We start from the raw sequence: 139124 nt of genomic DNA on the forward strand, positions 1-139124 counted from the left end.
AAGTGTGGCTCATAATTTACGATTAGTACCGCCGTTTAATGAGGCTGAGGTGGAGATTTTTTTTCTCCTATTTGAGCGAGTCGCAGTGGCGTATAAATGGAGTGATGTTGAACGCGCTATGTTACTTCAATGCGTTTTAACAGGTAAAGCCCAACAAGCCTATTCTACGCTATCTGATGCTGACAGCCAGAATTATGAAGCCATTAAGGCGGCAGTGTTAAAAATTAATGAGCGTGTGCCAGAGAGTTATCGGCAAAAGTTCCGTACGTTACAGCGAAAGGTGAATGAAACGAATGTTGCATTCGTAAGAGAGTTGACCGTGCAGTTTGATCGGTGGTGTACAGCGGCAGATAGTACAACAGTGGATAAGCTGAGAGAGTTGATTTTATTTGAACAATACAGAAATACACTTCCCGAGATGATAGCCACTTATGTGGCGGAGCGTCAGGTTAAAACCGCGTCAGAAGCTGCACTGCTGGTTGATGACTGGGAACTTATTCATAAGCCCCGTGTTAATGAATTCAATCAACATCAGGTTCATACACGGGGAAATTTTTCCATTGTCCCTGTGGGTACAGCCAGGCCCGCCCACAGAAATGACTGGGCCCCTGAAAAGGTCCAGTGAATGGGCCCTCCCCAAATCTGCTAAGCTACTCATATCATGCTGGTCTCTCTCTCTCTCACACACACACACACACTAACATACATTTAACAGAGAGACTTGACTCTCAAACGATCTGCACTGTAAACCCGAATAAGTTGGCAAAACTCAAAACATTTAAAGGGGTTGTTGAATATGATTTCACTTTTCTAACTTTAGTTATGATTAGTGTGTAATGTTGCTGTTTGAGCATAAACAACATCTGTAAAGTTACAAATGAAGCATGAACACATGTTACAGTGCACCCCACAAACACAATCAAGCCTTCGAAAAAATGTGTTTTACCACCCCTTTAAGGCAATCGATTGCCTCAATGAAATTCAAAGTTTAAGTAAGCAGAACTGGCAAATTTTATTTTGTACTTAAACATTTCAAGGTACTTAAGATTTAGGAGTACACTAATTCATACATTTACTTAAAACTTCGTCGAGTGTGAATTGAAAGCGCTTCAGACGATTCAGTGCGCGAGGAACTGAACAGATCATTCAAACTGATTCGCGAACCGATTTAGACAGATCTGCCAACTTGTTTGATGAAGTCTTTGAACAGAATCGACTCAAAAGAGTGATTCATTTGTGAATTGAGAGTCGCTCATGCCCAGAAAAAAAATACAGCTCGCTTGGAATAAACTCATTAAAATTTTCCCCAAAAAATCCTCAAGTAAATGTAGGCCTACTTTGTTACTACCCACCTCTGGTTAAATGCAGAACATCTTCGCAATTGGTGGTGGCTCTCTCGCTAATAGCCTCCTGGCTATCGTTAGCCTGACTGGGAGCACTGACAGGTTTCTGAGCTGACTGAAAAAAGTTGGTCAGTCGAATTTTGTTTGGGTCTAAAGCCCTTGCCAGCTCCCTCTTCTTCTTCTCCTTTCTCTTCTGGCACCCTGATTTAAGTTAATTATTTTGTTCTTGTCACTTTTCTGCTGACCGCAAACTGGCGCGAAGCACTGGCGGATTTGACGTTACGTTACGTTTTAAAAAAAAAAAATAGCCTGCTCAGACCATTTTCAGGAGAGGGGTGTTTCATTATGACACTGGCTACATTTTACTCAAGCAGCATTAAATAAAATGCATTTTCAACAATTAATGGTGCTTTTTTGGTTCAACATAAAATATGGTAACCTGATATTTAGGATGAACATAATTATTGCTGGACTGCATGGGCCCCCCCCTAGCGGCTGGGCCCCAGAAAACGTTCCCCTTTATCCCCCCTTATGGACGGCCCTGGGTACAGCCAGGCGTTTTTTAAGAAAAAAACTTCAAGTGACGTTGATAGCTGTAACTACTGTCTGGGTAAAGGACATTGGAAGTCAAATTGTCCAGTGCTTAAGTCAAAATTTGTTAGACACGCCCATTCCGCGAAGCCTGCTGTCCTGGCTACATCAGTTTCTGTAAATCAGGCTGGTACTTTGGAAGGAATACCAGTGGTAGCACCCAAGTATGTAGTGAATCACCAGCAGTTATTTGAACCATTTATTTCTAATGGTTTTGTGTCGCTTCCAGGTGGTGTTGAGAAAGTAGCAGTAAAGATTCTCCGGGACACGGGGTCATCCGAGTCGTTTATTTTGGAGTCGGTGTTGCACACTGGTAGCTCGCTTTTGATTCGTGGCATTGGGCTTAATACATTATCCGTACCCCTGCATAAAGTTGATTTAACTTGTGAACTAGTGCATGGAGTAGTTGATCTAGGTATACGCCCTATTCTACCTGTTGATGGCGTTTCACTGATTCTCGGAAATAACTTAGCCGGCGGACGCGTTTGGGTTAATCAATCGCCCTCTCTGGTTGTGACTGAGGCACCGTCCTGTACTGGTGGTCCGGATGACAGTGCGCGACAGTATCCAGAAGTGTTCGTCGCGTGTGCAGTGACTCGTTCTTGTGCTCAACCAAGGGTTGAAGGTAAAATCAGTGACGCCGAAGCCTGTTTCGTTTTGAGTGATTATCCCATTGTGGTTTCTCGGGAAGAGTTGTCTACAGAACAGCAGAATGATGAGACATTAAAACCACAATTTGAACAGGTTGTTGACGGCACCGAAATTCGTGATAGAGCGCAAGGTTATTTTATTGAACAGAATGTTCTACTGAGAAAGTGGTCCCCGCATGCTGTTGATGGTATGGGAGATTCTGTCATTCAAGTCGTGATACCAGTAAAGTTTCGTTCGTTAGTGTTGAAAATGGCTCACGATCAGCTCGCCGGTCATGCTGGGGTACAGAAAACGTATGACAGAATTCTGCGTTACTTTTACTGGCCTCGTATTAAAAAGGACGTTGCCAGTTTTATTAAGACCTGTCATACGTGTCAACTTACCGGCAAACCGAACCAGTCGTTAAAACCGGCTCCTCTGCGTCCCATTCCGGCTGTATGTCAACCGTTTGAACACCTTATTATTGATTGCGTCGGTCCTCTTCCTCGTTCGAAAGCTGGAAGTGAGTACCTGTTGACCGTGATGTGTCAAGTTACGCGTTATCCAGCTGCGTACCCGTTGCGCTCGATAAATACAAAATCGATTGTGAAGGCGCTCACTCAGTTCGTGTCTATTTTTGGGTTACCGAAAATTATCCAATCGGACCAAGGAAGTAATTTTACTTCGAAATTGTTTGCGGAGGTGTTGTTCGAGCTGGGTATTAAACACAATTTGTCAACAGCGTATCACGCCCAGAGTCAAGGGGCACTCGAACGTTTTCATTCCACGTTAAAATCACTATTGAGAGCCTACTGTTTGGAAATGCAGCGGGACTGGGAAGAGGGTCTTCCATGGTTGATGTTAGCAGCCAGGGAGGTCACCCAGCAGAGCATTGGGTTTAGCCCTAACGAGCTGGTTTTTGCACATAAAGTACGTGGATTATTAGCTGTTTTACGTGATCAATGGATTGACTCAGAACCACCGATACATTTTTCGGAGTACGTGCTGGGTTTTCGTCGTCGGCTTTCCTTAGCTGGGGAGTTAGCTGGGAAAAGTCTAAATAGAACTCAAGGGAAAATGAAAAAGTTGTTTGACCGTTACACTGAACATCGGGAATTTAGTGTAGGAGATCAGGTCATCGCGCTTCTGCCTGTAATAGATTCCCCTTTCCAAGCCAAATATACTGGGCCGTATGAGATAATATGTGGGGCCGTGGATAATTACACGATTCTTACGCCAGACCGAAGGAAAAGATCCCAAGTCTGTCACGTAAATCTCCTTAAGACTTATTATCAGCGAAACCGACCAGTCTCAGTGCCAGTGGCGCCTGTGGTGCTAGTGGACAGCTCCCCTCAGTCAGGTGCTCCACAGGACATGATGAGTATGTCTGAGGATGAATTAGAGTCTCCTGATGACGGCGTGTTACTGGGTCGTTTAAAGAATTCTGAAACGTTGAAAAATATGTCGTCTAATCTTAAACATTTAGACAAGACGCAAAGTCGAGAATTGATTAGTTTGCTTTCTGAGTTCCCGGAGCTGTTTTCGGATGTTCCAACCCAAAAGACACAGTTAGAGCATGATATAGAGGTGGGCGAGGCTGCTCCTGTCCGTCAGCGTTTTTACAGGGTTCCACTGAATAAACGAGAGGTTTTAGAAAAGGAAGTCCAGTATTTGCTGGATAACGGATTAGCCGAGCCTTCATTTTCCAGCTGGTCTTCGCCGTGTTTGCTGGTAAAAAAGTCTGATGGTACGTTCCGTTTTTGCACAGATTACAGGAAACTGAATTCTGTTACAAGACCAGACTCCTTTCCTCTGCCGAGAATGGAGGACTGTGTCGATCAGGTCGGTGCCGTGAAATTTGTGACAAAATTAGATTTACTTAAAGGCTATTGGCAGATTCCGCTGACAGAGCGCGCGCGCGCGAAGTTTCCTCGTTTATAACACCTAACGGATTATTTTCTTACCGGGTTATGAGCTTCGGTCTCCGAAACGCACCGGCGACGTTTCAAAGAATGATGAATAGAGTAATTGCGGGATTGAAAGGCGTGACTGTTTATTTGGATGATACGATCGTGGTAAGTGATACATGGTCAGAACATCTTAAGCTTTTACGGTTACTTTTAGTCCGTCTTTCTCAAGCCCATCTTACACTGAATCTTGCTAAGTGCGAATTTGCAGGAGCGACAGTTACGTATCTCGGTAAGGTAGTGGGGCAAGGACAGGTGCGTCCAGTGAGGGAGAAGGTGAGAGCAATAGATGAATATCCTGTTCCGAACACTAAAAAGGAGTTAATGAGCTTTCTAGGTCTGGTGGGGTTCTACCGCTGTTTTTGTAGGAATTTTTCTACGGTTGTTGCTCCTTTAACGGACCTATTGAAGGGCAAAGCTTTGTTTGTTTGTTCTGAGTCTTGTCAGAATGCCAGTAAAATTGTTGTTAACTACGACACCTGTCCTAATGGCACCTCAGCTGGAGAAAGCTTTTAAAATTCAGGTAGATGCCAGTAAAGAGGGAGCAGGGGCGGTGTTGATTCAAGAGGATGATGCGGGTATTGAGCGGCCGGTTTGTTTTTTCTCGCGGAAGTTCAATAGTCATCAAAGGAACTACTCCACAATTGAAAAGGAGGCCCTTGCGTTAATTTTAGCACTCCAACATTTTGAAGTGTATGTAGGTGGGAACAGCTCAGCGGTAATAGTTTATAGTGATCATAATCCGCTTACATTTTTACATTCTCTTAAAAATCCAAATCAACGGCTGATGCGTTGGTGCCTCTTTCTTCAGCCCTTTCATTTAGATGTTAGGCATTTGAAGGGCTCAGAAAATATAGTGGCCGATGCATTGTCTAGGGCACCCTTGGAGAACATTTCTTAGGTTGTGCCTTGGATGAAGAGTTAACAGGTTTGTTTTTTCTATTTATTATTTTATTCACGGGGGGTAAGGAATGTTGTTGTTGTTATTGTGTATGTATAGGCCTATACTTAAATTATATTTGTTAGTGCGGTTATGAATGCTTATTGTTGGCGGAAACATATTAGTTTCCTTTTCTTAAGGGGGAGAGTGTTACGGCTGTATACTTTGTATTGTGGTTTTTGCCGTGTCTGGGTGTGTTTTGCTCCTCCTACAGGTGCGCTGCGGAGCTGAGGGAGTAATCAGGTGGATTGGGTGCACCGGTGCACAGGTGTGCCTGTCAATAAAAGCGTCCTGTTTGGCGTCCTCATGGCGCGTTCCATTCTGTCACATCGATCCCCGGCCAGGACCGAGATGTTGATCGGCGTTGCGGCGTATTGCGAGAGCTTGAGAGACAGTCTTTGTCATGAAGAGTGTATAAAATAAAGAGAGTATTGTAACCGCCGTAAACGTTTCTTCCTCCTCCATTGTTACTCCCCAGTAAGGGCGTAACAGATACCGATACTTTTTCTTGCATTTTTATCGATACCGATACATTAATTTCTTATTGGCAATTTTTGTCAGTAAAAATATTATTAAATTTAAGACAAATCACAAGACAAATACAGACCATTTAAACAAAATTTATTTTGGTCAATACATAATAAAATAATTTAAATAACATAAATATGAAAGAAATAAATTAAATATGAATAATACCCATTTCCACTTTTCTTTTTTCTCAAAAAGAAAAAAAGACCAATCTTGGTAGAAAAAGCTAAAAGGAAAAAAAATAAAAAATAATAATACATCATAACAATTTTATGTTTCGAGCCTCTTTTGTAGAAGTAAACATGTAACACTTCACTGAAGCAAAAACAAGACGTCATAAAGATCATAATAAACTAGGATTTACTTATCATATAAACCTGCATAACAAAGACAGTTGTTCCCTGAGAAAATGAACTTGGAAAAATGAACTAGAAAACTGTCACGCCTTTAGTGCACTCGAGATATGTCATCACACTTTACTGAAGCTTCAGATTGGTGTTCAGAAAAAGTAGCATATTCACATTTTTTGCTTTAAGACGATTACGCCTCTGGCTGATTATTTCTCCGGCCTTAGAGAAGCGTCTCTCTGCTGGAACAGACGTTGCAACAGTTCCGAGGTATTTTTTCGCAACTTTGTTCAGCAGTGGAAATGTGGTTTCATTTTTTTTCCACCAAATCAAAGGGTTTTCACTCCTTGGGATCACCTTTTCCTCCATGTATCTTCTCATAGATAAAAATAACACCACACCACGCTTCGTTTTTTGTCTGCCATATCATACTCTTCTTTCCCTCCGCCTCCGCCTCCTGCTTTCTTGCTGGACTGTGTGTTTGTGTAATCGTCGGCTGTGTCGCTCATTCGCTCGTCTCCTGTCACGTGACATGGGCCAGCTCAATACGCCGCCAGGTACAGCCAGGGGTGTCCCGGCACATAGTAATTTAAGGAAGTAATCTAAAACAGCTGAAAGTGATACATACACCCCCAATTATAATTTTTTAGTTTATATCGATATTTTTTTAAGGAAATCGATGCCAAATGAGTAGCGTGAGTAAATCGATCTATCGATACCACAGGATCGATACGCCCATCTCTAATATCCAGCTGCAGACCCGCAGCACCACCAGTTTCAGAACAAAAAATTATATGGATGGTTCGATACATTTGTGCGTGTTGTAAATGGGCCTTGCAGTGATGTTTTAAATACATCTTGTGGCTCCATTCCAACAGCCATCTGCTCAGGGGTCCAGTGGAAGAGCCTCTTTTCATTCGAATGAATGAAGACGACAAGGAAAAGGCCCGCAACAATCTCCTGGAACAGTCAGAAGCTTCCAGAGAGCCCTTTCTATTTCATTTTGTGTTCAGGGATGACATGGAGTTATTTTTGCAAGAATGTAAGGACAAAATGGGCCTGAGAGTGAATTCTTCATTTGATACATTTTAAGTTTAATTTATACAGGATTGTCATGATAAAATGGGCCTAGGGGTGAATTGGTCATTTGCTGTATATATTTTTATTGTTTCTATTAAAATGATGCTGAATTTTCTCTCTTTAGTTTTTTGACATGTTTTATTTTACATAAAGAAAAATGCATGCAGCACATGTTCTTGTGAAATAAAGTATATTTTATATAAAATGCCCATAAGTTTCAAGCATTATTTTTCACCATCATGATCAGGAATTAACTCTCATAATACAATGAAACGGATAACTATATACAATTATATTACACAAGATCAATGTTTTAAAATGCTTATTGTACTGTACCTTAATGTATCATTATAACATACGTATAAAGTATGATGTTTCGTTTGTAATAAAAGCAAACTACGCTCCAAAACGTTAGGTGGCGCTACTCGGTTTAGAACGTAAGCTCCGCCCCTCACTTCAGGTTCTGGCACTGGGGTTCTGAAACTGGTGGTGCTGCGGGTCTGCAGCTGGATACTATTGCCCTCCTCTGACTCTGATTGGCCGTGAACCTGAAACAAACCAATCAATCCAACGATGGCAGCGAGTATTACCCAATCAGGGGCAGAATAGGACGAGTCTTCACAGAATGCCGATAGGGATGATTTGCATGAGATGCTGCATTGAAGACAACTCCGAAAATACGGGACAAACGGGATGCGCCATTTTATTCTCAAATACGGGACGATTCCGTATTTTAAGGGACGGGTGGCAACCCTAATCCTACATTCAGTGTTAACCCTTTCCTCACCATGAAGGTTCACATATATTGCGTCAGTAGCAAGTCGTTGTTTACGTTTATTTCAGAAAGACCAAACTTAATACCACAGGTTCGCTGTCCTTTTTTGCACAGCGCCATTGTAGTATGTCTGCAGACATGTCTGTCCTCTGGGAAGTTATAAGAACATTCTGAATGTGAAGATGTATTTTTTTCATGTACGTGAATTGAATGAATGAGTGGACATCTCCTATGTTTTAGAAACATATTAGATTATGAGCGTTATGACCCTGGCAACTCTGCTTGATCCACGTTTTAAAACCGTTGGCATCTGCAGCCAGTCAAATGCACAGACTGCTGTGAGACGCCTCACAACCGAATGTGCTGCAATCATAAGAGCTGAGGCAGTCCAAGACACCTCATCCACATCCACTCAAATCCCTCATCACAACCAGAGCCAGCTGGAGCCACAAGCAGCCATGCAACCCACTAAGGTGTGTGTGTGCGAGCGTGTATTTATCACTTTGTGGGGACCAAATGTCCCCATAAGGATAGTAAAACCCGACATTTTTGACCATGTGGGGACATTTTGTCGGTCCCCATGAGTTTATAAATCATCCTAAATTATGTTTTTTGAAAATGTAAAAATGCAGAAAGTTTTCTGTGAGGGTTAGGTTTAGGGGTTGGGTTAGGTTTAGGGGATAGAATATAGAGTTTGTTCAGTATAAAAACCATTATGTCTATGGAAAGTCCCCATAAAACATGGAAACACCCTAGTAGCCTAGTCCCTGTATCTAAGGAATGTAGAGGGGGAAGATCTGCTTCTGTTGGAGACCTAGGGGAAAAGAGGTATAAAAAGAGCTCAGCCCTTCCTGAATCGTCTCACTCATGTCACAGTGTAATTCCTGTGTAATGACTGGGTCCTTCTTGCAAGAATACATTTTTTGAAAAGACTGTTTGATTCAGAGTGTCTCTTGCGCAGTGATAATGGTTGGTTAATAATTTTTGCCACAACAGTATGTTTGTTAATAATACTGAACAGCTCTAATGATGTCATGCTGTAAATTGATGTACACAAGTGTTACGACCCCCGAATTAGTCTAGGGTTTCGGGAGTCCAACATTTAGATGCGACAATAAAGAGGTATATATATAAGCCATGGTTTGTACAAAAAAACCCAAGAATCCAACTCACTGTGCAAAAAGCCAACACCTTTATTCAGTATAATAAGGTCAATGGCAAAAGTGAAGTGAAGTGAACCAATCTATGACAAGCATAGATTAATAGATAAATATATATATAAGATACAGAATTTCTGTAAGGATAAGTTGGACACCCCAAAGAGAAAAAGATAGACGTGAACGGCGCCAAAGAAAAGTAACAAAACCAAACGAAGTCTAGCTGTTAAATAACCTCTAATCCTCACTAAGAAAAATAAAGAAGAAAACAAATAATCTTCAGCGTCCAAGACGCCCTACCTAATCTCCACTAATTATCAGAAAACAAAAATACAGGGAGTGGCACTCGCTCCTAACCTAGTGTATGTAGACAAAACGAAAACCCCTGCGTGTTGCAGTGTATGTCACGTGACATGCTTACCTGTCTATCTCTCTCTCCGCGACTAGTAACATTCAGCGGTCCGCTGTATAACAAGTTACATAAAAACCCAGAGAATTGAACACAGGAAGAATTCACTCATACATTAATTCAACATCACACAGATCGAACGGGAACCACAGTCTTAACAGGGTATACAAAAACGCAAACAGAAAGCTGCGTGGTCTGAGTCTCAGCGAACTGAGCTGCCATTGAAACATCAGCGTGCCCTCTTATTACCCCGGTCCTGTTCCCATTGGCGACAGCGAGAAGGGATGACGTCAGCACTAACGATGATTGACAGGTCACTTGGCCAATCGCGGGTACCTGCAAAGCGAAAGTAACCGAGAGAGCGGGGAGAGAAACACAAAGGAACACACACACAATACAGGAACGTAACAACAAGTAAATATATATACCAGCTAGAGTGATTTATTTAGTAGTGATGGGAAATTAAGCTTTCTGAAGCAATGGGTTTGTTCATTACAGATGTTCTGAAAATGGGTTCATTGCTCAAAGCGTCAGTTCAAGGTTTGATGTTGTGTGCAGGGGTCAATGGTAGGAAAGTTGCAGAAGCGGTTTCTGTAATATAGTCTGTGAATCCTCAACTAGTTTTGTGGTGTAGGTCTACGTACTTTATAATGTTAACTTCAAATAATACTAATAGTAATTTAAAGATGTGGTAGCATTGGGTCTGGACGGTATGGATAACGCTGGGAGTTGGAAGGGGTGTGTCGCGATTCTGCAGGTTCGTGGATCTGAGTGTTGCGATTTCGGTTTCATATGGCATATTGTTACAGCCCCAACAGTTCTACTTCTGATAGTTATTTTGGTGAAAGTAACAAAGCGTAATACAGGAGTAATGTACGCATTACAATTCTGAGACAGTAATATTGTAGGTAATGAATTACTTTTAAATAGCAGTAACAAGTAATAAATTATGTATAACAGTTTGGAAGTAACCAGTGTTGTGCAAGTTACTTCCAAACTAATACATTATATATTACTTGTTACTGTTATTTAAAAGTAATTCATTACCTTACTGTCTCAGAATTGTAATCGCTACATTAGCCTACTCCTGTATTACGCTTGTGTTACTTTACTGCTAAGATCATGAGTCAGCATCGCCAACTTCATCTTGACTTTATTAATAAACAATTAAAATATCTCCTTGCTATATTTTACATATTTGAGTAATCTGTAAGACTTTTGAGTGAATAAATACTAATTCACTAAGGACATTTGAAGCAATAGCCTACTTACGGCTGAGGAGGGTACGTGATGCCATCCTGTGGAAGGCCCTCTTCTTGTTCACACCCTTCCAATTAATTGTTCGAGAAAGGGGGCAGGAAAACAGGTATGACAGAATGTTCCATGTCACCCTCTTCAAATCCACACCCCCGACAGCAGACAGGGTATTCACCTAGGGCATGAAGATAGTGGTTGGATCACCGTTGCACAAGTTTTTAAACAGGTAAGCCACTTTTTTGACACTTTTTTTTTTTACAATTAAGACATGTGGGCAATTGGATGATGCTTTTATCCATAACATTCAAGTTTCATCATCATAAAGAGCTTAGTCTACTGTAGCAATAAATATTACATTAGATTAATTAAATTTAGTGTAAGATGAAACAAGTGTCTTGAGTACATTGAGAGCATATTGGGGGAATATGCTTACAAGGGCATGTTTCTGCCTATTGTTGGCAGGGTCCACCAGCCAGGCCTCAAAGCGGTCCAGCTCTGCATCTGATTCCAGGGGGAATTGAAATTCCCCGGACCACTCAAAGGCTGCTGGTTGGAGGCCGTTATTGACCTTGGCCATGAGCAGGTTCACGGTGGTGGCGAGTTGGGCAACCTGCTGGTTTAGGTTTTCCAAAAGCAATAGGCCATGTAGCTGAGCCGCTGAAACATTGTGAAAGTTGAAAAAAAAGTGTTAATCTGGAGAAAAGACTCAGGTTATTTAAACATTAAGGAAATAATACACACAATGATGGTCAATAAAATAAACCCACAGCTGCACACTATACTGTATAAATATACAGTACAGGCCAAAAGTTTGGACACACCTTCAATGCGTTTCCTTTATTTTCATGACTATTTACATTGTAGATTCTCATTGGCTACTTTGAAGAAACTAGAATATAAGACATGTTTTCAGTTATTTCACTCTTTTTGTGTAAATAATTCCACATGTGTTCATTAATAGCTTTGATGCCTTCAGTGAGAATCTAAATAGTCATGAAAATAAAGAAAACGCATTGAATGAGATGTGTCCAAACTTTTGGCCTGTACTGTGTATGTATGTATATATATATATATGTAGCCCTGTTGAAATTATATCTATATTATTTTACTTTTTTCAAAATGTATCTTTATATTGGGTTGTTTATATATTTGATTTTTGTTGTATATATGTACTTCTCACGTGTGTTGAAAACAATATTTTATATTGTTAGAAGTGTATAAAGTTTGTATAGGCTCTGATTGGGTATTTTACATGTCCGTTTGGTTTGGAGATGGATGTGATAGGCAGAGGGGGCGGGAGGAGAGAGAGAGAGGAGAGGTTACGAAGAAGAGCGGAGAGAAGAAAAAAAGAGAACGAGAACGATATTGAGTGTGACGCAGTTATGATTTGAGTAGTCAGTTGCTTTTATTAATAGTAGTGAGTATGTAATTTCGTACAGAAGTTAAAGTGTTGATCTCCTACTTTAGTTCATCGCGAGTGTGTGTCGTGTATTCTCGCGAGTCGCGTATGTGACGCACTTGTTATTGACTAGTGATTTGAGTTAACTGGAGACTGAGCTCCTCCGGCCACGTTGGATTTCAATACCAGGTAGCGCTTCAGGTACCCTGGATTGCCTGGAAGTTCCCCTGGCCTCGTTGGATTCCCTGATCGGGACCGCACGGCGAGTGATCATCTCTTTGCCCGGTGCAGCACGGTATTTTCTCCTTCCTGACTCTCTCTGCATTGCTCCTATTCCCGTGGGACTGTGATCATGACAATCGTGAGTAGTATTTTCCATTATTGTTGGCTCTAGTAAGAGTGAAGTGGCGATTTGTATTTTTTCCACCTCAACGCACACAAGCGCCAGCTTCAGGCCTGCATCTAATTTTATTTGTTTACTTTATTGGGACTATTTTTGACATTTATATATTTTTTCAAGAGCCTGGGCCCAGTGAAGGTTAATTACTGACTGAAACTAAATGTAAAAATATGTGAAAGTGTTGAATATACTCCATCAAGTTAATTGTGAGTAATGTAAAGTTGGTTACTGTGATTCATAACTTGCTTTGGAGTTTCATTTCATAACTTTAGTTGATTATCAAGTAAAAGAGAAACAAGGGAGTATTTGAAATTGAGTCTTTATTCATTTTTTTCTTTATTACATTTACATTCTGTGATTTTACTGATTTCCATTCAGTTTCCCTTCCATAAACTATTAATACATCCGTAACGAACCTAGGGCACTCTAGATATTGGTACGTATAGAGTGCTACATATAAATTGGAGGCACCGCTGGGATCATTTCCCCCCATTTTTCTACCATATAGTGTGTAATTTGAGAGACACATCTTACTCAGTATGGATATTCCCAAAACTGTAACCATGGGTGAGCTCAATGAATGGTGTGAGGGTTTAGGAGTTAACCCCTCCCATGCTTTTGTGTTAAGTGGAGTGCCCACTGATTTAGATGTATCAGACATCGAAGAATTGGCACAAACTGTAAAAGTTTTTGGGAGAGTTCGAGTAAGGGATGAAAAATACTACTCTCAAACGCAAAGTAAAGTTGTGCTGTGTGAGTGCAGGCAGCCAGTAAGCCCATATCATACCCCACCTGAGATCCAACCTCCTAGTGGAGAAATTCCCTGGAAGATAATTCTACTTACCCCACGAGAGTCAGATCAGTTTTCTGATAAATTTCGCAAGTTATTACAAGAGGAAGGCAAGACTATGGATGATGTCATGGCTCTTTTCTCCAACGATCCCCTGCAAGGAAGTTCACCTGATAGTATCATCCGAGCAGTTGGAGATCTCCTTGAGAAAACCATGAGACCCAGCAGTGATACTAATGCTTTCAGACGCTTGAGGACATTTTCTGGGACCATTCCCACCCCTCCCGGCGAAGAAAGCCTAGAACATTGGCTGGCTCAGGCACATTTAATGGTTGAAGAGTGTAGCTGTTCCAACCGAGAAAAACGCACAAGGATAGTAGAAAGCTTAAAGGGTCCTGCTTTAGATATAATTCAAGCAGTGAGGCTAAACGATCCAGATGCAACCCCTACTGGTTATTTGAAGGCATTGGAGAATGCTTTTGGTACTCCTGAGTCAGGGGAGGACTTATATTTTGCCTTCAGATCTATGCACCAGCAGTCTGGTGAAAAACTGTCTGATTTCTTGCAAAGGTTGGAGAGATCTCTTAGAAGAGTTTTGCACAGAGGGGGTATATCTCCCCAACGCGCAGACCAAGTTAGGCTAGAACAGCTTATTAGAGGTTGCACACAATCTGACATGATATTGGTGCATCTACGACTAAGGGAGAGAAAAGAGAAGCCTCCTACCTTTTGCAGTTGTTGAATGAAATCAGAGAGGAAGAAGAATATGAAGCCTCGCGTCGAAAACTGAATCCTACGGTAAGACAGGTGCAGGCTAGTAAAGAGATGAAGTCAGGTTCTTCTGAAATTCAAGAGCTGAAAGCCGAACTCAAAGTGTTAAATTCTAAGTTGAAGAAAAGAGATACTGAGCCTGAAACAAAACTGAAAAATTCTCAAAAGCCAGTTGAGATTGAAATGGAGAATGAGGTTCAGATTCTGCAGAAACAAGTGAAAAAACTCCAGGAACAGCTTTGTGTAATGACAGTGTCACCAGGTATGTCTGTGTCTAGAGAATTCCCAAGAAGGGATGGCAGAAGCAAGCCTAATAGTAACCGGAAACCTCCATTATCTCCTGAAACTTCAGATTATTTCTGTTACAGATGTGGTGAAGACGGCCATATTGCCACTCATTGCAATTCTCCTGAGAACACGGCAAAAGTAATTCAAAAGCTGATCCGTGCTCTTCGGAGAGGCAGGGGTGGAAAAGAACCAGCGTCTGCAGTGGTAGAGAACTTTTCTGTTCGTCAGGGAAAAGTAGATTCTATCAAGCCAAGTCACTTACCTGAGGGGTTAGTGGGCCCATCTCCTCTTGCTAGTGTCACACTTGAAGGTCAGCAATGCAAAGCCCTACTGGACAGTGGTTCCCGTGTCACCATAGTGTTTGAAAGTTGGTACCAGCAGCACCTGTCACATGTTCCTCTTATGCCTCTGACAGACCTTGCAATATGGGGTCTCAGTGATTCCACTTACCCTTACAGTGGGTATATATCTGTTGAATTGGCATTTCCTGAAGTAAGATCACTCTCTAAAGAGAAGATTTCGATCTTGGCACTTGTATGTCCAAGAGTCCAGACCCGGTTTCAGTCATTCTTGGCACAAATACTTCCAAGCTTAACACTCTGTTGGCTCACTGCAAAGAGTTGGTCAATAGCAGCACCGTCAATTCGCTGAGAATACTTCCTTATGAGTTGAATGTTACCAAACCATCTTTGACATCCAGCAGCAGAGTATCTACTGATGTTGTGGGACTAGTGAAATGGGAGGGTCCTGGACCATTAACTATTCCTCCTCGCAGTACTAGTTATGCTATGTGCAAGGTCATGCCCCACCAACCTTTAGCCAATCACATTCTTCTGGTGGAGATGCCGGAGGATGGTCAACTTCCTGCTGGGGTCCTAATACCCTCTCTTGTGATGATTCCTTCTGTTGTGAATGAAGATCATTTCCTTGTACCCCTTCAAAACGAATCTCAGAAGGGAACCGTGATTCCTATCGGGACTCTAGTGGCTCAAGTATGTGTGGTAGACACTGTCACAGTGCCACAGAAATCAGTTTCCACACAAAAGACCCTAGACCCTAGCTTGTTTGACTTTGGCGACTCTCCAATTCCAGAAGTTTGGAAAAACCGCCTTGTTAACATTCTGTCACAGAAAACTGGAGTTTTTTCAGTAGATGAATGGGACGTAGGACTAGCAAGTGGGGTGAAACACCAAATACGACTCTGTGATTCAAAGCCATTCCGAGAGAGATCCAGGCGTATAGCCCGGCTGACATTGAGGATGTTCGCGTCATATACAGGAACTGTTGGCAGCCGGAATAATCAAAGAATCACGCAGTCCTTACGCTTCCCCATAGTCATTGCAAGAAAAAGAATGGCCGAATACGCATGTGCATTGACTATCGCGACATTGAACTCACGCATCGCGCCTGACCAGTACACCATGCCACGTATTGATGATGTGCTTGATAGTTTGACGGGCAGCAAATGGTTTTCTGTTCTGGATCTGCGGAGCTGGTATTACCAGATTGCAATGGCGGAAGAGGATAAGGAGAAAACAGCTGCCTTTGTCCATTGGGGTTCTACCAGTTTGAGAGGATGCCTCAGGGAATAACTGGAGCTCCTGCAACATTCCAACGATTGATGGAAGCAGCAGTTGGAGACATGAATCTGTTACAGGTACTGGTTTATCTGGATGATTTGATAGTGTTCGGGAAAACCCTTGAGGAGCATGAGGAACGCCTGTTGAAGGTACTGAAAAGGCTAGAGGAGTGTGGCCTAAAAATTTCGATCGATAAGTGCCAATTTTGCCAGCCTCAGGTGAAGTACCTGGGCCATATCGTTTCTGCAGCTGGTGTCTCAACAGACCCTGAAAAAGTGAAAGCCGTTCTTAACTGGAAGAAACCTGTAGATTTGAAGTCGCTACGATCCTTCCTTGGGTTTTGTGGGTATTATCGGCGTTTTATTGCCAATTACTCATCCATTGTCAGGCCCTTGACGGAGTTAACAAAGGGTTACCCACCGACTCAGAAAAGGAAGAAATCTGGTAGTGCGGAGAAGCAGCAGTACTTCAAGGAGTCAGAACCCTTCGCTGATAGATGGGACAAAGTCTGTGATGATTCCTTTGAGAAAATCCTACATTGCCTCACCAATACCCCTGTGTTGGCTTTCGCTGACCCAAGCAAACCTTACATCCTTCATGTGGATGCAAGCATGGATGGGTTGGGGGCAGTGCTTAATCAGGAATACTCTGAAGGTCTCCGTCCCATTGCTTTTGCCAGTCGAAAGCTGAGTACGTCGGAACGTAATTATCATATACATCAGCTAGAATTCCTCGCTGTGAAATGGGCCGTCGTGGATAAGTTCCACGATTACCTTTATGGAGCTAAGTTTACAGTGAGGACAGATAACAATCCTCTCACATATGTGCTGACAACCGCCAAACTTAACGCCACAGGCCATAGGTGGTTGGCTGCGTTAACTACGTATGACTTTGATGTAGAGTACAAACCAGGAAGAAGCAATGTGGATGCTGACCTTTTGTCAAGGAATGCTCAGGATTCTCAGGATGAATGGGAGAAGATATCCCTTTCTGGAGTGAAAACTCTTTGTCAGCAGGTTTGTGTTAGTATGAACGACACCTCCAGATTTATAGACCAGCTTGGGGCATCTCCTAAAGCCATCCCAGATGTTTTTGCTTTTCCAACACAAGTTGGTGTTAGTTCACTTGACCAGTTAAGTAGAGGTGACTTGACAAAAGCACAAAGATGTGATCCAGCCATTGGGGTTGTGATGAAACATATAGAGGCTAGGAAGTCCATGTCTGATCTGAAAACACAAGATCCTGTCCTCCTGATATTTCAGCGGGAGAGTCCTAAGATCCAGATGAAAAAAGGACTTCTATACAGAATCATCCAAAGATCGGGAAAAGAGGTGTGTCAGTTGATTCTACCAGAGCAGTACAGACCTATGGTTTTAAAAGCTATGCATGATGACCTAGGACATTTTGGAGTTGAGAGAACCATGGTGCTCATAAAGGACCGGTTTTATTGGCCCAGGATGGCATTTGAGATTACACAGTACATCAAGAATTGTGGTAGATGTGTCGCTCGTAAGACTGTGCCACAGAGAGCTGCGCCCTTACAGCAGATCACAAGCACCGGCCCGCTTGATTTAGTGTGTATAGACTTTTTGTCTATAGAGCCGGATTCTAAGGGAATCTCAAACGTGCTAATAGTGACAGATCACTTCACCAGATATGCACAGGCCTTCATAACTAAAGATCAAAAGGCTTTAACAGTGGCCAAGGTCCTGTTTGAAAAGTTCTTTGTGCATTACGGATTTCCTAATCGTATCCATTCTGACCAAGGACGAGATTTTGAGAGTCAGGTCATTAAAGAGTTGTTGGGAATGTTGGGTATCCATAAGTCAAGAACTTCGCCTTACCATCCTCAGGGAGACGCCCAACCAGAAAGATTTAACCGCACGTTACTGTCCATGCTTGGGACCCTCGACCCAGACAAAAAGTCAAGGTGGAGTCAGTATGTATGCCAGCTGGTCCATGCATATAACTGCACCAAAAATGATGCCACTGGTTTTTCGCCATACTATTTGATGTTTGGTCGAGAGGCTAAACTGCCCATTGACTTGTGTTTTGAAATATATCCTGATGGTGAAGAGGGTGTGAAATATCATCAGTACGTGGGTCAAATGAAACGTGAGTTGAGAAGTGCTTATCAGCTGGCCATGGAGGAAGCCTCTAAGAATCATAAAAGAAACAAAAACATTATGATTCTAGAGTCCGAAATCAGACTCTCGAAGGAGGTGATCGGGTGTTGGTGCGTAATCTAGGGCTCACTGGAAAACACAAGTTGCAAGATAGGTGGAATCCATTGCCTTACCTGGTGATAGAAAAGCTTCCTCACCTACCTGTTTACAGAGTAAAGCCTGAACGGGGATTAGGCGTGGTGAAAACATTACACCGTAATCACTTACTGCCAATTGGTTATCTGGTGAGGATGCCTGTGAATGTTCCCAAAGCACCACAAAGCCGGATGCCGATGACTCGAGCACGAGGGGTTGAAAGATTAAGAGAATCTAACAATCCAAGTTCAGCACAAAGTGGTGACCATGAAGAACAAGATGAGTGGAATTGTGAGTCTGAAGAGGAAGATCTTTATCCTGTACCACAGTTTACCTTTCAAAGGACTGGGTTAGGGGATAGTACAGTTGAGTCTAACAATACCTTACCTGCTCCAAGTGATACCCCGGTTGTTCCTGTTGAAGGATATCCAGTTTCAGATGTATCTGAGGAAGAGAATGAACAAGAGGAGTTAATTCAAGGTGGAGGAACAGAGGATCCTCTATCGCCTGTCCTGGAACCTGTGGTGGACACAGAACTAGATGCGGGAGACGTCCTTGTTTCTAGTGTCTCGGATAAGGAGGTGGAGTCTATCTCTGAGCCAAAAGAACGTAGAAAAGTGAAGCCTGTCATCCGCCTTAGTTACGATGAACCTGGAAAACCAACAGACATACCAATTACAATAGTACATAGAGGCATGATGATTCAGATCTCTTATCAATAAGAACTTAGTCTCACAGTTTATACATTGATACCTTGATATCTTCATTTCTTACCTGTCAGGGGTAGACAATTGAGTTCCCTTTTAAGTCTCATGGGGACATGAAGACCTTTTAGTAGGGGAGAGTGTAGCCCTGTTGAAATTATATCTATATTATTTTACTTTTTTCAAAATGTATCTTTATATTGGGTTGTTTATATATTTGATTTTTGTTGTATATATGTACTTCTCACGTGTGTTGAAAACAATATTTTATATTGTTAGAAGTGTATAAAGTTTGTATAGGCTCTGATTGGGTATTTTACATGTCCGTTTGGTTTGGAGATGGATGTGATAGGCAGAGGGGGCGGGAGGAGAGAGAGAGAGGAGAGGTTACGAAGAAGAGCGGAGAGAAGAAAAAAAGAGAACGAGAACGATATTGAGTGTGACGCAGTTATGATTTGAGTAGTCAGTTGCTTTTATTAATAGTAGTGAGTATGTAATTTCGTACAGAAGTTAAAGTGTTGATCTCCTACTTTAGTTCATCGCGAGTGTGTGTCGTGGTATTCTCGAAGTCGCTGTATGTGACGCACTTGTTATTGACTAGTGATTTGAGTTAACTGGAGACTGAGCTCCTCCGCCACGTTGGATTTCAATACCAGGTAGCGCTTCAGGTACCCTGGATTGCCTGGAAGTTCCCCTGGCCTCGTTGGATTCCCTGATCGGACCGCGACGGCGAGTGATCATCTCTTTGCCCGGTGCAGCACGGTATTTTCTCCTTCCTGACTCTCTCTGCATTGCTCCTATTCCCGTGGGACTGTGATCATGACAATCGTGAGTAGTATTTTCCATTATTGTTGGCTCTAGTAAGAGTGAAGCGCGATTTGTATTTTTTCCTACCTAACGCACACAAGCGTCGCTTCAGGCCTGCATCTAATTTTATTTGTTTACTTTATTGGGACTATTTTTGACATTTATATATTTTTTCAAGAGCCTGGGCCCAGTGAAGGTTAATTACTGACTGAAACTAAATGTAAAAATATGTGAAAGTGTTGAATATACTCCATCAAGTTAATTACGTAGTAATGTAAAGTTGGTTACTGTGATTCATAACTTGCTTTGGAGTTTCATTTCATAACTTTAGTTGATTATCAAGTAAAAGAGAAACAAGGGAGTATTTGAAATTGAGTCTTTATTCATTTTTTTCTTTATTACATTTACATTCTGTGATTTTACTGATTTCCATTCAGTTTCCCTTCCATAAACTATTAATACATCCGTAACGAACCTAGGGCACTCTAGATATTGGTACGTATAGAGTGCTACATATATATATATATATATGTTGTAAACATTGTTAACACTCTTACGTGTGCAAGGAATTGGCCCTGTTTCATGGCCAACTCTGAAGGTTGGCTTGAAGAGGAGGTGACCTCCAGGCTCTCCACCACCGCTGGCTAATTGAGGAAAGGTATGTAAATGTTAAAATCAGAAAACAAGAAAAAAAATAAGTTTAAACAGGATATTTATTGTACACATTGTAAATTTGTATGAAAAAGTCACCATGTGAATAGGGGAAGCCCATATTAATGTCAAACACTGGACTCAAGTGTTGAGGTGGTGCTGGTGTTGACTGGTGCGCTGAGCTATTGATTACTAGATGACCATTGAGGGAAAATGATAACAAGAGAGGCAGATTGTCAGACAAGGACAGAAATGAACAGGACAGAACATCACCTTTGTACTTTCATTTGTATTGTAATTTTGCTACAGAGCATGATTCCTACCATTGAAGGGGTCTGACTCCCTCCTCACATTCCAGCTTATGTCTGTAAAGGTTTCCTGTCCTGTGTTGTCCAGAGACTCCTGACCCATGTCCACTGCGATGTCCGCTTTTTGATAAAGGGAAAACCGTGAATCAACATATTGCAGTGGTACAAATCACTGCACTGTACATTGTTGCAGTTGGCAATCAAATCAAAACTTACAGAGGGGGGCTGGAGGGAGACTAGGAAGTGTAGCGCTAATAGCGAGAGGTTGAGGCCGAGGCCGAGACTCTGGTCTTCTTTTTGGAGTCTGCTCCGTTTCAGAGTCAGTACTGCCGTTTTCAAATCCTAGGTAACTAGTGAAGACAGAGGTCAAATTGTAATGACAAGGCAATAGCATCATTCAATGGGCAGGCATTAACAAAGGCTTTTTTTTGTACCCTAAACCCATCCCCAGCCATAGCTTTTGCAGTAATACAACAATTATCTATAATGTACATACTGTGTCGCTTTTCTTCTCCTTTTTGCCATTGAGCTCTCATCCTCTGACTGGAGGACTGCCGTTCCATTTCTGTTGTAGTCCTTCAGCTTCTGCCTTGCCTTACTGAAGTCATCTACTATTATAAAAAAAAATAATAATAAAAGAAAGACAGATATGGAGATAATTAAGGATAAATGAAGTAAGGCATAACTGTTGTCCTAACATGGAAAGACGTAGAATTACCCTGTTTGGTTGTTTATTTACCTTTTTCAAAGAGTGTTCTTATTTTGAAGATTTTCCAGCCAGGGCCTGGCATTTCATGCCTCTTTATGGCCTTTTGGGTTTTTTCCTCAGAAATGAATGTTGGCCAAAAACATTCATCACCTTTAACCCATGACCTCGGCACAACTTCTGTAATGTCCTCGTCGAGGAAAATTACTCCACAGAATGTCTTTTAGAAATCATTGTGTAAAAAATAAGATGATTAAAAAAATACATAACTGAACTGAACTGAACTATGATTTTCAAAAATAAAGTCTAGTCCTTCATATGAAACAACGGTATAACCACCATTGCCTCATTGAAAGGGACAGCCATGCATTTTTGTGTGAAAGATGACAGTTTGGAGAATTTTATCTCATGGCCTAGGTCAGCTGGTATCACAATGTTTAAAATGTCCGAATTCAAAGGATAGGTAAAAAATGTTTCAACCATCCCGTACTGTCTGTAGGCAATTATGATATCACCGTGACAGTCAATTATATTAATTATTTGACACACATTTTTGCCCATCAGAAATGTGTTGTTTCTACATGTTGTGGTCATGGTGAACCTCTCTGATATCAGTTCGTCATACTGGTTACAGATCAAGTTTGGTACTGGTATAGGGTCTCGGGCATGTTCTTTGCACAATTTGATGGGCTGGTCACTTGTAACACCACCATTTAATCCCTCGGACAGGCGTCTGATTATTTGGGCCAGGGGATTTGAGGGTTTGCGTACAAAACCCTTGAGTTTTTGCAAATAATTTTCGTATGGAAAGGATGATATAACATCCAGATTGCCAAAATGTTTTGCATCCTGTGCAAGATGGGTCAACCCATGCACATTGTACACTAGCTGATCATTTCCATACAGATGGGCAAAATGTTCCACAAAAGCATGAAGGAGGCTGTTGGCATATTCGTTGTACTTTCTGGCAAAGAAAGGGGAGACCAGCATTGCCATGGCTGTCGACAGCAGCAGGAAGTTTGCATATAGATCAGGTCTTAACACCTCGCACAACACCACCGGCCCTGTGTATAAGAGAAACTGACGGAACTCCGCCGCCTTCCACCTATCCACTTCGTTCAGTGCTCTTGGCCTTCTAGCAAATTTCGAAGGAATGTGGGGTCTTAAGCTTAGAAGATTTCTGGATATTCTGTCCACATCTCTCCCTGGTACACGGACAGTCAGAGGACCTTTCATCCACAGAAAGATAAGGCGCCTTACCACCCCCAAGCACACCAGGTGCATGTGGTCCAGTGGGACTTGGGACACCAAACCAAAATGTACATTTGTGAAGGCATGAGGACCATGGTGGTGTTCCTCATCCTCCTGCCTGGAAAATGCCTCATCAGACCGTGTTTGGCTATTCATGAGGGGGTATGTCATGCGGTGGTTGAGGTACACCCCACTCTGAATACACTTGTCACAACCATACTAACCGTTAAAAGCCTTTGTGACTTTCACAAAGGATTTTGCCAGTGCGTCACAGATCATCGAATTAACTTTTAAAGTGAGCCTTTTCCCCTCGAATGTAAACCCCTCCTGTAATTGTGAGAGTTCATTTGCCAAATCTGTGAGATACATTTTTGATGACTCAGGTTTCTTTATACCTGAGTACATCCCAATGACTACAGGTTCTTTCATGGGTACTCCAACCAATCTACCTAAAATGGGCCACAACTGAAGACCTGAACTTTTAAAAAGTGGCAGGCCATCCACTGACATTTGAAGATATAAACAACATCCATCGACAAGCTTGTCTTTCCACTGGGAAAGGGTATGTTTTAATGCCTCAATAATGCCAATGTAGTGGTAAAGGCCACCGCAGAGCTCCCTAAAAGAATAATCTCTTCTTGTGTTAAGAAGAGTTCGTGCATCTTTTGGCAAGTCACAGTGGTGGACCGTTAATATTGCCAAGAGAGCCGAAAGTGCAATATGGGAATTACCATATGTTAATGCCCAGTTGGAAAGGCGATTTCTGAGTTTTTCTGGTTCCTCCCAGTCAGATATTTCTTCTACATCACTATCATCTTGATAATAAGATCTATCCTCTGGGTCAGACACAACAGCTGCCATTGGATCTAATCCAAGATTTTCTTCCATGATTTCATTTTCAGGTTCTACAACATCATCTGTTGGAGACCCAATATCTCTGGGAGGAAGTGTGGCTGCAGGGGTTTCCTAGCCGATATCAATTAACCTTCTATTAAGGTCCACACTGGCTCTTCTCCTCAACGCTGAACTGGAAACAGGTGTCTTGCGTCTATTCATTTTTTACATTTAGGTAACTATCTCAACTGTAAATTGAATAATAATAATAAAATAAAAAAAAGTATGGAGTTTGGAATGGAATGAAAATCTGAGTATTATACCTTCATCTCAACAGTTTGCATCATGTTTTCAGCATCTGGAAAAAGAAATGGAAAGTATGTTGTAAGTTGTTGTCTTACTTAATTTAATATGTGACTGGAAAAGTTGTCTGGTTTATCAAAAATAAAGATTTGGTAACAAGTATCTATTGGTCTATATCTATCTATCTATCTATCTATCTATCTATCTATCTATCGATCGATCGATGGATGACTCAGGAGACTCACTTTTGTTTACAAGAAAATGAAAGTAAAATACCAATAAAAAAATTGTAAGGTTGAAATTGTAATTGGGGTAGGCATGAGAACAATAGTGGTTATGGTCTTTGTTCAGTGTAAGGTTGGAGGCATATACATTCAGATGTATTTCTAAATTATGTAGGCTAATGTCCCTGCCACTTCCTATCAGTTCTATCATATATTTTCTCTTCCTTTTCTTTAATTAATGTATATTTGATTTCAGTAATGATACTTTGGCAATGAATTAAAAAAAAAAAATCCTAATCACAATTACTTAATTTATTTTTAGTCCAGGCAAAGTAGCATTTTACGACAGACTAATTGTAACTTAATTTTTTCAGCATAGATAATTTCTATGAGGTGCGCAGAACAACATACTAAAAGTCCTAAGAAATCCTAGTTGAGGAAATATGTTCCGAAATGTGTGCCAATAAGGCCAGGCAACAATAACAGAAAATTTTGAAAAATAACCCCTGAAATTCATACATTTTATATCATATTATAATGCAATTTATTAGGCCTATATATTTATAGAATAGCAAAGTAGGCTTAATCAATTTACAAGACTTAACCACATAGATATATAAAGGCTATCATGATAATTTTGCCAAAAATGAACCACGTATTTGTTTAGTTTATAATACGTTTTATTTTTAACTTAAACAAATACAACATATAACATTCAAAACTCATCGGCTTAGACTGCATTTGAAGAAAAATAAACACAACAGTTTTCTGTAGCCTTGTGCGAACTTATTCAATAGAATTAGACTTCTAGAATGTTATTTCCAGTGCAAAAAATTATATTTTTAATTTTAGTAGTTTTTCTTATCATAGCCTACAAATGTCTTCGGAAATCACATTTTACTCGATTTACTGAAGCCTGTAAAACGCATTTGCACATTGAGCGTCTGGCTCGCTCATAGGCTGCGCTGCAGCAACTGCACATCCAATGGCGCGGGCGCCTCTGACGTGCGACCAATGAGCCAACTCTACGTCATTATACGTCAGAGCCCGCCAAGTCCCCGAATTTGCCATTATAGCAGCGGGTCTTCGTTCATTCATCATAGTCTGTCTGACATATATATTAGAAGCTATGCGTCTGTCATGGATTTGTAGGCTACTGAATTGATTCTCAAAAATACGGAACAAAGTGCGTTCCGTATCAGTTCAATACGGAACAAGACTTTTATGTGTCAAATACGGGACGATTCCGTATTATACGGAACGGTTGGCAACCCTAAATAGTTGTTAACAGCCAAGCAACTGCAATGTTCAGCAAGCCAAAAAGTGGTGCTCAAAAATGAAAAAGATAAGAAAGCTGCAGGTTGTGGCATCAATGATTGACACTGTTAGATGATGGATAGCTCGCAGCATAACGTTACAATTCAAGCGAGTGTTTAAATGGTCGGTCAAGGTGTAAAATTAAGCTCACAATGGTGTCATTTTCATGAATGTGTGCCTGCAATTATCAGCGCTTTAACGGCATAGCAGCTAAAGCTAAGATAAGCCCGTGACCAGATGTCCAAGACCAAAACCGGGGATATAATCCCAAAATTTTGGATAAAACGGGGACATTTTTAGTTTGACTGTCAATCTGATTAAAATACATACAAGTTTTATCTTCAAAAAACAGGGACAGGTAACATTAGTTTTTCTGTATTTTCCCGGAGGCAACCAAAAACGGGGACTGTCCCCTGAAACCGGGGACGTCTGGACATCCTAAGCGAAGACTAACTACCTTTTAAAATTCAGTACATTAGCGCAAATATATGCCATTAAAAAGTTGATTCGGTTATCCTAATTGGGTCTATTCTGTGCTACACTCATAGGCTATTTGTATAGCGCAGTAGCGCTATAGCAGATGCGGCTTTAACATAACACTTTGTGGTGCGCAAATAACAGCCTGTAACTGCTATCTACAAAGCAAACAGCATTTCACTTGCACGTTTAAGCAATAGACAGTAAATTAGAATAAACACATACAAATAGATTTACATAATAAACACATAGAATAAACACATAAAAACTTACCTGTGGTAGCCTAGCTGGTCAGTTAAATCTGCGTTGAGCTTGGTTTGATGATATATCTTTTTTTTTTTTTTGGCGCTTCTGGCTGAAGTCCGTAGTACGGATGTGGAGCGTATCTGCAATACGACAGTCAAGCGAGACCCAACGTTCACTTGGCGCTGTCGTGAAATGGACCTAAAACGGAGCTCAAACGGCTGTGCTGTAACGGACCTTATAGCATCACAAAATGTTGCTGTATAGTTTTTAAACACTAATAATATTGCTCAGCTTAATGACAATGCATTCTCATGCTCTAGATAGAAAAATATGCAGACAACCATGTTGTTTTGAAAATTTTTATTCCACGGAGTTCTTCACACAGTTTGAGAAAAGTATTTCGGATGTGGTCCACATCAGGTAGTCTCTGTCAAAACAGTGTTGGCTCAAATCCGTTTTGCAGATATGGCCCAGAGCAGTTTTTAGCCCTTTTTTAAATGCAATCGGCTCAGATATGCATCACAGATTCGGGCCACACCAGTGTAGCCTATGTGAAAACAGTATCGGCTCAGATTCATATTGCAGATCTGGACCAAATCAGTGTCAGACACAGCTAATGTCTTTCGGTTACCTATGGGAAAAGTGATCTGGGCCAGATCTGTAAAATGGTATAAATACTGAACTGATGGCAGTTAGAATGTTTAAGCTGAAACTTATATCTGGCACGGATCTGGTTCACAATCAGAAAACGTCTCTAAGATAGAAACGGAGGCAAGGGGCTTAAAACGGATCCGGGCCAAATGTAATAGGCTCTATGCACGGCGGTGCATGACGTATTTCCGGTGAAATTTAAGGATGCTTGATTACTTCCGCCGATCGTAGAGCGCTGCTATGCCGAGAACTGATGTGGGATTCTATACTCTTTGACTATACACTAAAGGAAGGGTAGCCGAGTTAGTCAAATACATTCTGCATCTGCAGCCACCATGTCCGGTAAAACAAAATTTCATATCACTATTCTTCAGAGTTTTAAAATAAACTCCCATTTTGTGTTATAGACTAACTAGAAAGCCTGCACACTCTGCTACCCTGTATCTGCAACTGCAGTAAAGTTAGTTTCATACATTCAGATGTTTGCCCTCAATAACTTTCTTATGGTGTATGCAAAATGATTAATGAGGAAATTAAGTATGACTATCACCTACAACTCTTTCCTCTTGTAGTCGTTTTTTTTTTTTTTTTTTTTTTTAACATACAAAAAATATTTTTTTTGTAGCTCATTGTCAATGATATTAACTCGTTTGCATCCACTGTTGGAAAGCTACTGACAAAAAGTCTGTATGTGCGAATAGGAAACAAACTTTGCAGCAGTGCATCTCCATTACCACTGTTTCAGCTAGAATTTGCAATAACGCAGTGCTATTCATCTGTCGTTGATAGAACTGCATTACATTTTTTATTATTCATTTTGTACAATAAACATCCATACTAGCTAAGATAACATCTGTGGTTATCCAAAATGAACAGTGGTAACGTTAGAAAAGTAAAAACTTAGAACATGTTCAAAAGAACTTTGAACGTCACTTTCAAAATACCAGTCCTACTCTTAGTTGTTGTGGAGTCTCTGCTTTCCTCATAGAGCGGTAACACTGAGCTTTCACTGAGATCTCATTTGTGGCCCTGATTTTACCTGACACTTTTACAAACACATTACATGCCAAACATTTATATTAGCGTGATTAGTCTGCTGCTGGCCGGAATGTAAAAATAATAGCACAATGTTAGCCATAACGTACTAGTTCAGGCTATCTGAACTTACCTTCATAGAGATAAGACGAAACATAAAACTTGAAACCTTTCTCAAGCTTGCTCTGTGGTGTTGTACTGCACATTCGTACAATTCTTCGCACATCTTGAATACTAAATTTTGGCAACTCAAGCAAACAACGAGGAAATTTTGAAGACTCTGCCATAATCCCGTTTACCTCCGCTTTAAATCTCCCCAACCGGAAACGCAAGAGCATCCTTGCGTCAAACGCGGAAGTTATGCGTGCATATAGTGCATATATCTGGGGAGTGTTGAAATTAAAGGACAATTAAATAATGAAAGTTTGGAAAAGATGAGGCCAAATGGAAGAACGGCAGTGAGGGAATCGTAGCAGAAGTGGGACACAGATAGCAAACAGAAATCAATTAAGCTGAAGACTTTGATACAGAACATAAGATATAGGCTTGTTTATTGTTTGTTTTTTGAGTAAACTGAAGTATAAAGCCCTGATGTCCCAACGTTTGAAAATTGATCTTTTTGAAAACGCCGTTTTCGCGTTGTAGTAGTGTGGACTGTGAAAACGGATGCTTTCGAAAACGATGACGCGTTTCTAGTCATGTGACACATTCAGTCCAAAACAAGATGGCGAACGACGTTGTATCTTGGCTACTCTCCAGTTTAAATGCGTTGTTCAAGATTAACGTCAGTTTGTAAATACTTCATCTTACATTTCTTCAAATGAGACGGGATGTTTATTCGCAGTTGTTCAGCGGCGGAACGCACGCGAGGACAGTTTCAAAGAGGCGGGAAGTAAATAAACGCCTGAACTTGTGTTTCCGGTTTCAAGTAAAACTCCGCCATTAAACTCCGAGAAAGAGAAAGTGAAACTAGTAAAACAGGATCCATTTTGTGACGCAGGAAATTACACGACGAGAGAAACAGAGAGAAAGTTTGACAGTTTTTGTTCCACTGAATCATCTGAAACAATCAATAAATTAATTGTGAAGTATTTTGTAGGTGATATTCTAGTCAGTAAAGAGGAACATCAACAGTTCTTGACAGGTGAGTACTGAACTGCTGTTAAACAAACCAAAACTCACAAGACAACAATAATAAACCTTTCAAACTATCAGCTACAGTAAGACATCTAACAGATATCTAAGTATTAATCACAGCAGAACAAACAGATACTGAGACTTTTGCTCTTTTATCTGAATTGTCAGTATGTGTTCAGTTTCTTTGGCACTGAAATGTTATTTCTTCTATTGACTTGAAACGCTGCTTTGTTTTCTTCTGTTGAGTCTTCTGATGTTTTCTCTTTATGCTGGTGTTTAACATGTCATAAAAGCTGACAGTCTGCAATTGAACCTCATTGATTCATTTCTAATGGAATATTCTAGAGGACAAAAAAAACAAATATGTGTCAGTATTGAACAAATAAACACGTCACAAATATAGATGATGTCCCGTTTGTTGACAGGTGTTCAGTGGACTGTTCAGATGATGTCATGGACTCCACAAAGGATCTCAGTGGACAGACAGACACAGGGAAGGTCAAGAGGTCAGAGGATTTCAATGCTTTAATAAAATACACTGATAGATATTTCTGATATGCTGCACAACACTACAGTATAAAAACACTGAGGAGAAATGAGAACAGACTGGATTATCTCAAGTATAAACATGTGAAAACAGCTTTAGGGTAAAGTGAGATCTACAGCAAGATGACAGTGAGACTGGTTTCATTCAGTCACAGACAGAACTGGAGAAATGTACATTATTTAGGATTGGGGTCAAAGGTCATTTGTGTGTATGTTTCTCCTGTAAATGTGAATTTGATGATTTAATTCTTGTGAAAACAGTTTTTCAGAAAGCAGCACATTGCATTGTATAGTGTACATCAATTCTGTGCATTTATTGGCCTGTAAATTTGAACCTCTTCAGTCGTAGCTGAAAGTTATTCTGCCCTCGTAAAAGAGTCGCCCTTCATCCACTAGACAGACAGATAAACTCTTCCACAAGTGAGTTGAACTGAAGCATGGATTTATTAGCACACCACCACTTAGGGTTGCCACCTGTCCTGTAAAACACGGGATCGTCCCATATTTAAAGTTAAAATGATGCATCTGGTATTGAATCAATACGTGATGCGATTTGTTCCGTATTTAAGATGGTCAGATGGCGTCATTCCAGATCTGCAATTTAAGATTGATTTAAGTTGGAAAATGTCCCTTCGGTGGGTAATAATGTGGAGGGTGCGATAAGTAAAGTCCACAAATGGTGGTAAAACTAGTGGTCGACTGATATGGGATTTTTAATGGCCGATGCCGATATTGAGAAATCAATCTGGCCGATTGGCCGATATGAGGCCGATACAATACATGTGAATACAGTAAATGAGAGACAAAGAATATTGATGAAACTAAATGAACATTTATTGTACATATTTTTAATTGCAAAAACTATATTGCACAAATATTATTTACTAATTAAGTAATTAAAATGTAAACAAATGAGGTAAGGTAACACTTCAATAAATAAAGTTTTAGTGCAGCTTGTCTGCTTAAACATTTACAGAAATAAAATGTTTATTAATCAAACGTAAACAAAATGTAAACAAATGCAATGAGGTACTGTAACACTTCAATAAAGTTTTTTTGTGCAATTGAAAGCAGCCTTGTGTTTTTTACAAAGTGCACTTATTTGGTTTACACACACTCAACTAGTGTTGTCAAAAGTACCGACTTCGGTACCAAGTCGGTACTGAAATTGTAAAAATGTGACGCTTTGAGCGCTGTTGAGCGGAATCGTAAACGCCTCTGATTGGCCATTGTGTTCACGCGCTCATCGGATATGTCTGTGATTGGCTACAATGATCAGCGCTTCAAAAACTTGTTGTAAATATACATCAATGACGCTCTTCACCGAGCGCTTGCACAGATACACACGGGAGCGTTTGAAAGCAGGACCGGTCCGCTGATAGACGGCTGCTTGTGCTTTCAAAAGCTCCCACTCCCGTTTTTAAAAAAAACTTTCAAACACTTCCGTGCGTTGATCATTGTAGCCAATCACAGACATATCCGATGAGCGTGTGAACACAATGGCCAATCAGAGGTGTTTACGATTCCGCTCAACAGCGCTCAAAGCGTCACATTTTTACAATTTCAGTACCGACTTGGTACCGAAGTCGGTACTTTTGACAACACTACACTCAACTATTTTTACAAACAGAAAATGTTAAGACTAAAGTGCTCACAGCATCACCACCAGTCCCTTTAGTTAGTAGTTACAGTTTAACAGTGGCAAGTTGTAATGCAGGAAACAAAGTTTCTCTGCATTTATTGAACTTTAGTTTACAAAGACGTGAAACTCACCGAGTGGTCTGGGGTGTTCACTGATATGCTCACACAAAAATCGCTGCAAAAATGCTTTCCAACAGGTTTTAACATAGTTTTTGTACCAAGTCAAGTCAATGGAGTCGGACAAAAACTACTATAAAACCTGTTGGAAAGCATCTTTTGCAGCGATTTTTGTGTGAGCATATCAGTGAACACCCCAGACCACTCGGTGAGTTTCACGTCTTTGTAAACTAAAGTACTAACACAGAAACCGAAAATTCTCGGAACAGCAGCATTTGTCCAAATTTCAATCTTAACCGTTCTATTTCATCAGAAACGATCTTAAAACAGGGCTTTAAGTGTAAAATACCGAACTAACCCTTTAAATAATAATGATTTATGTCTGTTTAGTTTTGGTTGTTTGTTTCTTTGAAACTTTGCAAGCCGTCACATGCATTTGCGTGCTCGATTAGCATCAAATCCGATGACATATGAAAAGGTATACTACACACAATATTACGCCAATCATGGATAATTAAATACAGCAGACAGAGATAGTGAATAACTTAATTCAGATTAAGGAATATTTTTTTTCTCAAACGTATTATTACTTACCAGACAGTGTTCTCTTCTCATCCACCTCACGCGATCACTGATCCGTAGTGCACGCGACCCACCTTTTCAGTCCGTGTGAAAACAGCGTCTAGTTTAAACGTAATCGAGAACAGCGCGCGCGCATCTGAGGAACAGCCAGTCACAGGATTTTTGACTGTTTGTGAGGTTAAATGTTTTCTGTTTTGTTTAAATTTATTTGTCACATCTGTGACCCCCACTGGAGCTACCGCTGGGCTGCGGATCTGACATATCACAGTACTGTTTGAATAGACTTCGCTGCACACCGGAGTGTTTTTGTGTGTAACACAATGTAGCGTCAAGTTAGAAAGCGAATGCTGATTGGTCATTTACTGTGTCTGTCAGATGTCTGCTTCACTTCTGAGTGGCTTGTCTTACGGTGCTGGGCGGAGCAGAGCGAGCATATTCAGTTCATTCATGCTCGCTCTGCTCCCGCCAGTGGAAAAAAGCGCTAATGCACTGTCACAGACTGTTTTGAAATATATCGGCCAAACGGAAATATTTGTCGGCCGATGCCGATATCTAAAAAATTCCCAATATCGGCCAATATAGCGGCCTCGGCGATATATCGGTCGACCACTAGGTAAAACTGTGGAGTTTTTTATATTTATATGTTCAATAAGATCAAACAATGTATGAATACAATCATAAAGACAAGAACAGGTGAAGGAAAACAATAAAAAAACAATAAAAAAATAAATAAAGTATAAACCATCCAAAATGTATAGATAAATAAGATCAAGAAGACAATTAACTGAAAAATGTAAATTAATATATTTTTAACATATTAATGATGTATTTTCATGGCTCAAGAAAGTTCTCATTTTAGCATATAAGAAACAATATTATATTTTTATTAATAACGCATATTATTATGTTATAACCCCCACCCCCTTATTAAGTGTCCTTTATTTTAAAATTTCAAAAGTGGCACCCCTAAATAGAGTAAAACTGAAATAAAGGGGTAAAAAAAGGCACAAATATGTTCATTAAGTCTGTACATTAAAGAAATGTAACAGTTTGCTTAAATAACTGCCGTGTATAATATCCTGAAAACACAATAATGATGCAGATGCATGTACCATTACACTGCAGGTGATCTTTCTAAACATCAAACTTAACCTTAAATAACATCATCAATATCAAACATAAGATGAAGATAAACATCTCATAAACACTTTGATACTTACAGACAAACTTCTATAAATGATTGAAAAGATGATTGACAGATTTAAGACAGCTGTCATCAGCAGATATCAGCATCAACTGAGTAAAACCAGATGCACCACCTAGTGACACAGAAATAAACTACAGAGAACAGAACAAAAGTCTTTCCAGCTTTAGTGACATTCAGATCAGATCTGCTGTGTAATGTCATGTGCTCAAATATATCTTCATCAAATAAGCAGAAGTGAAATTGCTGAATGTTGAACTAGGACTGTGTATTAAACATGAGCAAACACTGGAAAAGAACATGTTACCCCCTTGAAGAAGAGAGAAATATTGGGAAGAGTAAAACTGAGAAACCGATGAGAGGAAAAGAGTGTTTGTGAGAGTTTGTAGTTTTTAAAACAGTGTTTAATTGCTGTTGTGTTTTAGTGTCATTCATGGAGAATCTCCTGAATCCAGCTGTGTGTCCATGAAGAGTGACCAGTCAATGGATCGTCCACCTAGATTCAGTTCAGGAGCCCCTTGTGCTGATGTGAGGTGAGGACTCTCATGTTGACTGACAGTATGAACGTGTACACCACAGTCTGAGGGACCATTAGAAAGAATCCAGTGTAAAAAATATAAATCTAAAAGGAAATATGCAATTATAATAATAATGAGTCCTCCTTCAGCTGATTGCTTTACTGTAACAGTTTCATTGGCATCTCTTCACAAGAGCTCATCTTTATACTGTACAGTAATATCATGTGAACATGACAGAGATGATCAGACATGACAAGAGATTGTTCCTCAGGTTTATCACAGGACATACAGTCTGCTGGAGATCACAATGTTACTAAAAAAGGACATGTTGACTATATGTTACAGTATGTTTCCACCTGTGCTACAGTAATCTGTGTCTGATGAAGAATATGTTGTAGGGATATGTGTTGACACTTTTTCACTTTTGTTTGACAGTATTTCAGTGACACTTAAAAACTGAAGAAATTGTCTCATACTACATTGAATACGACACAATAAAGAGGCTGTTTTTGTTTTTAAAGGAATTCTGGTCTCTGTAAAAAATATAAGATACTTAAAAACTTCCAATGATCTTGTAATCAGTTGCAATTGCATGGGGCCCCGGACGTCGAGAGGGCCCCCACACCGGTAGGAAAGCTCATCAAAAAGCGCTTGAAGTGACATGATGTTCTAGGTACACACGTGAACACGCCGTTGTCAGCGCTCTCAGAGCGGTTCATGTTAGAAGCTGCTGGGTTCAGGTCAGCAGGACTTTGGGTTTGTAATTTATGAAAAAATATTCAGAACTTCTTTCAATTATAATAAAAATAATGAGTGCTGAGTTTCAGCACTTGATAAATGTTTTCCCCTTCTGCTCTAGTGTGTGATGGCCGCAGTGTTTGTGTGTTTACTGTTACTGTTAAGAATGTTGCCATGATGCCAACATAAAATACGGCCTTTTGCAACATGGTGAACAAAACACTGCAGCGTCAGAATATAAGATCCAGGAGAAAGTAAATAAGACAGAAATATAATACTAATATATTAATCATCAAAGTAATAATAATAATACTGTATCATGTTATAATGACAAACTGGACAACAATAAATACTGTAATTGATGGTTATAATATTAATAAATACCAACTAAATTCCAAAATGTTACTGGTGAAGTAGATTCTTGCACACCCTGTTCACAAAAAACAACAACAACTGGAAAACATCATTCATTATAATTAACTAGATTTTTATTTCATTAAACATTTTGAATGTTCTTGGCTACAACGTCTTATAGGATGAATTGAAAATTATGATTTATGAATACATTTTACTTAATTTAAGCAACTATTTTCAAAATGGGGCCCCGGGTTGGTCGGTTGCTCAGGGCCTCAGAAATCGTAATCCCGCCCCTGCTTGTAATGTCCCGTTATGTCGTATTTTGAAGCTCATTGTGTTCTGAATGATCAAATAAAACACACGTCCTCACTGCAGCTTCAGGATTTCTCAGTTCACTTAAAAATGAAAATTGTGTCATAATTCACTCACCCTCATGCAGAAGACACAAAAGCAGATGTTTTAATGAATATGGTGAGTGGTCTTGTTAATACAATGGCAGTGGAGAGTGACTCACTTTAAAACTTAAAATAAAAGTATAAATGTGTAATTTTTCACTGTAAATCTTGACGTCTGTTGTGCATTCATGAGTGCTGTGAGAGATGTTTGTTCACAGCGGCTTGAGTGTTTTTGTGAGAACTTATGTTGATGTTAGTGACATTGCAAGTTCTCATGTGACATATAATATATAATATATAAGACACATCATTAAATGTGTTTTATTGAACTGCATGTTGAAATTATGTTTTCAGATTACTAATAAAAACACATGAACTAAACTCTCTTTAATTGCTGTTTTAGTGTCATTCATGGAGAATCTCCTGAACCCAGCTGTGTGTCCATGAAGAGTGACTGGTCAATGGATCCTCCATATAACTTCAGTTCAGGAGAGTCTTTGATCAACTACAGAAACAAACAGGATGCATCAGAGTCAACTGCTGGGAAAGTGCCATTGGACTCCATTTTTGAGGTGAGTGTGAGTGTGTGTGTGTGTGTGAGAGAGAGAGAGAGAGAGAGAGAGAGAGACACTTATACCTTATAGGCTGTTTTTTTAAATACACACTGTCATGTCTCTCTCATACACACCATTTTGCAGCTTCACCCTCAACTTAGTAACACACACACACACACACACACACTGATGAATTCAAGACAACTAAAGCACAAATAAATGAGTGGTGATTCTTGTCCACTTATCCTTCAGTTCCTCTCTGTTACTGAATGAAGTTTGTTGTTTGAATGTTCACTGATTTCAGGAACTTGAGCACAAAATCATCTATCTGATGAAGAAAGAGCTGAAGAGTTTCAAGAGACTACTGATCTCAGATTCTCCAGCATGCTCTGAGAGAGAGGAGGAGGATGATGAAGGTCAGAGCAGAGTCAGAGAGGGGTTTCTGAAGATCACACTGCACGTCCTGAAGAAGATGAAGCAGACAGACCTCGCTAACACACTTCATACCAGTAAGAGCTCGCACTCACATCACTATTACATCACGTCACCTTCAGAGGAAACACACAGTGTCTGGATTCACTCAATATTAGTGAAAGAAAATAAACTTAATGTCTAATGACCATTAAACATCAACATCAATTATAATTCCCATTTCTTTTCCTCTTTACATCAGAACTGATTTCTGTGCATCAACAAAAACTCAAAACAAAACTAAAAGAGAAATTCCAGAGAATTACTGAAGGAATGTCAAATCAAAGCAGCTCAACACTTGTGAATGAGATCTACACAGATCTGTACATCACAGAGGGAGGGAGTGCAGAGATCAATAATGAACATGAGGTGAGACAGATTGAGACAGCATCCAGGAGAGCAGAGACACAGGAAACACCAATCAAATGCAATGACATCTTTAAAGCCTTACCTGGACAAGACAAAGCCATCAGAACTGTGCTGACTAAAGGAATTGCTGGAATTGGGAAAACTGTCTCTGTGCAGAAGTTCATTGTGGACTGGACTGAAGGAAAAGCAAATCAGGATGTTCACTTCATATATCCACTTCCTTTCAGAGAGCTCAATCTGATGAAGCACAAAAATATCAGTTTGATGGATCTTCTTCATCAGTTTTTCACAGATACAAAAGAACTGAGATCAACATTCCTTGATGACTACAAAGTCATTTTCATTTTTGATGGTCTGGATGAGTGTCGACTTCCTCTAGATTTCCAGAACAATGATATTTTGTGGGATGTGACAGAATCGTCCTCAGTGGATGTGCTGCTGACCAACCTCATCAAGGGGAATCTGCTTCCTTCTGCTCTGCTCTGGATCACCTCTCGACCAGCAGCAGCCAATCAGATTCCTCCTGAGTGTGTTGACCAGCTCACAGATGTACGAGGCTTCAATGACCCTCAGAAGGACGAGTATTTCAGGAAGAGAATAAAAGATGAGTGTCTGGCCAACAGAATCATCACACACATGAAATCATCAAGAAGCCTGTACATCATGTGTCACATACCAGTCTTCTGTTGGATTTCAGCCACTGTTCTCCAGAGACTGTTGAGTGAAGCAGAGAGTGCAGAGATCCCCAAGACTCTCACTCAAATGTTCACACACTTCCTGATCTTTCAGAGCAAATTGAAGAGCCACGTATGATGGGAAATGTGAGGTGGATCTTCAGCTGGCTAGAAAGAGGATTCTGTCTCTGGGAAAACTGGCTTTTCAACAGCTGGAAAAAGGGAACCTGATCTTCTATGAGGTGGACCTGAGAGAGTGTGGCATTGATGTCAGAGAAGCATCTGTGTACTCAGGAGTTTGTACCCAAATCTTCAGAGAGGAGTTTGGACTGCATCTGGGGAAGGTGTTCAGCTTTACGCATCTGAGCATTCAGGAGTTTCTCGCTGCTTTTATTAAAGTTTCTGCAAAACAAGTCAAGAATGAGTGATTTCCTGCAGAGTGAAGTGGACAAGGCCTTACAGAGTGAGAACGGACACCTGGACCTTTTCATTCGATTCCTTCTGGGTCTCTCACTGAAGTCCAATCAGACAATCTTACGAAATCTACTGACACAGACAGGAAGCAGCTCTGACAGCAAACAGGAAATAGTTGAGTACATTAAGATGAAGATCAGGGAGAATCCCTCTCCAGAGAAATCCATCAATCTGTTCCACTGTCTGAATGAACTCGATGATCATTCTCTAGTGCAGGAAGTACAAACATACGTGAACAGAAGAGATATCAATCGTCTCTCTGGAGTCCTTCTCTCTCCTGGTCAGTGGTCAGCTCTGGTGTTTGTGTTACTGAACTCAGAAGAGGAGCTGGATCAGTTTAATCTGAGGAAATATGATTCATCACACGAATGTCTTCTGAGGCTGCTGTCGGTGATCAAAGCATCCAGAAAAGCTGAGTGAGTAATTTAGTGTTTTAAACTCACTTTATTGTAATTAAATAGCAGAGGTTATATTTTAATGTATTATGTTAGACTAAAAACAACCCCTTATACTATTTTGATGTTTGTTTGGTTTCATGTGTTATTTTTTATAGTTTCACCTTCATTTTAAACAGACATTGTAGCTAAATATATTTAAAATGTTTAATGCAAAGTTAATAATCTAGTTTAAAATTACAAAAGCATGTTTTCTGCAGTTTTCCACTAAATAAATACAAAACGATACTTTATTTACTTTATACTGATACTTTATCATTTTTATTTATGCTTCCACGTACAATAATACACATAAGCCTCATAAATAAATCATAATTTACCTGCATATATTTCTACTAAAACATTTCTTGAATAAACATGGTGCAAAAACCCAGTTAAATATGATAAAATACTGAATTATTATTGGGGGTCTCAGTCAAGTTTATTATTATAATATAATACTGAATAATTATTACTATTATTTTAAGGGTTTGATTGTTTTATACTTTAGTAATTTATTTGTCATATTGTAGCTTCCTTTATTCCTGCAATGTTTATTTTACACAGTTTTTCTGTGTCTGTTTTGATAATCCTTTAATGGATTTTAATAAAAACTATATTAAATGATGTTATACTATAATATATAAAATTGCATTAAGATGTGAATAATATAGTGATCAACATTTATTTAGATTGGTAATGAATTATTAGTTTAGACGGCTTTATGTCAAGTGTTTATCTTTGTTGACTGATTTACTGAGGTGACATTATTGTTAAATTAGAAGATTGTACATGCCTCTCCGGGAACCAGCACCTTATCGTGGTGGAGAGGTTTGTGTGCCCTTATGTTCCTGAGGGCTGTGTTGTCTGGAGCCATGTGCTCCTGGTAGGGTCCCCCAAGGCAAAGTGGTCTCAGGTGAGGGGCCAGACTAAGAATGGTTCACAATGACTCTATGAAAAAAACGGAAAGAGGAGGAGTTACCCTGCCCGGAGGAAGCCCGGGGCCCCCGTCTGGAGCCAGGCCCAGATGGAGGGCTCGTCGGCGAGCGCCTGTTGGCCGGGCTTTTCACGGAGCCCGGCCGGGCACAGCCCGATGAAGCGACGTGAAACCCCCCTCTACATCCCTTGGGCCCACCACCCATTGGAGAAACCGCAGGAGTCGGGTGCGCTGCCATATGGGCGGCAGTGAAGGCCGTGGGCCTCGACGGACCAGACCCGGGAAGCAAAGGCTTGCTCTGGGGACGTGGAATGTCACCTCACTGGGGGGGAAGGAGCCGGAACTGGTGAAGGAGGTGGAGCGTTACCAGTTGGATCTGGTGGGGCTTACATCGACGCACAGTTTTGGCTCTGGATCCATACCCCTGAATAGGGGATGGACTCTATTCTTCTCTGGAGTTTCCCAGGGTGTGAGGCGACGGGCGGATACTCACGAGTCCCCGGCTGAGCGCCACTACGTTGGAGTTTACCCCGTGGACGAGAGGGTCGCCTCCCTACGCCTACGGGTTGTGGGGGAAAACTCTGACTGTTGTCTGTGCATATGCACCGAACAGCAGTTCAGAGTATTCGGCCTTCTTGGAGACCCTGAATGGAGTCCTGAATAGGGCCCCAGTAGGGGACTCCATAGTGATGCTGGGTGACTTCAACGCACACGTGGGAAATGACAGGGACACCTGGAAAGGCGTGATTGGGAGGAACGGCCTCCCTGATCTGAACTCAAGTGGATGTTTGCTATTAGACTTCTGTGCTAGTCATGGATTATCTATAACAAACACCATGTTCGAACATAAGGATGCTCATAAGTGTACGTGGTACCAGAGCACCCTAGGCCGAAGGTCGATGATCGATTTTGTAATCGTGTCGTCGGATCTGAGGCCATATGTTTTGGACACTCGGGTGAAGAGAGGGGCAGAGCTGTCAACTGATCACCATCTGGTGTGAGTTGGGTCAGGGGGTGGGGAAATACTCTGGACAGTCCTGGGAAGCCCAAGCGAGTAGTGTGGGTGAACTGGGAACATTTGGAGGAGGTCCCTGTTCGCGAGATCTTCAACTCACACCTCCGGCGGAGCTTTTCACGCATCCCTGTGGAGGTTGGGGACATTGAACAGGAGTGGGCAATGTTCAAAGCTTCCATTGCCGAAGCCGCGGTGGAGAGCTGCGGCCTCAAGGTTTTAGGTGCCGCAAGGGGTGGTAACCCTCGAACACCGTGGTGGACACTGGTGGTCAGGGAAGCCGTCCGACTGAAGAAAGAGGCCTTCTGGGATTTGTTGTCCCGGAGGTCTCCGGAGGCAGTTGCAAGGTACCGACAGGCCAGAAGGGCTGTGGCCTCGGCCGTGAGGGAGGCAAAGCAGTGGGTGTGGGAAAAGTTCGGAGAAGCCATGGAGAAGGACTTTCGGTCCGCACCAAAGTGCTTCTGGAAAACCGTCCGCCACCTTAGGAGGGGGAAACGGGGAACCATCCAAGCTGTATACAGCAAAGATGGGACGCTGTTGACCTCAACCGAGGAGGTTATTGGGCGGTGGAAGGAACACTTTGAAGAACTCCTAAATCCCAACACGCCCTCTATGATAGAGGCAGAGCCGGAGGCTAATGGGGGATCAGATTCTATTTCCCTGGGGGAGGTCACTGAGGTAGTCAAACAACTCCGCAGTGGCAAAGCCCCAGGGATTGATGAGATCCGACCAGAAATGCTGAAAGCTTTGGATGTGGAGGGGGTGTCATGGATGGACACGCCTCTTCAACATTGCGTGGAAATCTGGGACAGTGTCAATGGGGTGGTGGTTCCCCTCTTCAAAAAGGGGGATCAGAGAGTTTGTGCCAACTACAGGGGTATCACAACTCTCAGCCTCCCCGGTAAAGTTTACCCCAAGGTGCTGGAGAGGAGGGTTCGGCCGATTGTCGAACCTCGGATTGAAGAGGAACAATGCGGTTTTCGTCCTGGCCGTGGAACGACGGAACAGATCTTTACTCTCGCAGGAATTCTGGAGGGGGCCTGGGAGTATGCCCATCCGGTCTACATGTGTTTTGTGGATCTGGAGAAGGCGTATGACCGGGTTCCCCGGGAGAGACTGTGGGAGGTGCTGCTGGAGTACGGGGTGGGGGGTCCTTCTTAGGGTGATCCAATCCTGTACGTCCAAAGCGAGAGCTTTGTCCGGGTCCTCGCACGAAGTCGAAGTTCATTCCATGTGGGGTTGGTCTCCGCCAAGGCTGCGCTTTGTCACCAATCCTGTTTGTGATATTCATGGACAGGATATCGAGGCGTAGTTGGGGTGGGGAAGGTGTGCGGTTCGGTGGGCTGGGGATCTCATCGCTGCTTTTTGCAGATGATGTTGTCTTCATGTCATCATCGGTCCGTGACCTTCAGCTCTCACTGGATCGCTTGGCAGTCGAAGTGTGAAGCAGCTGGGATGAGGATTAGCACCTCTAAATCTGAGGCCATGGTTCTCAGCAGGAAACCGATGGAGTGCGTACTCAGGTAGGGAATGAGGTTTTGCCCCAAGTGAAGGAGTTCAAGTACCTCGGGGTCTTGTTCACGAGTGAGGGGACAATGGAGCGGGAGGTTGGCCGGAGAATCGGGGCAGCGGGGGCGGTATTGCATTTGCTCTATCGCACCGTTGTCACGAAAAGAGAGCTGAGCCGAAAGGCAAAGCTCTCGATCTACCGGTCAATTTTTGTTCCTACCCTCACCTATGGTCATGAAGGTTGGGTCATGACCGAAAGAACTAGGTCGCGAGTACAAGCGGCCGAAATGGGCTTCCTCAGAAGGGTGGCGGGCTTCTCCCTTAGAGATAGGGTGAGGAGCTCAGTCATCTGTGTGGATCTCGGAGTAGAGCCGCTACTCCTTTGCGTCGAAAGGAGTCAGTTGAGGTGGTTTGGGCATCTGGTAAGGATGCCCCCTGGCCGCCTCCCTAGGGAGGTGTTTCAGGCACGTCCAGCTGGGAGGAGGCCTCGGGGAAGACCCAGGACTAGGTGGAGAGATTACATCTCCACACTGGCCTGGGAACAGCTCGGGGTCCCCCAGTCAGAGCTGGTTAATGTGGTTCGGGATAGGGAAGTTTGGGGCCCCCTGCTGGAGCAGCTGCCCCCGCGACCCGACTTCGGATAAGCGGTTGAAGATGGATGGATAGAAGATTGTACATGGAGGAAAAGAGAATTTGGTGGTAAATATTGTGTTATCATCTGTAGGTAATGTTTTAATCTAAGTGTAATCAATAGATGTTTGACTTCATGCAGCACTGTGTGATCAGATACGGTTCGCAGATCGGAGTTTGACTTGAAGCAGTGCATGTTGGTTAGAAATGTTGTTTGACTTAAGATGGCATCAGTGCCATGTCACCGTGATGTATGCCATTAAAGTACCTTGTGTGCAATTCAAGAACTAATAATTAATATGTGTCCGTAAACGATCTCTCTCTCCCGCACGGCCCTCTGCAGTCAGCCTTTAAACCTCACGGAAGCATAATTAGCCTAATACGGGACCGGGTGTGTAGAATCACGACCCGGCCCCGCGCTCCGCCCTGCCACAAACATCTCCAGTTCCAATAAACTTGCTATCTTGCTAATTCATGGTTTTATAACAGCACATTATTTATCTCATATTATAATATGTTTATCATAGTAATATCATGTTTATTCATAAAAACAATTCAAAATTACAAAAATTATGGACTCCTTTATTGGTATCAAAATAATTAGACTTTTATTGGACTTTCTCTTACACACAGCAGGCGCTGAATTAAGAAGAACTCAAATCAGTAATGTTTTCGGTTTTTATATGTAAATTTAAATCCTGAGTTCTGATTTCCACTTCATCTATAATAAACAAAGCAATCATTGCGAGATCTTCTGTGACTAATGTGGGTTCAGCACATGTCGTGAAACAGAATGTGTCCGGCTTGATGGCTCCGTTTTTAACTGCTCCCGCGACTACAACTGGTAAATCTCTCAGGCAAGCTGCAGTTGGAGTTGCACACACCTAATGAATGTTATTGGGTACATCTCAATCAGCTCTCTAGTTCACTAAGCAGGGCACTGGTCAGGGAGTCAGCCATTTTACAGCTGTCCCAGTCGCAAAATCATTTCTGTGCACTGAAACATTCTCTCTCTAAAAATTCTCTAAATGCACCATAAAAACCAGAGAGCATCGTTGATCACTGTGTTCACTTACCAGAAATGTTGTCATGTCTTCTGAAATCTCTCATGTCATTATAGGATGAGCGCAAGTATAAATACATGATGTCAAAGCCTTATTTTCTCTTTAAAAGATTGGTAGAGTAAATTGACTTCTCAGCTTAATGCCAAGTGTTTTACACGGTGGTCTGATTAACGGGGCCACATTGTGAAAGAGAATAACCTACATTTGCTGCCATTTAAAACAGCTAAACAATGTACTTTTTTTTGTTTGATGCGTATGATGCGTAAGACGTATGATGATGTCACAGTGACATAATTGTTTTTGTTTACATTGTTTAAATGGTAAATTAGCTAATTAGTGTCTGGATTAGGCTTTAAGAGGCCCTATTATACTTATTGGGACATTACCTTTCCATTAGTGTGTAATATAGCTGTTTGTGCATGTAAAAGGTCTGCAAAGTTACAAAACACAAATTCCACACCAAAGGGAGTTACTTTCTCCCACAGAAAACACTGAACTGCGTGAAAGACATGGTTTGCAGTCCAGCCATTACTTCTGTGAAATAGCTACGTCACTATGTGGCACATTTGCCTAATTCCCGCCTCAGGAGCGCGCTGCTCAGGCCTACCATCCATTGTATCCCCTTGCATACTTCACTCTGTCACATGGACTTGGATGTATGTCACTGCTTAGGTTGTGTGAGTGTCCAATACCTTTCGGAAGACATGCAATGGGTTTAACTGGAACAACCTAAACTCTTGATTACTTGGAGCATGTTGAAGAGATTGATTTCAGAGGCTTATGTATAAATCATGTATGTTTAATTTTATTTCATTAGAATTAATAGTTAGACAGGATTAATCGGGATTTGCACAAATTTAAATGTTAACATAAACTGTTTATCACACAGTTATTGCCTGTGTTCATTGTTAAGTATTATGCTGTTAAAATATAACTTTAATAAACTGCTTAATTGACCTAACTTCACTTCCATCATACATTAGAGTTGTTTTGGGGAAGTTCAAATATGTTTTCGGGACAAAAATTCTTAGACATCAGGATATTTTGCAGGAATTTGGACCCAAGTGCAGGGATGCTAAACAAAGAGCTTTTATGAAAAAACTAATTTCAAACCAAAAACTCTCACAGTAAAATTAATAGAACCAATTTGAAACTAAGAATATAAACAAGACACCAACTGGAGAAACAGACTAGGAATGACTGACTAACCAAACTCACAAAATGATCTAACAGACACAAGAGGGTAGAAGGCACAGTATGTAGAGGGAGAGCACATGAGGAACATGTGATGACAATCAACACAGCAAGGATCAGATGAGGAGGTGTGGCAAGGTGGAATGAGGAAGCAGAGTAAGGAGAGCACATGGCTGACACAAACTCAAACAAAGACACGTGCTCAAAACAAATGCACACATGGACCAAAATAGACAGAACTCCAGATCAAAACAAGTTGGGCAGTCCAGACTGGGTCTTGACAGTAGAAGAGCTTCAAAAAATTTGCAAACGACTATGAGCAAAACAACATAGTGGCCATATATTTTTTCTTTGTACCCATCAGCTGTGCTGAGAACCCTTCACTAAAACTTATAGATTAACACTCTGTTATCTTGACATTTCTCTCAGTTTGATGGGCTGCAATCTGACGGAGAAAAGTTGTTCAGCAATGGCCTCAGTTCTCAGCTCAAACCCCTCAAGTCTGAGAGAGTTGGAACTGAGTAATAATGACCTGCAGGATTCAGGAGTGAAGCTGCTCTCAGATGCACTGAAGAGTCCTCACTGTACACTGGAAATACTAAGGTTTGTGTTTGCAGATTCATTAGTACATTGGAATATACAATATGAATATATTGTGGTTCATAGCTGTGACAATGAAACAATAAATGGCTCAGTAACTGTCACAACCCTTCATATCAAACTGTAGAGCATTCACTCTGTTATTACCATTTGTTTTATAAAACTGTTTTTTATCATTGTTTCTTTATTTGTTTTAGATTTGCAGCTTGTAGATTCACTGGTCAGTGCTGTGAAAGTTTGTCTTCATTTCTACAATCATCAAAATCCCTGAGAGTGCTGGACCTGAGTAACAATGACCTGCAGGATTCAGGAGTGAAGCTGCTCTGTGATGCACTGAGGAGTCCTCAATGTACACTGGAAATACTGAGGTTTGTGTTTGCAGATTTATTAGTACATTGGAATATACGATATGAATATAGAGTGGTTCATAGCTGTGACAATGAAACAATAAATGGCTCAGTGACTGTCACAACCCTTCATATCAAACTGTAGAGCATTCACGCTGTTATTACCATTTGCTTTATAAAACTGTTTTTTATCATTGTTTCTTTATTTGTTTTAGATTTGCAGCTTGTAGATTCACTGGTCAGGGCTGTGAAAGTTTGTCTTCATTTCTACAATCATCAAAATCCCTGAGAGAGCTGGACCTGAGTAACAATGACCTGCAGGATTCAGGAGTGAAGCTGCTCTCTGATGCACTGAAGAATCCTCTCTGTATACTGGAAATACTGAGGTTTGTGTTTGCAGTTTCATTAGTACATTGGAATGTTCAATATTAATATATTGTGGTACATACAGTGAGGAAAATAAGTATTTGAACACCCTGCTATTTTGCAAGTTCTCCCACTTGGAAATCATGGAGGGGTCTGAAATTGTCATCGTAGGTGCATGTCCACTGTGAGAGACATAATCTAAAAAAAAAAATCCAGAAATCACAATATATGATTTTTTAACTATTTATTTGTATGATACAGCTGCAAATAAATATTTGAACACCTGTATTACAGCTAGAATTCTGACCCTCAAAGACCTGTTAGTCTGCCTTTAAAATGTCCACCTCCACTCCATTTATTATCCTAAATTAGATGCACCTGTTTGAGGTCGATAGCTGCATAAAGACACCTGTCCACCCCATACAATCAGTAAGAATCCAACTACTAACATGGCCAAGACCAAAGAGCTGGCCAAAGACACTAGAGACAAAATTGTAGACCTCCACAAGGCTGGAAAGGGCTACGGGGAAATTGCCAAGCAGCTTGGTGAAAAAAGGTCCACTGTTGGAGCAATCATTAGAAAATGAAAGGAGCTAAACATGACTGTCAATCTCCCTCGGACTGGGGCTCCATGCAAGATCTCACCTCGTGGGGTCTCAATGATCCTAAGAAAGGTGAGAAATCAGCCCAGAACTACACGGGAGGAGCTGGTCTATGACCTGAAAAGAGCTGGGACCACCGTTTCCAAGGTTACTGTTGGTAATACACTAAGACGTCACGGTTTGAAATCATGCATGGCACGGAAGGTTCCCCTGCTTAAACCAGCACATGTCAAGGCCCGTCTTAAGTTTGCCAATGACCATTTGGATGATCCAGAGGAGTCATGAGAGAAAGTCATGTGGTCAGATGAGACCAAAATATAACTTTTTGGTCATAATTCCACTAACCGTGTTTGGAGGAAGAAGAATGATGAGTACCATCCCAAGAACACCATCCCTACTGTGAAGCATGGGGGTGGTAGCATCATGCTTTGGGGGTGTTTTTCTGCACATGGGACAGGGCGACTGCACTGTATTAAGGAGAGGATGAAAGGGGCCATGTATTGCGAGATTTTGGGGAACAACCTCCTTCCCTCAGTTAGAGCATTGAAGATGGGTCGAGGCTGGGTCTTCCAACATGACAATGACCCAAAGCACACAGCCAGGATAACCAAGGAGTGGCTCTGTAAGAAGCATATCAAGGTTCTGGCGTGGCCTAGCCAGTCTCCAGACCTAAACCCAATAGAGAATCTTTGGAGGGAGCTCAAACTCCGTGTTTCTCAGCGACAGCCCCGAAACCTGACTGATCTAGAGAAGATCTGTGTGGAGGAGTGGGCCAAAATCCCTCCTGCAGTGTGTGCAAACCTGGTGAAAAACTACAGGAAACGTTTGACCTCTGTAATTGCAAACAAAGGCTACTGTACCAAATATTAACATTGATTTTCTCAGGTGTTCAAATACTTATTTGCAGCTGTATCATACAAATAAATAGTTAAAAAATCATACATTGTGATTTCTGGATTTTTTTTTTTTTAGATTATGTCTCTCACAGTGGACATGCACCTACGATGACAATTTCAGACCCCTCCATGATTTCTAAGTGGGAGAACTTGCAAAATAGCAGGGTGTTCAAATACTTATTTTCCTCACTGTAGCTGTGGTTACTGTGTACCAGTGGTTGACCGATATGGGGTTTTTAATGGCCGATATCAATATCCAGAGAGCAGGGTGGCCAATAGACCGATACAAGACCAAGTAACAACAAAACAAACCGTGACTAGTCGTTTACATGTCTCATACACTTCACGTGCAGGCAGGTGATTTTCGTTGCCAAACGGGGAAACGCCGATAATTAAATATGTCAGAATATCATCCAATTTATTGGCCTTGGCGATGTATCGGTCGCCAACTTCTGTGTACTTCTGTGTGGATGTGCTCCCTCTGCTGAGTCTGTTTCCTCAAGTTATTCTGATTGTGACATCACAGTTCAAAATTATCGCAACATTAAATTATGTCCAGCTCTTTACAACAACAACTTACATTTATATAGCGCTTTTCTCAAACTCAAAGCGCTTTACATAGTATAAGGGGAATCTTCTCAACCACCACCAGTGTGCAGCATCCACCTGGATAATACGACGGCAGCCATAGTGCGCCAGAACGCCCACCACACACCACACACCACACACCACACACCACACACCAGCTATTGGTGGAGAGGTGATGGTAGAGTGATGTAGCCAATTCAGGGATGAGATTATTAGGAGGCCATGATAGATAGGGGCCAATGGGGGAATTTGGCTAGGACACCGGGGTTAAACCCCTACTCTTTGCGAGAAAGTGCCCTAGGGATTTTTAATGACCACAGAGAGTCAGGACCTCAGTTTAACGTCCCATCCGAAAGACGGTGCTTTTTTTTTTTTTTACAGTATAGTGTCCCCGTCACTATACTGGGGCATTAGGACCCACACAGACCACACCCCCTGCTGGCCTCCCTAATACCACTTCCAGCAGCAACCTTGGTTTTTCCCCTGGAGGTCTCCCATCCAGGTACTGGCCAGGCTCAACCCTGCTTAGCTTTAGTGGGCAACCAGGCAATAGCTGCAGGGTGATATGGCAGCGACAGTTTAGAAAACTCAGAAACACTTTAGAATAAGGTTGCTTCGTTAATGAATAACTACACAGGAACAGATGATTAACACAATATTAACAATCTATTAACTATCAAGAAGCTCTGATTAATGAATTAGTAAGTAATATCAAACATATGAAAGTGGTAGTTCACTATTAACTAATGAATAACTACTATTTTCTGAAAGCTTCCCAGAGATCTACTGAAAAAGTTTCATAATTCATGCAAAACGAATCAAAAACTAATGCAGGACAAATGACTAGCACCACATTAACATTTGAACTGCTACTGTAAACGAATACACAACGTTGTTTACATTATCAATATGTAATAGCTTAGCAGACTCCTAGAACTATTTATCAACTGAATAATTTTAAAGAAATTGATTTTTAAATGCAGTTGTCGGGACCTTACTTGTCCTGTGGCCAATTTTCTGGCATTCCTCTGGACTGGCATTGAATCACTAGAGTCATTGTAACTACTGGAACATATTGAGTCATCAGCCATCCAAATACCATATACAGTTATTTCATTATTTAACCTACCTCTCATAAAATATGTTTTTATGTATGTCTCCTAGCTCATATATACATATGTGTGTGTGTGTGTGTGTGTGTGTGTGTGTGTGTGTGTGTGTGTGTGTGAATATATTGTGAATGAATAGAAGATTCTACACTTTAGGATTGGCTTTTCATTAGTAACTACTCTAATAATCATTGTAACTAACTAGTGATGACTCATGTGTTACTGCATACTTCTATGGGAATTACTATCTAAAACTTCACCAAAAACCTCAAAAGCTTAAAATGACTTCAGTGTTTGGTTGCACATGATATTTATTCATCATGACTGGAAAAATTGCTGATTTTAACAAGACACATGGAACAAGCAACAGATAAAGTGGCAGTGTGTATAGCCACTTGGCCATATATATGATGGCTGACTTTAAACAGTAGTCATGGAATACGAAACAGTTGAAGTGACTGTGTGTAGCCACTGGGCTAGAACATGCATGGAATGGTATTTATCATACAAAGAAACACACATACACATGTATAAACAGCTTATTTTTGTCTCTCACAAAAGTTTATAAGCAAGCCAACTTTCTTTTTGTTTTCAATGGTGCTTTACACTGGCTCCTGTCTACATAATTATCTGCACCGCTCTGCAAAATCAGACAGTTTCTGTCCTTTTTGGAAGGTGCCTCGCAAATTTTTGTAGGCCTCTGTAACCATAGACTCCGTCAGACCAATTGCAACAGTCTCTCCATCCACATCATTGTCTATAATATAAAAGAGATAATGAAATGTACAATTGAATTACCCATCAATTAGAGCACCAGTGTTTTTGAGGCTGAAACACTGCACCACTGCCTGTGAGGTAAAGTACACACACAAAAATAGTAACCTGTGGGGAACACTTTACAGAGCTAACAAATAAAATAAAGATTAAAATAATAAAACATGAAACATACATGAACACAGAAGTAACAAACAGCTGAATTTAATAATTGCAGTGGCATAATTCTAAACAGAAGTCCAAATGGCCATCAGTGATTTAACAGGAAACAGCTTTGGCATCACTGTTATTTTTGTTAGTGGATAATGTGAATAAAAACCTAAATATAATTTAAAAAATAAGTATTTGCATTTATTTTGGATGATGAAGAGGACTTTTAAAATCGAAAAGTAATTTTTATACCAATTTTTATTATTTTTTATATCATCAAGTGTGTTTGTAACAATGCAATAAATATTCGTACCATTTTATGTTCATTTTACTTTAATTAATAATCACTTGATTTTGCGTTTGATGGCCGTGTATAATCTGAGTCGGAGCGTTGCATTGTGGAAGTCTCGTGCGGACTAACAAAATGTCGCAATCCCAACAGCAGGACATCTTTGGACTCAAAATGTAAAAACTGAGATAACCACTAATTACAAATGGCTAGCCCTGCAAATATATAGTGTTTGCCACAGATTTTATTTAAAAAAAACATGGTATGAGAGGCTAAGGTATGAAAGTTTATAGTCTATGGATAAAGGACATTGTCACACTGAGAAGAATCCTCGAGAAAAGCCTAAATTTTTTTTTAAAGCATCTCAACATGTGACAATTAACATCCTCACCCTCATATTTATTCTTCTCCTCTTCAGAGACTTCTATTCCAAACTGCAATAGCTCCTTTATTAATTGAGCAGTAGACATTTTCCCCAATTTTCTTAAAGCAACAACAACCGTAACGTCTGCATAAGCAATAAATATGTTTTAAATGTTTTGTTGCCGTTCATCGTGGTCTTCATTTCGAATTTAATTCAAATATGTCTGTTTTTGATGCAATGGTCAAAAATGTTTTAATTTGATAAAAAGTTTTTAAATCAAAAAATGAATACTAGAATATGAATAATTATTTAATGTTTAATATGGTGTTTTGATGTTATCATGAGCTGACATATATTAAATTAATAATAAAAAACTGACAAGTTATTCTAGTTGGAGCTCAACTGTAAAAAAAAAAAACAAAATAAAAAGTTAGTTACCATGATTATTACAGTAGTTACTAATGAAAAGCCAATCCTAAAGTGTAGAATCTTCTAATCATTCACAAGATATTCACACACACACACACACACACACACACGCACACATATATGTATATATGGAGACATACATTAAAACCTATTTATTAGATTTTTTTTTTTAAAGAGTATTTTCTTTTAATCAGAGGGAACATCATTTTAACCAAACAGCCAATGTAGCCAAGTAGATTCATAATGTTTAATACAAGACATAAATTGTGTTACAAGTAATGAAAGCATGTTTTCCACACAGTTTTTCAGTAAACAAAGAAGGATGAATGATGTTTATTCATATTACAAAACATTTCTGTGAATGAACACAGTGAACAAAAACAACAACTTCACACACTTGTGTTTTGGAACACAGTCAGGTTGAATATTATTGTAATATATGAGTGAATTATTATTAGACTTAGTGGAAAATAATTGTTGTATATAAAAGTGAGATATCTCTGAGAAATCTATTTCACCTGGAGCCTTTATTTTGGTGGGAAGACATTTGAGTTGATGGAGTACCAGAGGACAGTTTCAGATAGAGTCTCACAATTCACCTCTAGATTGTGAAGAGCACTTTACAAACATCTCAACGTCTGTCTCACATGAGGTTATCACTCAGAATCTGACAGTCTGATATCAACTCAAATGTTCCTCAGTTCCTCGACACAAACTCCATCTTAGGAACAGGGAAAATACAAAATATAATAAAAATACAAACCCAAAAGAAGAACACAAAACACAGCAATATCATAAACTAATGCACAGTGAGGAACAAACGACTGAATAAAAAGGTGTTTGAAGAAATGATGTTTCATTGTGGCTGGATTTCTGCAGGTGTCAAATGAAAAGTGATGCAATGAGAGTATTGCATTTATACATTGTTCCTCTATAGACCTTATTCACAGCAGTGCCATCTTTGATTTTTATGGTGCATTACAGTGAGGCTGTGAGAGATAGACGTTCAGTCTCTTCAATGGGTTATTCAGTCATTTAAAGTGTTTTAGCTACTTTTTAAAGGTTTGTATGATTGTTTCCCTTTTCTGCACATTATGGATAAAATATATTTATAAACAAAGTCTTTCAAAGAGAGAAAACTAAGCTTTCACTAAATTCACACTTGCATTCATATTCTAATTTCTTGAAGATGTGACACGATGTGAACACAGAGAAATGTGATGCTCACTGGTTTTTATGGTGCATTCTGGAATGTTTGGGGAGTGACTGTTTTAGTGCACTGGAACAATTTTGTGATTGGGACAATCCTAAAAATGGACGACTCCCTGACCAGTGTGCTGACTAATGATCTAAAGCTGATTGAGATGCACCATATGAGTTCAGTCTCAGTGTACTTCACAGGTACCAGCAGCCTGATGCTGATAATATTTATTTTCTATTTAACCTTTTTTCTCCTTCACATTGAAGTGAACAGGGTACTCTCCTCAACAACCACTAGTGAGCAGCATCCATATGGATGATGCAACAGCAGATATTGTGCACTGGTATGCTCACCCCACTCCAGCTATTGGTGGAGAGGAGAGAGTTATCGAGCCAATTAGTGGCTGAGGATTATTAGGAGGCCATGATTGAGAAGGGCCAAATGGGAGGGGGGGGTTATACCCCTACTCTTTACAACAAGTGCTCTAGGATTTTTTTAATATCTCATCCAAAGGACAGTGTCTTTTTACAGTATAATGTCCCCTTCACTATACTGGGGCATTAAGACCCACACAGACACACAGGGTGAGCACCCCCTTCTGGCCTCCCTAATATCTCTTCCAGTCACAAACTTAGTCTTCCCAAGGAGGTCTCCCATCCAGGTACTGACCAGGCTCAACCTTGCTTAGCTTCAGTGGCAACCAGTCTTGAGTTACAGGTTAATATGGCTGCTGTTAAATGCTGATGTGCGTTTGTAGATTATTTGATTGGTTATATGCATGTTTTTAGATTATCTGACTGTTATGTTTGTGTGTTTGTAGATTATCTGGCTGTATGGTGACAGAGAAAGGCTGTTGTTCTGTGGCATCAGCTCTGAGATCAAATCTCTCACACCTGAAAGAGCTGGATCTGAGCTACAATCACCCAGGAGAATCAGGAGTCAAGCTGCTCTCTGAAAGACTCAACGATCCAAACTGCACACTGGACAAACTTAAGTATGTTGAGCTGTAAAACCCTGTTTATACCAATATTAACCCCTTAAACCCAGGCCCTAATTGGTCTTGAATTTATTGAATGGTCAGTGAATTCACTGAAACAGCACCTGTATTTATTCCTTTTAAAAAATGTAAATCCTTAACAAATACTCACAGATGACATATATTTTTAATGTTTCATTAGAATGAGGTCTTTTTTGTAATCATATTTTATATAGAATATTATTTTTACTCATTTTAGGAAAACAATTCAAAAGAACAATCTTTAAGCATCTGTCACTTAACCCTTTCACACTTACTGGTGCATATTTGTGATGGTTTATGACTGGCACCCTTAGAGTAGCGTCACACATTTGTGTTTCTGCAGCATTCAGTGCTGTCAGATTCAAATCTGTTTTCATGCCAACACTAAACTGCTCTGCCCAAGTGCCTGTAATTCTTATTTACACAAACTGATGATTTGTATGATTATTTTATGACATTGACATCCAAATGGTCACAAAATTACTACTATAAAAGTTTACATTTACAGTTATGCATTTGACAGACGCTTTTATCCAAAGCGACTTACAGAGCCCTTATTACAGGGACCATTCCCCCCGGAGGAAACTGGAGTTAAGTGCCTTGTTCAAGGACACAATGGTGGTGTCTGTGGGGATCGGACCAGCGACCTTCTGATTACCAGTTATGTGCTTTAGACCACTAGACCACCACCACTCCAGTTTACAACTCGTATACAAACAGTCAACACAAAATTGGGATCACTGATCCTCGCAGCCATGTCTGTTTACATTAGGTGATCATTCTGTTGTTAATCACAAGTATCTCAAACAGCAAAATTGTCTCTGATAGCACACATACATCAACCAGACGTCTATTTGATGTGTGTTTACATCTTAACAACATCTATTTTACATTGTTTGCTCATCTGCAATATGTCTATAATATGACAAATATTGTCTTGAATGTCAATAAGACATTCAGCAGATGTCTTTGAGACATTTATGATCTAGAATGTTGTAAATCTGATATTTAAGATGTTTAGTAGATGTTGCTTTCCAGATGAAAAGATCTAAAACAGACATCAGAGATGTACGTATATTAAACCTGTAAACACACACAGTCACAAACATTGTTACTCCTATCATTATAAGGACTCTCCATAGACACAATGATTTTTATAATATATATGATATCCCCTAAACCTAACCCTCACAGAAACATTTGGGATATTTACATTTAACAAAATATATATTATGTATGTTTGAATTACAATGACACTAGAGATGTCCTCATAAACCACATTTATAGCATAATACCTTTGTAACTACTAGTGTATAACCTAATAAAACCACCAAACACAGACACACACACACACACACACACAATGTACAGACAGACAGTATTTATGATTTCTGAATATTTTTATATATATGTATAAAAGACGAAGTAAAACAAATACAGTAGAGTAGACGAACCCATTTGTTTATATGTTTAGTATTTACAGTATGTTTAAATATATTTGTATCTATAAATGTTTTAATATGACAAATCAAGAATTCAGTATATTACTCGTCTACACTGAAGTGTCACGTGACCTCATTCTAACAGATTTTGCATTCCTTTGATATTTTGCGTGTGGACATAACTCACTCTGGGGGGCATTCAAGGGAATTCAGAAACTACTCATGAAAAGGGAAAAACTAAATTATTCAAGGTTTTAATTTAGAAAAAACACTTGAGTGTCTGATATTGCTGCATGAAGGTGTTTTTTGAAGCATTTTGTACATATTTAAACATTATTTTAATTATATTTGCAGTGTATTCTGCACACTTTCATTGGTCTGCATGTCAACAAAATATGAGACTCAGTTCCTAGATTAGTGTCATGTAAGACACAAAAGTTTGAACTTTGTTTGGGGGGGGTATAATCCCTGAAGGATTATATTATGCTCGTGATCGCGCACACACTCCATAGGGACGAGAGCAAGCATTTACCAAAACAATGATGTAACGTACAAAGAGACTGAATGACTGACAGATGAGGTAGCATAATTAAAATTACACAGTTATGATTGTTTTATTACAAACTTTGAGACTGTATATTATATTTGACTCTCCAGTGCTGGAACAGGGCTAAACCAAAGTGTGGATATCAGTCTGACTATGTGAGACTGTAGTTTGAATAATCACTTTTCTTTGCATGATACATTGACTGCATTTATATGATAGCTGATGTCGGCGTTAGCTAGCTAGTCAGCTTTATCAATAGCTGTTAGCTAAATTTGGTGGATGATGACAGTAACTGTTTATAAAATAGACTGTACATTATAAATATGTGACACAATTCAGTATTGATGTGATTCATCACAACTGACATTTTGATATATCGATGCACTATTGTTTTATAATAATAGGTGATATATGTTTTCTGTATAACCAAGTTACGCTGATGAATGTCTTTTTGCATTATCTTGAACATTGTCTAGCATTCATTTCATGTGTTATTGTAGTTTAGCTAAAATGACACAGATCAATCCTTATGGCTCAATATGTCACATGCTTTGCAGTTATGTAAGTTTACCTGTCCAATAAGAAAAACACCAATTCAGGGTCAGTTTTGATCCCCAAAACCAAACGAAGGTCCATCCAGGAATCAAATGCCCTGCCGATTTTCACTCTAGTTTTCACTCGACCACGATCACATTCCCGCTTAGCCAGACGGGATTCAGTAGATCAATGTTTTTTTGGCTTACTCAGAGTTTGTGTTGGAGTCAGTGTTGTGCTGGGACGTTTGCTGGATTCATCTCTAAGATAACGTTATCTAGTGTTGCAGTTTGTTGTCACTGTTGAATAGTGGAAGAGAAGCACTGAGGCTCTTGGGAGCGCAAATAAACGTCACATATTTGTGATTTTTCCCAGCAAAAGTGACCTGCTCCCTTCACATGAAAATCAGTCTACAGGCTTTAATAGGCAAACTAGGAAGTCTGTGAAGGGCTCATTTTATAAGTTGTGTTACAAGCCGTTCACACATTAGCAAAAAAAGGTGCTGCTTGCTTGATATAACCAAAATATTGTTGAAATGGTTTTGCAGTATTTGGTTGGGTAAGACTTTCCATTTTTATTGGATGGGGAACACAGTGGACAGTGACAGTGATTCAGGGAAAAGGTCTTTTAGTCTCTTACTTCAGTTTTCTTGCCTTGACAGTAAAAATTTATTCTTTATCAAAACTGCTATTCAAATAAAAGTGAAATGTTCAAATCTTACCGATCATAACAGAAGCAGCATCACTGGTAAATGATGCAAGAGTGTCTGCAGGTCTGCATTTCTCTGCTGTAATGATGTTGAAGATGGTTTCTGTAATAGTTGCAGCATCTCCAGTAGGGATGTAACGGTTTAACAGTTTCACGATATACCCCAGTTTAATAATAGATGATTTTCACACCATAGACATTCTTATGCACAGTATTGCATGAATATAAAATCTGTTTAAATATATAATGTCTGAACTTCTCTAAAATCCAAATAAGTTTAATGATGACATCATCAGATACATTTGATAAATCGTGATTTCCTCATTTTACATTGAATGGACACTTCATTTAAAGGCACGGCACGGGCTCATCTCACCACAAAGACATGTCCGACCCTGAACATTTATTTACACCATCAAAAGCTTTTTCTTGGTCCAAATCTAAAAATCCTACATTAAGATTATTGTCTCTGGCAAAAGAAATCAGATCATGTATTCAAAACAAATGATCAAATATTGTGCATTTAGGAATACAATATGACTGGTCAGCGTGAATTAATTTAGATATGTAAAGTTTGAATCTGTTGGTTAATGCTTTGGACAGTATCTTATAGTACATTTATTTCACTGCTGAAATCTGCAGTATGAGAGTATTTTGGACATTTTGGGTTTGGCACCATTAATGGTTCTCAGTTATTCTGTTTGGAAAGTTTGTTGCATCGTCCCATGAAATCTGTGTGTAACGTATGACCTTGTCTTGTTTCCTGTTTCCCCTTTGTTTTCCATTTTTGATACTTTCTTCACTCCATAGTTTTCACTTTTGAACCTTTTGTACCTCCATAGTCTTGTTAGCCATCGTGTTCATTGTTCATTGTTTTCACCTGTCCTCGATTAGTTTTTCATTGGTTTCTGTTTAGCACCTTGTCATGTGATTTTGAGTTCTGTTTGTTCATTGGCCCTTTCATGTATTTATACCCTGTCCGTTTGTTCAACCCTTGTCGATCGTTGTTTGTTGTGGATGTTAGTTTACGTTGTCAGCCTGCTCTGTGTTTCCTGCCCTTGTGCTCTGTTTATGTTTATTTCCCCATCGCGGGTGTTCCTTTGTGTTTTGTTTTAGTAATAAATATACTGCATTTGGATCCTCAACTTTGTCTCCCTCGTTGTCCTACCGCTAACTCGTGACACTGTGGAGGATAATATATTTAGATGCAAACGGATTGTGTTTATATGAACTGTTACGATGAGCTTATTTTCATTTTATATTATTTATTATTTGCTTAAGTGCAGCACAACAGCAAGACTACAATATGTTTAATACTAATAATATGTTTTATTTGTAAAGTACTAAATAGGGTTTATAAAGTGCATTAGCATACAGGAAATGAACAGTGATACTGTAGCACATTTGCTTGTGTTGTGCTCTGTCACTGTATTAAGCTCATTAAAAAGTGTTACAAATAAACACAATAGCACACAAATATGTTTAAAATGATGTACACTCTCATTAGATGATGACTCCAGTCAGATACTGACCTCAATAAAAGCTGTTTAATTTGACATTGAGCGGGTCGCCCCTCATGGATGCTGCCATGTTGACCGCACATAACAAACTGTCTTGCAGTTGATCAGTTACTACCACTAATAATATCAATAATGATCACAGATAAACGGTGTGACATCAAGCACCAAGAGCGAGCACACAACGGTCTCATCAGCCGCCAGAGAGATTACGAGTCGCAGCAGTCCATCTTACAGACATTTTTGTGTGGCGCAGCAGCAGTTAACAGGGGCGGTGCAGGATTTTTCACAGGGGGGGTCGGGCAGTGATCAGTCTGTAGTGTCAGTATAAAGTCCAAAACCACTGGTACTATTGGGACGAATAAGAGCCAGATAAAAACTTACTGCTGCACTTTTAAAAGCGGCGCTAACACTGATCTGGAGCCGTTTCATAACCCAGAATTAAAAGTGTTGCTAATCACCTTTCAGAGTTACAAGTGTGAAACGTTACTTTACTGGAGGTTAAAGCGGGTTAAAAGACAATAACCCAGGGTTAAGTGCAGTGTGAAAGCACTTGAGTTTATTGTTGGTGGGATGTTGTGTGTGTGTATTGCAGGGGTGTCAAACTCAGTTCCTGGACCCCTCACACCCCTCATGTGTTGTAAGACTGTCAGTGGATTGAAATATTGAATCACGATTAATCACATATTTGTTTTGTTGTTAGTGTTAACACATTCAGTTCCAGGAAAACTAAATAACAGTCCTGTGTGTCTTTATTAGATTCTTTTCTGAAAGTTTCAACTAGTTGATAAAAAATGAGGCTAGAAAACCATCAAACATTTACATGCCAATAAAGCTAATAAATATAAATTAATAAAGAGAGAGAGAGAGAGAGAGAGAGAGAGAGACATTCTCTGTGTGTTATTTCAAATAAAATCACTTTGAAGTAAGTTTCAGGTGAGCTGAATGTGATGTCATCATTTGTGTGTGTTTGTGTTTTTATAGTGTGGATCATGGAGGAGAGTTCAGGATTACAGCAGGACCACGCAAATGTAGGTCTACACACACACACACACACACACACACACACACACACACTCACTCATACACAAACACACACACTCACTCACACACAAACACAAACAAACACACTCACACACACACTCACTCACTCACACACACACACACACACACACACTGGTTTAGTGATTGTTGTGTTTTAAGCGTTTTTTCTCTTCTTGTGTTCAGATGTCTGTGATCTCACACTGGATTCAAACACACACACACAAACACTCACTCACACACACACACACACTCACACACACACACTCATACACACTCACACACACACACACACACACACACACACACACACACACACACACACACACACACACTGGTTTAGTGATTGTTGTGTTTTAAGTGTTTTTTCTCTTCTTGTGTTCAGATGTCTGTGATCTCACACTGGATTCAAACACACACACACTCACACACACTCACACACACACACACACACACACACACTGGTTTAGTGATTGTTGTGTTTTAAGTGTTTTTTCTCTTCTTGTGTTCAGATGTCTGTGATCTCACACTGGATTCAAACACACACACACAAACACTCACACACACTCACACACACACACACTCACACACACACACTCATACACACTCACACACACTCACACACACACTCACACACACACACACACACACACACTGGTTTAGTGATTGTTGTGTTTTAAGTGTTTTTTCTCTTCTTGTGTTCAGATGTCTGTGATCTCACACTGGATTCAAACACACACACACTCACACACACTCACACACACACACACACACACACACACTGGTTTAGTGATTGTTGTGTTTTAAGTGTTTTTTCTCTTCTTGTGTTCAGATGTCTGTGATCTCACACTGGATTCAAACACACACACACACTCACACACACTCACACACACACTCACACACACACACTCACACACACTCACACACACTCACACACACACTCACACACACACACACACACACACACTGGTTTAGTGATTGTTGTGTTTTAAGTGTTTTTTCTCTTCTTGTGTTCAGATGTCTGTGATCTCACACTGGATTCAAACACAGTAAACACTGGATTCATTCTGTCTGAGGGGAACAGGAAGGTGACACGTGTGAGAAAGCGTCAGTCATATCCTGATCATCCAAGAGATTTGATGTGTGTCGTCAGGTTCTGTGTAGAGAGAGTCTGACTGGACGCTGTTACTGGGAGACTCAATGGAGTGGAGATGGTGCTGATATATCAGTGTCATATAAAGAAATCAGCAGGAAAGGAGCGAGTGATGACTGTGTGTTTGGACTCAATATAAACTCCTGGAGTGTGTACTGCTATAATAACATATTCATTAATAACAGATTCACTGTCTATCACAATAATAACAGCACTGTCATACGTCCCCCTTCACACGGCTGTAAGAGAGTAGGAGTGTATGTGGACTGTCCGGCCGGCACTCTGTCCTTCTACAGCGTCTCTGACACACACACACTCACACACTTACACACACTCATCACCACATTCACTCGACCCCTCTATGCTGGATTTAGAGTTTATCCTGATTCCTCAGTGTGTGTGTGTGTGAAATGGATCTTTATCACAATATGCAAATTTTTTGAGAAGGACCTGTAGGCCCAAAAATAAAAAAGATTACTGGATTACACTTCTTATTTTAGTGGATTAGAGAAAAGGAGATAGGAGAGAAAGATTATTAATTCATTAATGATTAAAATCATAAAATAATATCTGAAGAAATGTACACATTTTACTCCAAACTTTATGGCTCTGAATATTCAAGATATGACTCCGATATTTTCCTTGGTGGTTTGAGAAGGACCTGTATATATGTTTCCTTTCATTATATCTACAGAAAGTCAAATGGGTTTTAAACGGCTTGTAAATAATGATAGGATTTTTGAGTGAGCTTCTCTTTTCATTTAGACTTTCATCCTTTTCCCCTTTGTACTTAAAATGAAGAGAAAAAACCCAAAGGACAGAATGTCCTTCTTTAATAAGAAAAAGAAAAATAGTGGTCAGTCAAGACTGAAGAGAGAAGATGCTTGTGGAAAAGAGTCAGAAATACATGAAAGCTTTAGAGAAAGAAGAAAGTCCAGAAGAACATCCCACCAGCAAGGTATTTTAGTTGTGGAGAGAGTCAGCAGGTCTGGAGGCAGAGAGCAGACAGACAGCAACCTGGAGACTTCTAGAGCAAGAAGAGAAAAGAGATGACTCTGCCGAGTGCGACTTTGAGGCAGAGTGTGAGCAAGATGAGCCCTGAGCATCTACAAGCACTTCATCTGAACCGCCAGGTTTGTCAAGGAGCTTAAATTGTCAGTCGCTATAGGCCAGTTGTCTATAGACATGTTTAGGCTGATTGAGATGAGAATTCTCAGCTTTAGCTCTTTTTGTTTTTCCAAAAACGTTTTCTGTTTTAATCATTGGAGCTTGACTTATACCTATGGAATAAATAATTATTCACTGTGACTCATATTACACAGATATCTCCAAGAGTAGAGATCATCCACCTGTGCAGCCACTCTTAACAACATATCCAAAGACACTGATGGGGGACAGGAAGAGGAGCTTCAAAGCAGAATGGTACAAGATTCATCCCTGGCTTGAGTACTCCAGAATATTAGACTCTGCATATTGTTACGCCTGTCGACATTTTAGCCCTCCCAACAGCCCAGTGTCAGTTTTTGAGAGTGGTTTTAAAAACTGGAAGAAGGCAACTACAAGGGAGGGAACGAACCGAGTACGGGCCTGAGCGGTGGGGGGTGCGCATCTGAGACTCGTAGTGACGGATTAATTGACAGCTGCTGTCAGACTCTATGTTATTATTATTCCTCACACGGTCGCAAGACGACATGTACATGAATCTGGCGTGGTGAGCTTGAACCTGCTTACGTCAGCTGTCACCGCTTACGTCACGAAGTACGCAAACAGCCAATAGGAAAATTCAACTGCAGTAGCCACCGTTCAACCTGAAGAGGGCAGCACTCAGACGTTTTTACACCATATATTGTAGAATTAAAACACTTTCTACACAAATGTCAAAAAAATTACTTGAATCAATGACCAGTACTAATAAAGCCCCATTCTTACAGATCATTAACTAAAAAAAGTTGGTTTAGGGTTTAGTTACCCTTTAACAAAAATGTTTTGTAGCAGTGTTTAAGTATTTGACACTACACCCCATCTACTTCCGGCGCATCGGCTTAATGTCTTTAATGGACGTGTCCAAGTGAACATTCAAACCGTTTATTTGTCTTGTTGGCATGAGTAGCGTCAGCGCATGCGGTGGAAAATGGTGCAGGACACTCGTTTACTGTTGGCACGACGCAATGTGCAGCAACAGACACTTTCTGTGTAAACAGCATCATTGATTATAAGACAATATATTTGTTTTTGATGCGAAGCAAGCATCCAGTGTAGACAGGGTGTTAGAGGTTTGTTTAAAACAGCAAACTGTATTTTACAGTATACTAGCTAATAAAATGTCAAACAAAGTGAATTCTGCAAACAACAACAGGCTTTCAGTATGAATCACAAGGACCTTCTGCTTTCTGGACAAATGTTGTTACAGAAAGTAAAGTGATTTCTGGGTTACTATATTGTGTATTTCCTTTAATAATGATCAGAAATTCTCAAACTAATTCTTGGGAGTGAGTTATTGAGAATGTTTAAAAACTTTATCATTGAGAAATCTCATTCTACATGACGAGGAACCACTGTAACACTCAAATGCCAATTAATGGTCACGAACTTAACCCCAACGTGTAGCTATAAACTCCTTAAAGAAATACTCTATCAGAAAATATTGATCCTGTCCTTTTTTCCTCACCCTAATGATGTTCCATCCAAACTTGTATGACTTCCTTTCATGCACAGTGTTATCATGGTATGAACTTACTTTTTCTTTCCTATGTAGTTGAATTTTTGGATGAATTTGACTCTTATCCTGCTGATTGTCTTTGCAGTGACTGGTGTACTGACACACTGTGCATAAAAGAGAAAGAACAACAAATCGAATCCATATTATCATTGTCATTATCACATACATCAACAACCTTAACCTACATTTCCTCACTGCTCTCTGACCCCAAGAAAGTTCTGGGGTGTTTCTGGCACTGCCCCCTCCCTAATGCTCAATCCTTTCTTGGCCTTTTTGTGTTGGACTGGCTGTTCTCTACACCAGTGGTCACCAACCTTTTTGAGCCCAAGATCCCTGACCTCAGCCCTGATTAAAGGCAAGATCTACCTAATGAAGCAAGAGAAAAAAAGCCAAAATACTTCCAACTTGAGGCCTTTTATTTAGGCAGACTGTAACTGGTGTATTAAACAGGTCGTAGCTATTGCTTTAAGAACTTTACATCACAACATCAATTTTAAGTTGCATTAAATTCATATGAATACAAATAGGAAAGGAATGTGGCCTATTTTCTATTTACTTTATAGAATTATGTAGGTAGGGCCTTTGAAAAATTAGGTGATAAGAGGGAACTTTAAAATTAATGAATGCATTAGCTATCATGAACTAATAATGAACGGCATTTATGAATTATGTAGATAAGGTTATTTTGTTCATAGTGGAAGAAAATCAACACATTTTGTAATGAGCAGATCATATGTATCCATTAATATATGAGCAGATCATATGTATCCATTAATATATCCATTATATTATTAATATCCATTAATAACAGTTAATTGTGAAGCTTATGATATTGCTTCATGTATGTTAGTTATTTACTTTGTATCATTTAAGAAAGCAGATTAATGGCAATAACTTCCCCAGTAAATTAAACTAAACGCAGGTCTAGTCCATTTTATGCAGCATCACTTTCACAGTACCAAGAGGCAAAACGTTTGCAGTAAAGTTCACTCAAGTCAGTGCGATGCCTGTGATTGAATACTGTCTGTGAGTTCTTTGTAGTTTGGCTCATAGCTGCAGACAGCCAGTCTGAGGCAGTCTGTGAGGTGTCTGTCAGTAAGGCGGCTCCTATACTTTGATTTTATTATTTTCATTTGTGAAAATGCCATTTCGCAGAGCAGGGACGTGCAAAGACATTTTTTGGGGCAGGGGCTCAAGTGGAAAAAAAGGGCACTTTGCATAATTATTTAGTAAAAAAAAAAAAAAATTAAACAAAACATAAAAAATATTAACACAACTCTGACTTCCTTACCAATTTTTTTGAATTCCCTCACACTCACGCAATCTATATTAACAGATTTCGTTTGACTTGGTGGGTGCATAGATTCCTAAAATAATTCCCACTGGTTAAATGCTGTTTAAACAAGGCTAATATCATTAATAATTTAACAATTACATTTACCAAATAAATCCAATTACAATAGAAAAACCAACATACACGTTCAGTAAGACACTGACTAATTGTGATATTACAAGTGACCTTAATATAGTAGGCTAATATATTGCCATTGATTACTGCAGGTAAATCAACGTGTTACTATATAAAACTAAATAGGCTATGTATTTTTTTTTTAAAACATCCTCACCATCAGCATTGGTGTGTTCCACCTCAACATGTCCGACGAGGATGTTTGTGGGCTGTCCATCAAGCAGGATGCGGACATACACCCATAGGCGGAAATTGAGGGTTGTCCCCCCCCTAAAATATCATTACAATATGTGTATTGTAATAATATAATGATATATTCTTAAAATAATTGTTTAAGAAATTAAATAATACAAATGCAAATGGGGCAACAACAAAAAACCCCTTGGTGTCCCCTTCAAAAATTGCTCTTGAGAATTGTTATGTTTATTGTCCCCCCCAACATTTTGATGAAATTTTCGCCCCTGCATACACCATCACACACTAGCCTACTTGACAGGCATTTCGGTGTCTCCATCATTGATGATTGAGATGTACTGAACTGACAATACTTTATCTGCGGTGTTCTCGCGGATGGTATCTGCTATCACGCCGATAATGACTTGTCATTTTCATATGTCATGTAGATTTCAACACTGTTCATTTTCATGAGCTGCAACATGGGTTTAAATTTAGTAAAGGTGAGCTCTTCTATGGTGGTGTTAAATTTCACGTTCAGCTCTGCCAATTGAGCGGAATGTCCGGCAGCATCCTGGTGATTAAAAGCTTCAACAATCGAATCTGATCCTGAATTCTTTGGCACACACTTATTTTGGCGTTTCTTGTGCTTGGCATTCTCCCCTTGTTTAATTAAGCTCTTGCGCTTAAAATGTGTGGATTCAGTGGCGAAGGCAGTGTTACCTGTGTAAGATTTATAAGTTCATATTTCATATTTGGAAGTTGTAATGCTCAGAATTTAATATAATTTATATTTGAGTAATTTACTAGGAATGTATTTGCAATGTTTAGTCAGTTAATTATTTACGTGTTTACATATTTAACACGGTCAGGATATTCTGCTGAATCTGCCTCTCTGATTCTCTCATGTTTACCTCAGTCTATGTTCTCGCTTCTGATTGGTTAGTTCAGTCACGTGGAAGGTCTGAACAAGGAAATGTTGTAGTTGTGATCGGTGTTCAGTAAAGTACTACTTTGGAAAGTCCTCCGTCTCCATTCTGTTGTTTATTATCATAAGGAGTGATCCACCACCACATACAGAACCCTCACGTTACATTTGGTGGCAGCGTGGTGTTATTTTGGTGGTTTTGGCGCATTTGGTGAGTTTTATTCCTACGAACTGTGGATGCGTTCACTTTTTTTTTGTGCCATCTGGATTTTACACTCTTTGAGAGCAGTGGATTACCTGAACACTAGTTGGAGATATTAATGGACTTTTGCAGTATTTTTTTTTTCTACTTTACGTGCTTTTTGTGATTTTTGGACTGAATATTTTGTCTCCATGTCGGCTGATGAAAGTGAGGCTGTGCTGCAGTCTCCTCCCTCACAACGACGGCGAGCTGCTAATGTTACATCGACAGGTGCTGCTTCTCTAGCCACACACGCTGTCTCCGGTGCCCTAAAAATTGATCTTCCACCTGCTTTTAAAGGAGATGGGACTGAATCATTCACAAGTTGGTCTCGACGTTTTGAAGTGGCAGTGCAGGCTATGAGTTCAACTGATACGGATCTGCCTCACGGTGATGGCCGCCGTCCTCCCTACTCGCCTAGCAGATGTTGCATTTCTGTATTGGGACAGCCTTCCTTCTTCAATACAGAGGGACTATGATTCAGTAAAGGAGAAACTCAGGGATGTTTTTGGACCAATATACTCCCTGCCATTCTTCCAGACACATGTGAATGCTCGACCTCGTCGACCAGGTGAAAGTTTGGATGTGTACAGTGCTGACATCACTCGTCTTGTACTAGAAGCCTTTCCGAACTATGACCACAATGCACTAGAGGGTGAAAAATTTCGCCGCTTTGTTGCTGGCTTGGACCCAAATCTTCAGTCAAAAGTCCATGAGCTGGGTGCGGAAGATCTTGAGGATGCCCTGCGTATCGCCAGCCGCTGTGAGAGAGCACGTGCAGCGCTCCAACTGACAACTGTAGGGTCTCTACACACTCAATCTTCCGAGCAGGTAGCTATGGTTCGTCCAAAACCTACTGATGACAAGCTTCTGCATGCAGTTGAACAGCTGACTCTTACTGTCAACAGCTTACAAAGTGAAGTACACCTGTTACGAGAGAAACACAGTTACCTGGCTCAGCCGTAGACTCCAAACTTCAAAGGTTTTCCTCCGACGATGCTCGATACAGTGCACGCGGTGTCTCTCCACAACCCTACCATAACAGACAACACCGTAGAGACAATTACTTACCTGAGCAGCATCATGGTCAAGATTCAGGGTCCTGCTATGAACATTGTCCTTCTTCCCCTGTTCCTCAGAGAGACCGTCAATGGCATGACAATGACAGACGTGACCGGCATCGCTCTCCCTCACGCCAGTCCTATCAGTACTCTAGATATGGTCGCCATGACAAGGATGACACAAACAGATACAGACGCAGCCCTAGTCCTGCTTCACAGGGAAACAGAGATGCAAGTCCACACGCTAGAGGCAGTGTTCGCTTCCAGTCTCCTGAGAGATACCCACACTCTGGCTCCAACCGTCAGGGAAACTTCCATTAGCTGCTGTTGAGGGGCAAACATCAGCTACTGTCTCACAGCCCCAGAATGATTCCCCCAAGTTAATGCCTGACAAGAATGACTCAAACCCTGATGATTCTGTCTCTTCTACAATCTTGGCTATTGTTGAGGGCATTGAAGTTTGCACTTTAATTGACTCTGGTTCTACTGTCTCCATTGTGAGCGAAGATTTTCGTAACGCTCACCCAGCATTGAGAAAACGTCCCATGACTTCCTCCTCTCTGCCAGCTCGCTCAGTCAATGGACAGTGCCTGGACATTTTAGGCAAGTTAGCGATTGGAATCAGACTTGGACATCAGGTATGGCAACAGGATTTCGAAATTCTCAGAGGTGCTTGCCAGCCAGTCATTCTTGGTTTCGATTTTCTGCGGAAAAACCATGCTCTCCTTGACATCAACAACAAAATGCTGCAACTTTGGGACATGAAAATTCCTCTCTTGCCCAAAGGACATGAAGTGGCCGCCTGCTGTAATGTGTCTGTGCTAGCGGCCACTAAGATTCCAGCTATGAGTGAAACCCTTATCACAGCCTGTGTGTCAGCCGCTACACCTGCTTCTCCCATGCCAACTGACTACTATGGTGTTCTTATGCCCAACCCATCGTGTGACGTCATTGTGGCACATTCTCTCAGTGAGGTTCAAAATGGCACAACTGTTGTTCGAATCTTAAATCCCTCCAGAGATGACGTTGAGCTGCATTCAGGTCAACACCTGGGTGAGTTTCATTCGGCTTCATCTGTTGACATCATATCAGGTGGAGGGACAGAGTGTGCAACCTCCCCCGTTCATGATTTATCTCCATCTGTCCAGATAAATGACAGCGACCTGTCACCTTCCCAAGCTCAGGCTCTGAAATCACTGCTTCAGAAATACTCAGCAGTATTCAGTAAACACTCAGAGGACAGAGGTCGCACGAGCATCATCAAGCATCAAATCCGCACCGGTGAGGCCACACCAATTAAACAGAGAGCCTATAGAGTGACACCAGACCAGAGAGCTGAAATACAGACTCAAGTTGAAAACCTGTTAAAAGCAGATGTCATTGAAGAAAGCTACAGTCCCTGGGCTGCGCCAGTTGTGTTGGTGCGCAAGAAAAATGGCACATGGCGTTTCTGCCTGGACTACAGAAAACTAAATGCAGTGACAATCAAAGATTCCCACCCTCTTCCGAGAGTCGACGACGCACTGGATGCTTTGTCGGGCTCTGCCTGGTTCTCCACAATGGACCTGCAACATGGCTATTGGCAAGTTGAGCTGCAGGAGGTAGACCGTGAAAAAACAGCATTCACAACAGGTAGTGGCCTTTATCACTTTAAAGTTATGCCAATGGGTCTCACCAACGCTCCAGCCACATGCCAGCGCTTGATGGAAATGGTACTTCGTGGCCTCCCATGGGAAACCTGCCTTGTGTATTTGGATGATGTCCTCATCTACAGCCGTTCTTTCAGTGAACATCTCCAGCACCTGGAAGAAATTCTCTCCAGATTCCAGTCAAGTGGCTTGAAGCTGAATCCCTCAAAATGCTGTTTTGCCAGAGATCAGGTACACTTTCTGGGCCATGTTGTATCCAAAGACGGCATTCAGCCAGACCCGCGAAATGTGAAAAGTGTTCAAGACTGGCCTATTCCACGGTCAGCTACAGAAGTAAGAGCATTCCTGGGACTTTGTTCATATTACCGTAAGTTCATCCGAAGCTTTGCGCATCATAGTGTTCCCCTGCACGCCCTCACAGAGAAGAATGCACCTTTCCAATGGACTTCTCAAAGTCAGGATGCATTCACCTATCTGAAACATGCACTCACAAATCCTCCAGTGGTTGCATTCCCTGATTTTACTGTGCCATTCTCCCTCTACACAGATGCTTCAGGCTCTGCTATTGGTGCTGTGCTTGCTCAGAGACAAGGGAATCAAGAAAAAGTGGTTGCTTATGCGAGTCATGTCCTCACAAAAGCAGAAAGAAAATGGTCAACATATGACAGAGAACTCTGGGCCATTGTCTGGGCTGTGCGACATTTCCGCCATTACCTCTACAAACAACCCTTTGTTATTGTCACTGACCACAAACCTCTCTTGGGTCTCAGAAAAATACCCATTGACAATGACAGAACTGGTCGTCGTGCACGCTGGGCTCTTGAAATTGATCCTTTTGAATGGACTGTAATTCACAAGGATGGCCACAGTCACCTCAATGCAGATGCCATGTCACGTCGCCCTGCTGACATCAGATCAACAGAGCAGAGCACTTGCTCCAGTGCGCTTGGTAATTTACACTCTGACAAGAGACATTCTAGTCTGAGTCCTGTGAGTCTGTCTAGTCCGGTCAGTTGTGTACATCACAGCCTCTGCAGTACGGATACAAAGACAGTTTGCTGTAACCTGACTGGACCACAGCCTCCTCCAGCATCCTCACAGTGTGTTTCACAGTCTGTCTCCTCCACATTTGTGCTTCAGTTCCCTGAAGAGGATTTCAAAAAGGAACAACAGCGGGACTCCTTACTGTCAGAGGTCATTAGCTGGACAGTTAAAGGACAGAAACCACCATACTGGTGCATGAAAAAACGCACACTTGCTGAGAAGGCACTTTGGCACGAGTTCCACAGACTTATCTTTCATAATGGTGTACTCTGCCGTAAAGTTTTCAAACCATCCACAACATCAGTGCTCCATCAACTAATTGTCCCTCATGCTTTGAAAGACACTGTTCTGCAGATGCTGCATGGAAATCCTGTAACTGGTCATCTATCTGCTGATAAGGTCCTGAAACGTGCTCAACAACTGTGCTACTGGCCCTTTATGTCACGTGACATCAAGTTGTGGTGCAAGCAATGTACTCCATGTGACGCCAGACGGAGTCCCACACCTCATCAGAGAGCTCCAATGAAAACAATTGTTGCTACTGAGCCATTCCAAAAGGTTGCAGCTGACATACTTGAGCTCCCCATCACGAGTCGTGGCAACAGGTATGTGCTTGTTGTCCAAGATTATTTCTCCAAGTATGTTAACCTCTATGCTATTCCAGACCAGCGTTCCATAACAGTTGCGAAGTGTCTGTTTGAAAACTTCATCTGTGAACATGGCATTCCGGAAATGCTTCACACTGATCAGGGACGTCAGTTTGAGTCTGACCTGGTAAAACATCTGTGTGACCTGCTGGGCATGCAGAAAACACGAACCAGCCCATATCATCCTCAGTGTGATGGCATGATTGAGAGGTTCAACAGGACACTTATTGATCAGTTAGCCAAGACACTTCTTCAGCAGCCTGGTGAATGGGATGATTGCCTCAACCAAGTTGCTTTGGCTTACAATACTAACCCACACTCTACAACAGGTTTCACACCATTCTTTCTCACACATGGTCATGAAGCCAGGATGCCGGCCAACATGCTGTTACCTAACAACACACCATCTTCGTCGATTACGGGTTCTCCTGCTGACTATGTTGCACAATTGACACAGAAACTTCAGTCTGCTTTCAGTTCTGCTGCATGGAACAGAGATTGGGCCCACAATCAGCAGAAACGACAGTATGACAAGAGTGTTAAGCACACTCCCTATGTTCCTGGAGACCTTGTCTGGTTAAATGACCCCACTAAAGCAAAACAAAAACTCGCTCCTCACTGGAAAGGCCCCTTTGAAATATTAGAGTGCCTTGGATCTGATGTGGATTCTCCTGGAGTGACATACAGGATTCACTACTTCCTGGATCAGTCTGATAAGTCCCAGATTGTCCACTACAACCGTCTCAGACCCTACCATGCTCCTGTGCCAGATCGTGGACATGAGACACCTACATGTGACTCTTTGCAGTCTCAACTTCCTTGTTTGACTGCATTGTCAGGTGCTTTGCCCTTTACGCCTTCAAAGTTGGCAGCCACAAAGAGCTACACTGTATCAGGCCACCGCAGTACTCCCTCATTAGTCCCTCCTACTGGCCATCCACAACCCCGAACACAGCCCCAATCCCGCTCTCCCCTGACTCAGTCTGGGTCTGCCCCCCCCTTTGGCTCAGTACACCAGTTTGACACTGTCCCCTCTTCTACTCCTCAAGTTCTTGGTTCTTTGCTACGCCCTGGGAAACGTCCAGTTCGACCTCCCAGGTTCCTTAAGGACTATGTCCTGGAGTGACACTGTTGCTTTCTTGTTGTTGTTTAAATTTACGTGGTTAGTTGATGGGAAACGGGGACGTTTCTTTTGTGGGAGGGGGAGGAAATGTAAGATTTAGAAGTTCATATTTCATATTTGGAAGTTGTAATGCTCAGAATTTAATATAATTTATATTTGAGTAATTTACTAGGAATGTATTTGCAATGTTTAGTCAGTTAATTATTTACGTGTTTACATATTTAACACGGTCAGGATATTCTGCTGAATCTGCCTCTCTGATTCTCTCATGTTTACCTCAGTCTATGTTCTCGCTTCTGATTGGTTAGTTCAGTCACGTGGAAGGTCTGAACAAGGAAATGTTGTAGTTGTGATCGGTGTTCAGTAAAGTACTACTTTGGAAAGTCCTCCGTCTCCATTCTGTTGTTTATTATCATAAGGAGTGATCCACCACCACATACAGAACCCTCACGTTACACCTGCAACAGTGAGCCTTTTTTATAGCGGAGACACTCAAAGTCTTTCAGCCACTCCGAAAACTGTAAGCCTTCTTTTCTGCTGGTGGATCCAGATTCACCACATGATCGCCATCACCAACTTCAGGAGTTACATTAGCTGTAACTTTAGGTGGCTTACAAAAGAAATCTCTCAGTGTTGTTTTCATCTTCTCTCTTCAGCTCTTTACATTTTGCATGCTAGTTAGCTCCCTGTCACGTGACATGGAGCACGGTGAAAAGGAGTGACGGCTAATATTAACCAATCCAAAATCTGCATTAGATTGTAAAGATCAAGAATGTAAATTGGTTATGTAATGTTGAATGTAGCGGATGACTGTTCACTGTATCAGCTCACAGCAGGCACATAGTGCAGTAATTAGTGAATATTTTGTAGAGAAATGAAAACCGGTTGTGTCCCAACAATTATTTGCTTTCGCACAGATGCTCCCAAATATATTTTGAGGATACCCAGATGACATTTCGGGAGCATATGCGACCAAAATGGTTGCAATTTTGAGACTTGTATCCTATTCACCTGCAGTGTCTTGACAAATAAAGCAAATTATCTAATTTTAATTAGTTAACACCTAATTTGCATATCATTGTGGCGATTGTGATGACGTTATTAAACACAAATTTGACTGTATTCACCTGTAATGTCTCCAATAAGTACAGTATATTGGCCTGTATTGCCATGATATATTGCCTTAGCTAGACTTTAACCTATTACATTAGCTAGTAGCTCATGAGTCATGAATGTTAGCAAGACACAAGTTAACTATATTTGCTTTTGGCTAATTAGCTGTAAAGTCGAGGCACTGTACATAACGCGGAGGGAGGGAGGGCGGGTATCGACAAAATCTCATCTACCGACCTGATGTTTTGATTTTTTATTCAATAAATATATTTGTTTGACAGGGAAGCTGTGCGCAAACAGGAATATATATATTAATTTATTTATAAAAAATTAAAAAAAACACCCCAGAAAAAAGGGCACTTTCTCTCGAGGAAGAAAAAGGGCAGGTGCTCAAGCCCCCTTTGATGTCTATGTGTGCACGTGCCTGACTCTAAGCTCCGCCTTTTCAACATTCATTTTGTTTCTGTTTTGAGTTATGGTGTAAGTAGTTTCCTTAATTATACTTATAATGCTGTTATTCTTAATATTTATTGTTGTGTAGTAATTTTGTTTTACGACACTAAACAATGTTCAAATAAAGCAACAAAAAAAAAATGTTGGCAAATGCGCATGAGTAATGGATCCATTCACCACAAAGGAGGAGGACGTGGAGTATTTAGAAGTGGAGGACGAGCTCTTGGATGTTGAGACAAATTCTCTTCTGAAGAGATTCTTTACCGAACACGGGTACAAACGGTTCTGGCTCGTGAAAGGTCCCGACTTCCCGACTAATCTTGCGCACCATGCCAAAACCAGACTCATCCTGCCGTTTGCCACAACATATCTGTCAGAGACTGCTTTTAACTCTCTGCTAACCATCAAAACAAAGACACGCAACAAACTATACGTGCACAATGACTTTCATCTGACTGTCAGGAAAATCACACCTGATATCTCTAGATCAAGAAATGCAGGACCAGAACTCACATTAAATATCCACACTTAAAAACAAAGACAACATTCAATCAGGAATACAAGAAATGACATGAATAAATATGCATATCTTTTTATATCATTTATAAATATGCAATGCAAATTTATTTGGTTATTGTTCTTAAATTATTTGATGTATTTTTTTAGGTTAATAATACAATTGATAAATGAGTTTGATAATATGAGGTGATTTCTCTGATTAATTGATATTCACATTAACAGATTATAATTTACTCCTGTTATTTTTTCATCAGTTTTAGAAAGTAAAAGTGGAGTCTGTTGTTGCAAAGAAAAATCTGTCCTTGTGAATCGTTGCATGTTGCAGCTGATTGTTTTCATTCTGCTGTTGATGCATTTATTACAAACTTCACAACTGATGATGTAATTCCTGTCAGTAAATGAAATGTGTGTCTGATCGGGTCTTTAAGGATTGTGAATGTTAAAATAGGGGTCTCCTGGAAAAAAAAGGTTGTGAACCACTGCGGGTTAGAGTCTGAACAAACACTGTGTGATGTTCCTCCATGGATATTTCCAATGTGGACTCGTAGATCAGAAGAGAGAATGGACTGACAGGAATGCAGATAACACTGGATATTTGATTCACGATTATGTAAAGAGGAATTATTATAACTATATGCCAATATTTACTGATGATCTAAAGATCCAGACTGTGCATACCTGAGTTTGATGTAGTCATATACAAAATAACGAATGACAGATTATCTGTATTTACAGCAGAAATAGCAGCTATAATATTAGTGTTCAATGGATAGAAGAAGGCCTGAGAGAGTTTCATTTGTTCTGACTCTATTGCCGCTCTTAATAGTTTCAATTCAAAAGAAACAATAAGAGATGATTTATTGATGGAGATATTTATGATAATGCTGAGAATACAAAGAGTTGTAATTAATGTACAGTTGTGTTGGGTTGCTGCTGATGTTGGTGTGGAGGGTGATGAGATAGCAGATGGGATGCAAAGAGAGTGTTGAAATTAAAGGACAATGAAATAATGAAAGTTTGGAAAAGATGAGGCCAAATGGAAGAACGGCAGTGAGGGAATCAGTAGCAGAAGAAGTGGGACACAGATAGCAAACAGAAATCAATTAAGCTGAAGACTCTCAAAGGAAAATGCAGAAGAGAAGAAGTGATTCTTTCAAGATTAAGACTCGGACATACTGGATTCAAATCCTTTATTTAATGGCAAAGTGTATATCAGATAAATGTGATGTTTGTAATGTTCCTGAACATGTTGAGCATGTCATAATGAGGTGTAATAAATATAATTCAGAGAGGAACATTTTATGTGATAAGATGTCTGAACTAGAACGAGGATGAAATTTACAAGAGATTTTAGGGATATGTGAGAAAATGAGGGAATGTTGTAAATCTCTCTTTACTTTTCTTTAAGATACAGGATTTATTTATTTATTGAGTAAACTGAAGTTCATAAAGGCCTGATGTTGCACACTTCAGTACAGCAGGTGGAGGATGAATCTAAACACATTGTTTTGTGACCGTCATTAAACTCAGAGAGAAAATGCAGTGAGGTGTCAATCAGAAATAAAGCACTGAAAAAGACAAAGAAAACTGATTCCTTCAAGACTCAATACTATATAAGAGATCTCAGACAGTTGTTAGAAAAGTATTTCGGGCTGCTAAAAGAATTTACTGGAGACCATTTTGTGGTGAAAGTTTAAATATTAGTGATTTATGGGGCATGATTAGAAAAATGTTAGGGATTGAAATGTACAGAACAGTACCGGTAATAATAGATGGGGATAAATATCAAATTTCTGACAAAAGCATTTGTTCAAATACATAGAAATATTAATATATCACAGGATATGAAAATACAAAGAGAACAAACTATGAGATAAAATACTGATATCATGGTCCAAAGAGGGTCTTCTGGATATATTTTGGATGTAGATTTGACATTATATGAACTTAAGCAGGCATTGTCAGGTACAAGACATACATCTCCAGGAAAAGACGATATATGCATGAAATGATAAAGCATCTATCAGATATATCATTGAATAATATATTACATCTTTTTAATAAGGTTTGGAAATTATGAAAGCTCTCAACTTCTTGGAAACATGGAGGAATTGTTCCTATAGCTAAACCAGGGAAGATCCATTCCATAGCAGCTAACTATAGACCGATTGCACTAACATCCGATTTATGCCAAATAATGGAAAGAATGGTGATAGCTAGACTAAACTACATGATCGAAAATAGAGATCCGTTATGTCCACATCAAAGTGGTTTAAGGAACATTTTATAGCGACATGATGGATTCAATTATATGCTTAGAGTCTGAAAGAAAGCAGTAGATGAAGTGGAAAAGAGGGCAAATAACTGGGATTTCAGAGTATCAGTAGAGAAAACTCGAGTCATTTGTTTCTCAAAAAGGAAGGGAACTCCACAAATAAGATTAAACTGTATGTACAAACATTAGAACAAGTCTCAGTAATGAGGTTTTTTGGGGGTACGGATGGACTCAAAGCTTCGATTATCACATTAAGAAAATAATAGATAAATGTAAAAAAGGAATAAATGTTTTAAGATGTCTGGCAGGGGTTGATTCAGCAATCATTAAAGAATATATTGTGCAATGATTAGACCAGTAATAGACTATGGAAGCATAATATATAGTTCTGCATCATCATCAATATAAAGCAGAATTAATGTCATCCAATCACAAGCTTTAAGAATAAGTTGTGGGGCATTCAGAACATCCCCTATTCCAGCAATACAGGTGGAAATGACAGAGATGCATTTGGAAGTTCAGAGGCTAAAATGAAAAATGACATACTGGAGTACATTAAAGGGACGTGCTGAAAAGCAGCTAAAATGCACAAAAGAAGCTCAGAACATAAGAATAGACAACATTAATATCAGTACCACTGTGGCAGTGCCAATAATACCTTCCTGACTTTTCCCAATGCCAGACGTTGATCTTCAGTTGTTAGATAAGATGAAAAGGGAAGAAATATTTCAAAGTATATAGTTGTGAAACAGCATTTGGGACATGAATATTACAATAGTATTTAAGTATATACAGATTCTGGACAAACAGCAGCAGCTGTTTATATTCCTCACTTTAAATACAGTACTGTAAAAAGAGGATCTTTGAGTGCTGTTTGTCTCTATCATGAGAAAAAGGCACCACTGACAGCAGTAAAAGACACATTTGATAAAGTTTAATTACAAGACACAATTGTCCAGCATCTGCAAAGAGCATCAAACACTAGCACGGGTGCAATAACATGCTGTATTCTTACAAAGATTAATTGCAAAAGTTAAATATATATTTTTTATTTACGTTTAGCACAGAAATACATTTAGAGCATAAATTATGGTTACTCCAGGGAAGCTTGTGCATCAGCATTAGATGCTGTAAATGTTCTGACCTTACTGAAACAGGAAATATGATTGGTTAAAACATCCATTTGTGTCTGAAATTAATGTTCTGATTGGTGGATCATCTTAGTCTGTGTTACCTGTGCCATCAGTTGCACTCCCACCTACCGCCGCTCCTGTGCATTTAGAGAGAATCTTTGTGCACTTAAATAAATTTTTTTGTATAAATAGTAGATTGAAAACATTTCAGGTCAAAAGACTACTCATTGTTCTGGTGGCCAAATGTATCATTACTTATTTCAGGTAGGCATACACAACATCCTAAGAGAGATAGGTGGGCGTATGGCGTATTTCTGTGTATGCCTTGAGAAAATACCAATAAATAAATAAATACAGCCCAAATGCAACTCTGTTAGTCGTATTTCTATACATTATTCTACAGTATTACATCATATTGAAATATATTGGTTCATATTGGCACGCTTTAATGGGTTAGAATTGTATCAGAAGCAGAAAATCAACACACACACCCACACACACACACACACACACACACACACACACACACACACACACATGTTGTGTTTCCATGTTTTATGGGGACTTTCCATAGACATAATGGTTTTTATACTGTACAAACTTTATATTCTATCCCCTAAACCTAACCCTACCCCTAAACCTAACCCTCACAGAAAACTTTCTGCATTTTTACATTTTCAAAAAACATCATTTAGTATGATTTATAAGCTGTTTTCCTCATGGGGACCGACAAAATGTCCCCACAAGGTCAAAAATTTCGGATTTTACTATCCTTATGGGGACATTTGGTCCCCACAAAGTGATAAATACACGCGCACACACACACACACACACACACACTTGTAACACTGAAACTACATCAATAATGTTTATGGTTGCTGCTTCATCATCAAGTTTGTTGCTGCTTTATTTTGTAATAACCAGCAGATGAAACTGTTTTGCAATGCTTCATTTCCCCATTCCTAATCTGCTGTACTAAAATTAACATGTTATCATATATTTTACAGCAGTTAAAGACAAAAAAACTATTATTTTCATAAACATTGTTTAAAGCAGAAGAGTGTAATTATTTTGATGTTAAAATACTTTCTACATGTTGTTTGTCTCTTTCAGACTCCTCCTCTTCAGATGTGAAACTATTAAAACAGGATCCATTTTGTGACGAGCAGGAAATTACACAACGAGAGAAACAGAGAAAAAGTTTGACAGTTTTTGTTCCACTGAATCGTCTGAAACAATCAATAAATTCATTGTGAAGTATTTTGTAGGTGATATTCTAGTCAGTAAAGAGGAACATCAACAGTTCCTGACAGGTGAGTACTGAACTGCTGCTAAACAAACCAAAACTCACAAGACAACAATAATAAACCTTTCAAACTATCAGCTACAGTAAGACATCTAACAGATATCTAAGTATTAATCACAGCAGAACAAACAGATACTGAGACTTTTGCTCTTTTATCTGAATTGTCAGTATGTGTTCAGTTTCTTTGGCACTGAAATGTTATTTCTTCTATTGACTTGAAACGTTGCTTTGTTTTCTTCTGTTGAGTCTTCTGATGTTTTCTCTTTATGCTGGTGTTTAACATGTCATAAAAGCTGACAGTCTGCAATTGAACCTCATTGATTCATTTCTAATGGAATATTCTAGAGGACAAATAAAAACAAATATGTGTCAGTATTGAACAAATAAACACGTCACAAATATAGATGATGTCCCGTGTGTTGACAGGTGTTCAGTGGACTGTTCAGATGATGTCATGGACTCCACAAAGGATCTCAGTGGACAGACATACACAGGGAAGGTCAAGAGGTCAGAGGATTTCAATGCTTTAATAAAATACACTGATAGATATTTCTGATATGCTGCACAACACTACAGTATAAAAACACTGAGGAGAAATGAGAACAGACTGGATTATCTCAAGCATAAACATGTGAAAACAGCTTTAGGGTAAAGTGAGATCTACAGTAAGATGACAGTGAGACCGGTTTGATTCAGTCACAGACAGAACTGGAAAAATTTTCATTACTTAGGATTGGGGTCAAAGGTCATTTGTGTGTATGTTTCTCCTGTAAAAGTACATTTGATAATTTAATTCTTGTGAAAATAATTTTTCAGAAAGCAGCACATTAAAAGTTATTCTGTCCTCGTAAAAGAGTCCCCCTTCATCCACTAGACAGACAGATAAACTCTTCCACAATGAGTTGAACTGAAGCATGGATTTATTAGCACACCACCACTTAGGTCATCAATATCAAACATAAGATGAAGATAAACATCTCATAAACACTTTGATACTTACAGACAAACTTCTATAAATGATTGAAAAGATGATTGACAGATTTAAGACAGCTGTCATCAGCAGATATCAGCATCAACTGAGTAAAACCAGATGCACCACCTAGTGACACAGAAATAAACTACAGAGAACAGAACAAAAGTCTTTCCAGCTTTAGTGACATTCAGATCAGATCTGCTGTGTAATGTCATGTGCTCAAATATATCTTCATCAAATCAGCAGAAGTGAAATTGCTGAATGTTGAACTAGGACTGTGCATTAAACATGACCAAACCCTGGAAAAGAACATGTTACCCCCTTGAAGAAGAGAGAAATATTGGGAAGAGTAAAACTGAGAAACTGATGAGAGGAAAAGAGTGTTTGTGAGAGTTTGTAGTTTTTAAAACAGTGTTTAATTGCTGTTGTGTTTTAGTGTCATTCATGGAGAATCTCCTGAATCCAGCTGTGTGTCCATGAAGAGTGACCGGTCAATGGAAGAACCACTTAAATTCAGTTCAGGAGCCCCTTGTGCTGATGTGAGGTGAGGACTCTCATGTTGACTGACAGTATGAACGTGTACACCACAGTCTGAGGGACCATTAGAAAGAATCCAGTGTAAAAAATATAAATCTAAAAGGAAATATGCAATTATAATAAAATTAATGAGTCCTTCTACAGCTGATTGCTTTACTGTAACAGTTTCATTGGCATCTCTTCACAAGAGCTCATCTTTATACTGTACAGTAATATCATGTGAACATGACAGAGATGATCAGACATGACAAGAGATTGTTCCTCAGGTTTATCACAGGACATACAGTCTGCTGGAGATCACAATGTTACTAAAAATGTTGACTATATGTTACAGTATGTTTCCACCTGTGCTACAGTAATCTGTGTCTGATGAAGAATATGTTGTAGGGATATGTGTTGACACTTTTCACTTTTGTTTGACAGTATTTCAGTGACACTTAAAAACTGAAGAAATTGTCTCGTACTACATTGAATACGACACAATAAAGAGGCTGTTTATGTTTTTAAAGGAATTCTGGTCTCTGTAAAAAATATAAGATGCTTAAAAACTTCCAATGATCTTGTAATCAGTTTCAATTGCATGGGGCCCCGGACGTCGAGAGGGCCCCCACACCGTTAGGAAAGCTCATCAAAAGCCGATTGAAGTGACATGATGTTCTGGTTACACACGTGAACACGCCGTTGTCAGCGCTCTCAGAGCGGTTCATGTTAGAAGCTGCTGGGTTCAGGTCAGCAGGACTTTGGGTTTGTAATTTCTGAAAAAATATTCTGAACTTCTTTCAATCACACGCTCAGATACACATGAACGGATGAGTTAGGGGCCGTTCACACCAAACGTGTTTTTGTGTGCGTCTGCTCTGTTGTTTCATTGTTTTCCAATGAACACGTGCTGGACGAACATCCTTGACTGCTGCACCGCGTCTCTGTGTTTCTTCAGTGTGTCACGCAGTGACCATGTAACGAGGCAGACGAGAATGAGGATCTAAGTGCAGCTTTTAATGAACACGGTAACTCAGAGTATAAAGAAAAACCAAGAACAGGTCTTAGAACAAGACATCATTAAATGTGTTTTATTGCACTGGATGTTGAAATTATGTTTTCAGATTACTAAAAAAACACATGAACTAAACTCTGTTTAATTGCTGTTTTAGTGTCATTCATGGAGAATCTCCTGAACCCAGCTGTGTGTCCATGAAGAGTGACGGGTCAATGTATCGTCCAATTACCTTCAGTTCAGGAGAGTCTTTGATCAACTACAGAAACAAACAGGATGAATCAGAGTCAACTGCTGGGAAAGTGCCATTGGACTCCATTTTTGAGGTGTGTGTGTGTGTGTCTGTGTGGGTGTGTGTGTGTGTGTATGTGTGTGTGTGTGTGTGTGTGTGTGTGTGTTTGTGTGTGTGCGAGAGTGTGAAAGAGAGCAACACTTATACCTTATAGGCTGTTTTTTTTTAAACATACACTTTAGTAAGCTTTACAGCACACACACACACACACACACACACACACACACACACAAACACACTGAGGAATTCAAGACAACTAAAGCACAAATAAAATGAGTGGTGATTCTTGTCCACTGATCCTTCACTGTTCTTCTCTGTTACTGAATGAAGTTTGATGTTTGAATGTTCACTGATTTCAGGAACTTGAGCACAAAATCATCTCTCTGATGAAGAAAGAGCTGAAGAGTTTCAAGAGACTACTGATCTCAGATTCCCCAGCATGCTCTGAGAGAGAGGAGGAGGATGATGAAGGTCAGAGCAGAGTCAGAGAGGGGTTTCTGAAGATCACACTGCACGTCCTGAAGAAGATGAAGCAGACAGACCTCGCTAACACACTTCAAACCAGTAAGAGCTCGCACTCACGTCACTATTACATCACGTCACCTTCAGAGGAAACACACAGTGTCCGGATTCACTCAATATTAGTGAAAGAAAATAAACTTAATGTCTAATGACCATTAAACATCAACATCAATTATAATTCCCATTTCTTTTCCTCTTTACATCAGAACTGATTTCTGTGCATCAACAAAAACTCAAAACAAAACTAAAAGAGAAATTCCAGAGAATTACTGAAGGAATGTCAAATCAAAGCAGCTCAACACTTGTGAATGAGATCTACACAGAGCTGTACATCACAGAGGGAGGGAGTGCAGAGATCAATAATGAACATGAGGTGAGACAGATTGAGACAGCTTCCAGGAGAGCAGAGACACAGGAAACACCAATCAAATGCAATGACATCTTTAAAGCCTTACCTGGACAACACAAAGCCATCAGAACTGTGCTGACTAAAGGAGTCGCTGGAATTGGGAAAACTGTCTCTGTGCAGAAGTTCATTGTGGACTGGACTGAAGGAAAAGCAAATCAGGATGTTCACTTCATATTTCCACTTCCTTTCAGAGAGCTCAATCTGATGAAGCACAAAAATATCAGTCTTATGGATCTTCTTCATCAGTTTTTCACAGATACAAAAGAACTGAGAGAATTGAAAACATTCCTTGATGACTACAAAGTAATTTTCATTTTTGATGGTCTGGATGAGTGTCGACTTCCTCTAGATTTCCAGAACAATGATATTTTGTGGGATGTGACAGAATCGGCCTCAGTGGATGTGCTGCTGACCAACCTCATCAAGGGGAATCTGCTTCCTTCTGCTCTGCTCTGGATCACCTCTCGACCAGCAGCAGCCAATCAGATTCCTCCTGAGTGTGTTGACCAGCTCACAGATGTACGAGGCTTCAATGACCCTCAGAAGGACGAGTATTTCAGGAAGAGAATAAAAGATGAGCGTCTGGCCAACAGAATCATCACACACATGAAATCATCAAGAAGCCTGTACATCATGTGTCACATACCAGTCTTCTGTTGGATTTCAGCCACTGTTCTCCAGAGACTGTTGAGTGAAGCAGAGAGTGCAGAGATCCCCAAGACTCTCACTCAAATGTTCACACACTTCCTGATCTTTCAGAGCAAACTGAAGAGCCAGAAGTATGATGGGAAATGTGAGGTGGATCTTCAGCAGGCTAGAAAGAGGATTCTGTCTCTGGGAAAACTGGCTTTTCAACAGCTGGAAAAAGGGAACCTGATCTTCTATGAGGAGGACCTGAGAGAGTGTGGCATTGATGTCAGAGAAGCGTCAGTGTACTCGGGAGTTTGTACCCAAATCTTCAGAGAGGAGTTTGGACTGCACCTGGGGAAGGTGTTCAGCTTTGTGCATCTGAGCATTCAGGAGTTTCTCGCTGCTCTGTATGCTTTTATTTCCTTTTCTAAACAAACATCAGGTCTCTTCAGTATGTTTAGGTCATCTATGAGTGATCTCCTGAAGAGTGAAGTGGACAAGGCCTTACAGAGTGAGAACGGACACCTGGACCTTTTTATTCGATTTCTTCTGGGTCTCTCACTGATGTCCAATCAGACAATCTTACGAGACCTACTGACACAGACAGGAAGCAGCTCTGACAGCAAACAGGAAATAGTTGAGTACATTAAGATGAAGATCAGGGAGAATCCCTCTCCAGAGAAATCCATCAATCTGTTCCACTGTCTGAATGAACTCAATGATCATTCTCTAGTGCAGGAAGTACAAACATATGTGAACAGAAGAGATATCAATCGTCTCTCTGGAGTCAGTCTCTCTCCTGCTCAGTGGTCAGCTCTGGTGTTTGTGTTGCTGAACTCAGAAGAGGAGCTGGATCAGTTTAATCTGAGGAAATATGATTCATCACACGAATGTCTTCTGAGGCTGCTGCCGGTGATCAAAGCATCCAGAAAAGCAGAGTGAGTAATTTAGTGTTTTAATCACACTTTATTGAAATTAAATAGCAGAGGTTATATTTTAATGTATTTTGTTAGATTAAAAACAACCCCTTATACTATTTTGATGGTTTTTTTTTTGTTTCATGTGTTACTTTTAATAGTTTTACCTTCATTTTAAACAGACATTGTAGCCAAATAGATTCATAATGTTTAATGCAAAGTAAAAAAAATCTCATTTAAAATAACAAAAGCATGTTTTCTACAGTTTTCCACTAAATAAATAAAAAATGATACTTTATTTACTTTATACTGATACTTTATCATTTTTATTTATGCTTCCACATACAATAATACACATCAGCCTCATAAATAAATCATTATTTACCTGCATATATGTAAAGGTATCAATGGAAAGGAGGAGGCGAGAACCGGTTTTTCAATATAAATAATAGTTTTAATGATAAACTTAAAAGACAACATAAACACACACATGACGGACATGTCCGTAAACGATCTCTCTCTCCCGCACGATCCTCTGCAGTCGACCTTTAAACCTCAGAGGCTTGATTAGCCTAATACGGGACCGGGTGTGTATGATCACGACCCGGCCCCGCCCTCCGCCCTGCCACAATATATTTATACTAAAACATTTCTTTAATGAACATGATGTGCAAAAACCCAGTTAAATATGATAAAATACTGAATTATTATTGGGGGACTCAGTCAAGTTTATTATTATAATATAATACTGAATAATAATTACTATTATTTTAAGGGTTTGATTGTTTTATACTTTAGTAATTTATTTGTCATATTGTAGCTTCCTTTATTCCTGCAATGTTTATTTTACACAGTTTTTCTGTTTCTGTTTTGATAATCCTTTAATGGATTTTACTAAAAACAATGTTAAATTATGTTATACTATAATATATAAAATTGCATTAAGATGTGAATAATATAGTGATCAACATTTATTTAGATCGGTAATGAATTATTAGTTTAGACGGCTTTATGTTAAGTGTTTATCTTTGTTGACTGATTTACTGAGGTGACATTATTGTTAAATTAGAAGATTGTACACAGAGGAAAAGAGAATTTGGTGGTAAATATTGTGTTATCATCTGTAGGTAATGTTTTCATCTAAGTGTAATCAATAGATGTTTAACTTCATGCAGCGCTGTGTGATCAGATCCGATCAGAGATTGACTTGAAGCAGTGCATGTCGGTTAGAAATGTTGTGTGACTTAAGATGGCGTCAGTGCCGCGTCACCGTGATGTATGCCATTAAAGAACCACAAGAGCAATTCAAGAACAGCCGGCTGGCACAGCCAATGCAGCTTTTCCAGAGTGGTTGCAAGAGCTCTGATGATGTCACAACTTATTCATGATTGGCCAGAATCACAGATGACAATGGTGACGTGTGTTTCATGGTATGCGACACATACTACTTTTACTACTTCAGCTATGTCAGTCTGAGAAAGAATTAAGAGTAGTATGATGGTATGCAATTAACAAGGTGTTAATTATGAAATCTCCAGTTCCGATAAACTCTCACTAATTGATGTTTTTATAACAGCACATTATTTATCTCATATTATAATATGTTTATCATAGTAATATAATGTTTATTCCTAAAAACAATTCGGAATAAACTTTATTGGTATCAAAATAATTCGACCTTTTCAAATCAATATTTACATTTCAATCCTGAGTTCTGATTACCACTTCATCTGTAATAAACAAAGCAATCATCGTGGGATCTTCTGTGACTAATGTGGGTTCAGCACATGTCGTGAAGCAGAATGTGTCCGGCTTGACGGCTCCGTTTTCATCTCCTCCCGCTACTACAATTGGTAAATCTCGCAGATCGATAAGGCAAGCTGCAGCTGAAGTTGAACGCACTCAATAAATATTCATTAGGTGTATCTCAATCAGCTCTCTTGTTCACTAATCAAAGCATTGTTCAGGGAGTCAGCCATTTTTAGGGATGACCCAATCGCAAAATCATTCCAGTGCACAGAAACATTCTCTCCCTAACAATTCTCTAAATGCACCATAAAAACCAGAGAGTATCGTTGATCACTGTGTTCACTTACCAGAAATGTTGTCATGTCTTGTGAAATCTCTCATGTCATTATAGGATGAGCGCAAGTATAAATACATGATGTCAAAGCCTTATTTTCTCTTTAAAAGATTGATAGAGTAAATTGACTTATCAGCTTAATGCCAAGTGTTTTACACGGTGGTCTGAATAACGGGGCCACATTGTGAAAGAGAAGAACCTACATTTGCTGCCATTTAAAACAGCTAAACAATTGACTTTTTTTTGTAGCAAGTTGTTACGTATGATGATGTCACAGTGACATATTTTTTTTGTTTACATTGTTAAAACAGTAAATTATCTGATTAGTGTCTGGATTATGCTTAAAGAGGTCCTATTATACTTATTGGGACATTACCTTTCCATTAGTGTATAATATAGCTGTTTGTGCATGTAAAAGGTCTGCAAAGTTACAAAGCACAAATTCCACCCCAAAGGGAGTTACTCTCTCCCACAGAAAACACTGCTCCTGAACTGCCTGAAAGACATGGTTTGCAGTCCAGCCATTACTTCTGTGAAATAGCTACGTCACTATGTGGCACATTTGCCTAATTCACACCTCAGGAGTGCACTGCTCAGGCCTACCATCCATTTAAAAATTGTATCCCCTTGCATACTTCACTCTGTCACATGGACTTGGATGTAAGTCACTGCTTACGTTGTGCGAGTGTCCAATACCTTTTGTAAGACATGCAATGGGTTTAACTGGAACAACCTAAACCCTTGATTACTTGGAGTGTGTTGCAGGCTGATGTCACTTTGTGGAATTATTTCGTGATTTTTGCACCTGAGAAAAATATTTGGCTTATGTATAATCATATAGGTTTCATTTTATTTCATTAGAATTAATTGTTTGACAGGATTAATCAGGATTTGCACAAATTTAAATGTTAACATAACAATGAACAGGCTATAACTATGTGATAAACAGTTTAAATATTATGCTGTTAATATATAACTTTAATAAACTGCTTAATTTACCTAACTTCACTTCCATCATACATTAGAGTTGTTTTGGGGAACTTCAAATATGTTTTTCGAGACAAAAATCAGGATATTTTGCAGGAATTTGGACCCAAGTGCTGGGATGCTAAATAACGATCTTTTATGAAAAAATAACTAAATACAAACCAAAAACTCTCACAGTAAAATTATTAGAACCAATTTGATACTAAGAAAATAAACAACACCAACTGGAGTAACAGACTAGGAATGACTGACTAACAAAACTCACAAAATGATCTAACAGACACAAGAAGGTAGAAGGCACAGTATGTAGAGGGAAAGCACATGAGGAACAATTGATGACAATCAACACAACAAGGATCAGATGAGGAGGTGTGGCAAGGGGGAATGAGGAGGCGGAGTAAGGAGAGCATATGGCTGACACAAACACAAACAAAGACATGTGCTCAAAACAAATGCACACATGGACCAAAACAGACAGAACTCCAGAACAAAACAAGTTGGGCAGTCCAGACTGGGTCTTGACAGTAGAAGAGCTTCAAAAAATTAGCAAACGACTATAAGCAATCAAACACAGTGGCCATATATTTTTTCTTTGTACCCAACAGCTGTGCTGAGAAGCCTTCATTGAAATTATAGATTAACACACTGTTATCTTGTAATTTCTCTCAGTTTGATGGGCTGCGATCTGACAGAGCAAAGTTGTTCAGCACTGGCCTCAGTTCTCAGCTCAAACTCCTCAAGTCTGAGAGAGCTGGACCTGAGTAACAATGACCTGCAGGATTCAGGAGTGAAGCTGCTCTCTGATGCACTGAAGAGTCCTCACTGTACAGTGGAAATACTGAGGTTTGTGTTTGCAGATTTATTAGTACATTGGAATGTATGATATGAATATATTGTGGTTCATAGCTGTGACAATGAAACAATAAATGGCTCAGTGACTGTCACAACCCTTCATATCAAACTGTAGAGCATTCACTCTGTTATTACCATTTGTTTTATAAAACTGCTTTTTATCATTCTTTCTTTATTTGTTTTAGATTTGCAGCTTGTAGATTCACTTATCAGTGTTGTGAAAGTTTGTCTTCAGTTCTACAATCATCAAAATCCCTTAGACAGCTGGACCTGAGTAACAATGACCTGCAGGATTCAGGAGTGAAGCTGCTATCTGATGCACTGAATAGTCCTCACTGTATACTAGAAACACTGATGTTTGTGTTTGCAGATTCATTAGTACATTGAAATATACAATATGAATATATTGTGGTTCATAGCTGTGACAATGAAACAATAAATGGCTCAGTGACCGTCACAACCCTTCATATCAAACTGTAGAGCATTCACTCTGTTATTACCATTTTTTATATAAAACTTATCTTTATCATTGTTTCTTTATTTGTTTTAGATTTGCAGATTGTAGATTTACTGATCAGTGCTGTGAAAGTTTGTCTTCAGTTCTACAATCATCAAAATCCCTTAGAGAGCTGGACCTGAGTAACAATGAACTGCAGGATTCAGGAGTGAAGCTGCTCTCTGATGCACTGAAGAGTCCTCACTGTATACTGGAAATACTGATGTTTGTGTTTGCAGATTTATTAGTACATTGGAATGTATGATATGAATATATTGTGGTTCATAGCTGTGACAATGAAACAATAAATGGCTCAGTGACTGTCACAACCCTTCATATCAAACTTTAGAGCATTCACTCTGTTATTACCATTTGTTATATAAAACTGCTCTTTATCATTGTTTCTTTATTTGTTTTAGATTTGCAGCTTGTAGATTCACTGGTCAGTGCTGTGAAAGTTTGTCTTCAGTTCTACAATCATCAAAATCACTGAGAGAGCTGGACCTGAGTAACAATGACCTGCAGGATTCAGGAGTGAAGCTGCTCTCTGATGCACTGAAGAGTCCTCACTGTACACTGGAAATACTGAGGTTTGTGATTGCAGATTTATTAGTACATTGGAATATACACTATGAATATATTGTGGTTCATAGCTGTGACAATGAAACAATAAATGGCTCAGTGACCGTCACAATCCTTCATATCAAACTGTAGAGCATTCACTCTGTTATTACCATTTGTTTTATAAAACTGCCTTTTATCATTCTTTCTTTATTTGTTTTAGATTTGCAGCTTGTAGATTCACTGATCAGTGCTGTGAAAGTTTGTCTTCAGTTCTACTATCATCAAAATCCCTTAGAGAGCTGGACCTGAGTAACAATGACCTGCAGGATTCAGGAGTGAAGCTTCTCTCTGATGCACTGAAGAGTCCTCACTGTACACTGGAAATACTGAGGTTTGTCTTTGCAGATTCATTAGTACATTGGAATATACAATATGAATATATTGTGGTTCATAGCTGTGACAATGAAACAATAAATGGCTCAGTGACTGTCACAACCCTTCATATCAAACTGTAGAGCATTCACTCTGTTATTACCATTTGTTTTATAAAACTGCTTTTTATCATTATTTCTTTATTTGTTTTAGATTTGCAGCTTGTAGATTCACTTATCAGTGCTGTGAAAGTTTGTCTTCAGTTCTACAATCATCAAAATCTCTTAGAGAGCTGGACCTGAGTAACAATGACCTGCAGGATTCAGGAGTGAAGCTGCTCTCTGATGCACTGAAGAGTCCTCACTGTATACTAGAAATACTGAGGTTTGTCTTTGCAGATTCATTAGTACATTGGAATATGCAATATGAATATATTGTGGTACATAGCTGTGGTTACTGTGTACCATTGGTTGACTGATATGGGGTTTTTAATTGCCGATATCGATATCCAGAGAGCAGGGTGGCCAATAGACCGATACAAGGCCGACATATCACACGATGGCATGTAACAACAAAACAATTCGTGACTAGTCATGTACATGTCTCATATGCTTCACATGCAGGCAGGTGATTTGCATCGCCAAATGGGGAAATTTATCGGCCAACGCCAATAATTAAATATGTCAGAATATCATCGGATTTATCGGCCTTGATGATGTAACGATCGCCAACTACTGTGTACTTGTGGATGGGCTCCCTCTGCTGAGTCTGTTTCCTCTCAAGTTAATCAAGTTATTCTGATTGTGACATCACAGTTCAAAATTATCACAACATTAATTCTTGTCCAGCTCTTTAGAAAACTTGGTAACACTTTAGAATAAGGTTCCTTCGTTAATGAATAACTACACAGGAACAAATGTGTAACATAATATTAACAATCTAGTAACTACTATTAACTAATAAGAAGCTCTGATTAATGAATTAGTAAGTAATAGCAAACTGATGAAAGTGGTAGTTCACTATTAACTAATGAATAAATACTAATTTTTGAAAGCTTCCCAGAGAACTACTGAAAAAGTTTCATAATTCATGCAAAACTAATCAATAACTAATGCAGGACAAATGACTAGCACCACAATAACATTTGAACTGCTACTGTAAACGAATACACAACGTTGTTTACATTATCAATATGTAATAGCATAGCAGACTTATGATTTGGGAAAGCTGTCAATAATTAGCTTATGCTGTCTCCTAGAACTATTTATCAACTGAATAATTTTAAAGAAATGGATTTTAAATGCAGTTGTCGGGACCTTACTTGTCCTGTGGCCAATTTTCTGGCATTCCTCTGGACTGGCATTGAATCACGAGAGTCATGGTGACTACTGGAACATATTGAGTCATCAGCCATCCAAATACCAAATACAGTTATTTAATTATTTAACCTACCTCTCAAAAAATATGTTTTTATGTATGTCTCCTAGCTCATATATACATATACAGTGGGTACGGAAAGTATTCAGACCCCCTTAAATTTTTCACTCTTTGTTATATTGCAGCCATTTGCTAAAATCATTTAAGTTCATTTTTTTTCCTCATTATTGTACACACAGCACCCCATATTGACAGAAAAACACAGAATTGTTGACATTTTTGCACATTTATTAAAAAAGAAAAACTGAAAAATCACATTGTCCTAAGAATTCAGACCCTTTGCTGTGACACTTATATATTTAACTCAGGTGCTGTCCATTTCTTCTGATCATCCTTGAGATGGTTCTACACCTTCAATTTAGTCCAGCTGTGTTTGATTATACTGATTGGACTTGATTAGGAAAGCCACACACCTGTCTATATAAGACCTTACAGCTCACAGTGCATGTCAGAGCAAATGAGAATCATGAGGTCAAAGGAACTGCCTGAAGAGCTCAGAGACAGAATTGTGGCAAGGCACAGATCTGGCCAAGGTTACAAAAAAAAAATTCTGCTGCCCTTAAGGTTCATAAGAGCACAGTGGCCTCCATAATCCTTAAATGGAAGACGTTTGGGACGACCAGAACCCTTCCTAGAGCTGGCCGTCCGGCCAAACTGAGCTATCGTGGGAGAAGAGCCTTGGTGAGAGAGGTAAAGAAGAACCCAAAGATCACCGTGGCTGAGCTCCAGAGATGCAGTCGGGAGATGGGAGAAAGTTGTAGTTAGTCAACCATCACTGCAGCCATCCACCAGTCGGGCCTTTATGGCAGAGTGGCCCGACGGAAGCCTCTCCTCAGTGCAAGACACATGAAAGCCCGCATGGAGTTTGCTAAAAAAACACCTGAAGGACTCCAAGATGGTGATAAATAAGATTCTCTGGTCTGATGAGACCAAGATAGAACTTTTTGGCCTTAATTCTAAGCGGTATGTGTGGAGAAAACCAGGCACTGCTCATCACCTGTCCAATACAGTCTCAACAGTGAAGCATGGTGGTGGCAGCATCATGCTGTGGGGGTGTTTTTCAGCTGCAGGGACAGGACGACTGGTTGCAATCGAGGGAAAGATGAATGCGGCCAAGTACAGGGATATCCTGGACGAAAACCTTCTCCAGAGTGCTTTGGACCTCAGACTGGGTCGAAGGTTCACCTTCCAACAAGACAATGACCCTAAGCACACCGCTAAAATAACGAAGGAGTGGCTTCACAACAACTCCGTGACTGTTCTTGAATGGCCCAGCCAGAGCCCTGACTTAAACCCAATTGAGCATCTCTGGAGAGACCTGAAAATGGCTGTCCACCAACGTTTACCATCCAACCTGACAGATCTGGAGAGGATCTGCAAGGAGGAATGGCAGAGGATACCCAAATCCAGATGTGAAAAACTTGTTGCATCTTTCCCAAAAAGACTCATGGCTGTATTAGATCAAAAAGGTGCTTCTACTAAATACTGAACAAAGTGTCTGAATACTTAGGATCATGTAATATTTCAGTTTTTCTTTTTTAATAAATGTGCAAAAATGTCAACAATTCTGTGTTTTTCTGTCAATATGGGGTGCTGTGTGTACAATAATGAGGAAAAAAAATGAACTTAAATGATTTTAGCAAATGGCTGCAATATAACAATGAGTGAAAAATTTAAGGGGGTCTGAATACTTTCCGTACCCACTGTATATGTGTGTGTGTGTGTGAATATCTTGTGAATGAATATAAGATTCTACACTTTAGGATTAGCTTTTCATTAGTAACTACTGTAATAATCATGGTAACTAACTAGTGATGACTCATGTGTTACTGCATACTTCTATGGGAATTACCATCTAAAACTTCACCAAAAACCTCAAAAGCTTAAAATGACTTCAGTGTTTGCTTGCACATGATATTTATTCATCATGACTGGAAAAATTGCTGATTTTAACAAGACGCATGGAACAAGCAACAGCTAAAGTGGCAGTGTGTATAGCCACTTGGCCATATTTATGGTGACTGACTTTAAACAGTAGTCATGGAACATGAAACAGTTAAAGTGACTGTGTGTAGCCACTGGGCTAGAACATGCATGGAATGGTATTTATCATACAAAGAAGCACACATACACATGCATAAACAGATTATTTTTGTCTCTCACAAAAGTCTATAAGCAAGCCAACGTTCTTTTTGTTTTCAATGGTGCTTTGCACTGGCTCCTGTCTGCATAATTCTCAGTTTCTGTCCTCTTTGGAAGGTGTCTTGCAAATTTTTGTAGGCCACTTTGTCACAAGCTTCGAGCTCCGCAATTGCAGCAGTATCAGCAATCGTCTTTCTATCCATGCCACATTTGAAGTATGCCTGGGTTTTTGTTGTCCCACCATTCAAATAGTCCAAGACCTTGTTGTACCTCTTGATGGCTTGCTCTGGAAGAAAGACTGACAAAGAACAGAGAATAATCCATTAGTGTGTTATGCTAATGGAATGTATATTTTATAAATGAATGGAAGTCGGAAGTCTGCTACAGGGAATTACAGCCTAAAGATCTTTGCTGTGTTTGGTGGTTGTAGGTTGAAGGCTCTAGGAGGAGTTTCTCTTGGAAAATTAAAGTCTCAGAAGAAGAAGAAGAACCATAATAATAATAATAATTTTAAAGTGCCCCTATTATGCTATTTTACAGATTGCTAAATTGGTTTTGGAGGTTAGGTTTACATGCATCCAAGTTCAAAAAACACTGTAATTTTCATTGCAGTATTATCTCTCTTCTCATAAATGATTCGGTCTCTCTAAACCCCTCTTTTCTGAGAGCCTACTCTGCTCTAATGGGTCAGATGGCCCAGTCTGCTGTGACCGACAGTGCATATCAGAAATTACATTCCATAGTAATGATGGCATCTGTTTAACGGTTTCAATTCAAGTCCTTTGCAATTTTGACAAATGAATACAATCAACACTAACTTCAGAATTTTTACCGAACAAGTCTTACTTGAAATATGTGCCCTACACTTTTCTTGATCATCTTAGCTCTACTCATACACTGTTGTCAATTCATACAACTTAAAGGGTTAGTTCACCCAAAAAATAAAATTATGTCATTATTTACTCACCATCATGCCGTTCCAAACTTGTAATACTTTGTGTTCATCTTCAGACCACAAATTAGTAAAGACTAGGGCTGCCACATAATATTCAACTAATCGTTAGTCGATTAAAAATTGTATTAGTCGGTTAGTCACCGAAAAAAAAAAAAACTTGTGGTGAAGTCACGCAGTCCGTGAGGGACAGATTGTTAATGGCGGGTGCTTGTGGTATTTACAATATGTCAGGCAGGAAATCCAAATCAGTGGTTTAACCTCAATTTATGAAGCCACACGAGTGCTTAGTGTGTGTTGTAATTTACAACATAGTTTACCACTTTATTTACAAAATATGAATCTTGAACACGTGTTTACACAACGTCTGCTCTTGCATCAATACAACATGTATGCGTTGTGGTGCTCTCATGAACGCACGCTGGAGATTCATATTTTGTAAATGTAGTAGATTATGTTCATGAATTGAGGTTAAACCAGTAGAGACACATGGATTACTTTAATCATGTCTTTACCACCTTTCTTGAAAATGCTAATTGTGTAAGCTGTCAATGGAGGGACAGAAAGCTTTTAGATTTCATTAAAAATATCTTAATTTGTGTTCTAGAGATGGAGATTTTGGAATGACACGGGGACGAGTATTGACAGAATTGTATTTGTGGGTGAACTGACCCTTAATAAATGGTTGCACAGTAAACATGTATCCCTGAGGAATATATTTGTCATTTTCTATATTTACTGAAACATTATGATAAATTGCTTTGTTTTATTTTTCTTTTGTAATTTGAAATATGTTTATTTTTAATATGTATTGTTTTCTTTTCTTTACTTACTATAATTTAAAAAATAAGTATTTGCATTTATTTTGGAAATGCAAATTAGAAAAATCAGACCTTTCCTGTCTGAATATGCTGCGCAGTCCCTGGTCCAAGCTCTGGTTATTTCAAGATTGGACTTCTGCAATGTTCTGTTGGCCAGCCTTCCAGCGAGTGCTATCAAGCCACTGCAGATGGTCCTGAATGTGGTGGCACGTCTGGTTTTCAACCCACCAAAGAGGCCTCACATCATACCCCTCTTGGTCTTACTCCACTGGCTATGCATAAAATTCAAAGCTTTGAATTTGGCCCTCAGGACAACCAGTGGAACAGCGCCCTCTTACACCTGGTGGTCCCATCACAATGAGGCACTTCACATTCATTCGCTTTCTCTGTCCCCCGGTGGTGGAATGAGCTTTCAACCACCTGCCGTTCTGCTGAAACCATTTCAACATTCAAGAAAAAGCTGAAAACATATCTATTCTGTGAGCACTTAACCTGTCCTAAATAATGGCACTTACTATTTAAGAAATCTTTAAAAAAAAATCCTTATCTGTCTCTTTCTTCTGTGCTAGTTTCTGTACTATTATAGCAACACTTAGAACTTGGCAGTGTGATCCTGCAGGTACAGTTTACTTTTATATGACAAAGTGTTTATGTTCCTCATTTGTAAGTCACTTTGGATAAAAGGGTCTGCTTAATGACTAAACGTAAATGTAGTTTATCTGACTTTTTATGTGTGTGTTTGTGGATTTTCTTACTGTTGATGTGTGTGTTTTTAGATTATCTGACTGTTGAATTAACTAATTTATATAGCGCTTTTCTGACACTATAATCAAAGCACTTTACACAGTGAACAGGGGACTCTCCTCTACCACCACTAGTGTGCAGCATCCACCTGGATGATGCGACGGCAGATAGAGTGCACCAGTATGCTCACCCCACACCAGCTATTGGTAGAAAGGAGAGAGTTATAGAGCCAATTAGTGGCTGGGGATTATTAGGAGGCCATGATTGAAAAGGGCGAATGGGGGAAATTTAGCCAAGACACTAGGTGTTATGCTTGAGTAACGAAGCAGACGAGGAGATGCGGATCCAAACGCAGTTGAAGTTTATTAAATGAACAACACAGGAAAAACACAAAGTAACAACCCACGATGGGGAAATGAAACATAAACTGAGTAAGCTGATCAAGGTAGACACGAACAGGGAACTCGGGAGGGAAAGATACACCGGGTTAACATCAAACAACGATCGACGAAGACTGAACAAAGACATGGGGTATAAATACACAAACATGGGAAAAGGGGCCAATGAAAGAACAGAACTCAAACAAGATAACAAGGTGATTAACAGAAACCAAAGGCAAATTAACAAGGGCGGGTGCAAACAATGAACAGTGAACACGAACGCTAACAAAGAGACTGTGGAGGGACCAGGGTGACAAAAGTGAAAACAATGAACAAGACTATGGAGGTGCAAGGGTGACAAAATTGAAAACTAAGGAATACCAAAAGTGACAAAATCACAAACAAAGGGCAACAGAGGGACAAGACAGGGTAATCGTTACATAGCCCCCCCCTTAAGGATCGGATACCAGACGATCCTTGATAACAAACAAAAAAAAAAAAAAAACTCCACAAGAACAACATGAGGGCACCAGGGGCAAACAGACAGTACAAGTGGGCACATGGGCAGACAGGCAGACCAGGGGGGTACACTGGGCAGGCAGGAAGTCCGGGGGGCACAGAGGGCAAGACAGGCAGGTCCGGGAGATGCCAGGGGCAGATAGGAAGTCCGGGGGGGGGAAATGAGACAGTCCACGAGGGCACGAATGGAGATGAGAGTTAGGGGGCCAGGGAGGTATCGACCGGGCAGGGACAGGTTTAGGGAACCTGGGAGGAGGCCACTGGACGGGGACTGGGTCAGGAGGCCAGGAGGGAGGACTCAGGATGGGAACAGGGTCAGGAGGCCTGGGTGGAGGCCACGGGACAGGGACTGGATCAGGGGGCCTGGGAAGAGGCCACAGGACGGGAACAGGGTCAGAAGCCCTGGGAGGAGGCCACAAGACAGGGGCCGGTTCAGGGGACCTGGGAGATGACCACAGGACAGAGGCCGGTTTTGGTGGCCTAGGAGATAGAGTGGCCACAGCGGAGGCCAGCGGAGGCCAGCGGAGGCCGGCGGAGCCGCGTGAGGCGGAGCCAAGGAGCACCTCTGAGGCGGAGCCGAAGGAGGTGATGGCTCAGAAGGCCCAGAAGGCGGAGCTGAGGGGGGCTCAGGAGGTGGAACCGAAGGAGGCTCAGGAGGCGGAGCCGGGGTAAGCGGCGCCGTGGGAGGCTCTAGGAGCGGAGACCAGGAAGACTCTGGAGTCTCTGGGGGCAGAGACGTAGGAGGCTCTGAGGGTGGAGCCGTCGAAGGCTTGGGTGGCTTGAGAGGCGGTGCCGGAGGAGGCTCGGGAGGCGGAGCCATAGGAGGCTCGGGAGGCTCTGAGGGCGGAGCCGTCGAAGGCTTGAATGGCTCGAGCGGCGGAGCCGTAGGAGGCTCGGAGGGCGGTGCCGTCGAAGGCTTGAGTGGCTCGAGAGGCGGAGCCGTGGGAGGCTCGGGAGGCTCTGAGGGCGGAGCCGTCGCAGGCTTGAGTGGCTCGAGAGGCGGCGCCGTGGGAGGCTCGGGAGGCTCTGAGGGCGGAGCCGTCGGAGGCTCTAGAGGCGGAGCCATAGGAGGCTCAGGAGGCTCTGGAGGCGGAGCCATAGGAGGCTCAGGAGGCTCGAGAGGTGGAGCCATAGGAGGCTCGGGAGGCTCTGAGGGCGGAGCCGTAGGAGGCTCAGGAGGCTCTGGAGGCGGAGCCATAGGAGGCTCGAGAGGCGGAGCCCTAGTAAGCTCTGAAGTCTCTGGGAGCAGAGCCGTGGGAGGCTCGAGAGGTGGAGCCGTAGGAGGCTCGAGAGGCGGAGCCCTAGAAAGCTCTGAAGTCTCTGGAAGCAGAGCCATAGGGGGCTCGGGGAGAAGGGCCGTGGAAGACTCGAGAGGCTCTGGAAGCGGAGCCCTGGAAGGCTCGGGAAACTCAGATGGCGGAGCTCTGGAAAGCTCGGGAAACTCGGATGGCGGAGCTCTGGAAAGCTCGGGAAACTCGGATGGCGGAGCTCTGGAAAGCTCGGGAAACTCGGAAGGCGGAGCTCTGGCAAGCTCGGGAAACTCGGAAGGCGGAGCTCTGGCAAGCTCGGGAAACTCGGATGGCGGAGCTCTGGAAAGCTTGGGAAACTCGGAAGGCGGAGCTCTGGAAAGTTCTGGAGGAGGAGCCCTGGAAGACTCGAGAGGTGCTGGCTCTTGGACGGTCATGGCTACTAGCACTGGCTCTTGGACGGTCTTGGCTACAGGCACTGGCTCTTGGACGGTCTTGGCTACAGGCACTGGCTCTTGGACGGTCTTGGCTACTGGCACTGGCTCGTGGACGGTCTTGGCTACTGGCACTGGCTCGTGGACGGTCTTGGCTACTGGCACTGGCTCTGGGACGGTCGAGGCTACAGGCGCTGGCTCGCTGACATCGGAGGCGACAGGCGCTGGTTCACTGACATCGGAGGCGACAGGCGCTGGTTCACTGACATCGGAGGCGACCGGCTCGCTCACCGTGACATGCGTGGGCTCTGGCTCGCTCACAGTGATATGCGTGGGCCGGGAGGCGGAAGCCTGTCTTCTCCTCCTCCTCCGGGCAGACGAAGAGGGTCGCGCTGGCTCGTTGACAGGCGTGAAAGGACGAACCACGGGCGAATGGAGGGTCAATACTGTGGGAGGCGCTACGGGGTTCTCCTCGATGATGTCCACTGTTAAAGGAGAACCGCAGGCCTGTAGGGTCTCCTCAACGAACGCGCGGAGCGTCCAGTCGCGCGTTGCCGGCGGCAACCGCTCCTTCAGCCCGTTGCTCAGGTTGCCTTGGAAGAAGACCACAAGGGAGGAATTAGGGAAGTCTGAAACGTTAGCCAGAACAAGAAAGTCGTGGATGTGGTCTTCTATCGGTCGGTCCCCTTGCTTCAGGCAGAGCAGTTCATAGTTAGCTCGAAAAAATGCTGGATCCATTGTGTGGTCGATCGTTCTGTTATGATTGAGTAACGAAGCAGACGAGGAGATGCAGATCCAAACGCAGTTGAAGTTTATTAAATGAACAACACAGGAAAAACACAAAGTAACAACCCACGATGGGGAAATGAAACATAAACTGAGTAAGCTGATCAAGGTAGACACGAACAGGGAACTCGGGAGGGAAAGATACACCGGGTTAACATCAAACAACGATCGACGAAGACTGAACAAAGACATGGGGTATAAATACACAAACATGGGAAAAGGGGCCAATGAAAGAACAGAACTCAAACAAGATAACAAGGTGATTAACAGAAACCAAAGGCAAATTAACAAGGGCGGTGCAAACAATGAACAGTGAACACGTAACGCTAACAAAGAGACTGTGGAGGGACCAGGGTGACAAAAGTGAAAACAATGAACAAGACTATGGAGGTGCAAGGGTGACAAAATTGAAAACTAAGGAATACCAAAAGTGACAAAATCACAAACAAAGGGCAACAGAGGGACAAGACAGGGTAATCATTACACTAGGGTTATACCCCTACTCTTTATGAGAAGTGCTCTAGGATGTTTTTAATAACCACAGAGAGTCAGGACCTGATTTTAACATCTCATCCATAAGGACAGTGTATTTTTACAGTATAATGTCCCCTTCACTATACTGGGGCATTAAGACCCACGCAGACCACAGGGTGAGCACCCCCTGCTGACCTCACTAATATCTCTTCCAATCACAAACTTAGTTTTCCCCAGGAGGTCTATCATCCAGATACAGTACTGACCAGGCTCAACCTTGCTTAGCTTCAGTGGCAACCAGTCTTGAGCTACAGGTTAATATGGCTGCTGCTAAATGCTGATGTTTGTTTGTAGGTTATCTGACTGTTGATGTGCATTTGTAGATTATTTGACTGGTTATATGCACGTTTTTAGATTATCTGACTGTTATGTATGTGTGTTTGTAGATTATCTGGCTGTATGATGACAGAGGAAGGCTGTTGTTCTGTGGCATCAGCTCTGAGATCAAATCTCTCACGCCTGAAAGAGCTGGATCTGAGCTACAATCACCCAGGAGAATCAGGAGTCAAGCTGGTCTCTGAAAGACTCAACGATCCAAACTGCACACTGGACAAACTTAAGTATGTTGAGCTGTAAAACCCTGTTTATACCCATATTAACCCCTTAAACCCAGGCCCTAATTGGTCTTGAATTTATTGAATGGTCAGTGAATTCACTGAAACAGCACCTGTATTTATTCCTTTTAAAAAAATGTAAATCCTTAACAAATACTCACAGAAGACATATATTTTTAATGTTTCATTAGAATGAAGACATTTTTGTAATCATTACATTTTATATAGAATATTATTTTTACTCATTTTAGGAAAACAATTCAAAAGAACTTTCTGTCACTTAACCCTTTCACACTTACTGGTGCATATTTGTGATGGTTTATGACTGGCACCCTTAGAGTAGCGTCACAAATTTGTGTTTCTGCAGCAGTTAGTGGTGTCAGATTCAAATCAATTTTCATGCCAACTCTAAACTGCACTGCCCAAGTGCCTGTAATTCATATTCACACAAACTGATACTCATACAGTCTTTTCAAGCACATGGTATGATTATTTTATGACATAGACATCCAAATGGTCACAAAATTACTACTATAAAAGTTTACAGCTCGTATACAAACAGTCAACACAAAATTGGGATCACTGATCCTCGCAGCAATGTCGGTTTACATTAGGTGATCATTCTGTTGTCAATCACAAGTAACTCAAACAGCAACTCAATAATCTTTTCAAGCACACAGTAGGCTCATTGAAACAGACAGTCAAATTGTCGCAAAACATCAACAGCTCTCCTATATGCAGTCAACACAACAGGAAAATGTGATCATTCCAGTCCAGCCATCTTTGTTTACATTAGGTAGAAATGTGTTTGTCACACACACACACACACACACACACACACACACACACACACACATATATGTTGGTACTCCTATCATAATGAGGACTCTCCATAGACATAATGATGTTTATACTGTACAAACTATCTCTGATAGCACCAGTACATCAACCAGACGTCTATTTGATGTGTGTTTACATCTTAACGACATCTATTTTACATTGTGACAACATTGTTACTTTGTTACTTTGAAACATTTATGATCTAGAATGTTGTAAATCTGATATTTAAGATGTTTAGTAGATGTTGCTTTCCAGATGAAAAGATCTAAAACAGACATCAGAGACGTATATTAAACCTGTAAACACACACAGTCACAAACATGGTTGCTCCTATCATTATGTGGACTCTCCAGAGACACAATGATTTTTATTATATATATTCTATCCCCTAAACCTAACCCTCACAGAAACATTTGGGATAGTTACATTTAAAAAAAATAGTATGTACATTTGAATTACAAGGACACGAGAGATGTCCTCATAAACCACATTTATAGCATAATACCTTCATAACTACTAGTGTATAACCTAATAAAACCACCACACACACACACACACACACACACAGTGTACAGATAAACGGTATTGATGATTTATGACAATGAATTTATATAGCTATGTGTCATGTAATGAGTAAGTAACCCTATGGGGGAGCTGTGGTGCTTAACTATTGGGAAAGATGCGCTAGGCATTGAACTGGGGTGTTACGTGTTACCTCGTGTTGAGAAAGCTGGTATTAATAAAGTTCAGACATTGAATCATCATAGACATTTCTTTTGAACATCACACTATGTATAAAAAAAACGAAGTAAAACAAATACAGTACAGTAGACAAAAAACAGATTTTGCATTCTTTTGATATTTTGTGTGTGGACATAACTCACTCTGGGGGCATTCAAGGGAATTCAGAACCTACTCGTGAAAAGGGAAAATCTAAATATTCACAGTTTTCACAATATTCAAGCATTTTGCACATATTTAAACCTTATTTAAATATGTGCAATATAACCAATTATATTTGCAGTGTATTCTGTACACTTTCATTGGTCTGCATGTCACAAAATATGAGACTCAGTTCCTAGATTAGTGTCATGTAAGACACAAAAAGGGGGGGGGGGTATAATCCCTGAAAGTGGGATTATACCCCCCTCTCTAACGTACAAATTTACTGAATGTGATTCACCGGCATCATGCTGACAGATGACGTAGCTTAATTAAAATGACACAGTTATGATTGTTTTACTACAAACTTTGAGACTGTATATTATATTTGAGTCTCCAGTGCTGGAACAGGGCTAAAACAAAGTGTGGATATCGGTCTGACTATGTGAGACTGTAGTTTGAATAATCACTTTTCTTTGCATGATACCTTGACTGCATTTAAACGATAGCTGATGTCGGTGTTAGCTAGCTAGCCATCTTTATCAATAGCTGTTTGCTAAATGTGGTGGATGATGACAGTAGCCGTTTATAAAATAGACTGTACATTATAAATATGTTGACACAATTCAGTATTGATGTGATTCATCACAAATGTCATTTTGATATATCGATGCACTATTGTTTTATAATAATAGATGATATATATTTTCTGTATAACCAAGTTACGTTACACTGATGAATGTGTCTTTTTGCATTATCTTGAACATTGTCTAGCATTCATTTCATGTGTTATTGTAGTTTAGCTAAAATGACACAGATCAATCCTTATGGCTCAATATGTCACATGCTTTGCAGTTATGTAAGATTACCTGTCCAATAAGAAAAACAATTCAGGGTCTGTTCTGATCCCCAAAACCGAATGAAGGTCCATCCAGGAATCAAATGCCCTGCCGATTTTCACTCTAGTTTTCACTCGACCACGATCACATTCCCGCTTAGCCAGACGGGATTCAGTAGATCAATGTTTTTTTTGGCTTACTCAGAGTTTGTGTTGGAGTCGGTGTTGTGCTGAGACGTTTGCTGGATTCATCTCTAAGATAACGTTATCTAGTGTTGCAGTTTGTTGTCACTGTTGAATAGTGGAAGAGAAGCACTGAGGCTCTCGGGAGCGCACATAAACATCACATATTTGTGATTTTCCCGGCAAAAGCGACAGGCTCCCTTCACATGAAAATCAGTCTACAGGCTTTAATAGGCAAACTAGGAAGTCTATGAAGGGCTCATTTTATAAGTTATGTTACAAGCCGTTCACACATTGGCAAAATAAGGTGCTGCTTGCTTGAAATAACCAAAATATTGTTGAAATGGTTCTGCAGTATTTGGTTGGGTAAGACTTTCCCTTTTTATTTGATGGGGAACACAGTGGACAGTGACAGTGATTCAGGGAAAAGGTCTTTTAGTCTCTTTCTTCAGTTTTCTTGCCTTGACAGTAAAAATCAATTCTATATCAAAACTGCTGTTCAAATAAAAGTGAAATGTTCAAATCTTACGGATCATAACAGAAGCAGCATCACTGGTAAATGATACAAGAGTGTCTGCAGGTCTGCATTTCTCTGCTGTAATGATGTTGAAGATGGTTTCTGTAATAGTTGCAGCATCTCCAGTAGGGATGTAACAGTTTAACAGTTTCACGATATACCCCAGTTTAATAATAGATGATTTTCACACCATAGACATTCTTATTCACAGTATTGCATGAATATAAAATCTGTTTAAATATAAAATGTCTGAACTTTTCTAAAATCCAAATCAGTTTAATGATGACATCATCAGATAAATTTGATAAATCGTGATTTCCTCATTTTACATTGAATGGACACTTCATTTAAAGGCACGGCACGGGCTCATCTCACCACAAAGACATGTCGGAGCCTGAACATTTATTTACACGATCAAAAGCTTTTTCTTGGTCCAAATATAAAAATCCTACATTAAGATTATTGTCTCTGGCAAAAGAAATCAGATCATGTATTCAAATCCAATGATCAAATATTGTGCGTTTAGGAATACAATATGACTGGTCAGCGTGAATTAATTTAGATATGTAATGTTTTAATCTGCTGGTTAATGCTTTGGACAGTATCTTATCGTACATTTATTTCACTGCTGAAATCTGCAGTGTGAGAGTATTTTGGACATTTTGGGTTTGGCACCATTAATGGTTCTCAGTTATTCTGTTTGGAAAGTTTGTTGCATCGTCCCATGAAATCTGTGGAGGATAATATATTTAGATGCAAACGGATTGTGTTTATATGAAATGTTACGATGAGCTTATTTTCATTTTATAATATTTATTATTTGCTTAAGTGCAGCACAACAGCAAGACTACAATATGTTTAATACTAATAATATGTTTTATTTGTAAAGTACTAAATAGGGTTTATAAAGTGCATTAGCATACAGGAAATGAACAGTGATACTCTTTCACATTTGCTTGTGTTGTGCTCTGTCACTGTATTAAGATAATTTAAAAAGTGTTACAAATAAACACAATAGCACACAAATATGTTTAAAATGATGTACACTCACATTAGATGATGACTCCAGTCAGATACTGACCTCAATAAAAGCTGTTTAATTGTACATTGAGCGGGTCGCCCCTCATGGATGCTGCCATGTTGACCGCACATAACTGTAATGATTTGTGAGGGAAGCAGGACAAGGCAGACGGGGGGTGTGGATCCAAATGCGGCTTTTAATAGTATCAACACAAAATAAACAAACACAGGAACAAAAGAAAAGATCCTCGATGGGAAAACACAAACTAAAAATACCGGATATAACACAGGAGGGGTGCAGGAGTGACTGGGCTGCGAACATCCACGGAGGGTAGGGTAAACCTGAAACGACAGCAGGGTAACCTCGGATGAACAGACAAACTGGCAGGGAATGGGAACACGAACAGAGAGAGAGACTTAACAGACATTAGCGAAAACATGAAACGTCAACGCACGACAAAGGGAAGGGGAAACAGCGGGGTTTAAATAAACAGACACGGTGATGACAAGATGACAGACAGGTGCGGACAATAACACAGTGACAGGGCCGGAAGAGACGGGAAGTTTAGTTCACAGAGACAGTGAAACACGGGTGGACAACAAGGAAGACAAGACAGGGAGCGTGATCAGAAAAACAGAAAACACGGGGCGGACAACAAGGGAGCGTGACATGGAACGTGACTAGTGATGGGTGAAACGGAAAACGTGGTGCAGACGACACGAAACACGGTGCAGACGACACGAAACACGGTGCAGACGACACGAAACACGGTGCAGACGACACGAAACACGGTGCAGACGACACGAAACACGGTGCAGATGACACGAAACACGGTGCAGATGACACGAAACCATGACATAATCCCCCCCTCAAAAGGGCCGGATTCCAGACTTAAAACAAACAAAAAAAACAATAAAAATGAATGAAGAACCCAGGAGAGAGGGGTAGACTAGGGGGAAAACAGACAGACCAGGGGGGAAACAAGGGGCACAGAGACAGACCACGGGGGCACAAGGGGCATTGAAACAGACCACGGGGGTAATTAGACAGTCCACGGGGGCACAAAGGGCAGACAGGCAGACCAGGGAGGCCGAGAGGACAGGCAAGCAGTCTATGGGGGTGTGTGAAGGGGACCGGGTCCGGTGGCCTGGGGGGCGTCAACCGGGCAGGGACAGGTTCAGGAGGCCAGGAAGGCGGCCACAATGTGGGGATAGGCCTGGAGGGACCGGGAGCTGCCCACAAGGCGAGCACCGGATCAGGAGGTCTGGGAGTTGGCCATGGGGCAGGGGCTGGTTTGGGTGGCCTGGGAGCTGGCCTCTGGGCAGGGGCCGGTTCAGGAGACCTGGGAGGTGGCCGCAGGACAGAGGCTGGTGGAGCCGTGTGAGGCGGAGCCAAGGAGGACTTCGGAGGCGGAGCCGTAGAAGACTTGGGAGGCGGTGCCGAAGGAGGCGTAGGCAGGGCCATGGGAGGCTCAGGACGCGGAGCCGAGGGAGGCTCAGGAGGCGGAGCCGAGGGAGGTGATGGTGTAGAAGGTCCAGGAAGTGGAGCCGAGGGAGGCTCAGGAGGCGGAGCCGAGGTGGGCTCAGGAGGCGGAGCCAAGGGTGGCTCGAGTGACGGAGCCATGGTAGGCGGGGCCAAGGAAGACTTTGAAGGCGGAGCCGTAGAAGACTTGTGAGGCGGTGCCAAGGGTTGCGCAGGAGGTGACGCCGAGGGTGGCTCCGGAGGCCGAGGCGGGAGAGGCACGGGAGGCGGAGCCAAGAAGGGCCTTGGAGGCTTCGGAGGTGAGGCTGAGGGAGGCTTCGGAGGCGGAGCTGAGAAAGGTGGCACCGTAGGGGCCTCTGGAGGCGGAGCCCTAGAAGGCTCTGGAGGCGGAGCCGTGGGAGGCTGAGCCATAGGAGGCGGAGCCGCAGGAGGCTCGGGAGGCAGAGCTGTGGAAGGCTCGAGAGGCTCGAAAGTTAGAGCCCTGGTGGGCTCAAGAGGCGGAGCCCTGGGAGGCTCGAGTGACTTGAGAGGCGGAGCCCTGGGAGGCTCGAGAGACTTGAGGCGGAGCCCTTGGAGGCTCGAGAGACTTGAGAGGTGGAGCCCTGGGAGGCTCGGGAGGAGGAGCGCTGGGAGACTCGAGAGGCGGAGCCCTGGGAGGCTCGAGAGACTTGAGAGGCGGAGCCCTGGGAGGCTCGGGAGGAGGAGCCCTGGGAGGCTCGAGAGGAGGAGCCCTGGGAGACTCGAGAGGCGAAGTCCTAGGAGAATCGAGGGGCAGAGTCCTGGGAGACTCGAGGGGCGGAGTCCTGGGAGACTCGAGGGGCGGAGTCCTGGGAGACTCGAGGGGCGGAGTCCTGGGAGACTCGAGGGGCGGAGCCCTGGAGGTCTTGGGGGGCGCTGACTCTTGGACAGGCACGGCTACTGGCGCTGGCTCCTGAACGGAAATGGCTACTGGTGCTGGCTTTTGGACGGTCATGGCTACTGGCGCTGGCTCTTGGACGGTCATGGCTACTGGTGCTGGGTCTTGGACGGTCATGGCTTCTGGCACTGGCTCTTGGACGGTCATGGCTACTGGCACAGGGACGGTCGAGACCACTGGCGCTGGCTCAGGGATGGTCGAGGCTACAGGCGCTGGCTCAGGGATGGTCGAGGCTACAGTCGCTGGCTCGCAGGCCGGGGCATGCGTGGGCTCTGGCTCGCAGACCGGGGCAGGCGTGGGCTCTGGCTCGCAGACCGGGGCAGGCGTGGGCCGGGAGGCAGAAGCCTGTCTTCTCTTCCTCCTCTGGGCAGACGAAGTGGACCGTGCAGGCTCATGGGAAATGACTGGTGTGGGGGTTTGCTCGCTGGCAGGTGGAGAGGCGTGATGGGAAGAGCCATGGGCGAGTGGAAGGTCACCACTGCGGGAGGTGAGGTAGGGTCCTCCTCTGCCACACCCACAGACCAGCAAAGTCTCCTCCATGATCTCCTGCAGTGTCCAGCCGCGCGTCGCCGGAGGCAACCGCTCCTTCAGCGAGGGGTTTAGGTTACCCCAGAAGAAAACCACCAAGGCCGAGTCCGGGAAGTCGGAGATGTTTGCCAGTTCTAGGAAGTCTCGGACGTGGTCTTCTACCGGTCGGTCCCCTTGCCTCAAACAAAGCAGCTGGTAGTTGGCCTGCTGGACCGCTGGATCCATTTCTGGTCGTGCGTTCTGTAATGATTTGTGAGGGAAACAGGTCAAGGCAGACGGGGGTGTGGATCCAAATGCGGCTTTTAATAGTACCAACAAAAAATAAACAAACACAGGAACAAAAGAAAAGATCCTTGATGGGAAAACACAAACTAAAAATACCGGATATAACACAGGAGGGGTGCAGGAGTGACTGGGCAGCGAACATCCATGGAGGGTAGGGTAAACCTGAAACGACAGCAGGGTAACCTCGGCCGAACAGACAAACTGGCAGGGAACGGGAACACGAACAGAGAGAGAGTCTTAACAGACATTAGCGAAAACATGAAACGTTAACGCACGACAAAGGGAAGGGGAAACAGCGGGGTTTAAATAAACAGACATGGTGATGACAAGATGACAGACAGGTGCGGACAATAACACAGTGACAGGGCCGGAAGAGACGGGAAGTGTAGTTCACAGAGACAGTGAAACACAGGCGGACAACAAGGAAGACAAGACAGGGAGTGTGATCGGAAAAACAGAAAACACGGGGCGGACAACAAGGGAGCGTGACATGGAATGTGACTAGTGATGGGTGAAACGGAAAACGCGGTGCAGACGACACGAAACACGGTGCAGACGACAAGAAACACGGTGCAGACGACACGAAACATGGTGCAGATGACACGAAACATGGTGCAGACGACACGAAACATGGTGCAGATGACACGAAACCGTGACAATAACAAACTTTCTTGCAGTTGATCAGTTACTACTACTAATAATATCAATAAAGATCACAGATAAACGGTGTGACATCAAGCACCAAGAGCGAGCACACAACGGTCTCATCAGCCGCCAGAGAGATTATGAGTCGCAGCAGTCCATCTTACAGACATTTTTGTGTGGCGCAGCAGCAGTTAACAGGGGCGGTGCAGGATTTTTTACAGGGGGGGGTCGGGCAGTGATCAGTCTGTGGTGTCAGTATAAATTCCAAAACCACTGGTACTATTGGGATGAATAAGAGCCAGATAAAAACTTACTGCTGCACTTTTAAAAGCGGCGCTAACACTGATCTGGAGCTGTTTCATAACCCAGAATTAAAAGTGTTGCTAATAACCTTTCAGAGTTACAAGTGTGAAACGTTACTTTACTGGAGGTTAAAAGCAGGGTTAAAAGACAATAACCCAGGGTTAAGTGCAGTGTGAAAGCACTTGAGTTTATTGTTGGTGAGATGTGTGTATGTATTGCAGGGGTGTTAAACTCAGTTCCTGGACCCCTCACACCCCTGATGTGTTGTAAGACTGTCAGTGGATTGAAATATTGAATCACGATTAATCACATATTTGTTTTGTTGTTAGTGTTAACACATTCAGTTCCAGGAAAACTAAATAACAGTCCTGTGTGTCTTTATTAGAGTCTTTTCTGAAAGTTTCAAAAATTTGGCTACAAAACCATGAAACTTTTACATGCCAATAAAGCTAATACATATAAATTAATAAAGAGAGAGAGAGAGAGAGAGAGAGAGAAGAACTAAGTAGCTGCACCAAAAAGGAGCTCCTGAATACATCTCAAATTTGGACCTAAAAAAGTGAGACATTTTGCAAGATAACTTTCAACAAATCTTCAGAAAGGACCCTAAAGAAGAGATAGAAACATTATTCAACAAAAACAGAAGAGGAAATATAATTTTAATATCATTCTAGTCATTAACTGCCAGCTACCAACTGCCATTTTGCCAGCATTCCAAATGAGAAATTGCTCTAAGCAAGCTAACAAAAAAGCTAACAGAGGAATTACAAGAACAAAATCCACCTGCTTCATCAAGGATCCTTGTTGGTAACATTAATAAATAGTTATAATAACATTAACATTAATATACCTGATAAGATATACATAATTCCATGTTAATTGGCTACAAAGGCTAATAAGGTAAATAATTAGCCCAGTCCTCTTTTAAAATAAATAAGTGATCACCTTGAAAACCAGCAAACAGACACTAAATAAGAGCACAGCAGTCAGAGCAGAGAGCATGGAAGTTGAGTACCCTGCTAAATGTAAAAGTGGAGTAGCTAGGGAGAAACACAAGGAGAAGACGTTGCGTGGAAACCCAGAGGTCCTCTTCATTGACTACGCCCAGCAAAAAGGAGGAAGGAAGAACAACTTCATTTTCTTCACTGATTACATCTACATCTGGAAAGATATTCTATGCAGCAATTATGCACATGTAGTTAGTGAAGGCATCTGCTCAGGAGGCAGATTAAAGATCAGCATGGATGAACAGCTGGACAAAGATGACCCTCTGCTTACCATCACATACTACACCAAAGGAAAGGTCCTGGTCCATGGGAATGAAGCAAACCTGGAGTCTTTTGTAGAGGTATTCTCTCTGTTGAAAGCTAAAGTGAACACCAAGAGGGTAAATGTCCCCCCTGAAAGTGAAGATGAGGAGAGTCCAGCAGAGAAACACAAAACCTTGTCAAAACAATCTCTGCCCCTCCCACACCTGCCAGCCTTTCCAACCAGCTAAAGGAGAGTATGGCCCTGCTAGAGATGGACTTTGCTGAATTCAAAGAGCAGGCCCAGACCAGGATGTCTCACCCCCCCATGAATACTGTCCAGCAGCTGAAAGAGGAGCTCAAGCAGCTCAAGAGAGAAAACCAGGCTTTGGCATCTGACCTCAGAGGAAGTCTAGAGGCACTCAAACAGGAGAATGGTGTGCTCTGTGCTCAGTTAGCCAAAGTGAAGGAGGATGCTGAAAACAGAGAAAGGAGCATCACCAGGCAAGTCCAACACCTCAAAGACCAACTCTTATCAATCCCCAGTCACCCAAACTCCTGCCTTATTTCAACCACACCCTCTCTGCTCTGCACCCAGCAAAACAACACCCTGGCACCTTCTGATACATTCACACAGCCAGCTGCCAACAGTCAGCTCATCCATAACAGCTTCCCTCCACCCAGCCTGAAGAACAAGACCCACAAGTGGTCCTGCTGGCTGACTCAAATGGGAAATTCCTGGACACAAACAAGCTTTTCCTGGAAAGAAAGTTCTGTCAAAACGCTGCAGCTCAACAGGACAGGCAATGAAGCTACTGAAGGAGACTCTCAAGAATCCCGAATGCCTGGTGATTCACACAGGAACAAACGACCTGTACAGGTTCCGTAAGGACAATGCAGAGGCGGTGAAAAAGATGGTGGAGCATGCCAGTAGGGAGTTCCTGACACCCGCATTGTGGTCTCCACCCTGCTGCCTAGGCCAGACACACCTCACCATGTCATCCATGACATTAATATGGATATCAGCAGAGGATGTGCCACCCTACCAAATCTCCACCTGGCTTTCCACCCAACCATTGGCACCTGGGACCTTTATGATGGACTCCATCTACACAAAGAGAGGGTAAAAATATTAGCAAAAACCCTCAAAGACATGGCCCTGGGATGCAGTCCTTCCACACCCTCCTTAACTAAGATCCTGCGGCCATCTCAGACTTCCTCCTCCATATCACTGGCCCAGGATAATTACCCCTGCAATGAGGCCCAGAGACAACAGTTCAGCCTGGACTGCCCACCACCTCACCAATGTGAAGTACAACCAGAGGAGGCAACCTTCCCCCAACTCACCCCCTACCCACCAGCCCCCCTTACAGCATCAGCATCACATATATGCAGCAGCACCTGCCCCTAGCACTCCTCTTCACCCGCAGCAGCAGAGATATGCTGCAGCACTTGCCCCTGGGCCCCCTGCCCACCTGCAGCAGCAGTGATATGCTGCAGCACCTGCCCCTGGGCCCCCTGCAGCAGCAGAGATATGCTGCAGCTGTAGCCCAGACTACTGCCATGGTCCCTCCCACAACTACCTGTGAACTGGGAGACATCAGGGAGATGCTGCACACCCTGTGCACCCGGCTTTTGTTCAGCTAAGATACACTCAGATCTCTTTCCCATTTTAAGAAAAATAGAAATATATATATATTTTTTTTTAGTAAAAGAACAACACAGGAATATATTATTAGTTAGGAGTAGGCCTAGTAATAGTAGCATATGTATTTTTATTTAGTATTAGTAGTAATATTGATTATAGTACATGTATTTATGGAATTAATTTCACTTCAATTATTATTCAGTATTGTAAGGTATAGATAGTTGTGGTTATTTAAAAACTTTTGTCTCACTATACAGGTTCATTTTGATTGTTTATCAATGCGTTCATTTCATATAAGCTGCTGGAATATTCAGGGTCTCCGCTCCTCAACTTTTGATCTGAAGAGTAGACACCCTGAATTCATCCAATCTATCAAAGATGTTGATGTAATTGTGTTAGTAGAAACATGGTGTCAAAATGCTCAGCTCACTCACTGTCCTCCAGGGTATAATGAAGTCATGGTGCCCTCTATAAAACTGAATAACACACGTAAGGGCAGAACATCAGGGGGGGGATCTTGGTGTGGTATAAAGAAGATCTTTGTCATCAGATCTCACCAATAAAAAAGGGTAAATCACACATTTGGCTGAGATTAGATAAAACCCTGGGCATAACTGACAGGGATCTATATCTCTGTGCTATTTATATACCCCCAGTAGAGTCTTCATATTTTGAAAAAGACACTTTTGAAACCCTCCATTCAGAAATGGCCTATTACCAGGCCCAGGGAAATGTGCTTCTTACTGGAGATCTCAATGGACGAACAGGAATTGAACATGACATCATTGACCCACATGGCAACAATCATGTGTTTGGTCAGTCTCCCCTGTTTACCACACCAACCATCCCCAACTGGAACAACCTTGACTCTGCAGTAAATCAAAGTGGCAGGGAGATCTCTGTCGAGCATTAGACCTGTATATAGTTAATGGTAGGCTCAGAGGGGACTCTTTAGGCAGATTCACATACTCGTCAGCTCTTGGTTCTAGTGTGGTAGACTATGCAATCACTGACATGGACCCCTCCACTATCAGTGCATTCACTGCCAGACAGCAATCGCCCCTTTCAGACCACATCCAAATAAATGTGTTCTTCAAATTATCAGGTCAAACTAGTGACGCAAAAAGGGAACCCAGTAAACTGTATAAAGTACATCCTACTTACAGATGGGCCCCAGACAGTGGAGACACATTCATCATGGCCTTGAACTCACAAGATCTGATCAATGACATATCGTTATATGACCAAAACCAATATGTCCCAACTAGAGATGGTGTAAACAAGGCCACTGAGGAAATTAATATGATATTTCATAAGGCAGCTATTAAAGCTGGCCTTATTAAACAAAAACGGAGGCCGGTTTTGAAGAATGCAAGACCATCAGAAAAGATCTCAGAAAAATAGCAAATGAAAAACATTGCCAACCAAACAACCCTGCATTACGCATTCATTACAATAACATTTTAAATAAGTATAAACATACAATTAGAAACAAAAAACAAAATTATACCCATGAGAAACTTGAAGATATTGAGGATGCCCTTAATAAAAATCAATTCTGGGATATGTGGAACAACTTCAACAGAAAGGAACCACAAGCATTACCCATCCAAAATGGTGGCGTCTGGAGAGCCCATTTTGAAAGTCTGTTCAAAGACATACCAATAAATGAAATGAATCTAGATCAAAGCATTATAAAAGATAAAATCCCAAAATTTGAAGAAACAATTCAAAACAACCAAAACCCCCTTGGTTTCCTATTTACTTGGGAAGAATTGACCACCTATATAAATTCTCTCCGGCCAAAGAAAGCTTGTGGTCCAGACAGCATCAGAAATGAAATGCTCAAATGAGGGCCGTGTTGAAGTTGTTCAACATTATATTACAGTCAGGATGTTTTCCTGACATCTGGTGCAAAGGACTCATTTCCCCCATTTATAAGAGCGGGGAAAAATTAGACCCTAAAAACTACCGTGGCATCAGTGTCAGCAGTTGTCTAGGTAAGCTATTCGGCAGAATTCTTAACAAAAGAATACTTAATTTCCTTGACAAACACTCCATCTTGTGTAAAAATCAAATTGGCTTCCTTCCAAAACACCGCACCACTGACCATGTATATACCCTTCACACTTTAACAAACATGTACACCGGTAAAATATTTGCTTGTTTTATTGATTTCAAGAAAGCTTTCGATTCTATTTGGCATGAAGGGCTATATTATAGACTTCTGCATTGGGGTATAGGTGGCAAAATATATGATCTGATTAAATCAATATATTCGAAAAACAGGTGTGCTGTTCAAATTGGAGACAAACAAACTGAATTCTTCACCCAGAGAAGAGGTGTCCGTCAAGGTTGCAATTTAAGTCCAACTTTATTTAATGTATATATAAATGAACTTGCTGTTCAGTTGGATCAATGTGCTTCTCATCCTCTCCCCCTCCTAGATGGAGAAGTGAAGTATCTGCTTTATGCTGACGACCTTGTTCTACTGTCTCCTACTGAACAAGGACTACAGCTGCAGCTGGACATAGTAGACAAATACTGTCAAGAATGGGCCCTAGCAGTAAACATGAAGAAAACTAATGTCATGATTTTTCAGAAATGGCCCAAGTGTCAAGAAAACAAATACCAGTTTACTATAAATAATCATATAATTTAACACAGCATGAGTTATACCTACCTTGGTATAACAATAACAGCATCAGGGAGTTTCAACATGGCAGTGAATGCACTCAAAGAAAAAGCTTGAAGTGCCCTAAACGCAATTAAGAGAACATTTTATAATCTCCAAATTCCAATTAAAATCTGGCTGAAAATATTTGATAGTGTCATCCAGCCAATTGCGCTGTATGGTAGTGAATTGTGGGGTCCACTCAGTCAGCACAGCTATACACGCAGGGACAAACACCCAACAGAATCTTTACATGCAGAATTATGCAGATACATCTTAAATGTACACAGAAATACACCAACAAATGCATGTAGAGCAGAATGAGGCAGATACCCACTGATAATTAGCATTCAAAAGAGAGCACTTAAATTCTTCATTCACCTTAAATCCAGCCCCCGAGACACACTTCAATCCAAAGCCCTCCAAATCCAAGAGCTGAGCCCAGAAAAGAGTCCCCTACATCAGTTGGTGCTGAGACTAATCGTCCCCCCTCAAACACACTTTGACCAGTCTCACATCAACACTGTTCTCCAAACACCAATCAGAGTAAAACAAATTATATCGCAATGCAAAGAAACCTATTTGGAACATTGGAAAGAAGAAACTAAAAGCCAAAGTCGATTAGAATGTTATCTGGCCCTAAACAGAGAGTATGAGTTGGCAAAATATCTCTTGACTGTCAGTGATAGAAAACAGAGACAGACCCTAACCAGGTACAGGCTCAGTGACCACACATTGGCAATTGAAACAGGAAGACACAAAAAATCATGGCAACCAAAAGAAAACAGAATATGTGGTCACTGTTGGACAGGTGAGGTCGAGACAGAAATGCCCTTCCTTCTAAAATGTGAAACATTCAGAGAAATAAGGAATGTTTACCTAAACAAGTTTAACTCTGAAACTTCAGAATTTAAAGACCTAAATAACCTCTCAAAATTAAAAATACTCCTAGGAGAAGGAGACAGGGCAAATCTTGCTGCCCAATATGTATCAGCATGCCACAACCTGAGGGACAGTGAAAGATCTGGAAAAACACACACAATGTGATGTGGTCAACTATATCATTATTAATAGTAGTATAATTAATAGTAGTATAATTACTAATAATTATATACTGTCCAAGTTATTGGACAAAATGTATTTTGCTTTTATTCTATTTTATTTATTCTATATGATGCTTTGGCAACATTGTTTTTGAAACTTTCATGCCAATAAAGCCCATTGAATTGAAATAGAGAGAGCGAGAGAGAGAGAGAGAGAGAGAGAGAGAGAGAGAGAGAGAGAGAGAGAGAGAGAGAGAGAGAGACATTCTCTGTGTGTTATTTCAGATAAAATCACTTTGAAGTAAGTTTCAGGTGAGCTGAATGTGATGTCATCATTTGTGTGTGTTTGTGTTTTTATAGTGTGGATGATGGAGGAGAGTTCAGGATTACAGCAGGACCACGCAAATGTAGGTCTACACACACACACACACACTCACACTTGCACACACACACACACACACACACACACACTCACACTTGCACACGCATTCACACACACACACACTTGCACACACATACACACACACTCACACTTGCACACACATACACACATACACACACTCACACTTGCAAACTCACACACACATACACTTGCACACACACTCACACACACACACACACACACACACACACACACTTGCACACACACTCACACTCACACACACACACACTCACACTTGCACACACACACACACACTCACACTTGCACACACACACTCACACTCATTCGCACACACACACACACTCACACTCATTCGCACACTCACAAACACACTCGCACACACACACACACACACACACTTACTCGTTTGTAATCTGTGAATTTATAATTCATCTTGTTTTTTGTTTGTTTGTTTTGATTGATCAAACTGTTTATCTGTCAGTGTGTCGCTGTTACACGACATTATCTCACTGTCCGTTGTGTTCATTCCTTCACATTTCTGAGTTATTGGATTATTTGTTCTTTGAATTCCTTTTCCTCCTCGTCTTCACTGTTGATACATGCTGTAAATATTGTCTTGTAAATAACACATGTAAATATTTCACTACACTGCTGATTTACAAACACACACACTCCCTTACACACACACAAACACACACTCACATACACACACTCACATACACACACACAAACACTCACATACACACACACAAACACTCACATACACACACAAAAACACACACCCTCACACACACAAACACACACACTCACATACACACAAACATACACACTCACACACAAACGCTCACACACAAACACACACACTAACATACACACACACACACACACACACACACACTCCCTTACAAACACACAAACACTCACTCACACACAAAACCTCACACACACATAAACACACACAAACACACACACTCACAAACACACACACTCACATACACACACACTCACATACACACACACACACACACACACTGGTTTAGTGATTGTTGTGTTTTAAGTGTTTTTTGTCTTCTTGTGTTCAGATGTCTGTGATCTCACACTGGATTCAAACACACACACACACACACACACAAACACACACTCACTATCACACACACACACACACACACACACACACACAAAAACACACACTCACTATCACACACACACACACACACACACACACACATGTTGGTGCAGCTATCCTTATGAGGACTCTCCATAGACATAATGATTTTTATTCTGTACAAACTATAGATTCTATACCCTAAACCTAACCCTACCCCTAAACCTAACCCTCACAAAAAACTTTCTGCATTTTTACATTTTCAATAAAACATTGTTTAGTATGATTTTTCAGCGATTTGAATTATGGGGACAATAGAAATGTCCTCATAAACCACATTTATAGCATAATACCCTTGTAATTACTAATTTGTAACCTAAAAAAATGTTCTCATAAACCACATAAACAAGCCCACAAACACACACTCACTATCACACACACACACACACACACACACACACACACACTCACTATCACACACACACACACACACTCACACATGTTGTGTTTCCATGTTTAATGGGGACTTTCCATAGACATAATGGTTTTTATACTGTACAAACTTTATATTCTATCCCCTAAACCTAACCCTACCCCTAAACCTAACCCTCACAGAAAACTTTCTGCATTTTTACATTTTCAAAAAACATCATTTAGTGTGATTTATAAGCTGTTTTCCTCATGGGGACCGACAAAATGTCCCCACAAGGTCAAAAATTTCGGGTTTTACTATCCTTATGGGGACATTTGGTCCCCACAAAGTGATAAATACACGCTCACTATCACACACACACACACACACACTCACACACACACACACACACACACACACACACACACACACACTGGTTTATTGATTGTTGTGTTTTAAGTGTTTTTTCTCTTCTTGTGTTCAGATGTCTGTGATCTCACACTGGATTCAAACACACACAGACACACACACACACACACACACACACACACACACACTGGTTTAGTGATTGTTGTGTTTTAAGTGTTTTTTCTCTTCTTGTGTACAGATGTCTGTGATCTCACACTGGATTCAAACACACACACACACACACACACACACACACACTCACACACACACACACACACATACACACACACACACACACACACTGGTTTAGTGATTGTTGTGTTTTAAGTGTTTTTTCTCTTCTTGTGTTCAGATGTCTGTGATCTCACACTGGATTCAAACACAGCACACACTGAACTCATTCTGTCTGAGGGGAACAGGAAGGTGACACATGTGGAAGAGCGTCAGTCATATCCTGATCATCCAGAGAGATTTGATGTGTATCATCAGGTTCTGTGTAGAGAGAGTCTGACTGGACGCTGTTACTGGGAGACTCAATGGAGTGGAGATGTTGCTGTTATATCAGTGTCATATAAAGAAATCAGCAGGAAAGGAGAGAGTTATGACTGTGCGTTTGGATTCAATGTAAACTCCTGGAGTCTGTACTGCTCTAATAACAGATTCACTGTCTGTCACAATAATAACAGCAGTGTCATACGTCCCCCTTCACACGACTGTAAGAGAGTAGGAGTGTATGTGGACTGTCCGGCCGGCACTCTGTCCTTCTACAGCGTCTCTGACACACACACACTCACACACTTACACACACTCATCACCACATTCACTCGACCCCTCTATGCTGGATTTAGAGTAGTTTATCCTGATTCCTCAGTGTGTGTGTGTGAAATTGATCATCAGAGACACACACACACAACTGGATGAGTGAAATATACTCACTGTATCTCACATCAACACAACTCCAAACTCTTTCTAGAAATCATTTCATCAATGAAACTGATTGAATTCAATACAATGACAGTACTTTGTGTCTCACTGTGATGTGATTGAACTTATTTACTATCAGATTCAATAATAAAAATAATGATTTGAAATGAATAAATGAGTCTATATATGAACTCTTTATTAAACACACGGCACATTCAGATACTCATTGTTTTATTTATACTAAATAAACATTTACAAATACAGAATTCTTGTGATTTTTCTACAGTATATAAATCTTAATACTTAACAGACAATTCTAGAAAAAACAGCTTCACACTTTTGCATTCATAAATGGATTTATAAGAACTAATTACAGGATCATTTAAAGTTGGTGTAAATTTGACAGATTTTAAGAGTTCACTCTTTGATAAAAGTAAAATACTGTCATCATACACACACCCTCATGTTGTTCTGAACCGTACACATTTTGTGGTTTCTCTGTTTTTCATAATTAATCTGTTGTTAATGCTGAAATGTTTTTAGTTTTACTACAGAAAACATTATTTAACCATAGTATATAAAAACAATTACTGCAAGATTTATCATGTTACTAAAGTCATGTTTGATATAATTTTACTAAAGTAAAACATGATTCATTAATTGTGAGGGAGCAATAATAAAGTGATGGTTCACACAAAAATGAAAATTCTCTCATCATTTACTCACGCTCATGCCATCCCAGATGTGTGTGACTTTCTTTCTTCTGCACATTTGAAGAACAATAGTAAAATATCTCAGCTCAGCAGGTCCTTACAATGAGACTTTCAAAGCAACTTTTGAAACTCCAGAAATCACAGACAGCATAAATGTCATCATTACACCTCCAGCTGTTCAATTCAGTTTGTTGTGTCAGTTTATGGTGACTGTCTGTGATTTCTGGAGCTTCCAAATTCTGATCATCCACTTGCATTTTTAGGACCTTCTGAGCTGAAATATTTGACTATTTTTCCTCAAATATGTTCTGCTGCAGAAAGAGAGTCACACACAGAATTAACACAGAGGCTTCAGGGATTCTCTAAAACTGAATCAAGTTCTTTTCTCTTGCAGTTCAACTTATATTTGCACACATCTAATTTAGAAGAGAACAAGTGGCACTCATGGCAAATGTTTCGACCTTTTTACATGTTCCCCCTCTGTCGCTCTCTCCACGATGTGTCGGTGAAGTGACACTAGGGGTCTCTCTTGAGCACCGAATATACCTCTGATCATGGCAAATGTTTCGACCTTTTACATGTTTTCATGAAAGATACATGATGCAAAATTGTCAATAAAAGCAGTATGTTGAAGGCAAAAACTTGAAAATGTCATATTTGGGACATAATATGATAGAAAATAGCAATAAATTAATTGATCAGGTATTTTTATGTTCTTGCTCTTTTAAGGGTTAATGATCAGCAGGCTTATAAAATATTATATATTATATTCAAATATTATTATTAAATATAAAATAGAGTTCAACTGATGTGCTGTCACAGGCAGATATCATCTATATTACAACAGTTTCCAATGTGGCTCATCCAATCAGAATTTACAATCAGAACATTCATTTTTAACATTGTTTTACTGCTCCACTGTACAGTACCTTATCTATATCTTTGACCCGAAAACATGCCTAAATCTGCACAGAAAAGAGCCAGTGACTCCGGAAAACCTGATTCACGTGTGCCAACTAATAACGGCCATGACTGCGAAAGCGGAATAATTCAAGACAAGCTTCTGGAAGAAGATGAAGAATTTCTGCCATGAATTTATGTCATGAGAATGTGCGAGAGGAGGTTATCCGCATATGCCAAGAAGTGATGCCACATGAAGCTGCGAAACTACCAGATGCTCTTGATGTCGCTCACCGACTGGGAACCAAACGTGCTAATGAGACAAGGTCCGACCCAACAATCATTCGGTTCACTGTCAGGAGATTCACAGATGCAGGATGGAAGGCGGCTAAAAGCAGCGAGTTTCTCCGGAATCAAGGCATGCAGTTGAAGGAGGATCTGAGGAAGGAGGACAGAGATTGGAGACGTTGTGGCCTCTAATCAAAAAAGCGCACGATGATGGAAATCTGCTGACTTTGTCGGGGGAAGGAACTGATGTTACGGGGTCAGAGGAGTTTTCAAAGGACTATTTTTATTATTTTCTTTCAATAGGTTCAATAGGACCAGAAACTCATTTCCAATTACTGTTATGAATTTAATAAAATATATACATCCAATTATTCTCAAACAGTATCTGATGCTTTTCTGAGTTCTATAGAGGTGAAAACTATTGATGAAAATGAACTTTGTGATTCGCCAATTTCTGTTGAGGAAGTGATGAAGGCAATGAATCATTTAAAAAGTAATAAATGGCCAGGCACAGACGGTTTGACCACAGAATTTCATGAGCAATTTACTAAAGATTTGGCCCCTTTTTTGCTTAAGATGTTTAATGAAAGTATTAGTAATCAATGCCTTACACCTACCTTGAATCAAGGGTTAATCACATTAATACCCAAACCAAAAAAGGATTTACTTATTCTCGATAACTGGCGTCCAATTAGTTTACTGAACAATGATTATAAAGTATTTGCACTGATATTCGCTAAAAGACTCAAAGCTGTTTTAGATTCAGTTATTGAAGAAACACAATCTGGCTTTATGAGGAATAGGCATATTACAAACAACATTAGATTAGTTTGAGATATGTTGGATTATCCTGAATTTAATGTAGATAATGGGTTTATTCTTTTTCTTGATTTCTGTAAGACCTTTGACTCCGCAGAGCATCAGTTTATTTTTGAGTCACTTACAAAATTTGGTTTTGGAAAATTCTTCATTAAAACCCTTTATAAGAACAGCAGCAGTTCAATTAAATTGTTATTTGGCACATCTAGTAGGTTTAATTTATCTAGAGGGATTAGGGTTGCGCTGTCTCTCCATATATATTTTTGATAATAAGTCAACTGCTTGCTAATCATATTAAAGCCAGTATGATTAAAGGACTATTGCTGATAGAGAACTAGTTATAACACAATGAGCAGATGACACCACCCTCTTTCTCCAAAATGATAACAAATACCCATCGCAATTAAAGTAATAGAAGAGTTTTCTAAAGCATCTGGTGTTTATTTGAATGTAAAGAAGTGTGAACTGATGCGGTCAAAGAATGTTCAGAGGCATATTATTGTAACATTCCAGTCAAAACAGAAGTTAAATACCTCGGAATTACAATAAATAAGAATCAACAGAATAGAAGTTCATTACATTTGAATCCTATTATCCAAAAGACTCGCAGGAAGTTTAATCAATGGCTTTTAAGAGACTTGTCTTTAAGAGGGAGAGTTTTGATGTCTAAAGCTGAAGGAATATCCCGGTTAACTTATACAGCTATGGCTCTTCAGGCTGATGATATTGAAGGAGATTGATAAGATGCTTTTTGATTTTGTTTGGAAAAATAGGATGCATTATATAAGAAAAACAATCGTAATGAGCTCATATGAAAATGGTGGTCTTAATTTCCTGAACTTACTTTAAATAATACATTTAAACTCAATTGGATTAAACACATAGTTTAAGTATCCAGTATCTAATACTAATCTAATCTCATAACAGATCGATATAATATTCCCATACCACCAAGGGAATTCACAACTATCTTTGGTGCGATTTCTTCTCAAATATGAATGTTGTTTAAACAGCAAAACAGATTAGATTACCAGCAACTCCCACCCCTCTCACCAAATAACTCCCTTGTTGTTAAAATATGTTTCTCCTGTCGTTACAATAATCATAACAGATCGATAAGAGCCCTTTTCCAGCAGGATGTTGTTTGAAATCAAATGTAATCGCATATTGGAGTCAGTTTGTGAGTGATGTTGACTGGAATAAAGTCTGACTTCTGCCCAATCACTATCTCTTAACAAACAAGGTTAAAGAAGTGTCTTTAAACTCCTTCACAGAATATACCCTGATAAACATTATTTAACCAAGTTTAAAAAGATATAGATGAAAGTTGTAGCTTTTGCCAGCAGAAGCCAGAGACAGCTGTTCATTTATTTTGGCCCTTATGTGTCATTGTTTGATTTTATTGTTGGAAATGTTGATGAAAATGTTACATTACAGTGGAAAGATGTTCTTTAGGTATTATTGTGAACTCCAAAGATAAACAAACCCACACTTATTTTATATATTATTTTATTTTAATGGCTAAATTTCAAATTCATAAATGTAATATTTTTACAGTATTTAATAATGAAGTGAAGCATTATATTGAGTCAATATTGCCCTCGAAGAAACAAAAAGCTGTTCAAGTTTTACAAGCATGTGCACTTTTTATAATATTCTTATAATATTATTTATACCTCCCCCTAGCATTTGAAATGTTGTATTTGTATTGTTTGTTTTGATATTTTCTGGAAGTTTTCAGCAAACGGCGGAAGAAGAATGTTTCTGAAAGAAGAGACAGCACGTGGGTGATAATCCAGAAGAATCTTTATGTGAGGACTTTATTGGGTTTTTGATGATCATTGTTTATTCTTTGAGTCACACTTTTCCTAAATGAGTCGATATAGGAACAATAGATACACTACTACCTTTTCTTTGTAAGTTATCAACATTCCTGTAAGTTTAAATCTAGCTGTATTTTTAATCCTGTTACATCAAATAAATCTGTTTTTGTCTTTTGTTGCGATGGATTTTGCTGCACAATTAAATTGCGTTTGGAAGTTGTGCATATGATTCTGTAGCCTCGTTAGTCAGATGACCTGCTTTCCATGGGTTAATACTGTACTGAGGGCAATTGCACTAACAGTTGAAGATTGCTTTCTAGAATATTCCGAGGAGATGATGATTATTGATCATATAGGGGAGTTTCATTGCTGTGCAGCAGTTGCAATACACTATAACAATAAAGTAGAAGAAAAAATGAATTGTCTATTTCATTGTTCATTATTAAATTGCCTTTTATGAATCTGATCATTCACATTTGAGTATTTTCTTATGCAGCTCTACCTTGAGAGCTCACTTCATGCAGTGTAGGTACTGTAAATACACCTGTGCCAGTCAAAATCTGCTGCTGAGACACTACAGGCTCAAGCATTGGCACCCAGGCTGACGTGTAGCATTGTTGTGCCTGTTCTCCAAGTGTGTCTGCACTTTCAATACAGCAGGTGCGTTGAACACTCATCTACATCGGCTCCACACACATCCTGATACAAGTAAAGTGCAAACACTCCCTTGCTCACATCAGTGGTCTGTGTGTCCTTGAGAGAAGCGAGACCAAAATGGAAACCACATAAAGAAATAGTCAATGAGCAGCCCTTGGTCTCTGTCATCAAAGAAAGATGGCCTGGCCTCTTTATAGGAGCAAGTAAGATACATTTTGTCTGTACATAATTTTGTCATGATTCTTTGTAGACTACAGCTCTACAGGGACTCCCCTTGTACCACAGGGAGTGTGATGCAATATCCAAGACTTGTCTGGTAGGTTTTCATCTTTTGTTCATCTCATATTTTCATTGATCACCATTCTTTTATGAAACGTGTGGTTATATTTAATAAAGGTGCTGACATGGTTTTCATGTGGCTCGTTTTCATCGTGTTTGCATCAGGCTAGCACATGATGTGCCATGTTTTGTTTGCAAGAGTTTATTTGAGCATTGATTTTTCTATTTAAACTTATGCACAACCATTTTTCATTAAATTTATATAATTCTTAGGACACTGATTTAGAGGAGACTTACGCAAGAGGAGAGAAACTGGGCATCCTTGAAGTCAAGGAGGATGACCTCTCACAGGCAACAACGAGGTCTAAACTTCAGCATCATCCTGGAGGAAACTGGTCATGGAGGTCCTATCTGACTTTCCCACTGCTTTCATGGGACTCTTTGGACTTCTCTATGTGCTAAATATTGAGTTTCTAAAGGACTGAAATGCACAGTTGAGGCAGTGCAGAACATCTTTGTGGGATCGGGAGAAAAGTGTTACAACAGAGTTCAGTCCCTGAAGAATATGATTTTCTCTGTATATGGAGTTTAAGATGCTTTGAGTATTTTCAGATGCTTTTAATGTATACCTTTGGCATAATAATGTTTGGTTTAGATGTCACTGTATATTGTGTACTGGTGCATTTAGAATTTTTAAGACTTATTCTTGAATTCTCTTAAAAGTGAAATTTTGTTCCTCCTACATGCTACTGTTTAGTCACACATTTCATATTCAGTGGCAGGGTTTTGTAAAACTGTTTAAACCACCCTTTGCAGGGCTTTGCAGTTGTGGGCGGTGCTATTGCCATACCAGGCGGTGATGCAGCCAGTCAGGATGCTCTCTACAGTACTGGTGTAGAACCGTGTGAGGATGTGGTGGTTCATTCCAAACTTCCTCAGCCGTCTCAGGAAGAAGAGGCGCAGGTGAGCCTTATTCACAACGGCCTCAGTGTGGACGGACCATGTGAGTTCCTCAGTAATGTGGACACCGAGGAACTTGAAACTGCTGACTCTCTCTACCGGTGCTCCATTAATGGTGATATGGCTGTGTTCTCCGTCTTTCTTCCTGAAGTCCACTACAAGCTCCTTACTGACGTTGAGGGAGAGGTTGTGCTCCTGACACCAGCGTGTCAGAGTGTGCACCTCCTCGCTGTAGGCTCTGTCATCATTGTCAGTGATCAGACCTACCATCGTCGTATCATCAGCAAACTTAATGATGGCATTGGAGCTATGTGTTGCCATACAGTCACGTGTGTACAGTGAATACAGGAGTGGGCTGAGAACACAGCCCTGCGGGGCTCCAATGTTGAGGGTCAGTGATGAGGAGGGGTTGCTGCCCATTCTAACCACCTGACGTCTGCCTGACAGGAAATCCAGGATCCAGCTGCACAGCGAGCTGTTTAAGCCCAGAGCCCGGAGTTTCTCATCAAGCTTGGAGGGCACTATGGTGTTGAATGCTGAGCTGTAGTCTACAAACAGCATTCTCACATATATGTTCCTTTTTTCCAGATGGGAGAGAGCAGTGTGTATTGTAGATGCAATGGCATCATCAGTGGAGCGGTTGTTGCGGTAGGCAAACTGCAATGGGTCCAAAGAGGGGGGAAGCACAGAGCAGATGTGATCTCTGATTAACCTCTCAAAGCATTTGCTGATGATGGGAGTCAGAGCAACAGGACGCCAGTCATTTAAGCAAGTGATTGTGGCTTGCTTCGGTACAGGCACAATGGTTGATGTTTTGAAGCATGTGGGGACTACAGACAGGGAGAGGGACAGATTGAAAATGTCCATAAAAACACCAGCCAGTTGATTCGCAGCATGCTCTGCTGGCCGACCCAGAATGCCGTCTGGACCCGCAGCTTTACGGATGTTACAAACTGTGTTGTTTTCTTCTAGAGCAGTTATTATGATGGTAGCTCCCCAAAGTCATTTCACAAGCACGACGATTCTTAGATGACTGCCGATTTATTGAAAGATTCAACATTTGATCAACTCAAGATGCAGTAAGAACTCAAATATAGGCAAGAACAAACATAGAAGAGAAATACAGAATATAGAATGACACAAATAAACACAATAAATGTTCTGTGTAACTCCTCAAAGTTTAATGTATTTTCACAGAGTTAAATGAACAGTATTAATATACTCTATGTTCAGTTATTACTCTTCACAATGCAAAAATAATCCACATGACATAAAACAAACTGTAAAAAACAACCAAAAATCATCATAAACAACATGTTGAATGTGTTACAGAGACAAACATATAAATCACATATCAAATAAATGGAAAAACGTATTTCATTGGCTGATAATTACCAAAGGAGAACTGAAATCTTGGATTTTGTAACATCTTGTAACTTCAGATGAGCAGCACGACTCAATAAGAGACTTTTCATGTGGACAATCTTTTATCGAGTCTTTTGAGTTTTTATTGTTGTAATAAAAGTCACAGATAAACAGTTCCTTCCAAACTGGCTTAAATCTACCAATTAAAGATCTGTTGTTTCTTTAACACAAAACTATTAGAAACATATTTAAATAATCAAGAATAAATCTTAAATTGACCTTGATGTCAGCTACAGTGTTATTAAAATAAAACTTTAAACAAATTCAACCATGAAATTATTAAAGTTAACACTTAATGTCATAAACACCAGCACACAAACAAATCTACAAACACAACACTGTGGAATATTGAGGAATAGGACTATTTTTACTGAAAATAATAATAATAATTTTAACACTTCAAACCTCCGTGAGCACCATCCCACAGAATTTGCTGAGGTTAATGTAAGTGGAAATACAGTACACAGGATAATAAATTATAGCCCATTTCATAAAAACACCAGATTCAGTTTAGTTTTTGTAATGAGGCTAAAGTTATGTTTATACTTTCTGTCACATTCAAAATGCAGCAAATGGATTTAAGACTTTGTTCAACTTTACGATGTGCCAACTGTCCTTTTGCCTAAGTGCAGCGCAACAGCAGGCCAATGTGTTTAATAATATTAATAATCTGTTTATTTGTAAAACATAGTAATAAATAGGGTTTACATAATACATTGCTTTTGGTCTTCATGAAATTGACTTTGACAATATGCATGCAAGAAATTGATCATAAAATAACAAAATATTTTCTTGTTATATTCTTATACATTCCATTCAAAAATATTACAGTATATTGAAGTTAAAGGGGCCGTTCACACTGAATGCGTTTTTGCGCTAGACCAACGTCTTGAGCGTCACGTCCCACTGTGTTTTTTGGACCCATCTCATGTGGCATAAAATAAATGATACGTTTAATAAAATCTTTTTATAGTATAATAAAGAGTTAAATTAACAGTAATGTTCCAAGTTATTCAATGATCAAGTTCTGGTGCAATTAATGTTGAATATTAATTTTCATCCTGTGAGATTTAGAAAGACACCTCAGACATCAAACCAAGAAATCTGACATACAATTCTTGAAAATGGATTCAAGAACTATTTTAAACAACAGAATATTTAAAGTAATAATTTCTGTATGAACTCATTTGAACTCACCATTAGACCTTTTTCTTTTGTGGATATTAATATAAATCACATTCATGAACACTGTAACTGCGACTGCTGCAACTATGATTGTTATACTATATGTTCTAGATGTTTCACTGCAGTTACTGCATTTTCCATCTGCAAAATTATGACAGACAAAAATATACACATTACAAACACAGAAATGTATAATAACATTCAACAACTATTTCCAGATGTACACTTTAAAGAAAGCTTAGCCTCGTTTACAGATGTGTGTTCAGGTCAGAAGCGACACAAATACAACAAATATCCACATATTCACTCAATACTGAAGATTTGATCATATTTACCCCATTCTGATATAACCGGCTCTTTTACACTGATGTGATTGACATGACACTCAAAACCCTCTTCCTCATTTCTGTGGATCTCCACACTGATTCTCAGCTGAAAGGTTTCATCACCGTTTGGTCTGATTCCAGAAGAGTTTACATGATCCAGTTTAATGCCGTTCAACATCATATTCATCTCCAGGTGTTTGGGGTAGAAACCAGTGGCCAGACAGATCAGAATCAACTTGTTTTGGTCTTGAGGAGATTCAACAGCAAACACCTCAACATCTGGAAGAGCTGGAGTTAAAGGGACCAACAATAAATACTGATATAATTCATCACAAAGAATAATTCAGGATATATGCATCACATTCCAGAGTCTTATGACAACATGAACACATTCACATTTTCATAGTTTTATTCAATTAAATTCATCAGTCTCATTAATTAGTTTTTATACAGGACAGAAATTGTTTAAAAATACTGCTAGAACTACTATTATTACTAAAACTTATTGAAACATACTTATTTGAGTATTATTAAATGTGGAGATCCAGTTCATGCAGTTTTTGAGTTGATCCTTGATGATTTGGTTTTCTGTTGTTTGACGGTCCCACTTCAGTTTTGTTTCTTTGGCTTTGGGATTTTTATTGATCCACTGTGTTGTGTTAAAATTAAAGGCAATAAAATCTTCTCCATCATAATGATACTCATCAAACCCCTTCAGATTCTTGATTGCTCCATCAGGAAGTTTCTCCACCTCACATCCAGCTCTTCTCTGAAGTACATGAAGCTCTACAGTCACAACACAAATATTGATTAGAATCTCACACAAATTATAGATAATTACAGTTTCATAACATATCTGATGATTGATCAGAGAAACCCATTAAACTCACCAGAACATTTGGAGTTTGTGCAGTTTGACAGAATATTAACCTGATGTAGAAACCAGTCTCTAGTCTCATGTAGTTCAGGAACATCTCTCCAGATTTCTGATTTCTTCCAGTCTTGTTCTTCATGACTGTAGTGGGAGATCTGTCTATCATCACACACACTAACAGCACTGAACAAAGATCCAGAGAATGTGTCCGGTGTGGAAAGGGCGGTGTACTCATACTGGAGTGAGTGTTTTTCTGGGGAAAATAATGTAAAAACAGTGTCTTTGCAAAACATAAAGTTAAGAGTTAATGGTCTGGTTGTATAATTAAAGTCAGAATATGATGGGCTGTGTTCGTAGCACTAAAGTGTTTGAGCTGTTTTTATTGAGCTTTCTCACTAAAATCATGCTGTAATCACTGATCCAGAACTGAACTGCAATAAAGTTGTCTTGATGTTTGACATTCAACATTCACAAATAGTCGCAAATTAATAAATAGCATTTGATTACAATGACTTACAGTCTTACAACCAACTCCAAAATGTGCATCTAGAGTTCAGTGTGACACTCCTTTTCTATCCGCTTCATACGGGACTCGATCCAACTTCTCCTGCATGGGAGGTGGGTGCGCTAACAAGGAGGCTAAAGGCTACAACCTTGAACATTATTCGCTTGTGTATAAACCTCACTCTCTTGAGGTCAGGAGAGTGAGGTTTATACACATTGCACAGCTCCGTATGGGACTTGAACCGGCATCTCCTGCATGGGAGGCAGGTGTGCTAACAAGGAGGCTAAAGGCTACAGCCTTAAGTGTCAGTCGCTACACACATTTGCACACATTGCAATTACATATTGCGTTACATCAGCAATAATACACACCTTTGTAGCCCCTTTTCAAGTTGTTGAATGATATTGGTGTGCAGTTTGATAAATTTACCCATCTGAGAAACCATCTCTGAGCTTTTCAAGTTTTTCACAAGATACTACAGTTGCTCTGTCAATGGAGGTTATCTTAACGTGAGTGGAATCAAGCTTCACTGTTGAATGGCACAAATGAGTGTAGACAAAACAATATATTTTTTTCCCCAGTGAGATTTTAGGAGTGGAGCAAATAGGAGTTGCAAAAATCTCTACCTGGGCACCAATTTCCAGGGTCAATTGCCAATTTGAAATGCTTCTTTCTTCTGAAATGTTGTCAGCATTTAGAAGTACATTAGCATATTGATGACATTAAATGGAATACATATAGACTAAAAGCAGCAAAACTCCTTAGCTGTTCAATTTATGAAGATATTTGCATTATAAAATAAAGAGTTGTAAAGTTAAAACGATTAATTACAGAGAGGAGGATGATATCAACTGAAAAACATGAGACATCATTTCCATTTGTACTACAAAGATTTATAGTTAAAGTTTAAATGACAAAGCAAGAATTGTGTGCTGAAATCACACACACTAGCTGGTATATATATTTACTTGTGTACATTCATTTACAGCTTGAAATCTTTTGAGCTGTCTCTGTTCAGTATTATTAACAAACATACACAAAAGGTTTCTTACCACACTTGACTTTGAGTGCACACACTGAGTAAAAAATTATAAAAAACAGAGTAAAGAGTATAATAATCATCTCTCTTTCGAATTGTTAGTAAATAATCCATTCAGGATGATTCAAGTTACATTTACTGCAACATCTCGCTCACATTTTCTCGTCGTCAAATACTTTCAATGGGAAGTTCCTCAAGACTGCTGGAGTAACCTGTCACAACCTGCATCAGACTGTCAAAATGTCCTCACGCGCCCTTCTACTGAACACGGATCGGATTGGCTCAGATTAGTTTCGTACGAGTGCGCACATTATAAAAACTAAATCCGAGTAGCCAGTTAAATTGTCAATGTGAGGTGCTACGGGCGGCTTCAGTGACTAAAGCCGTCTTCTCACTGTCTCACACCTGTCGTATTTCACCCGTTGTGCCTAATTTCGACTGAAGCCTACCCATACACACACACCTACAGTACACACACACCAAAACACACCCACCCACACCTACACACACGCGCGCGCGCCCGCAAAGTACCGCCATGTTTCCACTAGATGGCAGTAGAAAAGTGGGAATTTCGTCTTCACCCAACCCATCCGAAAGTTCAGTCAGGGATTACAAGTTATACATTTTCCAGTAGATGACAACACAGACTCAGAATTTTAATTCAAATTATTTCAAACGTCATTGCCCTACATCCTTATGGAAACAGTTATCTGTGTTTCTAGTCAATTTCAGGTCTTTTTTATCTGCTTATTGAACGTTAAATCAGTTTGTAGCCTACTGGTATATTTTACACTAAGGTGTCACATGCGTTACAAAATAAAATGAGTTTGTCAATCTGACTTGTAATGTTACAATGTTGTCCAAATGAACACATAAGTGTATTTAATTTGCATGATAATGATTTTACTGGTATTTTGACTAAAGCACTTTTTGTAAATGTAGTATCTATGCAGTAAAGTTCTGTAATTGGCTCTTGGTGAAAATAAATAATGTTTTATTTCTACTGCACCTTTCAGCATTTAAGCAAAACGTTTTTAACAAATTAATAAGAGAAATCTACACAAACAAATAACAAAAACAACATAAACAACGTCATTGTTACCCATAAAAAAGTCATTGTTACCCATCTGCCTGATTTCTGCTTCCATCATTCTTCAAGGTCAAGGTCAAGGTAACTTTATTTATCCCCGAGGGGCAATTTAGATTACAACCAGCAGTAACAAATATATTAATCAAACAACAACAATAAACACAACCACAGAAGAACGTCTAGGTTACGTATGTAACCTCCGTTCCTCGATGGAGGGAACGAGGCGTTGTGTCAGAGAAGCGACACTAGGGGTCTCTCTTGAGCGCCGATATCCACCTCTGATCTATGAAAAAGGCCAATGAGAGTTGGCAACCAGTATTTGCATGTCCCGCCCCGGACATACGGGTATTTAAGCGCGCAAATACGGAGTTCATTCAGGATTTTTCTGAGGAGCCGGAAATGGTCCGCCACAACAGGGGCTCGGCTCAGCAACGTGGCAGGGGAGACACAACGTCTCGTTCCCTCCATCGGGAACGGAGGTTACATACGTAACCTAGACGTTCTTCTGTCGCTCTCTCCACGTTGTGTCAGAGAAGCGACACTAGGGGTCCACTTAAAAGAGCCATGCGCTGAGCTGTGTATGCGTGATCTGCTGATACAGGAGCGAGCAGGTATTCCTACGTGCAGAAAGACCAACTGTATCAGGCTGCATGTACCCTTCCCCAATGCCCCATTTAAGCCATCAGGATTCCTTATCGTTACCCTGGAGGGGGGAACAAGGTGACGGCCGCCAACATGGGAACGGGCCAGCCTGGCTGGGCCTCTTTTCTCTCTATGTTTCTCGCATAGAGCAACTACGGCCGGGGCCCTTACACGCATTGAAGGAAGGGGGTCTTAGCCCTTAGTAGGGCAGAGGAGACCCTGCGGAGGCTACACCTACCCGGGAGGGGAGGCAAATTTTGAGTGGCAAATACATCGCATGGCCTATACTTAGGTCTTATGCGGAACAGTAGTGCGGTGGTAGATCCAGCCTCGCAGAGGGGGGAAGCATACAGCATGGCACCCGAGGCAGCTGTAACTGCCTAAGGAAAACACGGAGTCAACTCTCGTGAGGGGACAGAACCATGGTTTTACACACAGGGGGAGTCTGAACAGGAGGCCTTACCTGTGGGGCACCTATACCAGTACAGGGTAGCTAGTGGTACCGCGAGTGGTTTGGGTCGGCAAGTTCCTCCCAGAGAACTGCGACCCACGAGGGCTAGGGAGGAGTCAACCAGTGTCCCAAACCTGGGATCTCCTGGGAAAGAAGGCACACTGTTTCCCCTGGTTAGGGGGAAGGGTGCTGGGTGCAAGCGATTCACCCGGTCAGATCGTGGACGTGCCACCGAAGTTCTCACGGGCTCGGTACCTGAGAGAACACGGGACGATACTGACTCAACTCGGAGATTGTAGAATCTCGCAAAAGTGTTAGGTGTTGCCCAGCCCGCTGCTCTACAAATGTCTGCTAGGGCAGTGCCCCTAGCCAGTGCCCACGAGGACGAAACACTCCTGGTGGAGTGGGCTCGGACCCGCAAAGGGGGGGGGCACGGCCTGGGTGTGATAAGCCAGGGAAATGGCGTGGACAACCCAGTGGGCAAGTCTCTGCTTGGAGACAGCATTTCCTTTCTGCTGTCCCCCAAAGCAGACGAAGAGCTGCTCAGAGCGTCTGGTGCTCTGTGTGCGGTCCAGGTAAATACGTAAGGCACGTACTGGACACAGCAGTGAAAGGGCTGGGTCTGCCTCCTCCCGGGGCAGCGCTTGCAGGTTCACCACCTGATCCCTGAAGGGTGTGGTAGGAACCTTGGCACGTAGCCCGGTCGTGGTCTTAGGATCACGAAAGTGTCTGCCGGACCGAACTCCAGGCAAGCGTCGCTAACAGAGAACGCATGCAGGTCCCCGACCCTCTTGATGGAAGCGAGCGATCAGCAGGGCGGTCTTGAGAGAGAGGGCCCTGAGTCCAACTGAGTCAAGCGGCTCGAAGAGGGGTCTCCGAGTCCCATAAGGACGACCGAGAGATCCCAGGAGGGAAACAGGTTAGGCCGGGAGGAGTCATCCTCCGGGCACCTTTTAGGAACCTGACGATTAAGTCATGCTTACCAAGAGACTTGCCGCTCTACCGTAGTGGTGGTGGGCGCGATGAGCGTGCAACATACACCTTGAGGGTGGAGGGGACAGCCTCCTCTCAGCCTCTCCTGAAGAAACACGAGCACTGACCTAACTGCGACTTCTGCAGGTCTTCGACTCGGAAGAACACCAGTCCATCGAACAGACGCCACTTCAGGGCGTAAAGATGCCTGGTCGAAGGGGCTCTGGCTTGGTTAATAGTATCTATGACGGCCGAAGGTAGGTCGGCTAGATCCTCCAGCGTCCGGTCCAGGGACCAGACGTGGAGATTCCAGAGGTCTGGATGCGGATGCCAGAGCGTGCCCCGTCCCTGAGAAAGAAGGTCTTTCCTCAGGGGAATTCGCCAGGGAGGGGCTGTCATGAGGAGCGTGAGATCCGAAAACCACGTCCGGTTGGGCCAGTAGGGGGCCACCAGAGTGACTTGCTCCTTGTCCTCCCTGACCTTGCATAGCACCTGTGCAAGAAGGCTCACTGGGGAAAAGCGTACTTGTGCAGCCCCGCGGGCCAGCTGTGTGCCAGAGCATCTGTTCCAAGGGGAGCCTCTGTGAGGGCATACCAGAGCGGACAGTGGGAGGTTTCCTGGGAGGCAAACAGGTCTACCTGGGCCTTGCCGAACCTGTCCCAAATCAGCTGGACCGATTGGGGGTGGAGCCTCCACTCTCTGCCAGGCAAGGTTTGTCTTGACAGCCGTCCGCTATCACATTGAGGTTGCCGGGGATGTGAGTGGCGCCAGTGACTCCAGTCGCTGCTGACTCCAAAGGAGGAGACGACGGGCGAGCTGTGACATGTGGAGGGAGCGTACTCGCCTTGGCGGTTTATGTAGGCCACCACCGTGGTGCTGTCTGTCCTGACTAGGACATGCTTGCCACTGAATCAACGGAAGAAATTTCTTCAGGGCAAGAAAAACGGCCAGCAGCTCTAGGCAGTTGATGTGCCAGCGCAGCGGCCTCGGTTCCACCCGGCCTGCGGCTGCGCGCCCGTTGCACACGGCGCCCAACCCAACTTGGAGGTGTCGGTTGTAACCAGAACGCAACGGGACACCTGCTGCAAGGGTACTCCTGCCCGTAGAAAGCAGAGGTCTGTCCAGGGTTTGAAGGTTTGGAGGCAGGCAGTGGTAACTTCCACGCCCGGCGCATGCCGTGGCGCCATGCTCGTCTCGGGACTCGAAGTCTGGAGCCAATGCTGAAGTGGTCTCACATGCATCAACCCCAGTGGCGCCGCCGCGGAGGATGCCATATGCCCCAGGAGCCGTTGGAAACGTTTCAGAGGGACCACGGTGCCTGGTTCGAAGAAGCGAGGCATTCCAGCACTGACTGAGCATGCTCGTTGGAGACGTGCTGTCATTGAGACTGAGTCTAACTCCAAACCGAGAAAGAGATGCTCTGGACCGGGTGAGCTTGCTCTTTTCCCAGTTGACCTGAAACCCTAAGCGGCCGAGGTGCTCGAGCACCTGGTCTCTGTGTCGCTTAGTAATTCCTGCGAGGAGGCCAGAATGAGCCAATCGTCGAGGTAATTGAGTATGCGTATGCCCGCTCCTCGTGGCGGGGCAAGAGCTGCCTCTGCGACCTTCGTAAAGACGCGAGGGACAGAGACAGGCCGAAGGGGAGGACCTTGTACTGATACGCCTGGCTGTCGAACGCGAACCGTAGAAAGGGTCGATGTCGAGGGCTGAATTGAGGCGTGGAAGTACGCGTCCTTCAAGTCTACCGCTGCGAACCAATCTAGATGCCGGACGCCAGACAGAATTTGTTTCTGGGTAAGCATTTTGAACGGGAGTTTGGACAAGGTCCGATTGAAAACTTCGCAGGTCCAAGATCGGTCGTATGCCGCCGCCTTTCTTGGGTACAACGAGTAAGGGCTGTAGAAACCCTTCTTCGTTTCGGTCAGAGGGACAGGCTCTATCGGCGTCCTTGATTAGAAGGGAGGCGATTTCTCGCGCAGGGAGTGGGCATGTTCAGCCGTGCACTGCGGAGGAACGAACGCCCACGAAGGGGGCGGAGACCTGGCAAACTGAATTGCGTAACCGAGTCGGATGGTCCGGTGCAGCCACCGTGACGAGCTGGGCAGTGAAAGCCATGCCTCTAAGCTCCGTGTTAGGGGCACCAAGGGGCGAGTATTTTGGATGTACCGGAGGGGCTTCGTAGCGGTCGTGAACGGGTAACGCAGCGTCGGGAGGCGCTGTGGTGTCCGAGGCTCTGGTGCTGAGAATAAACTCAAAGCACTTACCTTGTTCAGCGCACCCGGCAGGGCGGGTTCGTGACTGAGGAGGAGGTCTGATGCTGGCATCCTCTGGACTCGTCTGAACCGGCCAGCCGGGGAACAGTCGTGGGGCTGAGGGCGAAGCACCGCATCCTGGGCGCCGAGACTGTTGAGGCCTGAAAGCAAGGTGCCGTGAGAACGGCATTTGCGGGCCATGTGACCCAGAGTTAAAGGAAATAGCTCTTTTATTGAGAATTTGGGTACCGCAGCCCCGACAGGGAGTACGGCAAATGAAAAAACAAAGATTCTCCTCCGGCCCTCCACCGGGGACGGAGCGGTCTTACCATCTCGGAGCTAACTTCTCGTCCTCTGGGTCCGCTGTCTCAGGGACACCTGGGAGCCTTCCGGGTCCTCGGCGGGGTCCGTGAGGCAGGGGGCGACGCTTCCCGCAGTTTGCTCGGCGCCGGGGCTGAGAGCTGGGCCCAGGTTGGGGCGGAGCAGAAGGTCTTCTGGCCGCAGGAGGACGCCCTCGGTGAGCAGGTGGGGCCTGGGCCGTGGCGGCAAGCTTGCGGCGTGGCATGATGTGCTTAAATGGCCTCCGTCTGCTTCTTCACCAGGGAGAACTGCTGGGCAAAGTCCTCAACGGTGTCGCCGAAGAGGCCGAACTGGGAGACAGGGGCGTTGAGGAAGCGAGTCTTGTCGGCTTCACGCATCTCAACCAAGTCCAGCCATTGCTGACGTTCCTGGACCACCAGGGTGGCCATCGCCTGCCCGAGAGCCTGCGCTGTGACCTTCGTCACTCTCAGGGCAAGGTCGGTCGCTGAGCGCAGTTCCTGCAGCGTGTCGGGATCAGGGCCACCCCCGTGCATGTTGCGAAGTGCCTTGGCTTGGTGGACCTGCAGGAGAGCCATGGCATGCAGGGCGGAAGCGGCGTCCGGTAGCACTGTAGGCCTTCGCGGTGAGTGAGGATGTTGCTCTACAGGACCGGGAAGGGAGTACAGGGCGGCCCGCCAGGTGGTAGTGCTTCCGGGACATAAGTGGAGCGCAACAGCTCTATCCACCTGGGGGATCTCCGTGTACCCGTGGCGCCTCCACCGTCGAGGGTGGCGAGGCGGATGAGCAGGTGGCGGTGCGACGAGTGGAGAGGGTGCTCTCCATGAAGACGTCAGCTCATCATGCACCTCCGGAAGAAAGGAACCGGGGCGAGGCTGTGAGCGGCCCACGCCCAAGAACCAATCGCCCAGCCGTGATGGCTGTGGGGAGGATGGAGGGTTCCAATCCAGGCCCACGCTGTTGGCTGCCCGGAAAGCATATCGGACATCTGCGCGTCGGCCTCCTCCTGGGCGTGCAAGCCCGAGGCGGCAGCCCAGAGGAGCCCTCAGCGTCAGAGCCCACGCCCTCCGATGTCGCGGCGAACTCATCTGCTTCCATCGCAAGAGGGTAGGCAGACTGGCTGTGAGGCGAGTCGCCACCACCTCGAGCGGGGACGGAGTCAACGAGCGTGCTGGGCGTGGGTAGTCCGAGGGGCGTACCCGCGGAGCTGCACCCGCTGCCATCCCAAATCACCTCCATCGCCAGCCGCATCGTCCTCAATCCCGTGGGAAGAAGGAGCACGCGGGGCGAGCTGGAGTGGCTTGCTTACGGTTGTAAGCAAGCCGTGATCGCTAACGTTGTCATGGTCATGTTCTCGCAATGAGAACATGAACCATCCACAAACGCAGCCTCGGTGTGATCGCTGCCCAGACACACGAGACAACGCCTGTGGTCGTCGGAAGCGGAGAGTACTCTACAGCATCCAGAAACAACACAGGGGCGGAAAGGCATCTTTAAAAGACGCGTCCTTAAAAGGACGTTCAACGCCGCTGTGTTTTTGCTCTTTTAGAGGAAATTACTCTTTTAAATAAAATCACTCTTTTATGAATGAAAGACTCGTGAGAGATCTTTCTTATCTGCAACTGTCGATGCGCTCAGGGGCAGGAAGTTCACAGCCGTGCAAACAGGAGAAAGCCACTGTTGTGCGCCGTAGAATCCAACAGCATGCAGCAGAGGATAGCAGGAACTCGGTGTGTAATACGCAGCAGTCTGCAAACACGACCATCGGCTCCGAAGAAATTTTCTGAATGAACTCCCGTATTTGCGCCGCTTAAATACCCGTGATGTCCGGGGCGGGACATGCAAATACTGGTTGCCAACTCTCATTGGCCTTTTTTCATAGATCAGAGGTGGATATCGGCGCTCAAGAGAGACCCCTAGTGTCAGCTTCTCTGACACAACGTGGAGAGAGCGACAGAAGGGGAACATAATTTATATTTGAATTTACCGGGTATTGTTAACAATGGTGATAACAGTCGGAATAAATGACCTTTTTAATCTGTTTGTTCTGCATCGCGGCCGACTATATCTGCGCCCGGATGGCAGCAGCATAAGTAGTATGTATTATGTACGTTGTGACAAAAAATGATTTATGGCCCTGATTTATGGTTTAATTGCTGTACATTTGACCTTTCCCTCCGCCCCCCCCTCCCCTCCCCTCCGGTAGTTGTAGGCTACATGCTGTGATATGGCGTGTCTGTTCTGATACCCCCATCGGTGTATTTAAAAGAGTAGAAAGATTATTAATCTTTAATGGAAAACTGAGATGACAAAAAAGTAGTATTACATTTAAAATGTGTTTAAATGATGTCTTTATTGGGGTTTAATGCTTGGTGAAAAACTGTTTTGTTTTTTAAACTTTTGACAAAGAGAAGAAAATGTGTATTTAAACATTACGTTGTCTAACACATCTCTAGCAATGTCACTTTAAAGATGCTGAACAAAAACATAAAATGTATTTAAAAATTGTATTTCAACAAAGAGCATTTTAAATAGCATAAATTGTAAAATGCAGCATAAAATCTACCGTTTAAAATCCTTTCATGAACTCATTCAGCGATAAGTGATGTAAGTAAGACGATGTTTAACATTAACCTAGCAAACATGATACATTTTCTAAAAACATAATATATATTTTTAACTATATAAGACAGAAATCTTACACGACTCCGTTTAAAGTCCTTTCGCGATCTCGTCCAAAATGACAATGGCGTGAGACAAGCCCCTCTGCGGGGGTGGGGCTTAACCCTCCTAATCTTAGGACGTGTGTTTTAAAGGTTTAAATGTATTTAACGAAAACTTTGACATTTTGTTTTAAAAAACGTATCAAGTTGGCAAATACAACAAAGGCACTCTAAAATTATAAAAACTTTAACAACATTCACTAGAAAATACAGTATTTTGGTAAACAGGTTTATTTTATATATAATTCTGACGAAATATCTTTAATACAAACGTTTGTTACATTTTTTTATTTTTTAACCATGAGATTCTAAAACAGTGGATACTGAATGATATTAGTTAACAAATAGGTTTATTTTACGCAAACAGACGATACTGGTTGCAGTCTCATTCAGACGTTCACTTTAAAAAAGAATAAACGATTAACAAGTGTTATTTACTTTTACCAGAGACGTATTTTAAACCAAATAGTATGAGTTTTCATTGAAATAGTATGCAATATAAATTGTAACTTTAACACGTGTTGTATTGCATTTTTCCAATCAAAATTATTTCAGGAGTGCATCCAAATTGATAAGGCGTTTTTTGATCCAATCCTTAAGGCGCTGAGCAGCGGGGGATTCGTTTTCATGCTGCGGGGTAATTCATTTTATGATTCAAACATAAAGGCGACAAAATGACTGGGGGTTAATTAAATTTGTATTTTGACCAGACCTTAGGGTTGTTAATTGGATCTGTGTTCATGGGGTGAATACGCGCCAAGATTTCGAAGTGTCACTTTAAAGCTTTGATCTCTGGATATTTCACAACTGGGGTTCGGTATAGTCTATCCACAGTCCTTTTAAATGATTCAGCCACAGATTAAACTATCAAACATCCCAATGTTGCATTATTCAGTTCTAAAATAACTTTTAACTAAACATATTAATATTGTAAATTAATGCGTCCTTTCTTCACGCGCAACTGCCTACTAAAAACGAATTCTGACGAAATATCTTTAATACACAAGTTTGTTACATTTTTTTTTATTTTTAACCATGAGATTCTAAAACAGTGGATATTGAATGATATTAGTTTATTTTACGCAAACAGATGATAGCCTACTGGTTGAGCAGTCTCATTCAGACGTTCACTTTAAAAAAGAATAAACGATTAACAAGGGTTATTTACTTTTACCAGAAACGTATTTTAAACCAAATAGTATGAGTTTTCATTGAAATAGTATGCAATATAAATTGTAACTTTAACACGTGTTGTATTGCATTTTTCCAATCAAAATTATTTCAGGAGT

The 139124-nt window shown here is 41.2% G+C and overlaps 3 protein-coding genes and 1 pseudogene across 7 annotated transcripts; 2 read left to right on the forward strand and 2 right to left on the reverse strand.

The window, feature by feature from the left end:
* Positions 1-9854: 9854 nt before the first annotated feature.
* LOC127650639 (uncharacterized) lies at positions 9855-26490 on the reverse strand. 2 transcript variants are annotated; one of them, XM_052136207.1, is made up of 11 exons: positions 26369-26490; positions 24098-24132; positions 21723-21909; positions 21480-21591; positions 21200-21333; positions 20999-21103; positions 20775-20867; positions 20582-20668; positions 11458-11681; positions 11040-11199; positions 9855-10103 (listed from the first exon to the last, which is right to left on the reverse strand). In XM_052136207.1, exons 2-11 carry the CDS (start codon positions 24119-24121, stop codon positions 9997-9999), a joined length of 1233 nt encoding a protein of 410 aa, XP_051992167.1. In that variant the 5' UTR covers positions 24122-24132; positions 26369-26490; the 3' UTR covers positions 9855-9996. The 2 variants fall into 2 exon arrangements, with proteins under 2 accessions (XP_051992167.1, XP_051992166.1); XM_052136206.1 differs by having other exon boundaries at positions 21480-21594.
* A 2199-nt stretch (positions 26491-28689) lies between these two features.
* On the forward strand, positions 28690-60742 carry LOC127650630 (NACHT, LRR and PYD domains-containing protein 12-like; annotated as a pseudogene).
* A 359-nt stretch (positions 60743-61101) lies between these two features.
* LOC127650625 (NACHT, LRR and PYD domains-containing protein 3-like) lies at positions 61102-118018 on the forward strand. 4 transcript variants are annotated; one of them, XM_052136152.1, is made up of 17 exons: positions 61102-61392; positions 61582-61681; positions 77920-78119; positions 78539-78619; positions 79522-79629; positions 80774-80942; positions 81268-81472; positions 81637-83407; positions 87126-87299; positions 87494-87664; positions 87859-88029; positions 88224-88394; positions 88589-88759; positions 88954-89124; positions 99123-99296; positions 114703-114749; positions 117023-118018. In XM_052136152.1, the coding sequence occupies exons 4-17, from the start codon at positions 78567-78569 to the stop codon at positions 117589-117591; spliced, it is 4125 nt and encodes a 1374-aa protein (XP_051992112.1). In that variant the 5' UTR covers positions 61102-61392; positions 61582-61681; positions 77920-78119; positions 78539-78566; the 3' UTR covers positions 117592-118018. The 4 variants fall into 4 exon arrangements, with proteins under 4 accessions (XP_051992112.1, XP_051992114.1, XP_051992113.1 ...); XM_052136154.1 differs by lacking the exon at positions 88589-88759; XM_052136153.1 differs by lacking the exon at positions 88224-88394.
* A 7183-nt stretch (positions 118019-125201) lies between these two features.
* LOC127650641 (RT1 class I histocompatibility antigen, AA alpha chain-like) lies at positions 125202-129791 on the reverse strand. Its single transcript, XM_052136209.1, has 5 exons — positions 129401-129791; positions 127860-128096; positions 127486-127755; positions 126979-127257; positions 125202-126784 (listed from the first exon to the last, which is right to left on the reverse strand). The coding sequence occupies exons 1-5, from the start codon at positions 129468-129470 to the stop codon at positions 126642-126644; spliced, it is 999 nt and encodes a 332-aa protein (XP_051992169.1). The 5' UTR covers positions 129471-129791; the 3' UTR covers positions 125202-126641.
* Positions 129792-139124: the final 9333 nt, after the last annotated feature.

The sequence above is a fragment of the Xyrauchen texanus genome, chromosome 10, assembly GCF_025860055.1.
Source record: "Xyrauchen texanus isolate HMW12.3.18 chromosome 10, RBS_HiC_50CHRs, whole genome shotgun sequence".
Taxonomy (NCBI): domain Eukaryota; kingdom Metazoa; phylum Chordata; class Actinopteri; order Cypriniformes; family Catostomidae; genus Xyrauchen; species Xyrauchen texanus.

Bases quoted from the DNA above. Each gene is read 5' to 3' on its own strand.
- LOC127650641 (XM_052136209.1), bottom strand. From the start codon at position 129,470: ATGATTATTATACTCTTTACTCTGTTTTTTATAATTTTTTACTCAGTG. The intron at 128,097-129,400 runs GTAAGAAACCTT...TATTTTCCCCAG, and splicing joins TGCACTCAAAGTCAAGTGTG to AAAAACACTCACTCCAGTAT. The intron at 127,258-127,485 runs GTATGTTTCAAT...CTTTAACTCCAG, and splicing joins ATTTAATAATACTCAAATAA to CTCTTCCAGATGTTGAGGTG.
- LOC127650639 (XM_052136206.1), bottom strand. From the start codon at position 24,121: ATGATGCAAACTGTTGAGATGAAG. The intron at 20,868-20,998 runs GTAGGAATCATG...ATGGTCATCTAG, and splicing joins GGAGTCAGACCCCTTCAATG to TAATCAATAGCTCAGCGCAC. The intron at 11,200-11,457 runs GTAAGCATATTC...TTCATGCCCTAG, and splicing joins ATAGGCAGAAACATGCCCTT to GTGAATACCCTGTCTGCTGT.
- LOC127650625 (XM_052136152.1), top strand. From the start codon at position 78,567: ATGGACTCCACAAAGGATCTCAGTGGACAGACATACACAGGGAAGGTC. The intron at 99,297-114,702 runs GTATGTTGAGCT...GTGTTTTTATAG, and splicing joins TGCACACTGGACAAACTTAA to TGTGGATGATGGAGGAGAGT. The intron at 114,750-117,022 runs GTAGGTCTACAC...TCTTGTGTTCAG, and splicing joins TACAGCAGGACCACGCAAAT to ATGTCTGTGATCTCACACTG.